Below are 144,179 nucleotides of genomic sequence, written 5' to 3'. Positions count from 1 at the left end.
GATGAAAATATTTAGAACTAGTCAAATACTTAAATATTTATTATTATCCGAATGTGTGTAGACTCTCACCAGCACACACCAAGACACTATTGAAAAGAATCCGTCAAGGCTTCAAACACGAATCAAACGACAAACTGTAATAGCTGGGAGATTCTAGCCTTTTGCCCTTAATTTTTAAAAAATTTAGCAATATGCCCCTATTTCGAAACTATATAGGGATATGCCCCTGTTTCGATACTCGATTACCTTAAAATCGAGTTTCAATGAAATACTCGATTCATAGAAAATCGAGTTATGACCTATAAAACTTAAAAAATTAATAAAAAAAACGCATGGAACTCGATTTTAGGGAAGTCGAGTTCCAAAACGCTGCTATAGGGCTTAAAAACGCCACTATAGTGCTCCCTGAACCTGGTATGGTCACACTTATAAAAAATTTTGCAGAAAAACACCGCTATAGGGCTTAAAAACGTCACTATATGGCTTAAAAACGCCACTATAGGGCTCCCTCAATATGGGAGCAATCACATAAAAATTTGCATGAAAACGCCGCTATAGGGCTTTGAAACGTCACTATAGGGCTTAAAAACGCTACTATAGGGCTCCCTGAATATAGGACGATCACACTTATAAAATAATTTTTCGCATGGAACTCGATTTCCTGAAAGTCGAATTCCATGCAATTATTTTTTATTTTATTTATTTATTTATTTTTTTAAGTTTGATCGGGCATAACTCGATTTTCTATGAATCGAGTATTTTATTGAACTCGATTTTAAGATAATCGAGTATCGAAATAACGGCACGCTCCTATATAGTTTATAAACAGAGACATATTGTCAATTTTTAAAAAAAATTAAGAGTAAAGTGTCAGAATCTCCGTAATAGCTGTACATAAGGTCCTTGCTACGTCGGCCATTGACTCAAAAAGTAGTGTCTGGTTTATCTCGTATCCTTCCTCACGTGGGCCTAGAATGCTCTTTGTCGTTTTGAGGTAATGTCCATCACGTGCATTTTGTATGGGAAAATTTTTAATTGGGCCTACCGCACTGTGTATTGGACCAATAATGTTGAACGCATACTGTATATAGTAATAAAGTTCCATGTTCCAGAGCCCCTAGTCCGAAACCATCTATATATACGTGTGTGTGTCACTCAAACTCCAACTCCACTGCAATCAGTCTGCTTCCACTTTCATTCAGTATAAGAAAAATCCTCACCGGAAGTCTCCTTGGCGATGACGAGGTATTTTCTATACGAGAATTCGACTTTGCCACAGCCGCCTCCGACACCATGCTCAGATGGGAATTATGCGACACAGCAATCGACTCTGCCACCGCCACCTCCACCTCCAACACCACCGTCAAAAGGGGGTTTGTCGACGGAAGCGACGACGGGGATCTCGGTGGGGACAGTGATAGCATTCTTAAGTCTGCTGCTTGGTGTAGTCAAATTGGTCATGCGGTGCAGAGAGAAAAAGAAAAATAACCAAAAGCTTAATGGGTTAGTTAGCTTATTTTACTTTTGACGATTAGTTTATATTATATAATATAAATAAAATAAGATAAAATTATATTTTAATATTATTTTAATCCCTAAATTTGATTAAGAGTTTATTTTCATCTTTAAATTCAAAAAAAAACTTTTTCTTCCTTAAATTTGGAATGAAAAATGAATTTTTTAAAATAATTTATGAACGAAAAATAAATTTTTTATAAAGTTCAAGATCAAAAAATAAAATAAGTTCAACAGTTTAGAGATAAAATTAAAAATAAAAAAAAGAATTTTTCAATAGTATAAAAATGAAAAAAATGAACTTTTTAAAGTTTAGGAATGAAAAAAAAAAATATATATATATGTATATATATGTATATATATATATTGATAAAGTTTAGAAACCAAAATAGTATTTTACCCTTTTAACTTTGAATATAATTCTTATCTTAGTCTCCTGAAGCAAGCCTTCCACACTAATTGGTACAAGCTCAATATAGATGATTCATCCTTTTGCAATCCAAGCCTATATGGACAGGGAGGCATTATCCAAAATGGTGATTGAGCTTGGGTCAAAGGCTTTGCTAGAAACTTTGGTCTTTTGACTAATGTTAATGGTGGAACTATGAGCACTTAGAGATGGACTATTATTAGCTAAAACATTTACTATCGCCAATCTTATTGAGGAAACTTGATGTCTTATATATATGGTGCTCCTCCTAAACAATGCAAATTAATAACTCCTTTGAATCTCTCCTCTCTAATTGCAGGACCCTTTCAATAACTTCCCTATCAGGAGAGTTTGAGAACAAGATTCAGGAAGTTAATTGATGTATTATTTCATAATCCACCGTCTGTGGTGGGGAAAGTTTTAGCTATACATGGAGGACTATTCCTGTAATAAACTTCTTATCTTTTTGTTAGGGCATGCTTGATACATTCTTATAGTGGTGAGTATATTGTACTATGAACAACAGAACAAGTATTACAAGGAATAAAAAGTTGATGTTGTAATGGAATATTCATTATTATATCTTTTCTTTTCTTTTTTTTCTTTTTTTGTTACAACACAAAAATATCTATTTTTTGTTTGGTTACAACACAAGAATAGAAAACCATCAATTTGTAGTCTACAGATGCAACATGAGAAGATGGTGGAATGAAAACATATTTAAATCAAGTTTCCTAAGATAGCTATATTTATAAAATTATATTTATACTTTTTTGTAAGTCTAACTTAACATAGTGAACAATTTTATAATTGGATAAATATTGTTACACGCACCTAAGATGCACACATTTTTACACAACTAAAAAAGCAATTGAAATCATGATCTAAAGTCACAATTTTCAACTTTGAAATCACTGTTACTTTTTCAACTGTGTGTGTTAATGTATGTTAATAAACAATACTACTCTTTATAATTAACATAAATGTGTTTTGTTCAAATTTAATAACTCCATAAACTACTAATTCATAAAAGAGTAAAACCTAAAGCATTTCTTGCAATAATATACCATCAAAACCACTATAATTAATGACTAAAAAAAAAAACAAGCATGATTTGATTAGAACTTATTTGCTTAGTGTTAGTTTGTTTAATTCTAATAAAACAACAAGTTCTAATTATTTTTGGAGTACATTTAAGAAAAACCAAATTAGAAAAAATAATGTTATAATGGTGATATGAAACAAAAAAAGTTTCATTAAAAAAAAAAAAAACTAAAATCTCTGATTTTATTTATATGTTATATAGATTAGATTTTCAAATTAATAATAATAATAATAATATAAAATAAATAAATAAATAAATAAATAAAAGTGTTTCGATAAAAATGGTAAGTTTCCAAACTATCTCTACTCCAAGACTCGAAGTCGTATATATGTAGACTTGTGTGACTCTTCAATTGTGATCATATTTTGTTATGATCCAGAAAATTTTGGATGATTGCTTGAAACAAGGAGAGTCTCAGGCTTGCAGTTGGAGAACAGAAGCAAGTCTTCACAATTTGTTAGAGTCATTGTCTTCAAGGAGATAGGGTTGTGAAAGCTTAGATTTGTGTTAAAACACAAGAGCTTATTCAGACTCCCAATAAAAAAATTATGGCTAGATTGCTTTTACTCTCTAACTCAAACAAAGTGTGGAACAAGAGTAAATATGCGCAATGAACTGATAACACTACTCTAAGCCATGGTCATCCACAATCAACAATAAAATGAAAGCTTAAAGAGTAGGGAAGAGATATGCAAATACAAGATAACATCAAGACATGTTATTAAAGAGAAAACCGAAAAACTCGGCGAAAAACCTCTCCACAACCCTCCAAATCGAAATCGATCCACTAGAGAATAAAGTTGGAGTACACGAATAACAAAAGATCCTTCAAGCCTAGTCTACCCCATTTACTTGAGCCCTCCAAGCTCGTGCTACCAACGGATTTCTTGGAGTCTTGTCTTCTCTAAATTTCTAGATCCCACAATTCAACCCAATTGCATCTGCTACTAAATGGCTCCTTCCAATACTTCCCAACAACACCAAAATCTCACTTAACACTTAGAATGGGTGTGATAAGTGCTTGGACTAATAACCTCTCAAGGATCTAGAGATGGAGAAATAGGAGTTGAGGAAAACTACAAGAAAATGTGTAGATGATTGTAGGTATGACAATCTCTAAATCTCAAGTGTATTTGATAGGGTTTTCTCTCTAAAAAAAATTCCTTACAATTTGTGGGTAATGAGGGTATTTATAGTGTGGGTAAAGTATTTGAGACTTAACTTTTTTCCAAAAAAAATGTTTTACGAGTACTTCGCGGGATGACCCTTCTCACGAAACACTCGCAAACTTGATAACCTAGCATGATTCTTCAACTCCCAATCATGTGCTTCACACGTGACCTTTTCGCGAGCTAATCAAGTATTGCACTGATTCATCTTTTGAAGCTTGATTCTTCACCGATCTCTCACACTCATCCCTTACAAATAAATCCACATACATACAGGGAAAATAATTAAAGAAAATACAATCAAATTTAGCACAGAATTAGAGCCAACACAAACTAGTTGGAAATCACAACTTTATAGGTTGTGTATAGGATGGTTAATTGATATGGAGATTTGGTTGAACCCCTTAGTCAGCTAAAGAGTTTGTCAAAAAAAAAAAGACTTCCCAGCCTTTAGGAAGAGTTTGCTTGATTATAACCCAATTTCACTCTCTTTCTCATGTATTAAGGAGGTTAGTCTCCTCAAATCCAACTAAATTTCCATTAAACAAATTGCTCTAGCTAGGACCCTGTTCAATCATATCAGAAATTCATAATATATGCCATCTTATATTCTTACCAAGTGCAGCTGTTGAATTAAGAAACGTGAAGAAGTTATAAGGAAAATGAGTCCAACAGCGGTCACCGAAAGCTTAATTAAGTGGGCTGGTTGGAAACTTGGAATTCCAGAGAGAGATGTGTATAAGGCAACCAGTGAATGTGAGAATTCCGAGTCTACAAAATTAGGAGATTTTAGCCTTTTGCCCTTAATTTTTAAAAAATTTAGCAATATGCCCTTATTTCGAAACTATATAGGGATATGCCCCTGTTTCGATACTCGATTACCTTAAAATCGAGTTTCAATGAAATACTCGATTCATAGAAAATTGAGTTATGACCAATAAAACTTAAAAAAAAATTAAAAAAACGCATGGAACTCGATTTTAGGGAAGTCGAGTTCCAAAACGCTGCTATAAGGCTTAAAAACGCCACTATAGTGCTCTCTGAACCTGGTATGGTCACACTTATAAAAAAATTTTGCAGAAAAACGCCGCTATAGGGCTTAAAAACGTCACTATATGGCTTAAAATGCCACTATAGGGATCCCTCAATATGGGAGCAATCGCACTGATAAAAAATTTGCATGAAAACGCCGCTATAGGGTTTTGAAACGTCACTATAGGGCTTAAAAACGCTACTATAGGGCTCCCTGAATATGGGGCGATCACACTTATAAAATTTTTTTTTGCATGGAACTCGATTTCCTAAAAGTCGAGTTCCATGCATTTTTTTTTTTTTTTTTTTTTTTAAGTTTGATCGGGTATAACTCGATTTTCTATGAATCGAGTATTTAATTGAACTCGATTTTAGGGTAATCGAGTATCGAAACAGGGGCACGCTCCTATATAGTTCGTAAACAGGGGCATATTGCCAATTTTTTTAAAAAATTAAGGGTAAAGTGCCAGAATCTCCTACAAAATTATGCTTTAGCGTGTTATGCCTAGTGATCATGTAGCTCAAAAACTTAAAGCGGAGATGGGGATCATGGAAGAGAAACATTTTCGGCCTAAAACATGACAACTCTTACACGTTGACAAAAACTGTATACTGTGAAGTGATTGCCACAATTTTGTTTTGAACGCAGTTGAAGTTGGTATTATGAGTCAACACTTCATGCATGAATGACAAACCATTGTAAAGGAGGTTTAGTGAAGTTGTAGGAGTGTAATTTCTATGTTAAAGTGTCAATGGCGCTTGTGTCCAATGGCCAGTTTCACTGGACACGTTGCGATATAGACACATGTCCAATCTTGAACACTTGTTTATATCCCAATGTGTCTAGTGGAATTGGCGGCCACTGGACACAAGCCGTTCCCAAATTAGGACGCATATAAATTTGTTAGCTTGATCTAAGAATAATTTTTGGGAATCCAACAAAATTAATTGCATTTATTGGCTTGGCCTACAGGTCATAAATAAATAAAGGATTTTTGTTTTTGTTTTTTAAGTAAGAAGTACAAGATTTACAATGATGGAAGGATTAATTATATTCAAATATTGCTTCTATATATATGTGTCTTTACCACTAAGGAATTTTTGAAAGGCATTACATAATTAGTATTGGCAATCAATCATTCATCTTCTTTTACCTTCTTCGAGTTTCATTATTTCATTTAATACTTAGTTCTTAACTCACCTATGCCGCCTTCTTTTTTAATCATGGTTTCTCCAGATTATCCTCTTTCATGGCTCAAATGATCAGCGGCAACATATTGCTCTAAAACCGAAAGATCATAAAGTAATCCTTGAGTTTCCTAAGCCAACTCTTCAATTCAACCAGAAGTATTAAATTCCCAAGGACCCTAACTGTTACAAGTCCTCACTGCCCGTGCACTTTCTAATGGTTTTGGTCTCAGTCCCTCTAACTGCATTTTCATACGAATAGTTAGCCATTGCAACAAAAGGTTTTTACAAAACTAACTTCCTTGGTCAAGGTTGTTATGGCTTCGTCCATAAAGGGGTCCTTCCTGAAGGGGAAGTGATTGCAATATACTTAGGGTAGAGTTTCGGGTCTCCTTAGCCGTGTCCATGACCATCACACACACCTTGTTTCACTGGTTGGATACTTCATTTTTGGGAAAGATATCAGAATGCTTGTTTATATATGAATTTGTCCCAAATGGTACCTTGGATTTTCATCTACATGGTAAGTTCTTCAGTGATTATAACTTGGAATTTTGTTTTGGCAGTTTCCTTTTCTTGAGATAGGTTATAATACTCATGCCCTTTTAACAGCAAGAACAATTATGTAAGCAAGGTAAAAGGGGAGGGAGAAAATGGGCAAATGCCTTTTTCTCCCAAACTAAGTAGCGTTTTGCCCCATTTTCCAAACTAATTAGGGAAATGCCCTTCTTTTGTAACTTGATTTGAGATAAATCGAATTTTAAAAAAAAAAAAAAAAATCTGGAGCCCTATAGCAGCGTTTTTAAGAACCTATAGTGACATTTTAAGAACCTATAGTAGCGTTTTGTAACTCGACCTCCATGAAATCGAGTTATAGGCAATTTTTTTTTTTTTTTTTTATTTACCTATAACTCGAGTTCATAGAGGTAGAGTTACAAAACACCACTATAGGTCCAGAAAACGTCATTATAGGCTCTTTAAAAACGTCGTTATAGGGCCTAACTCATTTTATCACAAATCGAGTTTCAAAAGAGAGGCATTTCCCTAATTAGTTTAGAAAATGGGGTAAAGAGCTGCTATTTTTTTCCCAAAAAGGGCATTTGGCGATTTTTTTCCAAAAGGGGAGGTTCCATATGCATCATCATGGTTCAATGGTTTAGGTTCACCAATTTTTTCCTTTGTTGGTTCTAGCATTATAATGGTTTTGATTGGAATAATTTAAATGAATAAGATTTGTCGAATCAAATAGACAACTTTTTGTTCTTTATGACAAAGAACATTTTTCCAAAAAAAAAAAAAAAGCTCTAAACTTAGTGTGTGTTTGGCATTGGCTTAAAAAGTCATCTTTTTTACTATTTAGTTTATTGTTGCTATTATTCATGGACCCTATTGCACTTTTGGTACTATTCATATGTTTCACTGTACTATTTTAGCTACTTTTTTGCTTTATCTACAATACTTTCATCAAAAAAATTTCAGTTTCAGTTAAATAAACTATTCCCAAACAGAAATATCTAGTGAAATTAAAGTTAAACTATTCCTTTAGAAATAAAATTAAATAAATAACGAAAATCTCTTTGATTTAATCTACAATTCAATATAATATGAACTCAAAAAGTTGTTTTCAAATATAGTAAAACATAACATATTTGATGTAGAAAAAGTTTGAGTTGTCAAATTATCAAGAAAAATTATACATTGTCAAATGACTCAAATGTCACTTTTTTATTTGCTTTTTGAAGACTTCTCTAGTTAGTGATACAGGATTACAAGCCTCAAGCTAAAAGAATAATGGCGTATACGTGAATTGGCTTAAACTGAAAGTATTGGAAGAGAGGCATAAATCCATTATTAATTATCCTATGTGAAAAAGAAAGAGCAAAATCCCAAAACTGGAGATTCACCTTTACGTTATATAACAATATTTCAAGTAGCATTTTTTGCTTGTTTTGAGAATCATATATACCAGTAGTGTTTTACTTGAAACCAAATACATTTAAGTAGATTTTTGGCTGAAATAGAATTCTACAGATACGTGTTTCAATCGGTCGAGCCTGCTTCTTGATTGGTCAAACCAGGCAATTTTTGAACTCTTCTTTTTGCAGCTTGTATATTCTTGAATCTTGACTTGTATCACCTTGAGCATTGTCTAATAATACCTGTAGACTCTAGGATTTACATCTAGACAAGTTTGTGTTCACGATTTGCCGATTGTTCTAAACTTTTAGAACCTAACAATCTCCCCCTTTGGCAATTCATGACAAAACTTACATACAAAATGAAATGCTCAAATACAAAAACAACCCAATACAATAAAATGTCCATATACAACACAAATCTCAATCTAAGACTCTTAACCTAGAAGTTGCAAGATGAGGTAGAAGGTCTTGATCAGAATGTACCTGTCTTTCCTGAAATACTCAAAAAAACACATCACCGCATATGTGGAAAGAAAGATATATAAATAATAATATGAAACACAATATAAAAACAAAAGTAAATTCTAACTCTCCCCTTAAGTCAGATACATCAAAAAGTTTTTATATTCCCCCCTTTCAAAAACAATTTTATCTCCCCCTAAACAAAATATTTTAAAAATCTTTTTAAACAGGATTCCTATATTTCATCTATTTCTCCCCCTCATTTATTGACAAAGATAACTCAAACAAAGAGTAAACAGAAAACATATATGTAAAGTTGTGATTTACAAATATGTGTTTTTTTGGCTTTTATTCCATGCCAAATTTTATTGTAATTTTATTCAATCTTTTGTACCTTGTATCTATTGTGGGAATTTACTGTAAGGGTTGTGTGATAGTGAGAGAGAGTGTGAAGACTCAAGCTATTGAAGCAAGGAAGGTTTTCGTAGGTATCTCGCGACTAAGCATCCCGCAAAAAGATACATGTGCCCTGCACATGACTGGAATGCAAAGAGTCTGTACAGATGGAGACAGTTGTGTCTCGCGAGTATCTCGCGGGTAAGGCCTTCCCACGAGACACCCGCAAGACATTCTGTTCTGCCAGTCTGTACTGTCTGATACACACTTTCTATACCCTCATTATATATACCCATATTGCCCACAAATGTGAAGGAGAGCTTCTGAGAGAAAACCCTAGCTAAAACGCTTGAGAATTAGAAATTGTTATACCAACAATTCTCTACACCTTTGTTTGTGGAATTTCCTCATCTCCTATCTCTCCATTTCCATACCATTGAGAGGTCAATAGCTCAAACACTTACCACACCTTTTGAGAGTGTCTAGTGAGGTTTTTGTACTGCTGGGAAACATTGGAGGAAGCCAAGGATGGCAGATGCAACATGAAGCTTGTTGCGGGATCCGGAGAGTTAGACAAGACACGGTTCCGAGAAGCCTTGTTGGAGTAGGAGCTTGGAGGGCTTAGGTACAGAGGGTAAATTAGGCTTGGAGGGTCTCTTGCTTACCCATGTATCTCAACTGATTGTCTAGTAAATCGATTACCACTTGGAGGGCGGCAAAGAGATTTTTCGCCAAGTTCTTCGGTTTCCTCTTCGATAACACGTCTTGGTGTTATCTGTGTTTGCATCTCTCTTCCCTACTCTTGTTCATTTCATTTTACTGTTGTGCTACTTTAAATATGGATTAGAGTAGCTCTCTTGCATGTTTGCTTGTGTTTACACTATTTCGCACTTAGTATTAAGTTTGTGTAAAAACAACTAAGCCATAATTTAAATTAAGAGTCTAAACGAGCTCTTGTGTTTTTACACATTTCTAGCTTTCAATACACAACAAAAGTCAAGAGAAAATAGAGAATCAAGAAAAAAAATTAATCCAACTCTATAAAGAATAGAGGCAACTCCCCCTATGAAGAGCAACAACTCCCTCTAAGAATAACAAAGGTTAAAAACAAGCTTCTCTCCCTATAAAAATAGGAAAAATAAAGCAAGTTTTGCGAAAACAATTTTAGGAAAAATTTAAGAAGTGAGGAAAATAAAGACACACAAACCAAACTTAAAAACTAAGTTGAGGATACACATGAAGAAAAATATTCTCTCTTTCAATATATGCAAGCTTAACATTATGTGACCCATAAACAGATGGTCTTTTGAACTCAAATTAAGTAGAGAAAATATTTGAACAATTATTATCCATCATATCTCAAAAAAAATATCTTCCTCAGTTCACACATAAAAAATAGCATATACTAAAATGTACAAAACTCAAAAATTAATCAATCAATTTTTAAATCAAGTTGAGTACCCAACTTAGCAAAGTGTATGCATGTTATGTGTGAAAACACTGAAAGATATGACTGCAAAACTACAAGATGGATATAGAAAAATAATCCAATACATGTGAATCCTAAACACAAATGATGCATGAAAAAAAATTTGGCCATAAACTTAGAAACTAAAAATTTTTCAGTTTCGATCGGTCAAGCATTGATCGAGTACCAATCGAGTCAAGTAGAGAGCAGTGATTAAAAATCAAGGGATTTTCGATCGGTCGAAAAACACATTAGAAAAATCAAAATTCTGGAAATTTGAATTTTTGAAAAATTGCAAAAGATTATGCAGAAAACAACTTAACCCAAGTAATTTCATGAATGAAATGCATGAGAATGAGTTTAAATGTTTTTCAAAAACATGAGTTTTCAACCCAAAACTTCAAAACAAGGTTTTTAATCATCAAAAACACAATTTTTGCCAATCCTTAAACATATTTGCATCAAACACCATAGAAAACATAACCTTGGATGGCCAAACTAGATTCACACACAAATCCATGTACAAAGTTTAGTAAAGAATAACTTGTGAAGTGTGTGCAACTAGTAACAACATGAGATACATGTAAGGTAATATGTATATAGTAATCAATCACAATCTCTACATTATTCATCACATAAATTGGAAAGTAACTATTACCTAAAGAGTTACATCATATAACTCTCACATCTCTTAGAAAACAAGCTTGCAATCATGTAATTTTTTTTCTATTTTAGCCTTATAATGTACATGCCATTTTTATTTCAAAATTTTAATTTAGCCTTATAATGTACACACCATTTTTATTTCAATTTTTTTTCTTTAATTCCAAGGCTACACCTTTTTTTTTAGCATGTGCTACACTTTCTCGAGCACAAAATCTTACAATATGCACTAAGGTGTTCATAATTGGCTAGTAAGCAGTGGTGAGATGATTATTTATGTCTTTCTCTTAGGATTTTTTAGTCCTTACAATCAATAGCATGTGACTTCAAAATCAAGAGCATGTGATCAAAAACTATAAACACTCACACAAACATGCATTACATAGCTAAAACTAGCAAAGTGCAAAAAAATAAGCTTATCTAAACAAGTTAGAGAGGCATGTTATGCAAAAATAATAGGCCAACCTCAATTACATATTCATGATGTGTAATACAAAAGAAATAAAAATCTTTTTGGTTTCAAAAAAAAAAAATTATGACCAAAACTAAAAGCACACATTATGCTAAAAGATTTAAAATGCAAATGCAATGCATGACAATGCTTAACTAAGCTATAGAGGGTACACAAACAAGAAATATCAATTTCTTAATTAATCCTTGAGTACATGTATAAACTAGTACATACTCATACAAAATAAAAAATAGCTTAGCGCTTATATAACACATACTATTCAAGTTTCTCCACAATGTCAAGCATGTTCTAAATCAAGAGAGAGATATTATAAATCATGTAATCCTCAAGAAAAATAAAACAAGACTCAAAATAAAATATTCTTGTCTTTTTGAAATTTTTCAATGTTTTAGAATTTTTTTTTAAATAAAAAACAACTTAAAAAAAAAAAAAAAAAAAAAAAACCAAAAACAGAAACAAAACATGTCCACAAACAATTGAAAAAATTAAATCAGGGACAAGTAAACAACACTCACCTTAGCAAGTCTTTTCTCACCTCTATAGCACAACTCTTCGGCTTTGTAGGTGAAAATCCATGAGAAACAAAGTGTATTTGAGGGATTACACCAATCTTCTGAGAAAGACTGAAATCTTGCAAATTCTTTTCACAAGCCAACAAGTTTAAATTTTTCAAAAAAATATGAAACAATTTGTATGGACTTATGACAAGAGAAATATCATCACATATTCTAGATTGAAATACAGGATTTTTAAATTTCAATTTATGACAATTAGGACGAATGTGACCAAAGACACCACAAAAGTGACAAACAGGAACAAATTTAAGAACATCAAAATTCCTAACAGCAAATCTAATATCAGATTTTGGTTTTTACCTAAACAAAGAACAATTTGATCTAATATGACCAACAACACCACAAAGGTGACAAGTAGGCATAAAAACAGATTTATTATGCTCTCTAACAATAGGTTTAGACTTAGATTTAGAAACTTCAACGTCTATATCAGAACTTTTACCTTTGTCTAACCTAGCAAAATAAGCCTTTTCTTTATTACTCATCTTGAAAGGAGGAATATAAACTTTTTCAGTTTTAGGCTTAAGAGAAACATAAACACTTCTATTATCAACAGCAAGCTTGGTACTAGTCAAATTTTCAATTTTAGCTTTAGATTCAACTCACTCTTGTTCCAGGCTTTTCATCTTCTCATCTTGAGAGGAAATTTGATTTCTCAAAAATTTATTCTTTTTATTAGATTCATCTAATCTAACAATCATTTCCTCTTTTTCAAGATTAGCCAATTTTAACTCTTCCTTGAATTTCTTAGCAATTTTCATAGATTTCAATAATTCCTTACGAAGAGTTTCACAAGCATCAATAAGATCAACAAAAACAACAGTGTCCTTTTTATTCAAATCATCACAAACATGAGGAGAAAGACACTTCAAATTATCCATGATAGCAGGGATCAAGGATCAACTCTAGGTATAATAACCTAAATCAAGATCTAACCCACTTTGATACCACTTGTATGTTTTTAGACCCCTTAACATAAGTTGTTTAACATAGTTATTTAACCAAGTGAATAGTTAGGTTTATTATTCAGATCTAGGTTAAAACAATAACAATCATATAATGTAAAGCAGCGGAAAATATAAAGAACACAATGATATGATGACCTAGGAAAACTAAACCGGTAAAAAACCTGGAGAAGATTTAACCTAACTATCCTCAAGGTAAAAAGTAAATCCACTATGAAAGAATTGAAGTTTGTACAATAGAACTTAGACCACTAACATTCTATAGCTACCTCGAGTAAAAACTTACTACCACGACCCCATGATAACTCTAAGTCCATGGACTACTTCTTTCCTTAGCCTTTGCAACACAAGCGCCCACACTTTTGACAAAAAACACAAACTCTCTTGTTTGTGACTCCAAGACCACCATTAAATGTTAAGATCATCAACACCTTTGATGACTAGAGAATGCAGCAACTTCTACAACACCTGATCTTGAGATTTTTTAAGGAATAACACCAATAGAAGACATGAGAGAGCTTTTTGGGTACAAAACCCTAAATACAAAAGAGGCACACTCTTCTCTCTCTAAAAAGCCTTATAAAAACGTATTCAGAGTTTCCTTTATATACTAATAGTGTTTTAGTTGAAACCCAATACGTTTAAGTAGAATTTGAGATGAAATAAAATTCTACAGATGCGTGTCTCAATCGGTCGAACCAAACAGTTTCTAAACTCTTCTTTCTGCAGCTTGTATATTCTTGAATCTTGACTTATATCCCCTTGAGCATTATCTAATAATACCTATAAACTCTAGGATCTACATCTAGACAAGTTTGTATTCACGATTTGCCAATTATTCTTAACTTTTAGAACCTAACATCATTCTTTATAATGTTAGCCACCAACCACTCTTTTTCCTTTTTCTCTTTATCTTATCTTCTTAATATAAAATCATAAGAGTAAATTTATACAAAATATATATTATATCCTCTTATTTCTTTTCTCAACCAAACAAAAGAAATATGCATTAGTTTTCCATCCTTTTACTTTTTCATCTTATTTCTCCAAACTAAATACACAAGATGGAAAACTAAAATATTTTGTATGAGCTCACCTTAATTTCTATCCTCCTAATATTTTCAATCATTTCAACCTCCTAACCAAATTGAGTAAAAGATTTTAAACAAGTGCATAATCCATGTGTAAGAAGCTAGTTAATTGGATTTATTTCAGAACCTAGCCTTTGAATAAGTATGTGTTTCCATTAAAAAGGTTCATAAAGCTTGCAAAAAAAAAAAAAATCATAAAAGCCTAAAATTATGCAGGATGCGAAAGTGACAAGAAAAAAAACATATCTACTTCAAGAAAATAAGAAACCAAACATGTTTGCTTCTATAATATAACCTTGAATCTATAAGAGTTCCTTGAGTCCACAATAAGGAAATTTGTCTAGAATCCACTAGAAAATAGATAGAAAAAGTCTGAATTTTATTGATTGAATAATTCTTTAAAAATATTTACAAACTTGAAGGTCTATTCAAAGGCTTTCTAAAACTTAATAAAAAAGAAAATATATTCTAAAACATATCCTTATTAATACCTATTCATAATAGGAACTAAATTTGACTTAAAAAACATTAAAAGTATTTTTTTTTTTAAGAAGAAATTAAAAGTACCTAAAAATAAGAAAATTAATACACTAAACCTATAATAACAAAAATTACATAAAAATACAAAAATGAAATTGTATAGATTATGTCCTACATCAAAAAAAATTCTCTACGTTTTTCCTCAAGACAACCACCCTAGCTTGTTTTAAGCATTATGAGAGTATTGTAGTAAAAAAGTGGTCAAATTTGTTGTACTATTTTTTATGAAACTACAAGAAAAGAGTCTACTAGTAAGGATAAAATGCCCTCACAAAAATTCAAATATCATCACAAAAGGTTATTAGCGAGAGCATATGACCCTCGAAGGCCGTCGTATTTGCTCTTGTTGTTAAAAGAGATTTTGCGACCATACCTTCGCAAATAGATAATTTACACAAGCAATCCACCATCGTTATTGAACAAATTTGCCCTTACAAATATATTACCAAATGACGAGAAAAGCCAACGACTTATTTTTAGCGAGGGGAAACAATCATCGTTAACAACTATCTGTGAGGACCTTCATACCCTCACAATTAATTATTTGCAAATTCCAAATTGATGACATACTTTTTAGAGACAAATACTGCCGTCACTAAAATTTATTTGTGAGGGCTTTTGACCCCTCACAATTAGTTAGAAATAATAGTAACGGCGTTAAACTGTCACTTAAAACATTTTTGCAAAGGGTTAAGTGATCAATTGATCAATTGAAACACAAAACATTTTAACTATCCTGTTACAATAGTACAATAATTACTAAAAATTGATCAATTGAAACACAAAAATTCTTATAAGTTCAAACTTTAAAATATAGAATATACAAAGAAATCCTGAAATTAAACCATGACATAAAAATATTGTTTTAAACAACTAGAATTATGAAAAGATCTATATTAGTTTTCCTCTAGGTCACCCTCCAAGTTGCTTTTGACCTCTATGTTATTGTTTGAGTTGTGCTCTTCATCTCTACTAGTACCATCCTTTTAAAAATTAAAAAAAAAAAAAAAAAAAGCATTAAACATGAGTTAAAATGAAACAATTAAAGTGAATTTGTATTTGTATCAATGCTGCAATAAATAAGTACACATATTACTATTTCAAATATAATCATATAATATATCATAAACAATAGTAATAACTTCTTCTCTTTTAATTTAACAATAATAATAACTTAATTTGATTACTTAAGCCACTATCAAAATTAAATATAAATTAAAATAATATAACAATTGTGAAAAATGTAAACAACAAATAATGGTTAGAGAGTGTGCAAGAGAGAAAGGGAGAATTTATGACATGTATTTCATTTATACTCACCCCTCATTCTCCATCCGTCAATTTACCCACCATCTTTTTCCAAAAGGGTGTAGGAATGAAGGAAAGACCATTCTTGTAATGATCTTCTTTCTTTGTGTACTTATTAAAAATAGGATTTAAAATTGTCAAGATATAAAATCATTTGTACATGCACAAGTTTTATGAAAATGATAGTACTCTTTAATCTAAGATGCATTGAATCATTTACCTATTAGGTTAGCTGCCTCGCTTGTTTACAATAACTGCTATTTTAACTATGGTTTTTCTTTAATAATTATTCACTAATTATGCAATAACTCCCTCCACCAAAAACTTCTCTTAAGTGCAATTTATCCTAAGAATGGATCATTCAAACTAGTGCTTGTATTGGACAAATGAGCTTCCACTTATTTTTTTAGTTTCTTTTCATCTAATATTCAGAAATTTGAACAAATTCTCACAAAAAGTTCAATCACCGTCACTATACACATCTTTATTAAATTAATATAGACCAACCCAAACCACAATTAGATAAATTTTTTTTTTATTTTTTTGCAAAAATATAGTGTTAAACCCCCCCCCCCCCCCCAATAAAAAAAAGTAAGCATATAGATATAGCTCTATCATATTCATGTTCAGCATCATCCTAAAGCCATTAACTAATTAGCGTCCACAAATCTCTTAAATTTATTTACTTTTTACTCTGGGTAACTTTTACAAGTACTTGGCATGCATACTCTGCCTCTATGGAAACAATTAAAAAAGACATCAGCAAAAGACAAAGACAAGTTCAAGTTGATTATTAAGATGAAATATAGAACCAAATGTAGTATGGTATTATAGTAAAGAGTAACAAACAAAGAGGGGTTGATAAGGTTACCTAGATGAAGAAAGATTATTGAGTTCGGCAATGGCAACCTCGTGGGTTCTTAGTTCTTTGATGAGCCCCACTCCGATGCTATACAAGCCTATTATTATACTAATATATAAAATTAGTAGAACAGTAGAGTGCCGATCAATGGTAACATAGGCTTGTCCATGGGTTTAATAAGAAAAGGAAACTGAGCATAATAAAAAATAACTTACAAAATTCACAACAACGGCATAATTCACACTATGAAAAACAACAAAGTTTTTTTAGAATGATACCATACCCCCTAGCCTTAAGTTTTGTGTTGAGTTTGCGAAAAAGTCTAAAGATGGTTTAATCAAAACATATTTCATTCAACATCATAACCATTAGACCACCCTCGGAGTCACATCTGCTCTTCTCCTGCAATTATTAACTAGTCATTCTGAGTTTCTTTGTTATTATATGAACTTACCTCTAATGTTTTCAACCATGGTACTGAAAATCAAACTTAGAAGGTTGATACAAGGACAAGAGCCAATGAAATTATGACACCACGATAGAGCACTTTTTCCACCTCAAATTAATTGTATAGAACAAAATCAAATAATTCCAAACTCTCCCCTTTTAAAGTTCATCATATTTGTAGTTCATTAGGATTTAGGCTGTGTTTGTTTCATGTAAGTGATTTTTCGGAAAATACTTATTTTCCGGAAATGCTATTTTCTATAAAGGAAAATATTTTTAAGTGTTTGGTTACATTTCAGAAAATATTGTGAAAAATATTTTCTAGTGTTTGATTGTATGGTTGAAAATACTATTTTCCTACAAATTTTTCACACGGTAATTCAACTCCGACAGCAAACTCCGGGAATTAAAAGCCACAACCACCAAAACACCACCACCACACCACCACAACAACACCAAAAATCAAAATCACACAGAACACCAAAACACAAATAAAACCCAGAAAAAAAAAATCATATTCCGGTCAAATTGAGAGAAGAAGGAAGAGAGGGAGGACGATCGGTTTTGGGGTGCGACCATTGCGATCGGGGACGACGAATCGGTGCTGCGACTGCGGCGATCGGGGACGACGAATCTGGGTTCGCGATCGGGGACGACGAAGGGTGCGATTCGAATGGCAATCGGGGACGACGAAGGGTGCGATTCGAACGGCAATCGACGCGAAGGCGAAGTCGAACGGCGATCGACGCGAAGGCGAAGTCGAACGGCGATCGGGCTTTGGGTTCGTTCTCTTTCTGGGTCTGGATCGTTCTCACTCATCTCGCTGCGTTTGTTCGCCTCTTGTGTTTTGTTGCGTTTTGGCTGAGTGTGTTTCTCTCTTTTGCGCGTGCGACGGAAATGGTTTGAAGGTAAAACAAGTATGTAAAATGATTTCCGGGTCAACAAGTGTAAATTTTGGTCAAACGGAAATGATTTTCCGGAAAATCTATTTTCCGTCGTGCCAAACGCGTGAGTTTAAAGGAAAATCATTTCCGGAAATGATTTTCAGTCGATTCAAACACAGCCTTAAGCATCTCAAAAGTTATGGTCTGGAGCCACTGTCAGGTGCTCGCTCATTATGTTTGTAGATGAGTATTTCATTTACGATGCCTTTCAAAGAGTGTAGTAAACTTTCCGCACAATTTCTCCATTTTGAGTATTCTAATGAGCCCTTAGCAAGATAAGAATGAGTTCACTTTTCATCTAGCACGATCAAAGTCAATGCCGAAATCAAATCAAAGATGCTCCACTTTTTCAAATAAGTAAATTTTCCCGTATGAAAACATCAGTGATGGGAAAATTCTAGTTTTCTAGATTCTACTGTAACATTACACGTTGGATGTATTAAAACGAAACTTGATTCAAGTAATAACCACTCAATAAGCTACTACATCAAATTAATAATTGCCCCAAAACACACTGCTAAAATACAGGAATTAGATGCTTAATTACATTCAGTAAATGCCAAACAAACGAAGGGTAAAACAATCAAACACATAATGGGCATTGTTAAGGAAGCATATTGGCGGCTTCTAACAGCAGAACTGAAGCAGGGGGTGTCTTCAAAATGAAAGTAAAGCTTTTATCCTGGAAAAAAAAATGATAAGAAAAATACTAATAACACATACAAATTACAAAAGAAATAGAACCAAGGAATGGAATAAAAAGAACTTACTTCATAGACAGTAATTTCAACAGGAATAACATAACCAGCCTTGTCAGCTGTCCTGGCATTGTAGTCCTTACAGAAAGCCATGATATTCACACCCTTGGAACCCAGTGCCGGCCCCACTGGCGGCGCCGGTGTCGTCTTCCCTGCCTCTAGAGCCAGCTTTATCATTCCCACCACTGCAATTCATCACCACACAAATTAACCAACTTCCTCAAACTCCTACAAATCCTCAATGTTCTATATACTATTTATACAAAAACCACGATACACAATATGTTCGGATATTCCTGTAATAAAAACATATTGAAAAAATTTTACAGTGGATAGTGTGAATTATGGTATCATACTATATCAAACAACAATGGCATTCATTAATTTAAAAAAAAAAAAACCTTTAGAAAGAAAAGAAGAACTTACAGTGAGTGTGGGTTTGAGAGATGATCTAATGAAGAAGATCAGATAGGTGGCAGTGGGTGGTGGCTGAGGTGAGAGAGAGTAGATCTATGGCGGCGGCGGCTACAGCTAGGGCGTTGGCGGTGGCTGTGGCGGCGGCTAGGGCTAGGGAGGTGGCTAGAGGCGGTGGAGATGTGAGAGAGAGAGCTCCGCATGGTGAAAATGAAAATGACTTAGGGAAAAAAAAATGGAGTTGGATGGGAAATGAAAAATGGGTTTTTAACTTTTAAGAGCTTGAGAAGTGGGAGCCGAATGAAAAGTAAGAAAAAAGCTTTGGGGGGAAAAAAAAGGTGGGAAATGAAGAATAGGGGAAAATTTTGTGCGGCAATGAAAAATCTGGGGGAAGCATATAGCGACGTTTTATGGAATATGTCTATGCAACACATAGATTAATTAGTAAAATAAAAATGAAATAAATTAGATACAATTCACATATTTGAATAGTTGGCCAAAAATAGATAATAAAAAATATTAATTGCCATATGTAAAAAAAAAAAAATATGTAATCACCATAGCGAGCTAAGAACAATATGTAATCCCCACAATAAATTAAAAATTTTAAATTTAAGGGCTCTTGGCATTTGATTTAGGGAGAACTCGTTTCATAATAGGTCTACTATCAAATCTCACTGGCTAATGAAATCATGAAGGAGGTCTCTTTTTGTGTAATCGCTTGGTTCAGTCCTCATTAATCGACGAATCACATCATTCACTACAGAATGATGGCATCTTTATAGTGGCTAGGAGTCTCTCCAAAATGTGACTGCAATTTGGGAAATGTTGGGATTTTCATTCCATCTTAACGTCACTCCTGGTTATCACATGTTTTTCAAAACGATTTTCAAACTAAAACCTTTTTTTTCCTTTAAAATCAAAACCATGAATATCTTTACACATGTATCGTTCTTGGTGCAACATGTATCATTATCTGGATGTTCCATGAGTATTTTGCTCATTTTGTAGTTTCGATAGCATTTTGGTCCATTGGAGATTCTGATTTTCAAAATTTTCATTTTAAAGGTAAGTTGAAAGTAGGTATCTATTTGGATCACACATAGGAGTGACAGGGGGTTAGCTTAACGTACTTTCTTTTCAGTTATGTTTTAAACCTTGTTTTTCGCCAAAAGTCTTGATTTTCCAAAATTCTCTTTTAAAGGCAAGATAATAGTAGACATACCCTTTGATCACACATGGGAGTGACATGGAACTTTGGCCCAAAGTACCTCCTTTAAATCATGTATTTAATCCATTCTTTCACCAATCTCTTTTTAAATCCAAGATATGAGTAAGTGTCCCCTTGGATCACCAATGGTTGTGATAGGGACGGCTAACCCAAACTACCTCCTTTAAGAAAAGACATGTCAATTAAGGAAATGACATAGAATATGATTTCAAATACAATATACCCACCTCAAGATGACATTGGTAGGTAGTGCTCTCGGGCCTTAGGCACGTAGCAGCAGTTGGGAGTCCCACAGGTGCTTGTGGGAGTTAAGTGGTCTCCCTCCTTTGGGTGATGGGGTTGCGTAATAATGGCAGAAGAGCTTGAGGCACTATGGCAGAAGTTAAGGGTCATTGAAAAGGAAGAAGAAAGTGTAAATCTTGGAAGGGACTGCACTAAGGCAGCTAAAGAAAGAGGAAAGAATTGCTTAGTGATGAAGGTGCTTTCACGCAGAGGGATTATGCTAAACGCTCTAAGGAAGAATTTTAGGATGTTATGGAAGCCAAATAAAAGCATGAGGATCTCAGTGATTGAGGATGAGTTGTTCTTGGTTGAATTTGACGATGACCGGGACAGGAGGCGGGTACTCAAGATGAGTCCGTGGCATTATGAAAAACAACTAGTGTTACTCCAGGAGTTTGATGGAGAAAGAGACCCAAAGGATATTGTTCTCAAGTGGTCTCCCTTTTGGGTTCAAATATACAATCTACCACTGAAACACAGAACAAAAGAAACAGGGATGGTCATTGGTGCTAGCCTGGGAGAAGTGTTGGAGGTGGACATGGCGGACACCAGGGTACAGTGGGGAAAATGCCTCCAGGTTCACGTTAGTCTAGATGTCTCACGCAAGTTGATAAGGGGAAAAAAGATACACGGTGATGAGGGGGTGGACCGGTGGGTACGCTTCAAATATGAGCGCCTACTAAATTTTTTCTACCGTTGCGGACTTTTGGAGCATGACTTGAAGGACTGCACGCGGAAAGAAGAGACAGATAAAAATGGAGAAATGGGGGAGCTTCAGTACGGTGCATGGATGAGAGGGGAACCGGTGAGGAGTTCTGGATGGGATTCAACGTACTCGAAAAGGAATGGCGGGGTGGGTACGCGTGGGAGTATACCGAACGGCAAAAACCAGATGTTGAAGGCACAGACGTCGAGAAATGAAGAGGTGGAGACTGACAAAGAAGCGCCTGCAGTGCCGTTTCTTGGGGAAAAAGATTTGGGAAGCATGTCATAGACTCCAGGGGACAGAGATAGGTGCAGCGAGGTTTATCATGAAAAGGGGTTGGTCAACTCCATTGATGAGATCCTAAAGGAAAGCCATACTATTATGTTGAAAGAAAGCGTGGCTGAATCGGTTCTTAATACCAAGGCTGATGAACGTGGGCTAGGAGTGATGGAGACTAATTAAGTTGAGATTCCAAAGTTTACTTTTAAGGCCGTGCAGAAAGAAAATGCAGTAGGGAGTCAAATGGGCTTGGATTTAACAAATGAAAGGGAAGGCCCAATAGCTATGACGTATGATATAGAGTTAGGATGGGTTGTTGAGGCTTTGGGCCTAACTAGTGGGCACTGGAAGAGGAAAGCCCGTGAGAGTAAGTCCAAAGGTAAAGAAAGGGAGTTAAGCCCAGTGCAGAAAAAAAGAAATGCTTCAATCTTTTTAATAGAGTCAGACCAAAACAAACTAGAAACGAAGAAAAGAAGAGTGGAGGTGCAGAAAAGAAATGAGAGGGTGGATATGTCTACAACGGATGGCGGTGAGGTGGATGCTGCACGGCAACTCCGTCGAGCCCAATGAGCCTCTTGGCATGGAACTGCCGGGGCTTAGGGTCAGCTCCGGCGGTGCTATCGCTCACCAATGTGGTGAAAGATACCGACCCGGTTTTGGTGTTCTTATTGGAGACCAAGGCAACTCAGAATAGGATGAAAGGGCTTCAAAGGAAGCTTAATCTAACCCAAGGCATTTCAGTGCCAAGCGATGGCCGGAGTGGGGGATTGGCGATGTTGTGGAAGGAAGAGGCGGACGTACACTTCAAAAGTTATTCGAATGGGCACATCGACATGGTGGTCAGTGAGGGAGACGGTGCTTAACCTTGGAGAGCTACGGGGTTTTACGGACACCCCGACACAGGTATGAGATTTTCTTCTTGGAAATTACTTGAATCACTTAAGCGGCAGTGTGATATGCCGTGGGTAGTTTTTGGGGATTTTAACGAAATTATGCAATCTGATGAGAAATTGGGTTGGTTAGAGAGGGATGCAAGACAGATGGAGATGTTTAGAGAATGTTTATCTAGTTGTGGTCTATTTGATTTGGGTTTTGTGGATCAACATTTTACTTGGTGTAATGGTAGGTTGGGAGAGCAGCGTACTTTGGTTAGGTTGGACAGGATAGTGGCAAATGAGAAATGGTTGAATATGTTTCCTGAGGCAAAAGTTTTTCATAACGCTATGGCAGCTTCTGATCATTGTTTGCTTAATCCGCCTTTGAGGAATTAGGTGCAAAGAAGGGGGAGCAGGAAACAGTTCATGTTTGAGGCTATGTGGACTAGGGAGAAGGGTTGTAGGGAGGTAATTGAAACGGCCTGGGATCCTTTGAATGCTAATCCGGATGTTCAGATTAGGGATAGGATTAAAAGTTGTCAAGCTCACTTGCAGAATTGGAATCGAAGGGTGTTTGGCAATGTGAATAAGAATTTGAAGCAGAAGCAAAGTCGTTTACAGCATCTGGAGGCTTTAAACTTACTGCATGAGCCAGCTGAAGAAATTCAAGTCTTAAAAAAGGAGATAAATGAGATAATGATCTAGGAAGAAATGATGTGGAATCAGAGGTCAAGGGCGTCATGGGTTAAGTGTGGGGATCGAAACACAAAATTTTTTCATGCAACGGCTAGTAATAGACGTCGTAAAAATAGAATTGATGGCTTGTATGACCAGGGAGGTAGATGGTGTGAGGATAGCGAAGAGGTGGAAGGTATAATTCTGGATTACTTCAAAGATATATATAGTACAAGCTTCCCAGTTGACTTCAGGGCTAGCCTTGGGGCTGTAGACAGAAAGGTTTCAGATGCAATGAATGAAGATCTGTTATCGGATTTCAGAGTAGAGGAGATTCAGTAGGCTTTAAAGCAGATGCATCCCACCAAGTCTCTTTCAAAAATATTGGGATATTGTTGGTCCTCATGTGGTAGATTATGTCCTCAATATTCTTAGAACAGGTGTTATTCCAAATGATTTAAATGACACTTATATTTACCTAATTCCAAAAATAAACTGCCCCCAAAAGATGACGGAGTTTCGACCTATAAGTCTTTGTAATGTTATATATAAAATTGTGTCAAAAGTTTTGGCTAACAGGTTGAAGAGTGTTCTTCCGGATGTTATTTGTGATGCTCAAAGCGCCTTTGTACCGGGAAGGCAGATCACAGATAACGTTTTGGTGGCTTTCGAAGTCATGCATTGTATAAATCAGAGGAGAAAAGGGAAAAAGGGATTGATGGCAATAAAACTCGACATGAGTAAGGCGTATGACCGAGTAGAATTGGCATATTTGGAGGCAATGATGTGCAAATTGGGTTTCCATTAGAGGTGGATAGACTTGATGATGATGTGTGTGACCACAGTTTCATACTCTGTGCTTTTAAATGGTGAGCCAAAGGGGAGGATTGTTCCAACTCGCGGGCTTAGGCAAGGGGATTCGATTTCTCCGTATCTTTTCCTTTCGTGTGCGGAGGGTCTCTCGGCCATGCTTCGAAAGGTTGAATATGGGAAATTCCTAGGGGTATAGTGGTGTGTAGGCAAGCTCCCTTGGTCTCTCATTTACTTTTTGCTGATGACTGTATTGTGTTTGGCGAAGCCTCAAAGAAGGAAGGGCTTAGACTTTTAAAAATTTTAGAGGTGTATGAAAGGGAGTCGGGGCAAAAGCTAAATAGAGAGAAGACTTCTCTCTTTTTCAGCAAAAACACAAGTGTAGAGGTTAAAGAAGAAGTGAAAGATATGTTTGGGGCACAAATCATCCACCAGCATGAACGTTACTTGGGTTTGCCCACTTTGGTGGGGAGAGGAAAGAAGAAAGCATTTCACCATATCTTAGATCAGGTGGGCCAAAAAATTGCGGGATGGAAGGGAAAGTTGTTGTCACTGACTAGCCGTGAAATCCTTATAAAGGCCGTAGCCCAAGCCACCCCAATGTATACAATGAATTGCTTTAAACTCCCAGACTCCTTGTGCAATGAGTTGAACTCGAAGATGAGAAACTTTTGGTGGGGTCAACGTGATAAGGAAAAGAAGATGGCTTGGTTAGCTTGGGAAAAGATGTGCACACCGAAGTCGGAAGGTGGGATGGGTTTTAAGGACCTTAAAGCATATAATTTAGCTTTGCTTGCAAAACAGGGTTGGAGGATTAATCAAGACTCAGATTCCTTAGCCCATCGAGTACTTAAAGCTGATTCAAACTTTTTGGAGGCTCAATTGGGAAAAAACCCATCTTACACTTGGAGAAGTTTGGTGGCTGCAAGGGGGGTTCTTAACCGTGGACTGAGATGGAATATTGGAAATGGGCGGAAAGCGAAGATATGGATAGATAGATGGATCCCAACTCCTAATTCGTTCATGATTGTTAGCCCTCGTCCACAAAATGAGGAAAATGAGCTTGTAGAGACTCTTCTTGACCATGACTTGGGAAGGTGGAAGACAAGTGTGGTGAAAAACAGCTTCTTACCATATGAAGTAGAGACCATTCTGAGCATCCCAATCAGCCAAAATCTGCCTGAGGATACCTTGGTTTGGGCATGGACCAAAAAAGGTACTTTCACGGTTAAAAGTGCCTACCATGTAGCACATGGGTGGCTAGTGGAAGAAAGGGGTACTGGGGTAGGGGGTGAGGAATCAAATATGAATAGGAAAAAGGAATTTTGGAAGACTATTTGGGGATTAAAGTGTCCAAGTAAAGTCAAACATTTCCTATGGAGGGCTTGTAAGAATATCCTTCCTACCAATTACTGCCTTTGGCTCCAAAAGGTGTCTAAAGAAGATGGGTGTGGGCTGTGTGGATTGGTTGAATCATCGGGTCATGCTTTGTGGGATTGTTGGATGGCAGAAGCAATTTGGAAGGAGGCTAAGATGTCTTTGCAAAGGGGCTGCCTTCCTCACCAGGACTTCATTGATGTGGTTTGGAAGTTTTGGGAAAATCAAAGGGAAGGAGAACTAGAGCGACTGGCGTGTATAGCATGGTGCATATGGAAGAATCGGAATGCAGCAAAATTTGAAGGAAGATGCAAAGAAGCGAGAAGAATTGTGTTTGAAGCCAACGCTCTTGTGGAGGAATTTTGTCAGCTTATGGCCCCAAAACAACCTGCCCAACTAATAATAAGAAGATGGATGCCACCGCAGGAAGAATGGTATAAGGTAAATGTTGATGGGGCGGTCTTTAAAGAGTTAGGCTATTGTGGAATTGGGATGGTAATTAGAAATGAAAGGGGCGAGTTAATGGGTGCGATGAGTAAGAACTTGGACATACTGCTAGGAGCTTTGGAGGTGGAAGCAAAGGCTTTTGAAGAAGGATTGCAATTCGCTGAGGACCTTGGGCTGAAGCAAGTTGTGCTGGAAGGAGATGCGCAAGGTGTGACAAATACGCTAATGGGTTGTAGCTCCCCTCCTATCTCTATTCAGATGATCATTGAAGGTATTAAGAAGCAGAAGTATAATGCCCTGGTTTGGAAAGTAAACTATGTGCGCAAAACATACAACATGGCAGCCCATTTATTAGCTAGAAATGCTCAGTTTGTATCTGATAGTGTTGTCTGGGTTGAGAAAATCCCACCCTTTATTGAACTTCAAGTTTCAAAAGATGTATCTGGTTTGGACTTTCATCCAGTTTAATGAAAGTTTGTTGAAGTTTGAACATTAAAAATATATATATATATATATATATATAATTGAGGGAAAAAAATACATATGGTCAACTTTGATTTAGTTGTTTTAAAAAAAGAAACAAAACAAAACAAAACAAAAACACACACACAAAAGGGAGATGGAAAGAGGTTCTAACACAAAAGTGTTGAGAATCCATAGTTGGCTTAAAATCCATGTTACACCACTCAATAACTTATTATTGAATTCATATTTTGAAAATCCAACCATTGGATTACATGTTTTCTATGGTCTTAACATGCATGCCAATTTTTGTTCTAATCGGATATAATTTACCATTTGATCTATAAAGTCATCTTTTATGCATTATTTTAAACTACAAAACTTAAATTTAAACAATTGATTGATGACATGGCTATTAATCTTTGATCACCTTAAAATTTTGTAATCATGAAAAATATACGAAAATAATGTAATCTAATGGTAGATTTATCAAAATTCACATCGAATTAAGAAATATAGGTTTGGGTTCAAGTTACACTTTATGTAATTTTAAAAAGTGTTACACTACCTAATAACTTATTATTAAATTCATATTTTGAAAATCCAACCATTGGATTACATGCTCTATATGTTCTTAACATGTATGGCAATTTTCATGTCAATCGGATATAATTTACCATTTGATCTATAAACTTATCTTTTATACATTATTTTAAACTACAAAAACTTGAATTTAAATAATTGATTAATGACATGAAAATTAATATTTGATCACCTTGAAATTTTATAAGCATGAAAAATATATGAAGATAATGTAATCTAATGGTAAATTTGTCAAAATTCACATCGATTTAAGAAATACAGAGTTGGGTTCAAGTTATACGTGTTGTAACTCTAAAAAATGTTACATCACCCAATAACTTATTATTGAATTCATATTTTGAAAATCCAACCATAGGAATACATTTTCTATATGTTCTTAACATGCATGCCAATTTTCATGCCAATCGAATGTAATTTACCATTTGATCTATGAACTCATCTTTTATGCATTATTTTAAACTACTAAAACTTGAATCTAGACAATTGATTGATGACATGGCTACCCTATTTTGCAACCCGTATTTAACCTCACATGAAGGGTAAAAGGGTAATTTCACATTAGAAATATGCATCTTGATTCTGATCATTAGATCCTTAATCTCATTTCACCAAAGTGATCTTGATGTTATAACGATTAAATCGACTGGTCATGAGCCATAATCGGATCATTAGATTGAAAGTTATCATCAAATCAAGTTTTAATGGCTGAGATGCACTGTCACAAATTGAGTCCGACTATACGTGATTATGAAAAATTGATTTCAATTGGTTATAAGTATAATCAATTTGAGATCGATGATGTGTCATAATTTGGTTGGTTAGGACTGCATTTTATGGTAAGGTTGCACACACCTAATTAACTAGATAGTTAAACATTAATTATTCAATGAGTAATTTGTTCAATTATCTTTTAATTAGAGTAAATTTGGAACCAATTAAGTCTGAAATGGGAGTGATTGGAGCCATTTAATGTTAATTGGGAGCTAATTTGGGGACCTATTGGTGTTAATTGTGCTGAAACTATTTTCTGACAAATGACCTATGCTCACCATTTCATCGATATCTCTCAGAATATTTTGAATCTGTGAATGAGATTATTTTTCCCAGAAACTAGACATCCAGGGCTTCAATTTGAGTATAAGAATGAGACAATTCCTATCAGAATTGAGGCAGATATGATTTTTCAAAATTGGCTCTATAGGCTGTTACAGCAGCTACGGGAAAACCGAATTTTGGCTTGCTCCTCACTCCCACAAATCTTTCCATTTAATGCACCAGATTTCCTCTAAGGCTAAAATGAGGTCTAGGTTCATGATTCTTTGTCAACCCTCATTAAATGGCATTCCATTCATATTTCCTCCACCACTACTATATAAACCCCCCATCTCCTTCATTCCAGGACACAAAAAATCCCCCTATCTTCTCTTCTCTTGAGTTCTAGTGAAGTTGAGTAGTCTTGTCATATCTTGGTCTTCCTAAGACTCAAGGTATTAAGTGAGACTCACTCTCCCTCTCCTAACTCTTCTTTTCCTCCATCCTTAGGACCTCCATCAAGAATCCCTTCCTTCATTATATGGATCATGCATGAAGGTATAATCTCCTTCCCTAACTGTTTGCTTATATTGTCATGATAAGAATTTAAGATTAAAGCATGATAATTCTCTTGAATATGTTTGAATGTTCTTAATTGTTCTTATGTGTTCTTTACATGTTCTTAGTTATTCATCACATGTTCATGCATATTACTAGATTTAATCTTAAATCCACATCAAAAATATGAAAAACATGTTTGTTTAGTAATTCTTTCAAATCCTTAAATCTAGGTTATCACTATCCACACACATTCACTAGAGTTCATTTTTTAATCCAAACGTCATGCTTAATAAATTGAATTAGGGTTTATCACATGCACATACATTAAATTCAACATACAAATTGATTGACAAATTGGATGATGTGATATGAATGTTGGCCACCATAGTCTAGAAGACCGGTTTTACCGGGCAAGGTGGGTGCCTAACACCTTCCCATTTTGTAATATAGCCTCCGAGCTTAGATCAAGGGTTAGTATCAAATACTTATCCATGTAATTTTTTATTTTTAGATTGTAACTAAGAAATAAAGTCATGTACTTTATCTTAGATTGTATCTAGGACCAAAGCCATGTAATTTTCCTATGATCAATGTAAATTCAATTTCAAATTAATAAAATGAGGAATTTTTCATTCATGGTTTTCTTATTTTTCCAATAATTAAATAAGTGGCGACTCCATTGTAAAACCCTTAATCTAAAGGGAAAAATATAACTAGTTGAATCTCCATTTTGAGAGACAATAACATGACTCCACCCATTCACGTGGGTTTGGCCCAACATCCTATAAAAACAGGCCGGAGACTCGGTCTCTCACAGTGGCGACTCCACTGGGGATATTGAGGGCTAAGTTTCAATTAGGTTATGGTGGTCAACCATGTCATTGTTTGTTTATTGCTTTTTGTATTTCATACATCATTTGCTTGAATGAAATTTATTTTATTTGTGTGCTAGCCCGGAAGCCCGGTAGTATTAACCGTGGATTGTGGTCTTCCTGAGACTCACATACCCAGCGGTGAACCTACCACCCTCCGCGACAAGGATCATCATGGTTATGCCATGGTGGTTCATAGGGACAAACTGTACCGTTCGGACCAACGCGGCGCTCCTGGCGTGACAAGTTGGGAGGTACGACGTCCTAGCTTGTGGAGACCTTTAACCTACCTTCTACCCATGTTGCAATGAACCATAGAACCTACCTTTAGGTTGGTCCATGTTAATTACATTGCATTATGCATGTGTTTGGCCGTTGTTTGAACCATGATGTGCCCAAGTCCAACGCTTGAGCCCATCATAATTGTTTGAACCTTGTATGCTATGAATGAACTCAAGCTCAAAAGCCTAAGATTGAACACTACTTGAAATGGAAGCCCAATTTGTTTCTTGAATGAGTCTAAGCCCAACACTTGAGCCCATCAAAGGTGTATACGCATGATCAACATCAAAGGCCAAAAACTCACAAGATGCATGCCTTCCAAGTGTAAACCCAAGCTGTTTCAAGCAGATACCAAGAGATCATAATCAAGGTTCAAGCCTTCCAAGTGCAAGCCCAAGTCATTTCATCATAATCAAGGTTCAAGCACACCAAGCCTCAAGCATCCTAAATGGTCCAAGAGGAAGCAAGTGGCCCAACTTTGCCTCACTCCACATTTGGTTTGCAACATCATGGTTAAACTTAAAGTTTGTTTGTTTATTCCATGTTTCTATGTTTTTTTTTTGAATTCAAATTTTTCATGTAGCATTTAATGAGCTTTGTTTGTGTATATATATATAATAAAAAAAAAAAAATTCAAGATTTCCAAATTTCCCAAAAAAAGAGAAAAATTTTCAAATGAAAAAAGCCTTTAGACAAGGGGCATTGAGCCCTTAAGTCATTTAAAAAAAATTCCTTGAACTAGGGGCATTGAACTTCCTAGTAACTTTTTAAAAAAAGACCCAATTTGTTTCTTTCTTTCAAGATTAAAAAAAAAAAAAAAAAAGTCTCCTTTTCAAAATGGTACATGAGGATCCCTTGGACAAAACATTTTTAGAATCTTGATGTTTAAAGGCTTGAGCAATCAACTTGTACCAAGGAATGATTAATTTCATTTGATCCATGTAAAGACTTTTGCTACTTGACTTTGAATAAAAGAAGAAATGGTCTTACAAGGCAATCAAAGAAAATCTATCCATCAGAAAATTCAAAAAGCTCATGCATTCATTCCAAATTTCTGAAAACTTTTGTGTCTCCAATAGAGCATTCATACCTTTTCTTTTAAGAGGAATTTATTAAAAGAGCTCAAGTCACTGTGCCTGCAAGCAAGCATTACCAGGGATAGGAGGCCGTCTTTAGTAAAACAAGATTATACCTTAATACCTAGAATGATCATTATCCATTGCTAGCCCATCTAAGCCTTTAAACACTTAGCCTCTTTTTTGCATGAACCCATTAAAATCTAAACCTAGGGTGGGAAAATTCAAAGTATGCATGCTTAAATCTCATGTTGAGGAGGAGTCGACCTTGTATCTTTGAAGTTAATTGATAAAGCTCTCCTAGAAGACATGAAAGACAAGTGGAGAATTCATTAAGCTAAAGATAAGAGATCATCAAAGTAAAAGGAGTTTTCACTCAATCAAGAAAAGAGAAATGAAATTCCATCAATGTGAGAGAAAACAAAATGTGCATCAGGTTTGAAGAACCTAAAATTCATCATGCCAAGAAGAGTAGAAAGTTCATCCAAAAGAAAGTTCATCAAAAAAGGAAAAGATTCATCAACCACAAAAAGGTGCAAGTGCATTGAGGCAAGAAAGAAGTTTAGAGAGTGCATCAAAATGATCGAAAATATTTAAGCTGAGAAATACAAGGAGGGCAAAAGATCCCCAAAAGTTCGTTCAATCAAGAGATTAAAAACCCAAAAAAAAAAAGAAGAGAAAAGAAGCCTGCTAGGCTGAAACCCAAAAGGGTGGTCTAGGCAAAAACCAGAGCCAAAAAAAAAAAGAAAAGAAAAGAAAAAAAGCAAAGCCCGCTAGGCTGAAAACCCAAAAGGGCGATCTAGGCAAAAGTTAGGGCCAAAGAAGAAAAAAAAATTGGAAGATCCTACCAAGTTGGAAACTTGAAGATGCAACCTTAAAAGAGAATAATTTTACAAGATGAAAGTCGAAAGGTATGATTCAAGAGGAATGAGCATAAAAACGATTGTTGATACAAGTGACCAATGAAGACTAGTGAGAAGATAACAAAGAAGAAATGGGAAAACTCCTCCGATACTTGATTTTTGAGTAATGCATACTTGGGGGGAAACATCATAAGGAATTTTGAGCCTTTATATCTTTTATTTCATAACCCCAACCCGGCCTACATTACAACCCATGAGTAAAGACCTCCTTGAAGTCTTGCTAATTGTAGGCGCATCTTAAACTCTAATAATATTTTCTCTTGAATTAAAAAGGAAAAATGCTTAAAATTGTCAAACCCCACAAGATGATATGTCCGAGTACAAAATTTCTCAAATTCTCAAAATGACTCAAAAGAACTTCCAAACCTGGAGCACTCTCCTTGTTTGCACCCAACAATGTGATTCATAAATATTATCACATTTCATTTCTTGATTGCCTTTGGAGACTTAATCTGACAATGTTCAAAAGGAAGAAGCAAATTTGATTACATGAGTTTAATGATCTTGATCCTTCCTAATCAAAGAAATTTGTTTGACTCTTAAACACTTTGATTTGCCAAAATGGTTGTTCAAAGGATCACCTCGTGTTCTCAAAAAAAAAAAAAAAAAAAAAAGGAAATTTGTTACCAAAAAAAAAAAAAATCATTCTTTTTCAAAATCTAGTTCTCTTGAACTACGTCTTGACCTGATCCTCTGTGACAGAGGTACGTAGGCAGCCTTGCAGAGGCCCGGTCCCATTCACCCAAACAAACTTGGAGAACAAAGTCAAAATAATGTGAAAAAAATTTTGGGTGCATATTAGGTTAAGCCCATTTGTTTGCATTAAGCATGTTTAAACTTGGAGTATTGGCCTATTTATATTGTGTGCAAGTTTTCACAATAATTGGTTTCTAACAAGCTAGAGAAAGAAAGTCTTTTTATAGGAACCAAGGATGGCGGACCGTGATCTTCTTTCATGTTCCCCAATTGTCGCAACATCAAATGAGCTCAACTTCAATTTAAGCATGGAATATGCCTCAAACTAGGGGCATTGGGCAAATACTTCCAACTCATTTCAATGAATAAATCCATTGCTAATTGAAATTATCTTTTTGCAGGAATTAAGTAAGGACTTATCCAGCAACCTGCATCAACTCCCAACCAAAGTTGTTCTCATTCAAAGGATAGGTTTTCCAAAAAACATCATCATGAATAAATCTTCATCACTTTTACTCCATCTTCATCTTCTTCACTTTTTGATAATGAACAATTCTTCATATTTCAAAAAAAAAAAAAAAAAAAAAATCATCAATCAAAATTTTCAATTCCTTCAAAAAATTCAAGTTTTCCAAATTCATTTTAAAAAAAAAATCTTCATTAAATTCTTCTTCAAGAACAGAAAGCTATCATCCTCTTCCATATTCTCTAGTGGTGCAACATCAAGTCAATTGTCCACCTTTAGCATTCATCGAAGCATGGAATATGTCCTAAACTAGGGGCATTCGCCAGGTATGCCAAAGTCTTTTCAATGAATAACTCCGTTACTAATTTAAAACGTTTATTTTGCAGGTACTAGTATAAAAGGCCACACACATCGGCATGAGCCAAGATCCAAAAATCCTAGGTCTCTGAAAACATGAGCCAGGATCTAGAACCTTTGGTCCTCTGAAAACATGAGCCAAAGCCCAAAAAACCCTTGGTCCTCTGAAAACATGAGCCAAGATCCAAAAATACTAGGCCTCTGAAAACATGAGCCAGGATCCGGAACCTTTGGTCCTCTGAAAACATGAGCCAAAGCCCAAAAAAAAAAAAAAAAAAAAAAAAAACCTTGGTCCTCTGAAAAACATGAGCCAAGATCCAAAAATCCTAGGCCTCTGAAAACATGACCAGGATCCAGAGGTCCTCTGAAAATGAGCCAAGCCCAAAAAAAAAAACCCTTTGGTCCTCTGAAAACATGAGCCAAGATCCAAAAATCCTAGGTCTCTGAAACATGAGCCAGGATCCAGAACCTTTGGTCCTCTGAAAACATGAGCCAGCCCAAAAAACCCTTGGTCCTCTGAAAACAAAAGCCAAAACATGATCCAAAACATGAGCCTAGGCCTCTCCTGAAAACATGAGCCAGGATCCAGAACCTTTGGTCCTCTGAAAACATGAGCCAAAACCCAAAAAACCCTTGGTCCTCTGAAAACATGAGCCAAGATCCAAAAATCCTAGGTCTCTGAAAACATGAGCCAGGATCCAGAACCTTTGGTCCTCTGAAAACATGAGCCAAAGCCCAAAAAACCCTTGGTCCTCTGAAAACATGAGCCAAGATCCATTGGTCCTCTGAAAACATGAGCCAAGATCCAAAAATCCTAGGCCTCTGAAAACATGAGCCAGGATCCAGAACCTTTGGTCCTCTGAAAACATGAGCCAAAGCCCAAAAAACCCTTGGTCCTCTGAAAACATGAGCCAAGATCCAAAAATCCTAGGTCTCTGAAAACATGAACCAGGATCTAGAACCTTTGGTCCTCTGAAAGCACGAGTCAAAGCCCAAAAACCCTTGGTCCTCTGAAAACATGAGCCAAGATCCAAAAATCCTAGGCCTCTGAAAACATGAGCCAGGATCCAGAACCTTTGGTCCTCTGAAAGCATGAGCCAAAGCCCAAATCCGTCGTCCTCCAGGTAAGCATATCTTGTACTCATACCAAAAAAAAAAAATCTTTATGCATGAACTACGTTTAGACCTGATCCTCCCACTAAGAGGTACGTAGGAAATCTCCCTCGAGATTCGGTCCACATTTTGATCCAGAATATGACCGTCTACATTTTTATTTACATGCATCATACATTCACCATGGTTAAATACTGATTGCAAAGTTAGGTGTCTCTTTCATACATTGGCATTCACTTTTCAAGCTCTTCCAATGAGAGGCATTCTGTTGACACCCTATTTTGCAACCCGTATTTAACCTCACATGAAGGGTAGAAGGGTAATTTCACATTAAAAATATGTATCTTGATTCTGGTCATTAGATCCTTAATCTCATTTCACCAAAGTGATCTTGATGTTGTAACAATTAAATCAACTGGTCATGAGCCCTAATCGGATCATTAGATTGAAAGTTATCATCAAATCAAGTTTTAATGGCTGAGATGCACTATCACAAATTGAGTCCGACTATATGTGATTATGAAAAATTTATTTCAATTGGTTATAAGTATGATCAATTTGAGATTGATGATGTGTCATAATTTGGTTGGTTAGGACTACATTTTATGGTAAGGTTGCACACACCTAATTAACTAAATAGTTAAACATTAATTATTCAATGAGTAATTTTTTCAATTATCTTTTAATTAGAGTAAATTTGGAACCAATTAAGTCTGAAATGGGAGTGATTGGAGCCATTTAATGTTAATTGGGAGCTAATTTGGGGACCTATTGGTGTTAATTGTGCTGAAACTATTTTCTAACAAATGACCTCTGCTCACCATTTCATCGTTATCTCTCAGAATATTTTGAATCTGTGAATGAGGTTATTTTTCCCAGAAACTAGACATCCAGGGCTTCAATTTGAGCACAAGAATGAGACAATTCCGACAGAATTGGGGTAGATATGATTTTTCAAAGTTGGCTCTATAGGCTGTTACAGCAGCTACGGAAAAACCGAATTTTGGCTTTCTCCTCACTCCCACAAATCTTTCCATTTAATGCACCAGATTTCTCCCAAGGCTAAAATGAGGTCTAGGTTCATGATTCTTTGTCAACCCTCATTAAATGGCCTTCCATTCATATTTCCTCCACCACTATTATATAAACCTCCCATCTCCTTCATTCTAGGACACAAAAAATCCCTCTCTCTTCTCTTCTCTTGAGTTCTAGTGAAGTTGAGTAGTCTTGTCATATCTTGGTCTTCCTGAGACTCAAGGTATTGAGTGAGACTCACTCTCCCTCTCCTAGCTCTTCTTTTCCTCCATCCTTAGGACCTCCATCAAGAATCCCCTCCTTCATTATATGGATCTTGCATAAAGGTATAATCTCCTTCCCTAACTGTTTGCTTATATTGTCATGATGAGAATTTAAAATTAAAGCATGATAATTCTCTTGAATATGTTTGAATGTTCTTAATTGTTCTTATGTGTTTTTCATATGTTCTTAGTTGTTCATCACATGTTCATGCATATCACTAGATTTAATCTTAAATCTACATCAAAAATATGAAAAATATGTTTGTTTAGTAATTCTTTCAAATCCTTGAATCTAGGTTATCACTATCCACACACATTCACTAGAGTTCATTTTTTAATCCAAACGTTATGCTTAATAAATTGAATTAGGGTTTATCACATGCACACACATTAAATTCAACATACAAATTGAATGACATATTGGATGATGTAATATGAATGTTGGCCACCATAATCTAGAAGACCGGTTTCACCGGGCAAGGTGGATGCCTAACACCTTCCCATCTTGTAACATAGTCTCCGAGCTTAGATCAAGGGTTAGTAGATCAAATACTTATCCATGTAATTTTTGATTTTTAGATTGTAACTAGAAAATAAAGCCATGTACTTTATCTTAGATTGTATCTAGAACCAAAGCCATGTAATTTTCCTATGATCAATGTAAATTCAAATTCAAATTAATAAAATGAGGAATTTTTTTCAATTATGGTTTTCTTATGTTTCCAATAATTAAATAAGTGACGACTCCATTGTAAAATCCTTAATCTAAAGAGGAAAATATAATCAATCGAACCTCCATTTTGAGAGGCAATAATACGACTCCACCCATTCACGTGGGTTTGGCCCAACATTCCAAATGAAAACGGGCTGGGGGCGCGGTCTCTCACAGCTATTAATATTTTATGACCTTGAAATTTTGTAAGTATGAAAAATATACGAAGATAATGTAATCTAATGGTAGATTTCTCAAAATTCACATCGAATTAAGAAATATAAGTTTGGGTTCACGTTACGCCTGATGTAATTCTAAAAAATGTTACACCATCCAATAACTTATTATAAAATTCATATTTTGAAAATCCAACCATTGGATTACATGCTATATATGTTCTTAACATGCATGCCAATTTTCATGCCAATTGGATGTAATTTACCATTTGATCTATAAACTTATCTTTTATGCATTATTTTAAATTACAAAAACTTGAATTTAAACAATTAATTGATGACATGACAATCAATATTTGATCACCTTGAAATTTTATAAGCATGAAAAATATATAAAGATAATGTAATCTAACGGTAGATTTGTCAAAATTCACATCAAATTTAAGAAATATAGAGTTAGGTTCTACTTACACATGTTGTAACTTTAAAAAATGTTACATCACCCAATAACTTACTATTGAATTCATATTTTGAAAATCTAACCATTGGATTACATATTCTATATGTTCTTAACATGCATGCCAATTTTCATGCCAATCGAATGTAATTTGCCATTTGATCTATGAACTAATCTTTTATGCATTATTTTAATGGGAATAAATTTTTATTCACTTTTGAGAGAGAAAGAGAGAGGGAGAGTACAAAAAGTTGAAATTCTTGAATTTTAGGCTACCATTTTGAAGTTGAAAGTGATATCATTTTTTTTTTATGGGTACAATTGTTTAGAAAATAAGGACAAACCTTTTTTATATAAGATGTGTATAATTTTTTTTTTTTAGACTGTAAACAAAAGGTTCATCTAAAGAATACAAAGTGTTATATGTTTATGCGTTTTTTTTTTATTTTTCTTTGAATTTTAGAATAACTTTTATCTCCAAAAAAAAGTTAATATTTTAAGAATTTTTGTGAAGGTCAATCGTGGCCCTTGCAAATAATTTAGTATTAGGAAGGGTATATTTTTAACCCACACAAAAAATAAACTTTTTGCAAGGGGTTTTTATTGTCCCTCGGAAATAATTTGGTGGGAACATTTCCCTCCAAAAATTTTGACATTTTAATGATTATTTATAAAGGTCGATCCTAGCCCTTGCAAATAATTTAGTATTAGTGACGGTTTTTTTTAGCCGTCACAAAAAATATACTTTTTGTGAGAGATTTTTAATTGTCTGTCGCTAATAATATGGAGGGAAAATTTCACTCTAAATTATTAGTATTTGTGATGGCTATAACACATAATTGTGACAACTTTTTTTGTTGGTCACAAATATTTCACATTTTACTAAGTATTTGTGAGGGTTTTATTTTGTCATCACAAATAAGATTTTTTGAGAGGGCTTTTTGGGTCCGTCAAAAATTCTTGGTCACTAATAGGCATTTTTTTTGTTGTTAACTCAAGTTCCATAAAAAAATTTCGAAATTTTTCCATGAAACTTGAGTACCATGGAAAACTCGAGTTCCCCAAACTCGAGTTCCCAATTAGTGGTTAATCTCTACATATTTCAAAAATAGTAATAGATATTGTAAAATTTTTTCAAAAACAGTGGTATTTTGTCATTTTAGCCAAAAAAAAAAAAAAAGACAAAATTTTGGCCATAAAAAAATTAGACAAAATAACGCCCCACGGTTCCCCAAAGGCCTTGTGTTCGGCCTGTATCTGAACTAATATAGCTCCCCTTTTTTTTTTTTGAGAACAATCTAGCTCCCCTTGTTTCGTCCCAACACCTTAATAATATTAATTTCCTTCTGCATAAATTATGCACTTCGCACAGTACTGAAGACTCCATTACTATAGCCAACCTAGATATGTTTCTCACCTATTCTTCATCTTAGGCAAAGTGGGAGACATTTGATAATCTGGGCTTCTTGTTGCTGAAAAATGGCCTCTATTGAAGGTACGTACGTATATTCTACTTGACAATAATAACTCCAAGTTTTATTTTTTTTTTTTTTATATTTAAATTAACATATAAAAAAAGAAATTGTAAACCGATCGTGCATGGAATTTAGATGGGAAAATGTGGCAATTTCATCGCACCACAACTTGTAGCCTATATAATAACAGGGCTAAATTCCAAATTACAACCCTAAAGTTTAGGGTACTTGGATTTTACACCCTGAAATTTTAAAATTTAGATTATATCCCCCTCGAGTTTAGAGTGTTTAGATTTTTTACTTTGACATTTCAGAATTTGGATTTTACCTTTTAAAGTTTGGAAGTGTTTAGACTTTACACTCCCAAATTTTGAAATTTTAAGGTGTAAAATCCAAATACTCTAAAATTTTAGAGAGTAAAATCTAAACATCCCTAAAATTTAGAGGGTAAAATTTAAATTCTGAAACATCAGGGTGTAAAATTCAAACACCCTCAAACATCAAGAGATAAAATCTAAATTTTGAAAATTTTAAAAATATAATTTGCAATTTACCTTAATAACAATTACCTCTTATTTTGGGGAAATAAACTATCTGTTAAATCGCTTTTCCTTCTTCCATTTTGTGTATTTATGTCCCAGAAAGTGACCCGGCCTCTGGGCGTACCATATCCATAAGGCCCACAACTTTCTAACATAACGGTAAGTAATCAAAGAATAAAATGCCAAAACATATTAATTAATTAAAACCTTTGGGAATGTTGAGTAGGCAAATTGATGGCCCAGCTCAAACATTTGGTGCATGATTTCAACACTTTGTTTGATTATTGTTTTGTTCTTACAACATTGACACCAAGGTTATCAATTCCGTACCGTACCGGCCGTACCGGCTGGAATATACCGTACCGGCCAGCAATCCGGTACACTTGACCCTCCTGTTTCGTACCGGAAAAAATACCGGCCGTACCGGCCTCGTACCGGCCAATTTCGGGCAATACCGGCCGGTACCGGGTGTACCGGCCGGTACAGAAAAAAGTTTTTTTTTTTTTTTTTTTTTTTTTTTTTTTAAGTTTTGTAATTTTTGAATTTTTGTTAAGACAGAATGGTAACTTATTTGTATTAACTTATTAGTATTATTTTTTTTCTTAGTATGCAATGGTAACTTTTAAACTTTCTATTTTATTTTTTTTCCCTTTTAATTGATACTAAAGTCTAAAACCTTGAATAATTAGTTCTGAATTGAGGAAATGTTTTATGGTAAACTTTTATATTTATTATAATATATATATACACAGACACATACATACATATATATATATATATATTTATATTTATAAATATAAAAAATAGCGGTAAACCCGAAACGGTACATCGGTATTGATTGGTATCCGAAATATATCATATCGGTGGCCAAACCGGTATGGCCTCCGGTACGGTATTCGGTATGGCCTCCGGTACGGTATTGACATCCTTGATTGACACTACTGTTAGGAAGCAAAATATCCCAAGAAACAACCAAACGTGGAGATCATGACTATTAATTAGTATTACTGTCCCAATGGACCCAATTATGTCTAAAATAATATGATGAGTTCTGGCTCATCAATTCTAAATATATATGAAGGTTGAATTTGTTGTAGTTCAAAGACAGGTGAGCTGTGATGGTCTATCTCACTAGTACCACCTACTAAAAAATAAAAACAAAAAATTTCTAGAAAGTCAAATTCCTCTTCTATTAAAGTTTGTTTTTTATTGGAAAGTCTAAGTTCATTTCTTGTATGAAAATAAAAGCAAAAAATAATAATAAAAAAAATTGTGAAGTTGGTTTTCTTTCAAATTTTTAATGCAACCATGATGCAAACGCTAACAAATTTCACAAATTCTTTTATAATTTTTTGAGGTGATAAATTAGGTAATATTGAGATATCACTTTTTTTCTTTTTTTTTTTTTTGGAAAGAACATTGTAATTTTATTTGAGAGATAGTCGAAACGGCTTGAATTACAGTTAAAAGGTGTGAAGAAACATACTTCATCCACACCGTTAACTCGCTAACACATCTTGCATGTCTAGCATTATTGTGGATTGCACTATTACTCTGTCTCATTACATGACTAAAGTCGATCTCCAGAAACTCCTTGGCTAGCACCTTTGTCTCGTCCACCAAGTGGTCCTAGTCTGCCAAAGATGGGTCCTCATTCAACAGGGCAACTATAGTAATCTTGGAATCTCCTTCAAGCATGATGGATGATATACCAAGATTAAGTGCAAATCTAAGAGCTTTAATGACTAATATGACCTCCATTTTTTTTAGCCTTGCTTCATCTATCCATGTCTCGCCAATGAACACAACAGAGGAATCTTTTGCTCGAATTAAATTACCAAGCTCTTCTTCTGTCATTAGTTTCTCAAGCTCACGACAGTTCCATACTAAGAGACTCATGACTCTTGGCGGGGTTGCTCAGCAGGCTCCTCCATTAACTTAGATGAGTATTGAGTACCCTTCACCTGCATCCGTTTACATGAAAAGTCTGGGAGAGATGCCATGCAAGTACTCTGCTTCCTCTTTTTTCCTGATTCAACAATGCTTACGGCCACACTCGGGTTGACTTGGCGCATGATTCTTTTCCACGACCTAATGTTTGTTGGTTGCTCGCTGATCTCAGCCATTGAGTCACTTAGCAGAGCATCACTTGAAGTGTTTGGCACATGCATATCCTTTTGAGTGGCGGTTAAGGTTGTTCCCAAAGAAGTTGGGTCACATTCAAAGACTATAGGTTCAACGGAAATAGCATTTAAGTTGGAGACTTCAATGTTTTTCCCCACATTTATTGCGATATCACTTTTATTATACCTTCAATCATAATTTGTCACTCCAATAGTTAATTATGAAAAGTGTTGTAAAATTTCAATATCATAAAATTTATTGTTGTACTAAAAATAAAGATTATAATTATTACAAAAAAAAAAAAAAAAAAAAAAAAAACCATCACACACCCTTGACAAGATAGTTATTAATTTATGAATACAAGTTCTTATAGAGTTGGAGGCAAGAGTTTTTTTTTTTTTTTTGGTTATTTTTGTTTTAAGAATCCTAGTTTTTATTAAATAGGAAAAATCAGAACGTTATACATGACCCATGCCTGTTGGTAAATCTAGAAATGACACAGGCTCACAGCAATGTCCCTAATTAAGGGTCCTGGGCCTCCTGGTTTTTTTTTTTTTTTGCTAAATTATAAGTTGCTTGTTTTGCGAGTGTGGATAAGGGCATATTTGATAAATTGAATGGAAATTGCAATAGGAATAGTAATAGAATAATAAAAAACTATTCATAAATTTGGTTATAACATTAGAATAAACTCAAGGTATGTATTTATTATATATCTTATTTACACGATTATATATATTTATTAAAAATAATATTATTTTTGAAAATAAAATTTGATAAAGAGATTTATTTATAATTTTTTATTTTCATAATTGTAACGTGCATATAGAAATTTTAGATTTTTGAAAATATATTGTTTTAGAAGTTGTGGGATGGGGGGATAAGATTTGGGGTTAAAGTCTCTAGGAATGAGCTTCACACACATGTACATTTAGATATGGTATAATAGAATTTCTATCTTGTATAAAAAATAAAAATAAAAACTATTTCAACCCATTCAAAGGAGAATTAATAGATATCCCTAAGAAATAATTATTACTTGTAATAAATATGTAACCAAATAATTGAACAATTTTTACACATGAATAGACATTACATAATCTTTCTCAAAAAAAGAACCGCTATTATATATAATACAAGACCGATTACAATATACCAAACATGCCCTAAAAATTATTATGTAAGGTTCATAGCAAATGACTTTGCATCTTCACAAAAGTGTCCAAGAGTTGTCATTATTGCCTCCTTAGGATTGTGGGTGGGTTGTTGAGGTGGGTTTGTGGTGGTGGTTATTTTTTTATTTTTTATTTAATTAAATCAGAGTTGTGGTGGGCTAGTTGTGGTTGTGGACTTGTGGCAGTAGATAGTGGTTGGTTGAGATGGTGGGTGGCTATAACTGGGTTGGTTTTACTGGTGGAGGTGGCTATGAGTCTTGCTTCATACGAGAGAGACAGAGAGAAAGAAGCATTGAAAAAGAAGAAAGAAATAATATTTAAATGAAGAGGTAAAAATAATAGAATTATTGATGTTGGGCGTATTATAAAGTGAAGTGTTAAAATAGATAAAGTAGGTTTTTGGATTGTTAAAAGCTAAAAATTTTAGCTCCACCAATACTGATGCTCTTGTTAGGGTTGCTCATAGCTATATATAAGGAGGATGTATGTGAAAAGTGCAATGCACACAAACGGGAGAGAGAGAGAGAGAGAGAGAGAGAGAGTTTTAACTTATAGCATCTGCTGCTGATGATAGTTCTTCCAACAGACCAAGACACCAATCGATTTTTGGTGTAGGCGAGGATTGAACTCTAAGTCTCTTAGTCAATCATCAGAGACTTTACTAGTCAACACAGCTCGAATATCTCTAAGCTAAACCGACCACTATTCACCCCTACTTATTATTTGGCTTCATTCACTCCTAGTTCTAATTAGAATTGCACTATTCTTCTCAACTCCCACACTTTCAAGTTCATAAATTGACACAACACCTCAAGTAGATAGTACCAATACACACACACACACACACACACACATATATATATATATTGACGAAAATACACTTTTGGTTCCTACATTTTGGATCTAATCTCATTTTGGTCCTTAAATTGACTTTGTGCATACTTCAGACTCTGAAAGTAGAAAATCATTTTCATTTTAGTCCCTGCTGTTAACCCACTAACTGAAAATGCATACATGGCAAATGGAGTGCTCTGTTGGCAGGCTTTGCAATTAAAAAATAATTAATTGATCCTACGTGTCATTAGCCACACATCCATGCCATATCCACATCAGCAAAAAAATTTCATTTGGCATTTAAACAATGCCATGTCAACATTTAAATTTTTTTATTTAAAAATTCCATAAAACAATATTAGTTTTAAAAAAACTAAAATTAGTTTAAATTCCTTTTTATTTAAACTCATCAGATAAAAAAAATTAAAAAAAAAAAAAACACTATCTCTAATCTCAATTTCTTTAAAATGTTTTGATTGTGTTACTTAGTTCATCAGATGGCAAAGCTTGAAGTCTCGTAGACCAATCATGACACAAAAAAATACAAGAGGAGCCAGAACTCAACGAGGGGAGAAAACAAAATTTCTCTATTTCTCTCTCTATCTCTCTCTCTTCACCCTCAATGGACTGAAGCTTCTTCCTCCACCATTTCTCTCACCAGCTCACAAGCTCAACCTCTTCCATTTCTAACCCTAACTCTCTAATCTAAAAATCTCATCTCCTCTCAAAACCCTAAACCCAATTTGACCAACATAGCCACCACCAAACACCACTGATGATCTCATTTTATTTTCTAAAGCTGAATTTGTGGGTTTTTGTGGGTTTGGTCTCCTTCTCTTGATCTTCAATCTGGATTTTCATGGGTGTTCTATGTTGGTGGGTGTGTTGTGTTGGTGTGGCCCAGTCGATGGTCGTGTTGTGTTATGAAGCCTATATCAATGGTGGTGCTAGGTTTTTATTCTTTTGCTTGGGTCAGATGTTCATGTTCTTTGATTCAGTGGTGATGATTTGGGTGGTTTTTTTTTTTTTTTTTTCTGTGGTATTTTTTTTTATCTTCATCAACAATTCAACCAATCTGGGTTTTTTGTGTGTTTGCTTGCCAAGAAAATTTATGGGTTTGAAGGCTAAGGTTTGCTTTGCTGGAGATTTGTTTGGTTGTTCGGTCTATGAGTTTGGTTGCTTTGTTGGAGATCTAGGTTTGGGTTTGGTTCTTTGCTAGAGATTTGGGTTTGGGGTTTGGTTCTTTGCTGGAGATTGATTATGGGGAAGAAAAGACAAGAAAGATATTTAATTAATTTATTTTGTTTTGATGTGTTTGGTTATAAAGAAAGTAGAAGAAAGACAAAGAAACTAATAAGAAAATAAGGATTAGTTTGCTAAGAATATGAATCATGTTCTAGGGAAGAACACAAAGAATATGAATATCTACCAAGCACTTTGTTAACGATCATAAACCATACATATAAAAGAAAGTGTTCAATTCTCATACACTCATTGGCACTGTTTCTTTCTTTTTTGTTTTATATTTTTATTTTTTAATTGGCATGTTAAGTCCTAACCTCTTATCAAAAACCCAAAAAAAAAAAAGGTCCTATCGAATAGGGTTATGGTAGGATTACAAACCCAATAATAGGGTTATACTAATTTAAGATTAGAATTTATACAAAATTTTGAAAAAAGTAATGCTATAGACACAAGCTATTTTACAATATTTTTACAAACTATTGATGTAGAAAATTCTTATTAGTTCTAAAATGGGTCCACCACTAACATCACATTTATGTTTACCAATAGTTATTTGAAAATTACTAAAACCATATCAGCAGTTTGTAAAAATATTGTAAATTAGTTTGTATCTGTAGCATTATTCATTTTGAAAACACCTTGATCCCATATATGGCTCTATAAGCTCTTGCTTTTTTTATTCTAAAAAAAAAAAAGCTCTAGCTTTTCTCTCTCTCTACTATGCTCATTTTCTTTCTTTCATTTATTTTCATGGCCCGTTGTAGAAGTCCCCCTATTTAAGGTCCATTTCATTAGTCATTTCGGAAGCCAAAGCTTGACTTTTAAAATAATACTCGCTTAGGGTCGCTTACGTTTTTTCTGTTAAGCTGTGAGAGAAAGAAAAAGGGGAAACCATGCTCTTTTTTTTTTCTTTTTTTTTAAAGGAGGGATTAGGGTATGTTTGATATGGTTGAATAGCTCTTGTAAATGAATAAATATTCATACGTTAATAGTAATTCGATCATTAGGTTGCATCTTTATAACATAGATTAGTTATTACAAAGGAATAAATATTTTTTAAATTGAAAAATAGTAATTCCTCTTTAAAATTAATGTAACAGTTATTCCTTAGATTTTAAAATTAATATATTTCTAGAAATATAAATTTTCATTATACACCATTTTTTACAAGCTTTTCATACGTAACAACCAAACTTATAAATAATAATAATTATTCCCTTATAATATCTTCTATTTCCAGTAATAAAATCATTATTTCTAATGTAATCTTCATTTAGTGTACCAAACATGCCCTTATATTCTTTATTCAATGGAGTTGGACGTTTAATATTTTGATTTTTTTTTTAATAGAGTTTCAATCTATTTCATCTGCTTCTAATGATTATATTATTTATCATCAAACCAAGATACCAATCGGTTTTTAGTGTAGGCTAAGATTGATTTTTTTTTTTTTTTTAACGAAAGGGATTGAATGTTAACAATACGTGATAGTCTAATTATTAAGTAATTGATGCAATATAATTCATGTAAAGTCTATATTTTATATTGGGATAATTTAAATTTATTGACTTATTTGATTAAAAAAACAAGCTGAACATATCCAAAATTCCAAATAATTCTTATACACAGAAAAAAGATACTCCAAAACATAGTTTATAAGTATCTCAATAATTTTTTTTTTCTCAATATCCCAAATTCCAAATAATTCTTATACACAGAAAAATAAGATATTCGAAAGCATAGTTTATAAGTACCTCTATAATTTATTCTTTTTTTTTTTTTCATGTAAAAAAAATTAAAACAAAACAAATCCCAAAAAATTTTCTTCCGCTAACGTCTACACTCTCTAGGGTAGCTGTAACACCCCGATCAAATTTTATAGTTAACCTATGTGTTCAAGTGATTAATTATTATCTTGAGTCACTTATTTTCTAAAATTAATGTAAGAGTATTTAATAAGCCTATTATTTTATAATGTCATTGAATAAGAATTGTAAAGATTATAAATAATTGAATGGCTATTTGTATTTTAAATATATATTAAGTATGTACAAAACTATATTAAGTGGGTAAGTTATTAAGTATATACACTACAAGAAAACTGGGCTATTGCGGCGGGCTAGAAGCGCCGCTAAAGCCCAAAAAAGCGCCGCTAAAGGTACATTTGACCTATAGCGGCGGGTGCTATTGCGGCGGGCCATCCCGCCAGTGCTGCAGTGCCGCTATAGGTCAATTGTGGCGGTCGCAAAAAGCGCCGCAATACATCTGCCATTTAGCGGCGCTTTTGGTCTATTGCGGCGGGCTAAAAACCGCCGCCATATAGGTGGCCATTTGGGTCAAGTTGCCTTTTAGCGGCGGTCAATAAGCGCCGCTATAAGGCTTCATGCACAACATACACTATGCACCTTTTAGCGGCGGTTTTTGCCCGCCGCTATAGGTGCTTTTTTTTTTTTCCCTCTTGGGTCCTAAAACCACATTTCTTTTACCTGTAATAATTTCATTTTAGCTCCACTAAAACATTACCACAAATGTCTCCACACTAACATTATATTAACATAGAAATATTTTATGATACGTGCTACCCTAGGCGAACCAAATACTAAAACTAATAACTTGGAAACTCAAGGTGTTAAAACACCTCCTAACCCAGAAAAATCTAATCCAATCACTGCTCCTAGAAGCTGCAAGCTCTCTAGAGTCTTGGCTTATTTGCATGATATCCCAAGTGGGAATGGTAGAAAGATTTTAAAAGACAGGTAAATATCCCAAACTTTTTCCAAGTTACAAGTTCCTAAAACTTATTCCTAAATAAAATTTCCAAATTTTTTTTCCTAACTAAGCTCAGCTCCAAGCAAAAATTAAGTTGTGAACAACTCAGGTTAGGTGATGAAATGAAGCTAGGAGCACAATAATGAACAAAATGCAACATAATACAGCAAAAAATAAATAAAGAAATTGGATACATATGGTCCTACATGTATGGTTAATTGGTTATCTATAATAATTTGTTTGCAATAATATGTAAATTGCATTTCACATTATCTATTCAAAATGTTTTTATTTCTTATTTTAATAAGTGGAACTCACAAAACCCTTGAGAGTTTTGCACATTATTTCTAAGTTATTATATGATCATAACTTTTATCTTATTCTTTCTGGCAATTATATACAGATTGTTGTAACCTCCAAATTTCTACTTTTTTTTTTTCCACTACTCACAAACCAATGAGATTCAAACACACGAAAAAAAAAGTGCATGCAATCATTCTTATCACTTTTTCTCACTATAAAACCAGTATAGTTTTTTTTTACACAATTTTTTGAGTCGTGAAAGTGTATGCCAATAAAGTGGTTAATAAAATTTTTATATAAAAAAAAAAAAAAAAAAATCAAGCATTCTTGTAAAAAGAAGATAAAGATTGGGTTTTGTGTCAATACCTTTGGGATTTCCGACTCTAGAACGAACTATGGCATTTGGCTGATCCAAGTTACAAAAGAAACAAGTAGACCTATAGATTCATCATTTAAAAACCATCAGAAAAGTTAAGATAGAGTGGCCAATAGCAAAGATTTTAACTTTAGAGGACTTTGACTTTTCCTTGAGACCCATTAATTACAGATGGTGAAGGAAATTTAAGAAAGGATAGAAATATCAACATAATGCTTTTCATTAACTTCAATTAATACTTATAAAAAAAAAATTAACTTCAATTAATAACTAATTTTTAAAAAATAAATAAATAAAGGGCACTACTGAAAGGTCAAAATGAGAAGGAAATCTCCTTCAAAATTAAGTTGACCATATAACCACAACTAATATTACAGCTATAAGGCATATCATAGGGTCCAGAACAAGCACAACAGCTTAAGTTATTCTAGAAACGTAATCATAGCCTACCAAATCAACTTTATGCCCAGTCATGGAGACAAATCAAAGTTACAGAGTGGTTCTTTTTTTAGAGAAGATTTACTGTTTTCTATTTTCAATTTAAGAAAAATAAAACATTGAATAAAAGTTTGTTTGTAACATTCTATTGTGTTTAACTCGCTGATGAAGCTAATAAAGTAATTTACAAATTGCTGCATAATGAATGTTTGTGAGTGCAAGCTTTCTGCCTGTAGCACCTACTGCTAAGAGAATATGGTATTGTTCCTCTCCCTAAGACTATGAGCCAATAATTCAAACTAACCCCATATAGAAATTTCATAAATTGTAAGACACAACGGCAACTTACAAGCAATACAAACATGGTATATATTTAATTCAACATTGGGTCCATTCAAATTGCCAAAGAAAACACTTTACTTTAGTAGTTATAGCTCAAACCAATTATAGTTTCTGATTGCAATTCAATTCCAACACCTAGTTCAATTCAATAGCAAAGTACTATTAGTGAAATCAAGTTCACTCACTACAAATAATCTTCCTATCACAAATAAGCAGCTATAAATAATATTACAAATAAATAAAAACTTTCCAGGGACAATTGCAAAAGCATACCTGTTAGGAGCAACAAAGGCAATACAAACCCACCAAGAAAGCTCTCCATGAGAACAACTTTCTACCAATACAAATCACTGCAATTCCATCACCTTCTCATCAAATTTCACAAATCTGTTTTATTATTGTTTTACTATTTTACTATCATTCTTTTTTTTTAGAATAATTTTAATATCGAAAATTGATCTAAATAAACAAACCATCAACAACGAGTTCAGATTCTCAGAATAATTTGAAACCCCAATAACAAAATTAAACTAATAGTTTATCTCAACCTGCTAAACTTTACTATTTTTGAGCCAGAATAGTTTACAATGATTACATCCCCAGTTAAGTACCAACTAAGTAACTATTAAATTCTCCAACAATTCATAAAATAATTAAAAATTAAAATAAAAAAAAAAAAGGCAATTAATTAATTCAATGTCAAAGTTATCCATAAACGCAATTGAACTAGATAAAGCCTCGCTTTCGGTAAAAGCTAAAAAAGGAAATTAGCATATAAATAATCATATAAATTAAATTGAGTTACAAAATTTAAAATCTCATCCACATTTTGGAACAAGAACATCTTACCAAATCCAATGCCCAGGATCATAACTCGCAACAAATGAGACCCGAGGGCTTATTTTTGGTGGAGCTGCACCAAACAAAAAAAACAAAGCAAACCTCGTCTTCAAGCACCGAAGTCGGTGACTCTGTAGAGCTGTCGTCCTTCGTTTTGTTGTTCGCCTCCATTTCAAACCCTAACATTAAGTCAAACAATAAATAAATCAGAACAAAGCAGACCAAAAAAGAACCAAAAGTAAAAAAATTACAAGAACCAAAAAAAAAATAAAAGGCATTTTCATAACCAAAAAACAATATCTTCCAAGAACACCAGAGCCTCCCCCGGTTCACGAAGTTAAAATTGCACCAAATGATTGATGCATGCTTGTTCTTTAGATAAACTAAAGGCATTTGGTGCAGAATATAAACCTGAAATTTAGCCACACAATGTTAATAAACAGCACCATAAATTTAAAACAAAAATAAAAACCCAAAACAGAAAATGATAAGGGGAAAAAAAAAATCAACAATCATCAACTGATCATATCTTAGTAAAGAAACCCCCCTGAATAATCTATTTACATTAAAAGGATATAATATTAAACAAAACCCAAAACCCAGGTAAAGTGAAAATTGAAACAACTAATAGATGTTTGACTAAATCAAAACGGACCCAGATAATTTTTTGATAAATAAAACAGACCCAGATAGTTTCTTGATAAATAAAAGAGAATAGCAATCCAAGGGTATAGAGAAATCATACTCTTTTGTCGCCAAACAACCAGGAAGCTGGTCGGCCAACTAATTCATGGAATAGAATATATAAGTATGATCGCAGTGCAAACTGGGAACTGCAGGAAGTGTATATGTTATAACAATACTCAATGTCTTAAATGAAAGTCATGTTAAACCAAGAAATATTTCAAAATAATTCAAGAAAGCTGGAGAGAAACAATAGTCTAACTATTCATCTTTTGATATGTAGGATTTGAAACTAAGATCGATGCCAATCCACCGCACCTTTGCAACTACTTTTTTTTTTTTTTCAAAGATATATTTTATTGCAAAGAGACTAGTGGTTGAAAAGAATTATAAAAGAACAAAATTATATATGGAGATAAGAGGGACTCTATGAATTCCATAATGGAGATGCTATTAGTGAAGCCCTATGCACGAGACCAATCAAACAAAGAACCAATAAACATAGGCAACAATTGAGTCCCTGTACTTTCCACATCCTCAAACCAAAGACAGTTTTGTTCCAGTTAAATTGTCCACATCAAACATAACGGAACTAAATTCCAAATGTCCAACGAATTAACTGTGGTGGATCATAAAACAGGCAACTACCTTACTCCTGATAACCCAATTTCTAAACAACGAATTAACAGGACTAAGTTCCATGTTGATTTAGTTCTCAAGAAGTGTATTTAGAGCGGACATGAAATATTTAAGGGGAGCAAAGTCAATGGAGTAGAGAGGAATAATTAAATAGATAATATAGTAAAATTTGGCTACTTCTTGGTGATATATTATAGACATGGTATAAAATGGCCGGTTTCGTGGTGCTATGAATGTTTGAACTTGTCTAAACTTTTGTGGGGGTGTGGAAGGGGTCATGTACCACATAAGAGAGGGAAATCATGACGTAGCATGTCCATGTAAGCTTGTATATGAATTCAAGCACTGGATAAAGTGAATTGCTATCTTGACCCTAGTTGTATGGATTACTTGACTGAATGATATACATGGGTAGGTAGCACAATTTTGGACTAGTACTGTTCTGTGGGCTTCACAGCATAGATTTACAAAGACTTCTTGAGTACATGTGAGCCCAAATGTGTACTTGTCGTATGTTTGTAATTCACGTAATCATATAATATTCTAGTAAAAAATCAAGAAGAGTGAGTGAGTTAGTGGTATATATATATGTAGGATTGCAAAAAGTGGAGTCAGGTCTGTTTAGATTAATAGCAAGAAAGGCCAAGAGGTGGAGCTAAGTTAAACAAGTTGTTCGTTGGTTATTTTGCATAAACCTTGCAAGTAATTTGTAAAAGTAATTCCTATAAAAAAATATTGTATAAGTAGTCGTAATCTATGACGTTTCATCGATAAAAAATCAGACGTAACTTTATCACAATGCTTGTCGGTGCGCAAATTATTCAGAATTAGATGGTGTGCTATAGCTTCAAATTGACCTTTTAATTAGGCAGACCTGATAAATTAAATTGGATATGACTCAATAATCCTTCCAAACATGAATGATAAAAAAAAGGGTATGGGCCATAGAAATAACTAGGGGTGTGCATAAACTGATTGCACCACTCAACGTACCAGCCGATAGAATTGAAATCGGAGATTAAAGGCTAAAGTCCATTTTGATGCTGGTTAGATGAAGCCGTTAGAGCTGGAAGGGTAAAACGATGTATAAATCTTCACAAACAACTCAAACCCTTTGATCGTAAAAACCCTAAATTTGAAACTCAGATGATATCATCAAGCAAAAAAAAAAAAGAGTGAAAGAAACGTACCTGAACAGAACTGAAGTGAGCCAGAGCCAATCCGACTCGTCCTCCTCCTCCACTACCACCGCCACCACCACCGCCTCTTTCCTCTCCCGCTTCTCCGACTCCAAGCGCTCCATCGACTCCCAACTCGCCCAGTCCCGACTCACCGATCCCGCTTAACTCAGATCTCACCTCGACAGTATCTCCGCCTCCATTTCCGACCTCGAAAAGCTCGTCGCCGAGTCCTCCTACTTCTTGCCCTCCTACGAAGTCCGCTCCTCTCTCAAAACCATCTCCGATCTCAAACAAACCCTTGAGAATCTCAACTCCGAGCTCATTCCGAAGAAGAAATTCTCTTTCAAGAACAAAGCCTCCAGGCAAGACCGAGACCGATCAGTCTCCGATTCAAAACAAACCGCGCCGGAAAATGCCAATTTGTTTTCAGTTTCCCTCGAGAAATTGAGTTTCCAGGTGAGAGATTCGCCCGGTTTGAGAAACAAAAACGGCAAGACTTCAGTGAAGAATTTCAAAGGCTCAGAGGTTGGAGAATTCACGGTTTCGGGTCTCGATTCTTGCGAAGTGAGACTGATTGGTTCAATTCGATTTGAAAGAGATGAGTGAAGAGCGAGAGAGGGGATGGGAATGAGGAGGGCGGCTGAATGAGACAGAGATGAGTAGGGTTTTTTTTATGTTTAGTTTTAAATAAAGCCAAAACGACGTAGTTTTGATAATAGTAACTTTAGAAATGGGAAAAAAAAAAAAAGGCTGTCATGGAGGTTAGAACCATGGATGGGACCATGGAAAATTTGCATGGCATGAGTGTTAACCACTAAGGCAACTAACGTTTTAGTTGTTCATTATTAGTATCTCCTTTTTATATACAATTATTATTATCTATATATGATATAAAACTGAAATTTTTGACCTACTTTAGAATTAGGACTAAAAAAAGAATTATAAATTTTTTTTTGAAGAGATAATTATAATTTTTTTTAATTAGACCTCACATTAGATTTTATATATATATATATATAAAAAAAAAAAAGGACTCACTTTAGGTTTCAATACAAAGAAAAAGAAAAAAGAAAGACTCACATAAAAAATTTAAAAAAAAAAAAAAAAAAAAAAAAAAAAACACTTTAGGATGAAGGAAAAAAGAGAGAGACTCTTGTTATGACTCTATCACTACTTACTTTTAAAAAAACCACACGTTAGAATTTTTTTTTTTTTTTTTTTAAGGACTCACTTTAGGTTATTAAAAAGAAAAAGAAAAAGAAGAAAGACTCCCGTAAAAAAAATTTAAAAAAAAAAAAAAAACTTTATGATTAAGGAAAAAAGATAGAGAAATTCTTATTAAAACTCTCACACTATTTAGTTTAAAAAATTAAAATGATAGTGTGGAAAATGTGGGAGTTTCAAAGATTTCGGTTTTAATATTAAAATAAAATATTAATTTTATTTAAATATTAATGATAATGATGAATTTGAGTTTAAGTTTAAGTTGAACTTGTTAGAAAGATAGAAAATATTAATGTTACGACATATAATTACACGTAATAATATAATTTAAATAAAACAATGATTAGATGAAGAGTTTGGATTGTTGTTAAATTAATATTTTTATCAAATTAGAATTATAGGAGAAGAAGATACAAACAAAAAATTCACATTGAAGATAAAAGAAATCTTTGATCACCTTGAAATTTTTAAAGCATTAAAAATATATGAAGATAATGTAATCTAACGGTAGATTTTTCAAAATTAACATTAAATTAAGAAATATAGAATTGGGTTCAAGTTACACTTAATGTAACTCTAAAAAATGTCACACCAACCAATAACTTATTGTTCATATTTTGAAAATCCAACCGTTGGATCACATTTTCTATATGTTTTTAACATGCATGTCAATTTTCTTGCCAATCGGATGTAATTTACCCTTCGATCTTTAAACTCATCTTTTATGCGTTATTTTAAACTACGAAAACTTGAATTTAAACAATTGATTGATGATATGGCTATTAATTTTTGATCACCTTGAAATTTTTTAAGCGTGAAAAATATATGAAGATAATGTAATCTAACGGTAGATTTGTCAAAATTCACATCAAATTAAGAAATATAAGGTTGGGTTCAAGTTACACTTAATGTAACTCTAAAAAATGTCACACGAATCAATAACTTATTGTTGAATTCATATTTTGAAAATTCAACCGTTGGATCACATTTTCTATTTTCTCTTAACATGCATGTCAATTTTCATGTCAATCGGGTGCAATTTACCATTTGATCTTTAAACTCATCTTTTATGCGTTATTTAAAATTACAAAAACTTGAATTTAAACAATTGATTGATGACATGACTATTAATCTTTGATCACTTTGAAATTTTTTATGCTTGAAAAATATATGAAGATAATGTACTCTAACGGTAGATTTGTCAAAATTCACATCGAATTAAGAAATATAGGATTGGGTTCAAGTTACCCTTGATGTAACTCTAAAAAATGTCACATCAATCAATAACTTATTGTTGAATTCATAATTTGAAAATCCAACCGTTGGATCATATTTTCTATATGTTTTTAACATGCATGTCAATTTTCTTGCCAATCGGATGTAATTTACCCTTTGAACTTTAAACTCATCTTTTATGCGTTATTTTAAATTACGAAAACTTGAATTTAAACAATTGATTGATGACATGGCTATCAATCTTTGATCACCTTGAGATCACCTTGAAATTTTTTAAGCGTGAAAAATATATGAAGATAATGTAATCTAATGGTAGATTTGTCAAAATTCACATCAAATTAAGAAATATAAGGTTGGATTCAAGTTACACTTGATGTAATTCTAAAAAATGTCACACGAACCAATAACTTATTGTTGAATTCATATTTTGAAAATTCAACCGTTGGATCATATTTTCTATTTGCTCTTAACATGCATGCCAATTTTCATATCAATCGGGTGTAATTTACCATTTGATCTTTAAACTCATCTTTTATGCGTTATTTTAAATTACAAAAACTTGAATTTAAACAATTGATTGATAATATGACTATTAATCTTTGATCACCTTGAAATTTTTTATGCATGAAAAATATATGAAGATAATGTAATCTAACGGTAGATTTGTCAAAATTCATATCGGATTAAGAAATATAGCATTAGGTTCAAGTTACACTTGATGTAACTCTAAAAAATGTTATACCAACCAATAATTTATTGTTTAATTCATATTTTGAAAATCCAACCGTCGGATCACATTTTCAATTTTTTCTTAACATGCATGCCAATTTTCATGTCAATCAGGTGTAATTTACCATTTGATCTTTGAACTCATTTTTTATGTGTTATTTTAAATTACAAAAACTTGAATTTAAACAATTGATCGATGATATGACTATTAATCTTCGATCACCTTGAAATTTTGTATGCATGAAAAATATATAAAGATAATGTAATCTAACGGTAGATTTGTCAAAATTCACCTTGAATTAAGAAATATAGTGTTGAGTTCAAGTTACACTTGATGTAACTCTAAAAAATGTTATAACAACCAATAACTTATTGTTGAATTTATATTTTGAAAATCCAACCGTTTGATCACATTTTCTATATGTTCTTAACATTCATGCCAATCGGGTGTAATTTACCATTTGATATTTAAACTCATCTTTTATGTGTTATTTTAAATTACAAAAACTTGAATTTAAACAATTGATTGATAACAATGACTATTAATTTTTGATCACCTTGAAATTTTGTATGCTTGAAAAATATATGAAGATAAAGTAATCTAACGATAAATTTGTCAAAATTCACATCGAATTAAGAAATATAGCGTTAGGTTCAAGTTACACTTGATATAACTCTAAAAAATATTACACCAACCAATAACTTATTGTTGAATTCATATTTTGAAAATTCAACCGTTGGATCACATTTTTTATTTGTTCTTAACATTCACGCTGATTTTCATGCCAATCGGGTGTAATTTACCATTTGATCTTTAAACTCATCTTTTATGCGTTATTTTAAATTACAAAAACTTGAATTTAAATAATTGATTGATGACATGACTATTAATCTTTGATCACCTTGAAATTTTGTATACATGAAAAATATATAAAGATAATGTAATCTAACGGTAGATTTATCAAAATTCACATTGCATTAAGAAATATAGGGTTGGGTTCAAGTTACACTTGATGTAACTCTAAAAAATATTACACCAACCAATAACTTATTATTGAATTCATATTTTAAAAATCCAACCGTTAGATCACATTTTATATTTGTTCTTAACATGCATGCCAATTTTTATGCCAATCGGGTGTAATTTACCATTTGATCTTAAAACTCATATATTTATGCGTTATTTTAAATTACAAAAACTTGAATTTAAACAATTAATTGATGACATGACTATTAATCTTTGATCACCTTGAAATTTTTTATGCATAAAAAATATATGAAGATAATGTAATCTAATGGTAAATTTGTCAAAATTCACATCGAATTAAGAAATATAGCATTGGGTTCAAGTTACACTTAATGTAACTCTAAAAAATGTTACACCAACTAATAACTTATTGTTGGATTCAAATTTTGAAAATCCAACCGTTGGATCACATTTTCTATATGTTTTTAACATGGTTGCCAATTTTCATGCCAATCGGGTGTAATTTACCATTTGATCTTTAAACTCATCTTTTATGTGTTATTTTAAATTACAAAACTTGAATTTAAACAATTGATTGATGACATGACTATTAATTTTTTATCACCTTGAAATTTTGTATGCATGAAAAATATATGAAGATAATGTAATCTAACGGTAGATTTGTCAAAATTCACATCGAATTAAGAAATATAGCGTTGGATTCAAGTTACACTTGATGTAACTCTAAAAAATGTTACACTAACCAATAACTTATTGTTGAATTCAAATTTTGAAAATCCAACCGTTGGATCACATTTTCTATATGTTCTTAACATGCATGTCAATTTTCATGCCAATCGGGTGTAATTTACTATTTGATCTTTAAGTGGAAAGGCGAAAAAAATAGATGAAAATTTAAAGGTCTATTGTGGCGGTCCAACCCGCCGCAAAAAGGAGTACATATTGCGGCGGGTCAATGACCCGCCGCTATATGTAAGCTTAGTGCCGCTAAAACAGGTCTATTGCGGCGGGTCATTGGCCCGCCGCTATAGTGCGCCGCAAAATACTAGAGCTATTGCGGCGGGCATAGAAAACGCCGCAATAGATCTCATGTATAGCGGCGGGCCAAAAAAGCGCCGCAATAGGCGACGTATAGCGGCGGTTTTCGCACCCGCCGCAGTAGGCCCGCCGCAATAGTTCAGTTTTCTTGTAGTGATAGTTGTTGGTGTTTAATTAAGTATTTAAGGTAAGGGTTTATATGTTTCTCCCAAAAAAAAAAAAAAAAAGGTAAGGGTTTATATGTAAAGTTATTTTATTATTTGAGCTTATCTAGAATATAAAACTATGGGAGGGTGAAAAGTATAAATGCTAAAAGTTGTAAAGGTGAGTCATAACCTTTTCCTTCCTTAGAAAGACACGTGTCCCACAAAACTTTCTCCCTTGTCTTTTCTTAACTACACCAGAAGGTTCAACTCTAAGGCTGCGTTTGTTTAAGTGTAAATTATTTTCAGGTGAAAATATTTTATGGAAAAGAAAATATTTTCAAGTGTTTGACTGTATTATGAAAATTATTTTAGAAAATACTTTCAAGTGTTTGGTTGCATTTTGAAAATGCTATTTTTCTACTAGTTTCTCACATTTTCTCAGCTTCCAAACAAATTTCATAATAAAAAATTTCAATATATAAACTTAAAATAAATAAAAATCAAAACAAAACATTCATGATAACTCAAAAATTCAGTCAAACGGAGAGAGGGAGGAAGAGAAAGTGATTGACAATTGAGGGAAAGGGAGAGGTAGATTGAGAAAAAGAGAGATTGGGCATGGGTTGGTCATGGGTGCGATCTCGCCGGTGCTAGGGTGCTATCTCGCTGGTGCTGGGGTGCAATCTTGGTGGTGCTTCAGGCGGCGCGATCTCGAAGGTGCTTCAGGTGGCGCGATCTTGCCGGTGTTGGGGTGCGATTTGGGGTTGGGGACGATGGTGCGATCTGGGGTTGCTTATAATGCGATCTCTTCTTGCTGTTTCTTTCTCTCTTCTATTTTCCTGGGGTGGAAATCATTTAAAGGTAAAATAAAACCTAAAATGGTTTTACAGGTGACAGCGCATATTTTACGATCAACGGAAATGATTTTCCGTTTGACCTAATTTTCCATGTGCAACTAAACACGTGGCAGAGTATAAATTGTTTTCCTGAATCCATTTTTAGCTAAAACAAACACAACCTAATTCTCCTTTCCCATTCCTTTTTCTTTGTCCTTATTTCCTTCTTCTTCCATTGTTCCCACTCAGCAACACCTTACCTCTCACCAACAGCCCTCCCTCTATCACTGAAACCATATATCTTTCTCTAAGAAGAAATCAAACTCTTACTAAGTTTTCAGCTTCAAAGTTCATGGGCAAATAAATAAAAACCTCATCTTATTATGGGCATTTTAAATGATGGAATGGTTTGCTTTAGTTTCACTTACATGTTCTCTAATATGATTGTTGAAGCTGAAATTTGTGGTTTGTGAAATTAGGAAATTATGAACTTGTAAGTTTATATATATATATATATATATATATATATATATATATATGTGCTATTTTAAGAAGCTTTGAAACCGTGTTAGTAATTTTTTGAAGGTAGATTAGGGTTTTTATTAACTAATGATTGTATATGATTAAGGAAGTAAGATAAAGTTAGGGTGAGTACTTTTCATGTTACTGCTGGGATTTTTGTTGTATTTAATTTTGCCATAAATGGTTAAATGATTATATATAAGTTTTTTCTAACATGTCTAAGGAGGATCTAAATATCCTCACATGAAAATACCATCATTTGATAATTGTTTGTGAATTTACAAGAAAATGTTGCAAAACTGTCATTGTGACAGATTATGTGTTTATGCATGATAAATTATGTATTAAATATTATACAGTGAATTAGAATGCTAGGAATAGTTCTTATGAATTCTAAGACACATATGGTTGTATTGGAAATAGTCTCACAGCATTTGGATCCATATAAAAATAATGGTTTAATTTCTAAGTTGCATGAAATTCTGTCAGGATAGATTTGAGCATGTTATCTTATATGATTTTTAGTAAATCATGATTTCATGATTTGACTCCGAAATTGATATGTTTTTACTAGACATCCAGAGGAGTTTCTCTATAAAATTTCATGAAGATTGGACATGCTTAGATAGCCTATTTGTATTTTACAAATGAGGCATGTGTTGCTGAAATGAGCAGTAAACAGTAAATGATAACTCTGAATTTGATGATTTAATTCTAAAATTAGGGTGAATGTTTTGAGTTATAATTTAATATGCTTATCTTTTGATAACTTATAAATAAATTTTGTATAACTTGGCTTAAGGTTTAGTACTCAAAGGAGAGGTTCTAAACCATTTTACTGTTTTTTCATGTTGCTATCTTGTTCAACATGTTGATGTTGTCATGTGAGTATATACAGTTACATGACCATGCTTAAAAGATTTTATGTTTATGCATGTATTATTGTCCTAATCTCAAAGCACCTTTTGAAATGAAGTTGGCTCTTCTAGAGATATGATATGAATATGAGAATGTGGGTTTCTCTTTAGTTTGGTACATTATGGTGTTGATGAATGTATCTTGTGTTTGGGGAACCTCTTTGAGGTGAAATTAGGATTTCCTTGATTATAAGAGATAAGCCTTAAGATAAATGTGTAAGTTTATTCTAAGGTATAATTGATAGTAATAAGTTTTGATATTTGGTTTAGGTGTTATCAGTACCCAAGTTTAAGCTCTTTCGATTGTAAGCTCTCGGTTCCTCTGTTTTCAAGTAAGGGATAAGTTATATGAGCATTTAGTAAGTCATGAAGTTATTTTAAAGTATATTATGCATTAAAAGGTTTTTGATTAGAGATATGATATATAATCATGTTTCAGACAAAGATATGTTCACAAGTTCTTGAAACCTTATGTATATGATTTAAGCATATTAATGCTATTACTAATTCCACGAACATGATATTTAAAGAAAACAATGGAAATGCTTTTATTGTGAAATTTTATGCAAACTATGAATTTCAGTATGACGTATAAGTATGAAATGTTTTCGGGTTATGTTCTCTGATGATCTGAACTCCGCCAATAAGGGTTTAATTAATGGCTTTCCATGGAAAATATTATCTGATTGGCCATTAAAAGTGGGATTGGCTCTACTGTATCCGCCCTTATTAGTTACGGCCAACTTGTGTGGAGGATGCCAACCTACCCCCATGATTGAAGACATGTATTATGATGTGATCCCATGAATACCTAGCATTGTGGGGAATGATGGATGCCTTGCACAGTGGTGCTAGAAGCCTTCCAAATAAGTACAGACTTATCAGATATGGACTAAGTAATATATTATGAACAACTACATTATGCTATTGATCATAAGAGAATGATTTTGTTTAAATGTATTATGAAAAGTTGAAAGCTCTCATGAAAAGAAGAAGTTTTTGATGAAAAGAAAAGTTGTTCCTTAAATATAAAAGTTTCCGAAGTTTTAGTGTTCTAGAAAGATAAAGTTTCTGATGAAAGTACAAGTTCATGTTAAAAAGTTATCAGACATCTATTTTTTAGGAAACGTTAAGTTTTATGACTATAAAAGTTATAATATTTTATGAGAAGAAGTTTATGAAGAAAAATTTTGTTATTCTTTAAGATGTTTCTAGTTTAAAACAAAGTTAACAATTATCTGATTTAAGTCAAAATGATTATTTTGTAATGAGAATATATGTGTATGTGCGTGTGTGTGTGTGTGTGTGTGTGTATTATTTTAAATAATCAATATTATATTTGGTGATTTTGTAAGAAATGAAAGAAGTTCAATTCGAAAGGTTTTGGTAATATTATTCTGATAAGAAAAAGGAGAATAATTATTTACCAATGAAAAGCATATAAGTTATTATTATTGATAGTTTTTAGACCCCTTAAAACCACAATCAGATTAACCTAGGTAATTAGCCAAGTGATTACTTAGTTACATTAACAAATCTAAGTTAACACAAATATATCATATCAATGTATAACCACGGAAAATTAAAAACACAATAATATGATAACCCAAAAAAACCAAACCGGTAAAAAACTTGGGGAGGATTTAACTTAACTATCCTCAACGAAAAAGCAAATCCACTAGAAAGAATCGAAATTTAACAATAGCAACTTAGACCACTAAAATCCTATTGCTACCCACCAATAGAAACTTACTGACATGACCACGTGAAAACTTCGAGACCACGGACTCCTTTTTTCTTTGGCTTTTGCAAAACACAAACACCCATGTTTGTGACTTTGAGATCCCACTCAAAGGTTTAGCAACACAAAATCTCCTGTTTGTAACTCCAAGACCACCCTTGAAGGTTTAGATCATCAGCACTTTTGATGACTAAAGAAGGCAACAACTTCTACAATATCGGATTTTGAGATTTTTCAAGTAATAACACCGGTAGAAGATATGAGAGAGCTTTTTAGGAACAAAACCTTAAATACAAAAGAAGCTCTCTTCTCTCTCTAAAAAGTCTTCTAAATACATACTTAGGGTTTCCTTTATATACTGGGAGAAGTAAATCTGAAATCCTAATCCTTAATGGGCTTGAACTGCTGTTTGGGCTTAATTAAAATTCTACAGACTCTAAAATTCTTGAATCTTGACTTGAATCACTTTGAGCATTGTTTAATATTACCTATAGACTCTAAGATCTATATCTAGACAAGCTTGTGTTTATAATTTGCCAATTGTTCTAAACTTTTAGAACCTAACAATCTCCCCATTTGACAATTCATGACAAAACTTTCATACAAAATGAAATGTTCAAATACAAGAACAACCCAATACAATAAAATGTCCAATCACATCACAAATCCCAATCTAAAACTCCTAACCAAGAAGTTGCCAATAAGAGGTAAAAGGTTTTGATCAAAATGTACATGTTTTTCCTGAAACACTCAACAAACACATCACCGCATGTGTGGAAAGAAAAACATATAAACAATAATATGAAACAGAATATAAAAACAAAAGTAAACTAACTCTCCCCCTAAGTTAGATACATCAAAAAGTTTTTATATTCTCCCCCTTTCAAAAACAATTTTATCTCCCCCTAAACAAAAAAAAAATAGGATTCCCACATTTCAACTATTTCTCCCCCATTTTGTCACGTATTGACAAAGACAACCTAAGCAGAAGGTCAACAGAAAACATACGCAATAGAGAATAAGAGAAAATAGAGAATTAAGGGAATACAAAACAATTCAACTCTATAGAAAATAGAGAGAACTCCCCCTACAAAGAGCAACAACTCCCCCTATGAACAACAAGGGTTAAAAAATTGGGGAAAATTTAGGAGGTGGGGAAAAGAAAAACACACAAACCTAACTTTAAAAAAATTAAGTTGAGGATACACATGAAGAAAAATATTCTCTCTTTCAATAAATGCAAACATGATACTATGTGACCCATAAACAGTTGCATGAGTAGAGAAAATATTTGCTCATTGATTATCCATCATATCTCTTAAGAAAAAAAATTCTACAATTCATAAATAAAAATAGCATATTCTAAAATGTACATAACTCAAAAATTAATCAATTAATTTTTAAATCAAGTTGAGTACCTAATTTAGCAAAATGTATACATGTTATGTGTGAAACAATGAGAGATATGACTGCAAGATGAATATAGAAAACAATGCAATGCATGTGAATCCTAAATATAAATGATGCATAAAAAAAATTGGTCAAATACTTAAAAACTAAATTTTTTTCGGTTTCAATCGATCGAGCATCGATCAAATGCCAATTGAGTCAGGCAGATTCAAACCAAAAATTTTTATCGCAATTTCAATCAGTCGAGAGACAGATTTGATTGATCGAAATTATAGAAAAATCAAATTTTTGAAAAAACAGAGCAATTTAATGCAGAAACTCCTTAAAGAACAATATTTCATGAATGAAATGCATGAGTATAAGATTAAAAGTTTTTCAAAAACACTTGAATTCAACCCAGATCTTCCAAAAACAAGTTTTTCAAGCAATTTGTCTCCAAAACTCAAACATTAAAGACATTTTGCATCAAAATCTAGGAACATGTAATCTTGAATGGCCACAAGATCACATACAATATAATGTACCAAGTTTAGCAAAGAGTAACTTGTATAGTGTATGCAACTAGCAAAAACTTGAAAAACATGTGAGGTGATACATAAATAGAAGTCAATCACAATTTCTACAAAATTCATCACATAGAATTTGAAAGAGATTATCACCAAAAGAGTTACATCATATAACTCTCACATCTCCTAAAAAACAAGTTTGCAATCATATAATTTTCTTGATTTACCTCATATTGTACACACCAATTTTTATTTGATCAGAAACTTATTAAAATAGCCGGGATAATGTACACACCAATTTTATTTGTTTGATTTAACATTAAGACCAATAATCTACACACCAATTTTAACATTTAAACCGAGGCTACATCTTACGTTCTTTTTGTGCATGTGCTACACTTTTTCGAGCACAAAATTTTACGATATGCACTAAGGTGTTTATGATTAGCTTGTAAACAATGGTGAGATGGTTATTTATGCCTTTCTCAAAACGTTCAAGTTCGACAGTGAAAGACATGTGACTTAAAGATCAAGACAAAGTGATCAAAAACTATAAACATCTCCCACAAAACATGCACTACAAAGTTTCAACTAGTAAAGTGCAATAACTAAGTTTATCCAAGCTAAACAAGGTACATAAACTTGTTATGTAAAAATAAAATGGTCAATCCTTGATTATAAATCCAAGATGTAAAATACAAAACACAAAAATCTTTTTGGTTTAAAAAAAAATTTATGACCAAAAACAAAAAGCACATATTATGCTAAATGAACAATGCAAATGCAATACATATCAGTGCTTAACTAAGCTATAGAGGGTACTCAGACAAGAAATATCACTTTTTTAATTAACCCTTGAGTACATGTACAAACTAGTACACACTCACACAAAATCAGAGAAAACTTTGCATTTATATAACACATATTATTCAAGTTTCTCCACAATATCAAGTATGTTCTAAGTCAAGAGAGAGATTTTATAACTCATGTAATCCTCAAAAACAAATAAAACAAGGCTCAAAATAAAATATTTTTGTCTTTTTGAAAATTTTTCAATGTTTTTAGATTTTTTTTTATTAAATAAAAAAATTCTAAAAAAAAAAAAACAACCAAAAATAGAAACAAAATATGTCCACAAACAATTGAAAGAATTAAATCTAGGACAAGTCAACAACACTCACCTTAAAGAATTTTTTCTCACCCAATAGCACGAGTCTTCGGCTTTGTAGGTGAAAATTCATGAGAAGTAGAGTGTATTTGAGGAATTACACCAATCTTTTAAGAGAGACTGAAATCCTGTAAATTCCTTTCACAAGCCAACAAGCTCAAATTTTTCAAAAGAATATGAAACAATTTATATGGACTTATGGCAGGAGAAATATCATCACAAATCTTAGATTGAAATACAGAATGTTTATATTTCAATTTATGACAATTAGGACGAATGTGACCGGAGACACCACAAAAGTGACAAACAGGAACAAATTTAGGAACATCAGTATTCCTAACAGCAAATCTAGTCTCAGATTTTGATTTTTGCCTCAACAAAGAACAATTTGGTCCACTATGACTAACAACACCACAAAGGTGACAATTAGGCACAAAAACAGATTTATTATGCTCTCTAACAGTAGGTTTAGACTTAGATTTAGAAACTTCAGCGTCTACATTAGAACTTTTACCTTTGTCTAACCTAGCAAAATAAGCTTTTTCTTTATTATTCCTCTTGAAACGAGGGACATAAACTTTCTCAGTTTTAGGCTTAAGAGAAACATAAACACTTTTGTTAATAACAGCAGGGTTGGTACTAGTCAAATTTTTAATTTTAGCTTTAGATTCAACTAACTAACTCTTATTCCAAGCTTTTCATCTTCTCATCTTGAGAGAAAATTTGATTTCTCAAAAATTCATTCTTTTTATTAGATTCATCTAATCTAACAACCAATTCCTCTTTTTCAAGATTAGTCAATTTTAACTCTTCCTTGAATCTCTTAACAATTTTCATAGATTTCAATAATTCCTTACAAAGAGTTTCACAGACATCAATATAATCAACAGAAGCATGAGCAGAAACATGATCAGAAAGACACTTCAAATTATCCATGACAATAAGGGTTAAGGATCAGCTCTTAGATCAAAAGATCTAAAACAAAAGAGCAACTCGCTCTAATACCAGTTGATAGTTTTTAGACCCCTTAAAAACATAATCAGATTAACTTAGGTAATTAGACAAGAGATTACTTAGTCAAATTAACAAATCTAGGTTAACATAAATATATCATATCAATGTATAGCAGCGGAAAATAAAAAATACAATGATATGATAACCCAGGAAAACCAAACGGGTAAAAAACCTGGGAAGGATTTAACCTAACTATCCTCAAAATAAAAAGCAAATCCACTAGAAAGAATCGAAGTTTTACAATATTTACTTAGACTACTAACATCCTATTACTACCCACTAATAGAAACTTACTGACACGACCATGTACAAGCTCCGAGATCACAGACTCCTTTCTTTGGCCTTTGCAAAACACAAACACCCATGTTTGTGATTTTGAGATCCCACTCAAAGGTTTAGCAACACAAACTCTCCTGTTTGTAACTCCAAGACCACCCTTGAAAGTTTAGATCATCAGCATTTTTGATGACTAGAGAAGGCAGCAACTTCTACAATATCGGATCCTAAGATTTTTCAAGTAATAACACCGGTAGAAGATATGAGAGAGCTTTTTAGGAACAAAACCTTAAATACAAAAGAGACAATCTCTTCTCTCTCTAAAAAGCCTTCTAAAAACATGCTTAGAGTTTCTTTTATATACTGAGAGAAGTAGATCTGAAACCCTAATCCTTATTGGGCTTGGACTGCTGTTCGGGCTTAATTAAAATTCTGCAGATGCGACTTTTGATCGATCGAGCTTGTCTTTCGATCGATCAAACCAGACAAATTATGAAATCTTCTTCCTGCAACTTGTATGTTCTTGAATCTTGACTTGAATCACCTTAAGTATTGTCTAATAATACCGATAGATCTAAGATCTATATCTAGACAAGTTTGTGTTCACAATTTGCCAATAGTTCTAAATTTTTAGAACTTAACAATTATGAATAGTATAAAATACTATGCACGAAAAGATGTTCTCCTATCTGAATAGTCATAGAATGAAATGATTTGATTTACATGCATCCTTATTAAATTCTCATGTATCTTACTTTTGCTAAGCTGTGTAGTTCACCCTTTCCACTCTTTCAGTTAATAGGTTTTAGTTTGGAGTAGAAGGAGCCTTAGTTGAGTTTTCGAAGGAGCTGGTTTTAATTTTAAAGTATAGATCCCAAATTAGCATTCTGATGTTTAGCTTTATAGTTATTATGTATTTTAGGATCTAATGAAAGTTGTGTATCTTAAAGTGTTAAGAAATGTATTATGTGATATTGAGAATTTGAGTAACCAGTGGATTATGTTATTCTTTGAGTACAGTGTAGATACTCTGAATGTCAAGTGAAAAGTTATATCATTTAAGTAAAGAAACAAAGATGAAAAGAAAGAGGGAAGCTTTTGTAATTGTTTTGTAATAGTTTAGTTGGTTCTTGTTAATACCAGGTTTAGGCTTGATATTAACATGCCGGTCATGATCACAAATTCAAGTATCGGGTTGGGATGTGATAATAGACCCACGTGCAAAGTTTTCATTCTTGGTGATTCGGACATGGCAACGTTAGTATCATCAAGAAAAAATGCAAAAGATACCGACAAAAATATATATTTGAAATTATAAACATATATGAGAAGTATGAGTGAATTTGAAATATATTAATGAAATTGGTATAAATTATGGATGTGTAGGCCTATTTTTTTCACGACACAATAAATGGCTTTTCAACATAAAAGATGATACTTTTTAGAATGTGTATTTTTTAACAATGACATAATATTCATAAAAGATATCATCACCACACATTCTTAGTGCAATGGTCACTCCACAAGTATAAATGTTTGTGGAGTGTGGGGGTAAGGGTCGGGGTTCAAATCTCCAAGAGGAAACTTCACACACATATACACTTAGATTAGATTAGCGTAGAATTTCTACCTTGTAACAAAATTTTAAAAAAATAAAAGATATCATGTATAAATAAATAAACAATTAAATTTTGATGTATATTCTTAAACTAAACAAAGTATCAACCACAATTGATATTTTATTATGAAAAATATGTTCTTATTTTTTTGTCAAATTTGTTACCCAATAGGGCATTTGTAATTTCATTTTATGGTAAATTTATGAAATCCTAATTAAAATCAATTATATAAGAAGAAGATTAAATGGATTATTCATACTGTCACTGGAAAATAAATTTTACGAAATCTAAATACAAAAACAATAAATAATTTTATATTTCAAAAGCAAGAACAACATGCAACTTTTAAATATAAAAAATAAATGATAATATAAAAAAAAATTATCCAAATAAAAAAAAAAAATGCTCCACTCAAAATTTGCCTTAGTTGTCAAATTGTATTGATTTGTTCCGGCGCAGCCAATTACTAGTCCAGCCATATACCGTGAAGAATACAATAAATTCATCATTCATCCAATTGAAATGACAGTGTACACCTTGATAGATCTACTAAGTTCTAAAGAGAGATTGTTTATAACCCAATGGAGGATCACATTTCTTGAAGTTGACAATTCTTTCTTTATTTATCAGTCTCGTTGCTGGAAAGAAAAGCACAAGCTGTTTATTTCTTTTTTCTTCCATTAAGGCTTGAAAAAGAAATTGTAGTCGACTCTTTCCCACCATTTGAACAAGTCGCATTTGAAGAATCTCCAAACTTGACCAAAACAAAGTCTGATGCACATGGTTTGATCTCAATAACTATTTGGAAAAAGCGGAGAAATTCTTGTCTTGCAACCACCCAGCGGTCACTATAAGAATTAATTTCCCTCAGCTCATCACGTCGTCCTCATTTCTAGCAACCACCCAGCGGTCACTGTAAGAATTAATTTCCTTCAGCTCATCAGAGAAGTTCTTGTCTGAACTGAGTCCATAAGAATACTTTTCCGAACAAGTGAAAGTCTGAGTTGGTCCCGGTTTATGTGGAAATCGTGCTTTGCCCTGCGTATTCACGGGGCCAAGTTTTTTTTATTGTAGTAATAAATGTCATGACTGCCGGTCTGCTACTGCTACACAATTTTTCTTCACCAACTTAACCATATAATCATATATTAATTATAGATATGTCATTCTTACCTCCAACTCTCAAATTCTACTCATTTCTTTCCTTCATAGAAAGAGTAGGTCAGGTCAGCTCTCACTCCTAGACAGACTCGGTATCAGAACGTACAGTATAGAAAAAACCATCACCGGAAAATCACTCTGGATATGTCGTTTCTGAGCCCCTTTTCGCCTCCACCGTTGTCGCCGGAACATCCTCCGGAAGATGATTTGCAACTGGATCCTCCGGCGGATGAATTGCTACCAGATATGACACCGCCGCCGCAGTCGCAGTCACAGTCGTCATCGCCGCCACCGATAGGGCTGATAGGGGGGGCAGTGGTAGGAGGGTTAGTTCTGCTTCTTGTTTTGGGCTACTGCATCATTCGGTATAGAAGGAGGAAGGTAGACAATCAAATTCCGTCTAAATCTGAGGATGGTATTTCACGACCAAAACCACAACCAGGTGAACCTAAAAGTTAGGGTCTTATTTTATTTATTCTTTACTTTAACGAGTTATTTAATTAGTTTTGTACTTTCTTATATTTTTTGACATATAATTTTACTTTTAGTCATTAGTTTATTAGTTAATTAAATTTAACTGCTTGTAGTCTAGATAAATTTTAAGTTCTTTATCTATGATTTGAAATTTGACACTTTACTCACTTAAGGTTAGTTGAGTTAGGATTCTATAACCTACTTCTATTAAAAATTGGTTAAATATGTAATTTTGCTCCCATTGTACCAACCAAAATTGATATTTTATTATAAAAAAGATTTCAAGATTGTAAATTTTTTATATGTTTTTATCTTTTTTGTCAAATTTGTTATCCAATAGGCCATTTGTAATTTCATTTTATGTTTGGAATTATGGTTTTGAAACCCAGAATGTTCAAAGAACCGGAAAAGAGAAAGGTTCAAGGGTTTTAAGATTTGACCGAGATCAAACCGAGACCAAACCATGAGGTCATAATTAAATTAATAATATTTAATACAAAACAATTAAAATAAATGCTTAAAATTATGTAATATTGACTAAATTAGTACTAATAGAGATTCGAATATATCTTAATTTACGATAAATATGGTATTTGTTAGATTTTCTCTTGTTATTTAAAAGATTTCAAAATATTATATCTAAAAAATAACTAGTTGCGATACATGGGAAAGTTGCTAAAAATGAGTTCAACTCAATATATATATATATATATATATATTGGATCCAAAGCAAGTTACAAATTGTCAAGCTTTACAATTAGAATCATTTGCAAATTAGACTACAAAATTGGGTAAAAGAATCAATTTCATGTTAAGAATTTTCTAGCTTTTTATTGGTAGCAAAATCACTTGCATGTTCGAATTTGGTCTTAATGGATCAAGTGCAAATCCTTCATCTTGATATTCCATTATCAGGATAGATGATATGTTTTTGATAGGTAAGAATTAAGATAAATAACAATTACACATATCCACATAACTCCACAAAAAAAAAAAAAAAAAAATTCATTTATTGAAGAAACTCAAAAATGTAAATTTTGCCAAACAAAGCATCACATATAATGCATAAGCACATGTCTACATAGCTTTTGAATCATCCAAGTGTAGCAACATTAGAAGCAACCTTTAGGCTTCTGCCCTATTTCAAGTGGATCCTAAACAAAGTCCTTTTTCCCTTCTCAGTTCTTTTCATCATTCTATAGCATAAAAATCACAATCAACACGTATACATCTCATAAAATCCATAAGCCTTTTTCCTTTTTTTTTTTAGAAAAATTTTCCTTCACCCTTCTTAGTTTGACTACAAAAGTTAAAAATTATAATTTAAAACTAAAAAGTCAAAGTTTACTTCTTTACAATGTTTCACATAGAGTAGACACAAAACCAAGCTTTTAATAAGAGTTCAAGTTAATTTCAAAACACAAACAGGTCGAGTTCAATATGATGAAGAAAGAACCTTTGAGAATGAAACTATACATACTTCAAATAATTGGAAACTTGCCGAAGCATAATCTTAGTCATAATTAGAAATACTTTTATCATGAATGAGCTCTAAAGTCTAAACTACCAAATAAATGATATAAGAAATGCTAAGCACACTACCAAAGTAATAAAATATAAAGGTAATAGTAATACCTTGCAAATAATTTGTTTGTTTCTTTAAATATCTTATTCTGATGTCATATCTGTAAGCTCAATAAAATTTAGTAACGTATGATCTAAATCAAAAACCAAATATAGCTTCTTATGAATTAATAAATTCTTCTTGTCTACTTCTTTCAAATTGACAATTTCAACATTGTGAAGCCTTAGTCCCTTTAAAAAAATGTTCAAGCTTAAATGAATTACCATTTGAAACAAAAATAAGATCATCACTATACTTATGCTCCTATAATTCTTGAATAGGAATGGATTTATAAAAAAATATTATATTACTCATTGAAATTTCTTAAAAAGACACAAACGGATTATCCGCTATATAAAAAACTTATTAATGTGAGCATATATCGTATACATTAAAAAAAAAAAAAAAAAAAAAAAAAAACTGAAAATCTTCAAGACAAAGTAAGCCTAGAGTCATATTTATTTCAATTTTTTTTGGGTCAATGTCAGATTGCTAACCTTGCTATAAAAGATAGATGAATTTTTTTTTTTTTTGAAGTAATATGAACTTACCCCTCCATGTGCAAGAGCAATGGCTGTGATAGTTGCAGTTGACCACATATATGAGACAAATAACTTTTTATTAAGCAATACCCATCAAGGTTTGCAGCAAATTCAAGAAATTTCATTCAACATGAAGCAAGAACCATCCAAAATTACAATGAAAGAAGTCCTCAACTCAGAGATAAATAGCAGTACAGAAACCCCACCTACTTTGCCTTGAAATAATCTTTCATTAAGACCAAGCCATATGTAATTGATAGAAATACCAAAGGCCAGCTAAATATAAAATATACCAAACAAATGAGGGTTCCTTGTTCATGAAAATTGTTCCTTAGGGCTTCCAATTCAAACAAACATTTGGCACTAAAGAACAATACTTTTTACCAGCCAAATTACTTTTGACTACCAAATTGAAATATGTGAATAAAATACACAAAAGAGAAAATAAATGAAACACATTTATTTTGCTTTCTAATGATTTACAATCAGAAAATAAAATTGTTAGAAGCAAACCACAATACATGTAAATAGGGAAAATATAAAGAACATAAGAAAAACTATACTTAACATAGAATTGCGCATTTCCATCATAATGCAAATCACCTTATTGAATTGTTTATCAAATCCATTATTTCATATGTTCGAAGTAAAGACATAAATAGCTCAAATTGCAACAAATCCATTATTTTTTCGCTGTTTTTCTTTTTCTTTTTCTTTTTTGGTTCTAAATTGATGAATTAGAGAGAATATGGTATTATTTGAGTTCAATAGGTTCAATTATAGGCTTCTAAATATTTTCAAGTTATTTTGGATTAAAATTGTAACATGAACTAATAAAGTAGGGAGAATTGGATTATGTAGTAGACTCTAACTTCATTATTTTCCTCCAATTTTCATGATATTATGCAAGTTCTAAAGTAATTTTAAGGTACAAGATTCAGAGAACTTTGCTTCATTTTACATGAATGATATTATAGGTAGGTTATACGGCAATTTCAAAGTAAATTTAGCATTTGATGAATTAAACCTTCATTGTAACAAATCTGCTTGTAGTTAGTTTTAAATGAGTAATTTCAAGATGATATTTTTCTTCCTTATTTTTGGATTTTGGTAGCAAAATTTGACCCTATCTGGATTTTGTTGGTTAATAAACATTCTTTCATCTAAAGAAGAGATTTAATATCAATTCATGTGTGTATGCATGTATTTTTCACAGTACTATTCTATATACCCATAAAAATTTGATAAAGAAGTAATAAAAACAATGGTAAACTTGAGATGAAATAATAATTTGACCATAACCCAGAAACTTAAATTAAATCCAAACACAAACAAATGACTCACAAAAACATCAAGGGCATGCCAAGGATGCTTGTTTAATAAAAGGATAGGAAATATTATTACTGTCCCAAAAGATGAGCATCAAGTATAGTATAAACCTTAACTTGTATTATTCATTCAAGCCATCACCTTTTTTTTGGGTGCAAAACTCCTTACACAAAACACAACAAAGGGGGAAATAAAGAATTGCTAACCCTAACTTACTGCATCTTGCTCACTCAATTTAGCAACAGATTCTAGCTTCATTCCTGTAGCCAAAAGCTCAACTGGAATTCATGATTAAGTAAAACATCCAGTAACAGCCCAAATAAATCTTATCTATAAAACATAAAACTAAAATTGACCTTAGTATCTTATCAATCCAAAGAATCAAACCCATACAAGTCATTCAGAAAATCAAAACCAACACAGTGGTTACTTTCATACTTTAAAAATAATCACTTTTCCACTAAGTAACCCCTGAACTCATAAACTTGATGCAATTTTCAATCTACACATATAAAAATTCAATCTAAAATCCCAGATGGATTTTCTCACAGCCAATAATTGAAATTGATAAAACCCACTACGAGCTCCAAACCCATCAACCTAAGCTAATCATTCAAAAGAAACACTCCCAAATGAAACCCTAAATCATATTTAACAACAAAAAATGAAACCCTAAATGAAACACTAAATCATATTTAACAACCAAAAATGAAACCCTAAATCATATTTAACAACCAAAAACGAAACCCTAAATCATATTTAACAACCTAAATTATAGAACAAAATAAAAAACTTATAGGTAATGTTTGCGAAGAGAATCTGGTCTAATGGTAAAGTCTTAAAATCAAAAACTTTCTGCCACTAAAGGAATGGGAGGCTAGCGCCCATGGACTATAGCTTAGGGGTTTGAGAATTGAGAGAGGCAGAAAGAACAGAAGAGGCAAAGAACCAAAAATGAAACCTTAAATCATATTTAACAGCCAAAATTATAGAACAAAATAAAAAACTTACCAGTAATGTTTGCAGAGAGAATCTGGTTTGATGGTAAAGTCTTAAGATCAAAAACTTTCAACCACTAAAGGAGTGGGAGGCTAGTGCTCGTGGACTATAGTTTAGGGGTTTGAGAACTGAGAGAGGGAAAGAGAATGGAAGAGGCAAAGAAGGATAAGGAGTTTATCGGGTGAGGGTAGTCTATTGGGTTAGCAAGTAAAAAACTTAATAAAATAATTTATTTTTAAAATATAAAAAAATTAATTAATTGCTGATGTGAAAAATTGTGAGAGTTTCAAAAGTTTCGGTTATATATATATATATATATATATAACAAAAAAAGTTTTAAAAAATATAACTAAAAAATAATAAAATTAAACTTTAATAAGTTGGTTATGCTGGATAAAAAGAGAAGAAGAAAAACTTATGACTCATGAGATTTCATGAGAAACCCAAACCCTCTCACACATTTCCCCAAGCATCATGATTAAAGTTCACACATTTACTTAAGTCACATGGGTTTTTTTTTTCTTCAAAATAACACTGATTTACAAACAATTTGTTAGTTAGCAAGTTTTCAAAACTATTTAGGAAACTAATATCTCGAGTGCAATAAATTCGATTTTGGAACGCTAAATTGAGTCTGTGAGACTCATTTTCTGTCATTGAAATCGAGTCCGTAGAGATCGATTTCGTTTCAGTACTTCTTCTTCGACAATCAAACAACTTCTTCTCCAACAATACATAACAACCAAAGAGATAAACAAACCCAAGCAAACCCATCTTCTCGAACAATCAAACACAACAACCAGAGAGATCAACAAACCTAGAGACCCACAACAAAATCAACAAACCCAAGCACTTGATCAATGCCGAACGGCAAGGTGGTTCAGCTACGCCGTGCGTGGTGCTTCCTTGTCCTCTTCTCTAGAGCTCGCAATGTGGGTTTGGATGGGTCAGTGACAAAGAAGAAGCTCGAACCTCGTAGTGGTATCGTGTTTGGAACGGCGTGGGGGTCCATCTACGCCGGCGTGGTGCTCCATCTACGCCAGCGTGGTGCTTCCTTGTCCTCTTCGCCAACTCGCAGTGTGGGTTTGGGTGGGTTGAGGTTTCAGTGACGATTTGGGTTGAGGTTTGTTGAGGAAGTGTTAGTTTCTAAATATCGAACCTGTAAGGCTCAATTTCACTTTAAGAAACTTGAGCTTTACAGGCTCGAGTTCTAGGCTTCGTACAGTACAGAAAATGAGTCTCTAATACTCGATTTCGATTTGCTACAATAAAATCGAGTATGACGTACTCGAGATGTTAGTTTCCTAAATAGTTTGGAAAAGATGTTAACTAACAAATATGTTTGAAAAATGGTGTTATAGGGCAATTTTGGCCAGCCACATGATCAAACTTCAAACCCTATGGACTTTTGTCTTCTATTCTTTTAGCTTTTCCCTACAGCCTCCGCCTCTCTCTCCTTCTGTTATTTCTTCCACAATTTTCAAACAAACAGCAGTCTCCTTCCACAATTTTTCAACAAATAAAAGAAGAAGCAGAAGTAGATGCAAATGCATATGTAGAAGCCAGAAGCAGATTTGCAGACTTTCTTCCATAGTCTTCTAATCTTTTTTTACTTTTTTTTTTTGGGGAAGATCTAATGTTGGAGATTATTTTGAGCAATGTTTTGTGATTTTTTAGGAACCGTTAGACTCATGTTCGATTTTGAAAACTGGGCCGTTTGACCGCAATTCGAAAGGTTCATTGAAAAATTAAAATTTCTAGTTTTGGTAGTTTAAAAAACTGGAATGATAGACCTAGTTACTGCGGTTCGACCGGCCGGTCCTGTTCGGGTTTCAAAGCCATGTTTGGAATGTTGATAGTGTGTAGAAATGAAATATGTGAATTTGTTTAAATTAGATTTTCAAATGATAGACTAGACTCCTTTTTGTGTTTGTACTATTTGTTTTTGTTAACAATGTTAGAATTTGTATAATTTTATAATTATTTGAACAAGTATTAATTGATTTGTTGAGTTGAACTCATTATTGAACAAGCATTCTACACAAAGTAATTTGTTGCTTAGCTTACTAAATCCAAATAACAAATATAATTTTTTTGAAAAATTCATGTGAAAAGTACAAGTCAACCCAACTTGAAACCCAATTGATTCGACCCATTTTATAACCAACTTAAAATGACTTGTTTTTGCCCTTAACTTGTTCTTGACTCAAACCTGATTAACCCGACCCAAAAACATAGCTATGTATTATCCTATTTACTAATTAACTTTATTAAGATATTAACCGGAAAGTCTACCACCTCTTCTTGAAGTAGTTCCTTCAATTTGGATTGAGGGAGAGAGAGATGGAGTAGAGTATAGTAAAGTAGATTTAGTCCAAAATTAGTCTATTTTCAGCCAACTCTACTTTACTCATCTCCACTCTCCCTCCATCCAAACAGGCTAAATTTAGTAAGAAAATATTTGCTAATTCCCCTTTTTCCGTGATCCGTTTCCCATTCTATTTTTACGGCATCAACACAATTTTTCCTTTAGAACTAATATCACCTGCCTCTAACCACAATCAACTCTGTAAACTTCTCTTCTTCTTCTTCTTCTTGTAAAAAACACAAAACAAAACAAATCCCAAAAAATTTTCTTCCCACTTTAATAGTCTACCAAAAATCTCTCTCTCTCTCTCTCTCTCCAATAAAAGAAAAAAAAATCTCTCTCTCTCTCTAGGGTTTACGATTGTAAAACCACGTGCAAAATTACTATTGTGCGGTGATTCGGACATGCACATGGTAGCGTTAACCTCTTCAAGACAATACGCCAAAGATACCGACAAAAACTCCAGAATCCTTTTCAGTTGGGACCACCACCACCACACACACACGTACACATACGCAACAAAACACTTCTTCTTCTTCAAGCTTCATTCGCCACCCAACCACATGTTGTGACCCCACTCATCTCCTTTTCTCCTTTTTTTTCTCTTTCAAACCTCATCAGCTTCACACACTTTCACACTGCACTGCATTTTCAAAAAGACAGACAGAGACCTCGGTGAAATCGAACAGCCCTAGCCTTTGCAGCCGGTGGTGATGTCGGCTCCACCTCCGGTATCCAACTCCACCTCTCCGCCATCTCCTCCTCCTCCTCTGGCCACCAACGCCACCTCTCCTCCGCCGTCTACCACCAATGCTACAACTCCTCCGCCGTCTACCACCAATGCTACAACTCCTCTGCCGCCGCTTCCGTCGACCACCATCAACACAACTTTAAGCCCTCCGCTCCCTGGGCCGCCGGAGCCGCCGAAAGGTGGATTGCAGACGGGGGCGCTGGTGGGGCTGATAGTTGGAATAGGGATCGGAGGGTTAATTGTGCTGATTGGCGTGGGTATTTTCGTAATTTGCTATAGAGCAAAGAATCGGAGGAGACAGGACGGTGATGGTGGTCCTTCACCACCACAACCACAAGTACCTAAAACTAAAAGTATGGTTCTTCTTTTTATTTTATTTTTAATTATTGCTTAATTCAGTAATTTAGTTATTTAATTGCTTTTTTTTTTTAATGATTAGTTTATGTTCTATTGTTGCCTTTGAGTTACATTGTTTTTTTGTTGTTGTTGTTGTTTTTTTTTTTTTTGGTAATTGTGTTCTCTTGTCTTCTTTTATTTATTGTTTAATTAAATCAATTAATTATTTAATTTAGTTGTTTAATTGCTTTTTTTAATGTTTAGTTTTTGTTCTATTGTTGCTTTTGAATTACATTGTTTTGTTGTTATTTTTTTGTTTGTAATTGAGTTCTGTAGATCAGCTTTGCGGAGTTCTTTGAGAGATTTCATGCTAGACAACTTAGATTACTACAAATTTTACTACATAATTGTTACAAACACAGAACAAAAATGTAATTCAAGACTTTTTTAATTTTTGTTATATTGTTGATTTCCGCCACTCACATTCATTGTCTGTCTGTTGGACTTTTGTAGTAAAATCGGTAGTAACTTTAGTAATTGAGTGATGCTTCATGTTAGTGAAACTGCAAATTTCACTACAACAAGCCTTAAAGCATTATAAAAAACTTTATAAACTGACTGTTAATTATTAAACATGAAAAAAAAGGTAATTATGAAATTTATTTACAATGTTGTGAATATGACATCAATCACATTCATCGCTACACCAATTTGTAACATATTTTTTTGGGGATAATTCAATAGTTGGGGGAGGTGGGATTTGAAATTTTAAATCTTGGATGTCTCCATTGGAAACATCAAGAGGTGCCAATAAGTTGAGATACAAGGCTCTTAGCCAATTTGTAAACATTTTATAGTAAGTTTGATAGTAGTTTTAACATTTTAATTTCTGTAATGGTATGAAATAGTAGAAAAATGCCATATAAGAGGAACAATAAGATAGGGGTTGAGTTGTAGCTTGTAGGGTAGTGACCAGACTCCTTTCTAATTGGCAAGTCCCAAGGGCTTGCTAATTGAATATTTATGAAAGTTTACTACTTTTAAGAGTTCCTTTATAGTATGCCTTGAAATGGAAGATTATGTAGGAATGAATATCGTATTGGGCTTGTCGGGTTGAGTGTCAAATTATGATGCATGGTAAATTTGCTAGGTTAATCTAAGAATAGGTTTTTGGAGTCCAACAAAACAAGGTTGGTAACTCCTTTGTGGGTTTACAAATTGAAGGCAAGATTAGGAGGGACTGTACATATGGGTTTTCTTTGCAGTGCAAGAATTGTTTTTGGCAAGTAAGCATTACAATATTGATTTTGATGGAAGATTTGATGTTAAAATGAACACATCTCTATGTGTCTATACCACAAAGAAATTGTTGAAGGTGCTACTTAATGAGTATTTGCAATCAATTTTTCATTTTTATGTTAAGGACCAGCTTGCTATCTATGTTTTGGTTATTATCAGATTAGTTATTTCTTTTCAAAATAATGGGACTCTGCTTGAGTTTTTCAAACAGAGCAGTAGGATAGGTTGTTTTATCTTGTCATTTAGCAGTTGCCGTAAGTATGTTTCAGTTTTTCAGATTGTAAGGCTATTATATAGCTCACTTTGAATGATAATAAACCATCAAAAAATTTAACCCAAACATCAAGCTTTTGCTTGTTAAGAAGGTCCTGGTTATCTAATGATAAATAAATAAAAGAATGTCCCAGTTATCCCTTGAAGTATAACCAGAAATTTCTTTCTTTTTCTCTACTGCTTTTCTGTAATTCCTTAATCCAATCATAGCCCCTCGTGGAAGAAGAGGTGCAGAACATGGCCGTGGGGTTGCATCAGTTCATTTTAACCTTTTCATCAAATGGATCTCATTTAACTCAGTATATTAGTATTTCATTTTTCTTGATGATGAAAATCTTTCATGTAATTTATGATCTAGTTTTTATGTATTTTCAGAAACATCTACTTTTTAAGATATTGACTCATACTCGCTGATTTTTTTTTTTTTTTGGGTGCTGATCTTCGATCTCCAGATGAGCATTGGCAACAAAATTCCCTGCCACCAAAAGATGATAAAGTAACATTGTTTCCCAAGCCAACTCCTCCCCCGGGAGCTGTCCATAGCCCCGAAATGGTGCAAGTCACCACTCCCCCTGCATCTTCTTTTACGACTAGTAGTATGGACTCTGATAAACCATTGCCACCACGATCCCCTGGCTACACCGCAGGTCTTTCACAGGGTACATTTTCATCTGAAGAATTAGCCATGGCAACTAATGGTTTCTCCAATAACAACCTCCTTGGTCAGGGTGGTTTTGGTTACGTGCATAAAGGAGTCCTTCCAAATGGGAAAGTGGTTGCAGTGAAGCAGTTGAAAGCTGGCAGTGGACAGGGGGAGCGTGAATTTAGGGCAGAGGTTGAGGTCATTGGCCGTGTCCATCACAAACACCTTGTTTCACTGGTTGGATTCTGCATTTCTGGGGCACAGAGAATGCTTGTTTATGAGTTTGTCTCAAACTACACGTTGGATTTTCATCTACATGGTAAGTCCTTTGGGTGATTATATTATTTTGTTTCATCTGTAACTTTGTTTTTTTTCTTTTTTCCCTTTCTTTTATTTTTTGTTGGGGGGATGATAGTTCATGTTGGTGTTCTTGGATATAAAATAGGTTTTCCTCTTTTGTCCTTACAAAAAGATTTCTTCCGTTATTAATGAAAGAATAGAGCAACAATTTTATCCTTTCCCCAAGATAATCCATTAAAGAAGGGGATATCCATAAGCATAGTCATTAGTCAATAGGTTAGCTCCACTTAATTTTTCCTATGTTGGTTCTAAGCCTATCAAGAATTTGCATCACTAGTTCCCACAGTGCAGGACTACTTGAATGGTGATCTCAAGTATTATAAAGTTTTATGAGATAGAAAAAATGACAAAGGGATATAATTTTCAGTAAAACTGCATAACATGTGAAAAAGCTATAAACTGAAAGTATCTAGAGAGATAAGATACATAAAAGATTTTAGTAGTATTAGTAGATAAAATTGAAAAAATAATTGAATGGGGCATACTTTATGAAATCGATATATATCTATATATTAGTTAATACATAAATCACTATGAATACAAAAGTTGCTTGCAAATATGGTAAAATATAAGCAAAATCAGAAGATGACGTATCTGATATAGAAAAGTTAAGCCGTTGAAGAAATAAAGAGGATGAAGAAGAAGAAAAGATATTTTGCAGTGTTAAATATCATTTGTTCATTTATTTCTCAAGAGTCCTATATTGATACAGGCCTCTTAAATGAATATTTCCTTAGATGTGGGTTGGCTGAAAGTATTAGTAGAGAGGTATAAACCTCTTTAGTAACCCTATGTGAAAAAGTGAGAGTAAAAATAGTCAAATTGGCAATTAAACTTAACCAAGTAGCATTCATATAGGGTTTTATTATCATGAGAGTTTTGATGTTAAGTTAGATCACAATGTGTTGTTCGGATTGAGATTATGGTTTCTTCAATTTGATTTGGGAGTCTTATAACTGTATTTGTACTTCAAAATTACTATACAATGTTTTATTGGAGAAAAATGACATTGCAGGAAAAGGGAGACCAACTATGAACTGGCCAACCAGAATGAAAATAGCTCTAGGCTCTGCCAGAGGATTGGCATATCTGCATGAGGACTGTGAGTCTCCTTTTTGTTCCATCTTTACATTGCAAACATTACAAATATTTCCTAGTTATAGTTTCACTCTCCTTTTGAGCTAAATCTTCAGGCCAGCCTAAGATCATACACCGTGACATCAAGGCAGCTAATATTCTCATTGACGATAATTTTGATGCAAAGGTAGGGTTTATTAATGGTTTCAAAGGATTATTTGTTAAGTTTCATATATGATATATCTATAATCGTGTGTCTGCATATTTATTTTTTATTTGCTGCTTCATTTATATCTGTCATTGAGTTGCAAAAGCTCTAGATTTAGATCCGGTGGGATTATCCTTGGCTCAAAATGGATCAGGAACATGCAGCCATGATGGGGAAATTTTTGATTCCTTTTTCTTTCTTCCTCTGCCCACAACAAACAAAAGGTTTTGTGTGTCATTTAATTGCATAATGCTGTTTGCATGACATAAGTTATGTGGAAAAACTTCGTTTTCATTTCGTACCTAAATACTTTTTAAATACTAACTTTTATGATACAATAATGCACCTGGATCTTTTGTTCAGGTTGCAGATTTTGGGCTTGCTAAGATTTCATTAGAGACTGATACTCATGTCTCCACCCGAGTAATGGGAACTTTTGGGTAAGATCCATTTCTCTGTGTTCTTTCCGCAAAGCTGTGGTGCTGCCATGAAGCCTAGTTTTGGTGCAGTCTAAAAAAGCAATGATGGCTTGGATACTTCATTTTCTTTCAAACTTTTGAATTAATTGTTTCTCAATATCTTGAAATAATCCTGTATTCACCAAATGCAGTTACTTGGCTCCAGAATATGCTGCTAGTGGAAAGCTCACTGATAAGTCAGATGTTTACTCCTTCGGGGTTGTGCTTTTAGAGTTGATTACTGGACGCCATCCTATCGATAAAACTAATTCCTTCACCGAAGATAGCATGGTTGAGTGGGTGTGTATACCATTTCATGATCACCAGTCCTTAATTGTTTACTATACTTTGTCGATGTAATCAGGTTTCGTGGGATATAGCTTTTTTTTGTTGATGAAATATTAAAAACTTTGTTTAAGACAAAGAAATCTTCGCAGGTATGTGTGTGCATGGGGGGCAGGGGTTTATTCTTTCATGGTGTTCTATTCTTTGTGTTTGTAGGTATGTGTGCATGTCTACATTTGTTTCAGGTGCTATATTAATTCATTGAGTTGGTTTTATTCTATTTTTTTTATAGGATAGTTGATAACCTTTCACTTATGTGTTTGAGACAGTATTACTCGTCATTTCCTGTTCATTTGAATAAAGTGTGCTAAATTCATAGTCATTAGGCCCTCCCAGCATGCAGATAAAAGGAAATTCTTGGTGTATCTTCATTTAGTTTAGGCTGTTATAACTTTTATAATTTTCTCATCTTAAAAGATGGAGCATTCTTAATTGCAGAGCTTGAGTGACATGAGAAAAATAACATTTACTGTTATGGAATTTTAGGCAAGGCCTTTGCTCTCACAAGCTTTGGAAAGTGGCAACTTTGATGCTGTCGTTGATCAAAGGTTGCAAAATGATTACAACTCTAGTGAAATGGTTCGAATGGTGGCTTGTGCTGCTGCTTGCGTGTGTCATTCATCCCGGCATCGGCCAAGAATGAGCCAGGTAACTCTACCAATTTCTAATATTGAAAATTTGAAATACTTCTCTGTCTAATCATTCAAATCCAAAATTATGAATAAGCCTCCTTGGCCCTTACCGTGTTTGTGAAGTGTATGGAATCTACGTTTGGTTTCAATATATTGCAAAGTTTTGGCAGGTTTTAGTCCTTTTAATGTTCAAAATCACCAGTACGTTTATGGAATTTAGATTTTCCTAGCTTACTATCAAAAGGAGAAATTGTTTTGAAACTGGTACATAGACATTCTTTGCGATTGTGTTCAACCCTTATTCATTTTTCATGATGGAATATAACCCTTTGCTATTCTTGGTAAAAAGCAGATAGTTCGAGCTTTGGAAGGAAATCTTTCTCTAGATGAACTAAATGAGGGAATCAGACCTGGGCACAGCAGAACATTTGATTCCTTTGGGAGTGCAGATTATGATAATGGCCAATATAAGGAGGACTTGAAAAAATTCAGAAAGATGGCACTGGAAACCCAAGGGCTAGCCACTACTGTGGAGTACAGCGTACCTAGCAGCGAGTCTGTGGTGCAGCAATCTGGCTCAAGCAGTGAAGGCCAACAAACTACCCAAGAGGTAGAATTGGGAAAAGTTAAAAATGATGCCCAAGATTTTGATTAAATCTTTTGCTTGGTGATTCCAATTTTCTTGTAAATTCACCTACTTTTCCTGTCCTACCCGTGCGGAAATTTATAAAATTATCATGCCCTGGCCGGGCATGAGAAACAAGCGTAGTACCCAGCCATTTGACAGTATTAGTTGATTTTTTGGTACAGAAAACCTGCTTGAGGCAGAATAGTTGTCCTAGTGGAATATTTATTCATCAAAATCTTCAAGGTTCTGACACCATTTTCTAGTGGCTTGGATGGTTTGAGATCTTGCAATGTAGAGAATTTCTTACTGATACTCAAAAGGGTGCAAACTAATTGTGAGTGGTGTAACTTGGTCAGCATAGCTTATTGGAGTAGTAGGGACCAAGTAGAAATTTGTCCAATTCCTATAGGATCCATGTGCAAGTGGGGATAGGGCTAGGCAGCGTGAAATGCGTTTATTTTTTCATGTGATGGGAAAATGAGAGCTATTAAATCAGCAAGTGGTTTGTAATTATGCGAATTTTTTGATAATGAACAACGAAATTTCATTCAGTTTGGTCAAATTCTTTAGAGTTGCATCATCTGTAAGCCTCTCTTTTTTTGGGTTTTTTTTATTTGGTAATTCCTGTTAGTGGTAGAGGTGGGCAGGTAGCACAAGATTAGACAACCGAGAGTTAGTGCTTTGTTGAGAATCATAGTAGGTTATATATATATATATATATATATATATATATATAAGAATAGAATCTTAGAGCACTCATATTTTTTTCCTAAAAATGACCTACAGTAGTGAGTGTATAATTGTGAAAATTTACAAGTTTGTTAAGGTAACAGTGTAAATTTACACTAAAATTATTTATTTTGTATTTAGTTTTTTAGTCTTCTTGAAGATGAAAGAAGAAAGTGGATGATAGTTATTTTATATGAAGAAATAAAAATAATTTAAAAAATCAAGAAAAATTGAAATTTTAATAAAAATAGTGTAAAATAAACAGTCTTCTGTGATGAGTTGTTTTGAAACGTAAATTGTGTTAAAATAGATATAAATTTTTGAATGTGCAAATGCCGACATGCCGTGACTAGTTTGAATAGATAGATATACATTTTTGTACATGCAAATGCCCGACATGCCGTGACTTGTTTGAATAGATAGATATAAATTTGTGATGTCAAACCAAGGAAGTTAAAATCTATCTAGGGGGATTGGAAAGGTGAGGTTACCAATTAGTCTAACAACATGACTGTCATACATTCCTATCAAAAAAAAAAAAAAAGGAAAAAAGAAAAAAAGACTGTCATACATGACAACCTGGATTATATTACGCATTAGATTTCCACAGCCAGCTTAAGCTTTGCTGTAATTTACTACTTTCGCCTCTCAGTTGATTTAGGTGTGTTAAAATTAAAGTCATAGGTGGGTTCCAGTTAGTTCAACTGGTAAAGTTTCTGATGGTTGAATAAAAGATCTGGGATTCAATATCTACCTACACCAAAAAATAATTTGTGTCTAATAAAGAGTTATCATCAGGAACGGATGCCATAAGTTGAAACTCTATCTCAAAAAAATAAAATAAAGCCATAGATACTAAGAATAACTGAACATGACTCACAATTAGTTGCTGATGTTGTGGTAGACCGGTAGGCATGATGAGCAGTCCACAAATTGCCATTGTTAACATCATGTCACGGATATACCGCAAGCTACGGGTATTTTTAGATTTATAAAAATCTCATATGTTAGGAGAGAAGGTAATCAATCATCACATTTTTTCACATAATTTGTTAAACGAATTGATAATTATGTAACTTGAATTGAGGAAAATCTGGATATTATTAAATCTGATGTAGCTCAAGATATACTGATTTATCTTCTTTATAATAAAGTAATGATCTTTTCATTAAAAAATAAAATAAATAAATGATCCAAAACATCAAAAACTAATAAAGTCCATTGACATCTGGTCAAAAATCCATATATTGTGCACACCCATTTGTTAATATATGGTATATAATCTTGTTAACCCACTACAAAATATGTGAAGGAAAAACAGAAAAAGTAAAAAACAACTTTGTTTTTTAAGTATTTTAAACAAGGATGTCAATACCGTACCGGAGGCCGTACCGGTTTGGCTACCGGTACGATATATTTCGGATACCGGTCAATACCGGTGTACCGTTTCGGGTTTACCGCTATTTTTTATATTTATAAATATATATATGTATGTATGTATGTGTTTGTGTGTGTGTATATATATATATATATATATATATTATAATAAATATAAAAGTTTACCATAAAACATTTCCTCAATTCAAAATTAATTATTTATGGTTTTAAACTTTAGTATCAATTAAAAGGGAAAAAAAATAAAATAGAAAGCTTAAAAGTTACCATTGCATACTAAAAAAATAAATAATACTAATAAGTTAATGCAAATAAGTTACCATTCTTTCCTAACAAAAATTCAAAAATTACAAAACTTAAAAAAAAAAAAAAAAAAAATTTCTGTACCGGTCGGTACGCCTGGTACCGGCTGGTATTGCCCGGTATTGGCCGGTACGGCCGGTATTTTTACCGATACAAAACGTAGGGGTTAACCGTACCGGATCACCGGCCGGTACGGTATATTCCGGCCGTACCGGTCGGTACGGTACGGTATCAACAACATTGATTTTAAAGCGAATTTAACTGCGAAAATGTAAATCAAAATGAAAAAGACATGTTAATATCATCAATTATTCAATTGATGATATGTGTTATAATTTTTGAAAATCAATAAACCAATTTTAAAAAACGAGCCTAAATTTAAAAAAGTGTAAAGTAACATTTAACAATGTCCAAATGATTTTCACATCGTTTATAGGAACAAAGTTTATAGGAACAAATTACTCGAAAAAAGTCTATAGGAACAAAGTTTTTTTTAGCTGTGGTTCAACTGTAAAACCGATCCAAAACCGAGGGCATAAACGGGATTTCAGAATTACCGGCACCGAAAGTTCCGAAACGGAAACCTCGCTGGCGCTCCATGATTGGCTGGTCCCCTCAAAAACAAACAAACAAAAGTTACACAAAACTATCAAATTTCAATTCAAAATTCACAAACCCATAAATTTCCAAAATTTATTTCTTCGTTTCGTTTGTGAAAACCCTAAATTTGAAAAATTCTTAGCATTAAATCTCTGATCCATGGCTTCTCGTAGGCGCATGCTTTTAAAGGTCATTATCCTCGGTGACAGCGGGTAAATTTAAATAAATAAATAAAAAAAGGTTTCCCATTTTAAAATTAATTTCCGTTTGGTTACTGAGAAAATGAAGGAAATTTTTTAAATAACTGATGAGTAAAGCGAAAAACCCAGCTCAATCGGGTTAATAGTGTTGGTTTGGTTGAGTTGTTGATTTTGATAATGCAGAAACAATAAATGCTATGATTTTTGGAAAATGAAATTGGTTCAATTTTATTTGTAATATATTTTTTTGTGTTTTAATGTAGAATTTTGGGTTAATGTTGCAATGTGGGATATAATATTCAATTTGCTTGATTTTGTTTTTGGCAGGGTTGGCAAAACTTCTCTGATGAATCAGTACCTTCTAAAACCCAGATCTTGGATTTATGTTTCCTGAGTTTTTTGATAATTTTTTTCTTTGTTGGGTTTGTTTTGATATTTGAATGTTGTGTGTTGTTGTGGTGATTAGGTATGTGAATCGTAAGTTTAGTAATCAGTACAAGGCTACGATTGGGGCGGATTTTCTGACTAAGGAAGTTCAGTTTGAAGATAGGTTGTTCACATTGCAGGTTAGAGCAATATGCATAGCTTTTCTCATATTGATAACTTGTCATTTTTATTTATTTATGAATATGTATGAACAAGGTCTGAATAATGGGGTATCTATTTATTAACATTTCATTATCGTCTTGAATTGCATGTCAATGAATGCGAACTGGTCCCCTGTGAGGTCCATTTGTTTTTATTGTATTTTTCATATAAAGTTTCTGAGGTCTTGGGCCATTGAAATGAAGGTGGTTAAGATTCCCTTTTGATGTCATAAGGAATCAGTATTCCTTTTGGGAGATTCTAGATTCTTTTGGGTTCCAAGATTGTGATGTGTGAAAGTGGTAACACTGAAATAGTGATTGTCTTTTAGTGTCAAGGCTTCAGGAAAGCTCTAGTTAAATTTCTTGGCTTCATTGATGGCTAATAAATACATACATATATATATATATATATATATTTTTTTTTTTTGGGGTGGGGGGCCGGGGTGTTGGAGAGTTGCTTTAGTTGGTTTGATCATGTTTAGAGGAGAGTGAGTAATGAACCAGTAAAAAAGAGGGATTTGATTTAAGATGAGGGAACGAAAAAAGGTAGAGGAAGGCCAAAAATAACATTAATAGAAATAATAAAAAAGAACATGTCAATTAGGGAAGTAATGGAGAGCATGATTTTAGATAGAATAGAATGGAGAAAAAGATTTCATGTGGCACACAATCTAATCTGTTGAGGATTCATAGCCGACCCCAAATTATGGGACTAACGCTTTGTTGTTGTTGGGGGAGGGGAGGTTCTGGGTATACAGCGAAAGTTTTTGCCTGTATCCCTATTTTGTTGCTTTTGCTAACCATTTTTTCCTTTGATTATCATAACATTTATAATATATGCCAATACTATAGAAATTTTCCTATCTAATGTTTAATGCCATATTACCAATGAAAAAGAAAAGTAATGTTTAATGCCATATTGTTTACATAGCTTATACCATTGTTGGAGAAAATAAAATTGCTGATTAGAACTAAAGACCTTGAAGATGCTGGAATAGTTTCACCTACAATCTTTTAAGGGTAGCACTTCATGTTCCCATATACAGATTTGGGATACTGCTGGGCAAGAAAGGTTTCAGAGTCTTGGTGTGGCTTTCTACCGTGGTGCAGACTGCTGTGTTCTTGTGTATGATGTGAATGTCATGAAGTCATTTGACAATCTTAATAACTGGCGGGAAGAGTTTCTGATTCAGGTACTTATCCATCTTTTAGTTGCCCAGACAACCTTAATTTATTAATAAACGATCACTGAAAGTTATTCTTTGTTGTTGATGTTCAGGCCAGCCCTTCTGACCCTGAAAACTTTCCGTTTGTTGTGTTGGGGAACAAGATAGATGTTGATGGTGGGAATAGCCGAGTGGTGAGTTCTTTGGCTCTACCTGTCATACTTCAGTTCTTGTCATTGGCAAATCTAGTGGTCTCAGAATTTAGCCAACTGGATTTGGGAATAATAGGTGATGTTATGGAGATGCCTATGCAGCTGCTGTTGCTAACATGGTTCTTTGTCTTTTGGTTGCAGGTTTCTGAGAAGAAAGCCAAAGCATGGTGTGCTTCTAAGGGAAATATACCATACTTTGAGACCTCTGCAAAAGAAGGATTCAATGTTGATGATGCTTTCCAGTGTATAGCCAAAAATGCACTCAAGAATGAACCTGAAGAAGAAATGTGAGTATTTTATTTCATCTAAATTTCACCTCAAGGGTTAGTATTGTCTGTGGACCACATCTCATGAAGTTGAGGTCACTAGTTCAAATCTTCCTTTCTTCCTCTCTTTGGGGCCAAAACAAACTTATCTCATCTGACTGAGTTCTATTATTTTTATTGCATACTTGCAAAACTCTAATTGCTGAAGCTAAGTTTTATCAACCTACATCCCCTGTTAATTATGAGGTACTGGGAAGCTAAGTTTTCCCTCAACCATTTAGTTTTGGAAGTCAGAATGATGTATGATGGGGCCAGAACTGTCTATGCAAGATTAATAGGAACAAAGGAAGAAATAGGAAAAAAAAACTATTTCTAAAAGCCTTGTATTTCTTTTGCTGCCATGGTGGCAGCATCTGCATGATTGCTGTTGGAAATGAGGTTAACCCATGCTTGTCAGTTTGTTGTAATTGGATTCAGACAGAGATTCTGTACAGCTGAGTAAATTGAAGCAGTTATCAAATTCATGCTTTCATTTCTTCTTTCTGAAACTGTGGTAGTTACACTTTCATGTCTTCATTTTAAATTTCTGTGAATCTATCGAGCAATTACACTCTAGAGCACACTGCATACTAATGGGCAATTTGAAATTGCCATCCAAACCAATTGAGCCCATTCCACTTCTTCTTAATAAAACAATAGGTGGATCATGGGGCATGTTTGACCTCAAAGAATGGGGTTTGATCTTGATACATGTAGAGCTCAACACCCAGTAGGTCTTTGATAGAAATAGTAAAAATTTTATGGCCAGCATCAGTGCCACAAGAGGATTGCATTGCATTTGATCACAGCTGTTTTGTAAAACTCCTATCTCTTTAGTAAATGTCAAATGAATTATAATGATCACTGATTTGATATTCAATCTAGATCTGTCTTCTTGTATTTTAGCTTTTTAAACTCTGGATATATCTTCTTAGATACCAATTATCTTAACATTATACTAATTGATTGCACATTGTTTTTTTCTTTTTCTTTTTTTTATTGTTTTTGATAATGGAAGATACCTGCCTGAAACCATTGATGTTGCGGGTGGTGGACAGCAGCAAAGATCTACGGGTTGTGAATGTTAGAAGCATTCTTGGATCGGTGCTTTTTGATCCTCAGATTACCAGATACAGCTATCACTAATATTTGGTGATTTATAAGTCAGTCATTTTAATAATCAATAATATAGGAAAGAAGGTTATAAAATTTTATTTTGTATCATAACTTGGTCAGAAAAGATATCTTGATTGTCTTTGTATTGGTTTCTGTTTATATTTTATCTGTATTCCATATTTCATTTCTGTTCTTCTGGAAATGTAATTTTTACCTGGTTGCTAAGTTGTGAATCTTGTATTGTGAATCTTGTATCACTTATGATAGATGATAATTTTCATATTTAAGTTGTAATGGTTGTATGTTGCATCTTGGATAAATCATTTCTTATTTAGTATTGTGCTCACGATATAAGTTTTGAAGAATTTTCAGAATGCAATATACTAACTCAATTTATTGGAATTCTGTGAACCTGAAATAAATAACCAAAATCCTGATAAATGTTGCACAAGGAGAGGAAACTGTAAGCAAACAAGAGGATGTGACTTTCAGTTTGAGGTGGTACTATTTTGGCCCTGTTATTGATTCCTTCTCTTGGAGATTGAGGGCTTGGATGGCTTTAGATATGCGTAGATTTTTTGGTGATAAACTGATAATTGATATTTTCTTTCAGTTTGTAAACATTTTGAATCGTCTAAATATAAAGCGTTGGATTGAGTTGTTGAACGGTAATTTTTTCTAGCATGTGACTTCAAACTTCAAAGTGGGGTTTAGCTTAAGCACCATGTTTTCCATCCACTGACCTATAGGCGCATTGGGTGGAACGGAGATTATGTTATACCTCAACTCACCTTCCTATCTAGACCCTTATAGGTGCTCTTCAAGGAGTACTATAGTCATGCTTAGGTAGAGTCACTATTTGACATTTTTCTCATTCTTTATTCTAAACAAAACCATCCCTCGGAGAACTCTCGTCTCACTTTTCTCAACAAAGATCCTATTGAATTCAAGTTTAATATGGAATAGAATCTTTTCCACTTCTACTTGAAATGTGAGTCTTTTTCCCGATTAATACTTAATTTGAACCATGAAATTGATCAATTTTAAATGGAGAGAATTGTAATATGAAGTAAACTTGCATGTGCCTTAGAATGAGATATCAAAAATTCCAACAGAGGCTATCTAGCTTGCTGCTTTTTTCCAAAATAATGGGTGGTCTAGATTCCATTAACATTTGAAATTATTTGAAACAACATAAAAAATTTGATTCAAGACCCTAAACCGTTATACCAATCTAGCTTTTTCGAGTGTGTAGTTTATATATTATTTTATTAGATTGTATATAAAAACAAGAAATTAGATATTTAGTGTATTGTAAAATGAGTTGTTAAAATGGATAAATTAACTTTTAGAGTATAAAATAAGTATTTTTTTTAAAACTCCAAATGCTAATGCTCTATTATCTGTTTAGGGGCTGTATTGTAAAAAAAAATATCAATGGATTCTATTATTTGTTTTATTCCAAACTCTTCTTAGTTTCTTAATGCATTTGCATTTATCAAATAAATAAATAAAGAAACTCTTATGATCAAGTCAAATGGAAGAATCACAAGTTAAAATATTTCAAAACTGTTTTAAATTTTTATTAATGTGGGGACACGATTTTGTAATGAACCGTAACAGTATTGGGTTCGCACATAAAAAGGCCCAGACAATATCATTTGTAGAGCGTGGGTTTGAAAGGCTAGACCTTGGTCACCAGGCGGTGGGTTTTTCGTGGTGTTCGTACATGGTTAAGTTGTCTTCACCCCTGGAGTCTTTCTCCTGGAGGTGGGCTGGGAGGCTATGGTTTTTTGGCCATTTTTCCCAGCCCCTTCTCTAGATTACTTACTTTTTCTTTTATACTAGCCTGCGTTCACTGTCCTTCATCTACGTGTAGGGTCAACTTTTCCAAGACTGATACTTGTTCCATCAGTCTATACCCAAAGTCGTTGGGGGTGGTTGTAAAAGCCGAAGAATACGGCTTTGTCAGGTACAGAGTATTGAATGGCAATAAGAGCAGCTTTCCCTGGATATTTTAGATTTTCTTTCAAGTTTAGTCTTATACCGTTTTTGCCCCTCTTTCAGGTGGGACTTTGGGTCTGCCGAGGACTGAACTGTCCTCGGCTGTATCCCAAGGCTGTGCTTTATATTATTGAGCTTGGGTCATAGCCCTCCTCGGCTTGGGCCTTTGGACTCCCCACTGGTAAATGGACCTGGCCCATAAATTATTGGGCCCCACAATAGCCCCTCAAAACCCTACTGTCCTACCTCTTGGTTGGAAAGGGGGGTTTTGGTAATACAGAGCCTTCATTATGGCTCATTTAATTCAGCCTTTCACTGATGTTGGCAGTTCTCCACCTACCCAGGAAATGTACCGGTCTACGAGATGTTCCTCTTAATTTATTCATGACGCGCTCATGCCGTTTGGCTGTCCAAAGCGTGTCTTTAATAGTTTCCTTTTACGAGACCCTTCAGATTTAATGGTTTTCGATGGTGTGGGGAAGCGGAACGGGCATATTCTTGTTTGCAGATTTCCTTGGAGATCTGAACATATTAAGTACCTTCCGTTTCGCCCCTTATATAAAAAGGAAAGGCGAGAGTTGTTTCTCCCATACATGAACCCCTTTAATCCTCCCAAAATCTGAAACCCTTAGACTCCTCTCAGAGTTTACTTTTACCCTCTGGTTATACCTTAAATTGTGATACGTTCACCATAGTAATAAGCAATGAAGGAACCATACCCCTCCCAAAAACACCATGTTCTAATAAAACTCGTAATGGCTCGGTCAGGGCAAGGATGGCGGAGACTCAAGATTTGTCTCCCTTTTCTTTCAGCCAAAATCCGAAGCAGGGACTCGTCACGTCAAACTTTCGGTGTGACTGAGCCGAGGACACCCATTATCAGTACCAACCGCTCTCTCATGAGCATATCTAACATGGCACCAGTGTGTTAGGAGTCAGGACTGAGGCAGGGACTAAGTGCCCCTGCTTCTTCCTCTCTTCGTTCACTGGTGCCTCCTTTTGCCTCTCTTTCTTCTTCTTTCCACCACCAGATCCATCCTGGTGTTTTTCCTTCTCCCTCTTTTGCTCTTTTTCTTTCTTTTCATCTCTTCCCTCTTCTTCTCCTCCTTCTTTTCATTCATCTCCTCCATCTTCTTCTGAATAAGGTCCTTCTCTCAATATGGGCGCTACTGAGGCAGAGTTTGGAAGGACTTCGGAGATGAGTTTAAAAAGATATCTGACTATTTATTTATCTGTATTGCTGTTTTTTTTTTTTTTTTTTTTTTTTTTTTTTGTTTTGGCAATCCACCTTCTGTATAGGCTTGTTTAAGCCCCTCTTTGTACGTTGTAATACATCTTTATATTAATAAAAATTGTTATCATTTTACATCACATGTTCTATCTCTATATTTCCGAAATGATAACGCAATGAATAGGCATATAATCTTGTGAATTCCTTTTATTTTTAAACCGTGACCGACGTCTAGGACCAAAGTCCCAGTCAATAAAAAGATCTTGCTCTATATTTATAAAAACAGTCCGGCTTAATAATATTGAATCGAACAAGTGATACTTAGGGCTGAAACTCCCATTAGGCAGGAAAAGAAAAGACATTATGATGAGCTTACTGAGTCGGCCTGAAACAATACTGCCGACTTTAGAGTACAATACTTGGGGCCATAATCCCTTATCAAAGAGAAAGGCACTATTATAAATTTGCGAGTGCTGTTCGGCACAATAATATAGCATTTGAATCAATGACACCTAGGGCCAAAATACTTGCTAAGAAAAAGATATCACCATAATTTTAATAGAGTTGTTTGGCACTACAATGCCGACCTGTGAAAAACGATACTTACCCCAAAACTAGCTGAGATGATAACTGAATGCTCAATGCGGTGTAGGAAGTAACCATCCGAAGACATATCACCCGCAAAATGAACAGCCCCCCCCAGGCTACTGAATAGTGGGGCGTTTCACCATCTTCTTAACACTCTTATTGGCATTAACCTTTTACAGTATTTGAGTCGAGGATTGAGTAACTTAGAATTTTTATTAAGTAGCCAACCTTACGAAACTCAATCTTTTTCTCATCCAAGTAGTTGGTTTCCCCATAGGCTTGAGTCCGAGGACCATGCAATGCCTTGGTTTTGTCCAAAACCCAGTTTTCTCATCCAAGCAGTTGGTTTCCCTATAGGCTTGAGTTCGAGGACCATGCAATGCCTTGGTTCTGTCCAAAACCCAGTTTTCTCATCCAAGTAGTTGGTTTCCCCATAGGCTTGAGTCCGAGGACCATGCAATGCCTTGGTTCTGTCCAAAACCCATTTTTCTCATCCAAGCCCCATAGGCTTGAGTCTTGCAATGCCTTGGTTCTGTCCAAAACCCAGTTTTCTCAGTTGGTTTCCCCATAGGCTTGAGTCCGAAGACCATGCAATGCCTTGGTTCTGTCCAAAACCCAGTTTTCTCATCCAAGTAGTTGGTTTCCCCATAGGCTTGAGTCCGAAGACCATGCAATGCCTTGATTCTGTCCAAAACCCAGTTTTCTCATCCAAGTAGTTGGTTTCCCCATAGGCTTGAGTCCGAGGACCATGCAATGCCTTGGTTGTGTCCAAAACCCAGTTTTCTCATCCAAGTAGTTGGTTTCCCTATAGGCTTGAGTTCGAAGACCATGCAATGCCTTGGTTGTGTCAAAAACCCAGTTTTCTCATCCAAGTAGTTGGTTTCCCCATAGGCTTGAGTCCGAGGACCATGCAATGCCTTGGTTCTGTCCAAAACTCAGTTTTCTCATCCAAGTAGTTGGTTTCCCCATAGGTTTGAGTCCGAGGACCATGCAATGCCTTGGTTCTGTCCAAAACTCAGTTTTCTCATCCAAGTAGTTGGTTTCCCCATAGGCTTGAGTCCGAGGACCATGCAATGCCTTGGTTCTGTCCAAAACCCAGTTTTCTTTTTGCGTGGGACCTTGGCTTTAGGGGAGTCAACTCCTCGGTCAAGCCCCTAGAATTATCCGTGCGATCAACGCTACCAAGCGTAGCCCTTAGTCAAGAAGCATAGCTCCTAACGGAACTTTACACTAAAATTCTATAACCAGTTGTTAGAAATGACAAAGGAACTCTCTCGACCTACCGCCTATGCCAACACACAAGCCTTTCCCACAGACGGCGCCAATTGTGGGGACACGATTTTGTGACAAACCGTAACAGTATTGGGTTCGCACGTAAAAAGGCCCAGACAATATCATTTGTAGAGCGTGGGTTTGAAAGGCTAGGCCTTGGTCACCAGGCGGTGGGTTTTTCGTGGTGTTCGTACATGGTTAAGTTGTCTTCACCCCTGAAGTCTTTCTTCTGGAGGTGGGCTGGGAGGCTCTGGTTTTTTGGCCATTTTTCCCAGCCCCTTCTCTAGATTACTTACTTTTTCTTTTATACTAGCCTGCGTTCACTGTCCTTCGTCCACGTGTAGGGTCAATTTTTCCAAGACTGATACTTGTCCCATCAGTCCATACCCAAAGTCGTTGGGGGTGGTTGTAAAAGCCGAAGAATACAGCTCTGTCAGGTACAGAGTATTGAATGGCAGTAAGGGCAGCTTTCCCTGGATATTTTAGATTTTCTTTCAAATTTAGTCCTATACCGTTTTTGCCCCTCTTTCCGGTGGGACTTTGGGTCTGCCGAGGACTGAACTGTCCTCGGCTGTATCCCAAGGCTATCTTGTACTTTATATTATTGAGTTTGGGCCATAGCTCTCCTCGGCTTGGGCCTTTGGACTCCCCACTGGTAAATGGGCCTGGCCCATAAATTATTGGGCTCCACAATTAATATACACAATAAATATAATTATTTGGACAATTATATGTTGGATAAAGTTTAATTATAAAATTGATTACAACCTAATACTATAACTTTACTCAATAAAATAAACATTTCTACATATTTTGAAAATTTAATCGCTGAATTGTATGCTATTTTTTTATCTTAATACACATGTAAAATTTTGTGATAATCAGATATTATTTACTATATGATATATAAGTTTATATTTTATGTATAATTGTAAATTACAAAAATTTGTAGTTTAAACAATTTATTAATGACGTAGGTATTAATCTTTAATTTTATAAAAATTTTGCAAGTATTAAAAAAAAAAAATATATAATTCAATAGTAGATTTATAAAATTATCTATGATAAAAAGATATTAAAGCTACAAGCTAAACTTTCCCCAATACTAAACTTTGTCATGTACACATCTCTTTAAAAACGCTGTATATCTTCCCAACGTTAACTAAGAATTTCTTATAATTAACTATTCGGTTGAGCACTTTTAAACTGAAATAACTGTCCTGCTTTGACACCTGGCCCACGACACCCACGTGTCACCCTTGTTGAGAAGTACTGACACGTTGCCATGACCCATTTGACAGTCCTGTCCCTAAATGGAGTAGCTCAACTTAGCTTTATTACCTACATGAATTCATGGCTAAAATGGGAAATAAAAAACCATTCAACAAAACCCCACCGATCCGAGATCTCCTCTCTATTCCCTCCAAATCCAATATATAATGCAAAATCCATAGCTCAAGCTCTACAATCACAAACGGTGTCGTTTTAACTGTCCAAGAATTAGGGTTAGGGTTTTCAAAATTTCAATCATGGAAACAACAAAGGATCAAGAAGGTGGACTACTGAACCAGATCGTCCCTCCGCGACTCGAAGACGCAGGCCTCGAAGACTGTGCGCTCCCACCGGACTCGATTAAAGAAGCATTTCTCAGAGCCGCCACGGCCGTGAAGTCACGCGCCTCCTCAATCTTCGCCACTGATCTCGACGATGACGACGACGAAGGTTACTGCGTCGAGGATCCCCGGACCACCGCCGGCGCCAACGACACGCTGGTCGGACTTTCGCCGGAGCACGAAGATGAAGCGAATTCGGGGCCCTGCGCTAAGGAGAAGGGAAATGGAGTCCCGGAGGTGGGCCCGGACGACGTGGTGGTCGGCGGCGAGGCTGAGGAGAGGGGGAGTGATGTGGTGGTGGTGGGAGGAGGAGTGGGTGTGAGAGATGGAGGTGGTAAAGCTTGTGTGGAAGGGTTGCAGGGTTTGAAGATTGGAGAGAATGTGAAGAATGGTGGTAATGGTGATAAAGAAGGTGAAAAAAAACCAACTTTAACTGAGGGTTTTGTTTGAATATATTTTTTCTTACATTTCTTTCAAAGTGTCTATGTTGTTGTTGTTTCTGTGTATTGTATTCTGTATATGATGAGGTCTTGAAGTTTTGATGTAGCTGGTTATGGAAATAAACTTTGGTATTAGAAATTTGATTGTGATTTATTCGGATTGAATAGTGAATATACATGGGGTAACTTGTGAACTGAATGCTGAAACTTTAGGTACTCTTGGGAAGTAGGAAATGAAATTTTGTGGTTGCTGGAAACTAGCTGTTATTTGAGGTTTGGGTTGGATCAAGGCTGATTTGTTAATTGAGGTTTGAATAGGGTGCATTTTGTTTAACCATCTGGCCTAAGTTAGGATTGAATTTCTATAACAAAGAATGCATTTCTAACCCAAGAGATTGTGGTTTAAAAAGGTTGCATTTCCATTTGGCCTAAGTTGGGATTGAATTTGCACAAGGAAGAATACCTTGCCAACTCAAGAGTCGGGATGGTTCTTTTGCTGAAAAAAGAAATGGAATGCTGCTTGCAATATTTTGCTCCCAAGAATTTTATCATAGAGATTAGTAGTGGTGGAAGGGATGTTTTGGGTTTTTTATTATTTTATTTTAGGTAAATGAAATAAGCAAAAGTATATGATTAAGAATTAATCAAATAGATGGACATATTGCAGATTTTGATTTTTGGAGCAGAGAGTGTGGGGAACAAAAGATTGATAAGTTACTAGCACTTAAGATAGTTGGTGTAGTGCAGTTGGTATGGTGGTCACAGCTTGTAGTGGTAGCAAGTAGCAACTAGCAAGTGCAGTCTGAGCTAAGTGGCATTTCAGTAGCACAGTGGCAGACAAGCTGGATAGTTGGTAATTTGTAGCATATGCTACTTGTAATCTACATGTATTATTAGAATTGAGCATGCTTAAGAATGCAGTTAGAAGTTAATTACACTACCAATCAGCGGCTAGTTAGCAGTTAGTTGGTTTATGTTAGGTTTTAAGAGAACTGTTAAATAGGAGGAGATCTGATTGTATTTGCATTGAAGTAATAAGATTGAAGCTCATTACCTTTCTATACTTTCTGTTCTCTATTCTATATCACAAATTCTCTAGGAGACCTGGCTATCTCGAATCAACCTCCCAAATTCCAATCCTTAACTTGGAATCCTATCAATGATTAATCGAATATTAAATAGATCTAAACTCATACACGTATTTTATTTTTAGGACAAACGATGCCATGTTGTATCAACAAATGATGTAATCCAAGGATCTATCATTGCTTGGAGAACCCAGTCCTTTTTGGCAGAAATAGCTACTGATTCAACCTGCCTACTAGAGCTTCATGGAGACTGGAGATACACTGCAAGTGGCTTTTCCCAGAGTATAGTTCAACAGATGGGTAATTGCCTACTGGGCCTCTGAGATGGCCCATAACGTAGCACTTGGAGATGTGAAAACGAAGAAGTTGATCAATATGAATGGGCTGTCCTTCACCACAAAACTAAACAAAAACATCCTCTCAGTTACAAAAAAGCCTATTGCATGCGGAAAGCTCAATTGGTTAGCACCTCTTGATATTTTCAACTGAGACATTCAAGTTCAAATCTACCCTTCTCTTCCCGTTGTTATCAAGTTCTCCAAAAAAAACAAAAAACATATTACATGATTGGCTGAAATTTCTAGGAGGCAGAGCCAACACAATTCTCTTTTGGAAGTCAATCAAAGTGTGCAAGATTTACTTTTTGGTGTGTTGATCGCTCAATTGATAGCTTAGCTAGGTGGTCCCGTCGTTTTGTTGTTGGAAAGATGCTTGTATGCAGGCCGTCTCTATCACATATTCAATATTTTTGTTAGCCAAGAACCATGACAGAAAAAGAATTTTCACGTCCCCTCTCCTCACATCAATTTTTTTTTTTAAAGTAATTTGAAGGAGAAAAAAAAAAAAGAAAAAAGAAAAAAGATTAAGACCTTATGGCTAGGTTTAAACCCCAAATTCGGCTATAAGATTTATCTAATTAATTTGTAGGGGGAATTACAGATAACCCACTTGTGGTTTAGTTTGAATTTACCTTACCCATCCGTGGTTTTACTTTTAACAGTTTATCCACCTGTGCTTCCCTCCATTACTACTCCATAACCCACCTCTCTTTCAGACGTTACTCTTAACACATTTTTTTTTATCAAAAACAAAACCCAAAACAGATCAAACACTCCTCTTTCTCTCAAAGTTAAATAGTTTCTGGCATATGTGGCTAAAACTAGACATGAGAATTTGGAGTTTGGATGAGTAAAAGCAGTTTAGAGTTTATACGAGGATGTTGTTTGTCTCATTAACTTGGAAAGGCCAATCAAGCTCTCGCTCTCTCACCTCCATTCTATGGCTGCAACAGTTCACTCTTTTTCTCCTTAGATCCACAACCACAACACCACTACTTTTCCCACTTCAAACCCCACCAAACTCTTCCTTTCACTTCCTTACCTCTTTTCCCCAAATACCCACTTCTTACTATTGCTCACAAACACAACTGCTAAGCTTTCAAATCCTCTTCTTCTTCCTCCCACCCCACTCCTTCAACAACAAACAACAACAAGCTCTTCTTTTCTCGAAGACCCATTTCGAACAGGTCGGTTTCTAAGCAATGAAGAGCTTGAAAAGCTCAAACTCCTCAAGGATTTCAGGTATTATCAGGAACTGGAATCTGGGTCATTGTGGATTCGGGTGATGAGGGCAGAGGAGATGGACATCACAATTGCTTTGCTCCATTTACTTGATTTAGGGATTTGGTTTCTTTTGGTTGTTAGGGTTTGAAAAATGGGATTTGAGGCATGGTTACTAATGGATTCATGGGTTTGGATGTGTGTGGGTGTGTTGATGTTTGTATTTTGACTTGGGTTTTGAGGTTGTATTTTGATAGATCTGTGGTTTGTACTTTTGATGGTGTGGGTGTGTTAGTGTTGGTGTCTATGTAAAATCAGGTGGTATGGGGATTGATTGCTAGGTTCTTATGCAGATTCTAGTGATGGGTTTGAAGCTTAAGATGTTTGAATATTGGTTGTTGGTTCGAGGTCGGGTTTATTAATTCTGTTGTTGTTGTTTTGGTTTTTTTTTTTTTTTTTTTTTTTTTTTTAATATTTTTTCTGGGTTTTTGATTGTGTTGTACTCCAAAGCAAGATTGAGTTTTTATTTTTGATACGGCGAGAGAGAGGAGTGTTTGATCTGTTTTGGGTTTTGTTTTTGATAAAAAATGTGTGAGTAATTTCTGAAATGGAGGTGAGTTACGGAGTAGTAACGGAGTGAAGCACTGGTGGGTAAACTGTTAAAAATGAAACCACGGGTGGGTAAGTTAAATTTGAGGCAAACCACAGGTGGGTAATCTGTAATTCTCCCTAATTGGTAAGAAGAAATTATATACTCCATTAGTTTAGGTTTTTTGGTTGAACATTAATTTAGACATATTTGGCACTGACTATTTAATACTACAAATTCAAAAATTTTAATGTGCATTTGGTTTAGCATTTTTTTTTTATTTTTTTATTTTATATATCTTCTTATGTTCAACTTCTTAAAGCTTCACTTGTTTTTCCATGTATAAGTGTATTTTTTTTTTTTCTACTTTCAACAAATTTGCAAAGCACTGATCTAAACGTACTATAAAAAGTCTATGAATTACCCCCCCTCCCACCCAAAAAAAAATCTAAATTCAGTCGTCCTTTACCTTTACTTTTATTTAAGCAAAAATAAATTACTAATTCATATGGCTCTCTCTCTTTCTCTCTCTCTATGGGGTTTCAAATGAAACATTTAACACGTTGTCTATGAACATACATTTGTTGTATAGGACGTTTAATTGTAGTTGCTGGGTAAAGAATCTCGGTTGAGTGAGATGGACATGTTAGGCGAGTTTCATAGTTTGAAAATCAATTAACTTGCAACATTGCTAGACACTTGCCCGATACTCGGTTGAGCGAGATTGCGAATTTGGGAGAAATTTGTTACACTCATTTTTTGTTGTACCCATCCAATTACCCTCTCATATAGCCATCTAATCTTAAGAAATTTCACACTCAATTCTCATATTAAAGAGCTAGACAGCTACCCACTTTATTTAGGATAAAAATCCATTGTAGTCTCTACCTTCACCCGCTCAAATGGCCAAATCCTTAGGGAGTAGACCGAAGCCTTAAACACTTTATACTTTTGAGTGTTATTAGTTGATGCTTGGTGCTAGAAATTATTGCAGCAATCCCTAAGTCTTCAAGAGACCTTAGAGTGGACAAGGAGATTTGGTCTTGCAGTTGGTGGCTCAACTCGCGAAACCAATGGCTAGCAAGGATACAAGATTGGTGCAATCAGTTGCAAGCATGAGTGAAAAGCTCAAATACGTTGTCATTTATATAGCTTGGAGTGTTTGTGAGTGAGATGTATTGCAACTATTCTTGTTAGTGATGTTAGTTGGTGTCATAGGTCCTAGAGAGGTTTTTTTCTTTTTTGGCCTGGTCTTGGGTTCTTTTTTATTTGTATGCACTTCACGATGTTTGGGTGTGATTGTTATAGTATTTGCTATTGTGTTTGTGTATACATGCATATATCAATTGATCACTAATCAAATTAACAATTGGGCTTAATTTAGTAATTAAGCCCCATTGCCCCATATTACTTCCGAAGTATATAATAAATATTTCATTTGGCATATATGGATGGTTTAGTTTAGCTTGATGGTTTGCCGACATTTTGGCGTTGGAATCTGGAATAATCTGAACATAATTCGGTCTCTGTACTAACCCAAAACCGCTGGGGCCTATTGTAACTTTTTCCTTTAACTTTAACAGATCTTGGTGTCAAGTTTATGTGATCCAAATTGCATGAAGCCTGATTTTGATGAATCCCTCCTTTCGGCCTCTGGTTTAGATGAACGTTTGATGTGCTATGAATGGAGCCCAAAGCTTGAACCTCAATCATTTTCCGTCGCTGTCAATCAACATAATGGTATGGCCATATCCTAAAAACAGTGTAAATGGGACAAACCACTCAGTGGTCCTTTAGGACCTTAACTCCATACGAATGGTGTGGTTCATGTGTGGACTGATGAATACGTGTTGGTGTTGGATTATATGGTTCCAATGAAATAGACAGGTTGCAATTTGTTTGTTTTTCAAAAGTTTGTTCACATTGGGTGGGATCATGTCATTACTAATGCATAAACAATCAATTAAATATATTATTGACTTGTGGTTTTCTTTATAGTACTGCAATGTTTTATTTTATTTTTTTGGGTAGAATATAGTACTACAATGTGAACAAATGGGATCATGCCGTTACTATATATATATGTATATTATTGACATGTTTTATAGTACTTGCTTGTGGAACCATTAAATCATGAACTGTCATCCAATTAAATAGTAGATGATAGGCTATGAATAAGGCTTAGCTCCAACGTACTTGAACCGACACAACTCAAATATGTTGTAAAAATCAGACATATGTTTGTATTGTGTCAATTTCAGTATATTGGAACATTGGAGCTAAGCCGTGTTTGTTGCCTAAATATTTAAGAGCTCAATTTACTTATCCTTCTATAGGTACAATAAAATAGAAAATGAAGCAATCTTTTGGCTCCAGGGTTGTGGAGCAGAGCAAAGGGAGTTCTATTACTAGTTACTGTATTTCTTGGTATTTCTCTAATTGAATTCCTTTGTACCAAACTAAAAGAAAAAGAATATTCTAATTTGGCTCATGTCTTCCAATTAGTCATGACCACCGTATTTAAGTGTGATCCTAATGGCTTCTTCAACAATTGATGAATCAATAACACCAAGAACACCAGTGGACACTAGAAGATAATACGAATTAAGCATCATAGTACCACCACTCTTGGGGTACAACATAATATTAGATTGGTTACTTGTGATAAGCTCTCTCAGCAATTAGTATCCATTGAAGTTAACTCCACTTTGTAGTGAAGAGTGTTGAGTCCATTTTGAATTATATAAAAATGTGCATGTTTACATTAGTGGAAGGTCTATCGCAATTCACAATTGCAAACCTCCATCGTGGGAAGTGGGTCCAAAACTGATTTCTTATGAACAAGTCTTTAATGGTATGTCCTAGGTCAACTGTCATTATAAAATTGAGGTTACTAATATTAGAAACTTTAGTTTTCAACTAGATACTTCTACACATGACCATTTTAAAGTTGGAAATATGTGTTTCAATCCATTATTTTTTTGAAATTTATTAGTTTAGATTGTTTGATTGGACAAAAAGACAGACATAGGCTTCTTGATTTGAAAAGATTGGGAAGGAATTGGAAATCCATTTCTCATTTACTGGAAAGTTTGGTCTCCCGACAACCTCCAAACATTATACAGGCACCACAAGCGTCATGAGTCATGACTTATAATCTTGTCTTTTATAAAATAAAAAAAATTAAAAGATATAATCTTGTCTTTACTGTGTCTGAAATTTGAGTGGCTATGTTTATTTATTTTTCCTTTTCGATGCTAACTTGAAAGTGAAAGGATAGTTTGATCATAGTCATACACGTGAGGTAGCCATTGTTTATTCTTTTATAGCTTTTGTTTCTCTCTTTTTAAAGCTGGTACACCTAAGGATACATTCCTTTTCATGCTCAAATTCACCCCTTATTTATGCGTCAACTCATAATTGGATTTTAACACTTTTATGCCGGTTTATCAATACCTGAGCATGTTGTGCCACCTTATCTACCAATCACAAGTTGACACTTAAGCAAGGTATTGATTTAGGAGTAAGAAGGGGTGTGTTCCTAATATTATTCTTTTAACGCATCTCTAGAACCCCCTTGCTCTTTCTTGCAGTGGCAAATAATCATATTTTCATATATATAAAAGTAGAAGCTCCATCAAAAATCCAAATGAGATTCTAATTTTGTGCCAAGTCTTCCAATTATACTTTAATTTTGTGTTAGTTATATTTACATACAAATCCATATATCTAAATGTAGAAAATATAAAAAATATTAAATTCAAATTTATTATACTTTGTTTATGTAATATTGTGAATGTGTACATTCTATTACTTATAAAGTAAAAATGTTCCATATATGTGTGTGTCTAATTATAGCTATTTTTACCTGCACCTCTCCATATGCAAGGGTTATAACCTAGTTATATATAAGATTAAGATGACTATGCATATTTCACTTATTTTGATTCTATCAATTATTATATTCATTTGCAACCAAGAGACTTCTTGGATGATTTTCAAAATTTAAAGTTTTAACAATTCAAACTAGAGCATCAGTATCAGTGGTGCCAAAAATTTAGCAATTTGGCACCACAAAAGCTACTTTATCACTTCATTTTTCAAAACACCCAATATCAGTAATTTTATTTTAGCATTCAACACAATAAAATAATATATCTACTACAATAAATAACAACAACAACAACCACCACCACCACCACATTAAAATGATATATCTTTTAATAAAATATTGTTTTTTTTTACTATCTTAGTTACAATGCACAACCATCTTTAGTTGTGCACTATAGCTCAACAGCAAAAAAATATGGCTTTTACTCCACTAGTGCAGCACACTTTTAATTCCACTTTTGTTATATTTAATTGCTTAATTTAGCATTTTACCTATTTGCCTCCACCAATACTATTGCTCCAACATAATTACTACAATGTTTGAGAGTTTGTAAAGAAATAGTGTGGATAAATTATAAAAATTGAAACAAAATGGATATGAATAGCGTATCTCATTTTTGTATGCGGTTTGAACTTTTCCTCTCTCACTATCTATCCAGAATTTATTATTATTATAATTATTATAAATTCAATAATTATAATGGGAGATGGGAAATTTGATTCGTAGATGTTTTTGTTGGAAATCTCAAGAGGTACTGGTTAAGCTACAAAAGGCCAATAACAGATAACAACATTTGTAATTAAAATCTAATAGAGGTCACTCTAGCAACATGAAGTAAAAGTTTCCTCTTAATTAATACCATATTCTTGGGTGAAACCCTTAGCAACCAGGCGAATTTTGTAGTACTCCACTAATCCATTTGCCTGTGTCTTGTTCCTGTGGACCTACTTACACCCTTTCACTTTTCTAAACGAAGATTCCATTGAATAAAAGTTTGATATAATTGTAAACTTACATATCTTAGAATGAGAGGTAAAAAAAATTGCATCAGCAGCTGAGAGAGGTGCTAGCAGAGTTGGACGAGGGAGAGTTTCCCCTTGAACCCTGAGCTTTCACTTATTTATTTTTTATTTTCATTTTTGTTTACCCCTCCTACCTAAAAAATGATATAATTTTCCTTTTGAATGAAAATCTTCTCTCTCACTATGAGTATTCAACTTAATTATGCTCTATTAATTATAGTTTGCCACATGTTTTTTCCCCCTTATAAAATAACTAAAATTTAAAATAAAAAAAATTAGACACATGACATATTACACTTAGTAGAGCATAAAATAGAACATTAAGAGTCTGTTTGAATACCGTTTATTTTACTGAAAATACTATAGCAAAATAATTTTTAAATGTATGAATAGTGAAGTGGGGCCCATTTTTAATATTTTTTTTTCTAAATAAAGTGGTTGTGGGTTTCGTGAACATTACATGAACAGTGCGTGAATAGTACGTGAACAGTGCATAATGTCTGCTGAATAGTGAATCTAAAAAAAAAGAAAAAGAAAAAAAGGAAACGCTAGACGCAGACGCTGGCTTTTCATCTGTATCCAAACACCACCTAAGAATGGGATTGAGGATTTTTATTCAAACCCCACCATTTTTATTAAAAATTTGTTAATAAAAATCTTTGTGGTGCTGTATATGGTTTTTTTTTTTAATTTTTTTTATGGCTACATTTTTAAGTTAGGGAGGGAGGATTTGAATTCTAAGGGTATGTTTGGTAATTGTTTTTTCCACTTATTTTATATTTTCAAAAATAGTTTTCTATTTTTGAAACTAAAAAACTTGTTTGGTAACTCAAAATGGACAGAAAACAAAAAATGTTCTTAAAACTGAATTTGTGAAAGAAACTGAAAACATGCAAAATGTTGTTTTCAGTTTATAATTTTTAAAAGTCAATGAAAATATGCATTTAATTTAATAAATCTATCTCATTTAAAGTCAATGAAAATATGCATTTAATTTAATAAATCTATCTCATTTAATGAGTTAACATTAAAGTTCAAATCCTAATAACAACATATTTTAGTATTTTCTATTATTTTTCTTTAAAAAACTATATATATATATATATATATATATATATTTTTTTTTTAATTTCAACTAACCAAACATGTTTTTGATTTCAAAAATACAAGAAAATTGTTTTTTCTTTATATTTCTAAAAACAAGTTTTTGAAAATAGAAAACAAAAATTGTTACCAAATATAACTTAAATATCTCTATTAGAAACACCATATTATACCATTGAGTTTTTATTTATTTTATTATTTAAGAATCTTTTTTTATTTAAGAATCGGAACCAATTTAATATGGAAGAAAAGAACAAATTAGTAATGTTTGAATTGTGGCAAACACTAGCTAGTGCATAATCTTCATAATGCGCATTAGCTAATTTTGGGCTACAAGTTCACTTTCCACCAAACCACCAAAAAAATGATAACCATTCAGCAAATATGAAAGTTAAGGGGTTGTTTGGATTTGCTGTTTCCATAACTCATAACTCAAAAATGGTGGGAACCATGACTGAGAAGTCCGTTTGGATTTTCATAAGTTTGTTTCCAGTTTTTATTTCCATCACTCAATTCCCTGATTTTTGAGTGATAAGTTATGGAAACTGAAAACACATTTTAGGTGTTTTCATTTTCCATAACTCTATTTTCAAAGACATTTCCGTAATTAAAACAACATACTGATCCCAGTTAGAGGTTAGCCACAAACTTTTTTTTTTTTTTTTTCTCTCTGGGTTCGGTGATCTTCTTCTTCTTCTTCTTCTTCTTCTTTTTCTTTTTCCTTTCACACTAGTGGGTTTCGGAGTTTAAGATCATAACCTTTATAAAAAAAAAAATGACTTTTTTTGCAAACATAGATTTGAATCAAAGACCCAGAAGGCTTCCAGATCTTAGAAAGTCAAGAAATTCGCAATCTTTGTGTACCAAGTCAAATCAGATTCACATTCTCATCTCTCACAATCCATAACCCAAGCAAGAAAAACAAAGAGAGAGAAGAGGCAGAGAAAAATATATAAAAATTTTCTTAGTGTGAAAATGTGTATAGAATAGTGGGTAAGTATTGAAATTTTGCAAAGGAGATGAGATTGTAGAGGCGGGTCTCATTGATTTTTTTTTTTTTTTTTCCATTGGGTTCGAGCTCCTTCCGCACCTCTGCCTCCATCGCCCTCTTCTTCTTTCATTGGGTTTTGGCCTTGGTTTGAGATTTGAGAATGGTCTGCGGTGGAGTGAAGATCGAAGAGGACTTGCGGAGAGTTGGCAGAGCCATCCTGGCGCTGCTGGACTAGACGATGGTGTTGCTGGGCTTGTCTTCGTTGGCTGAAGAGGGTGGAGTGACGTCTCCATACAACCTAATGCAGAAAAGACGAGAGAGAGAGAGAGAGAGAGAGAGAGAGAGAGAGAGAGAGAGAGAGAGTTATTAGGGGCTGTGAGTGTGTCAGGCATGGGTCCCCTAAACAATGAAAAAATATTGAGCGATGATAAGTTGAGTGATGGTGCCAAACAAAGTTCGTGTAGAGTGATGGGGTATTTTAAGTGATGAGTGATGGGTAACGAAAATTGAGTAAGGAGTGATGAGTGATGAAAAATAAAAATCCAAACATGGCCTAAACATTTAGCAAATAGGACCCTCCCCCCCCCCCCCCCCCCCAAAAAAAAAAAAGAAAGAAGAAAGAAAAAAAGATTTCACATTGTATTTTAGTTTAGGGGAGAGGAGGGGTAGATGGGTAATTTCCATCCAAATCACTTCTTCTCCCCATTTTCTCTCCCTTTTTTTTGGGGGAAGGGGGGGGGGGGGTGTTTAAAAAGTGGTGAGCCCAGGGAGAAAACAGCCAACCCCATCATTTTCTCTTCCTAAAAATCAACCCAATTATCAAACACCATTCTTACCCAAAATCTCTTCTATTTTTTCCCCCATTTCTCGTTTTCTCTATTTTCACTCTAACCAAATACACTTTAAAGTGAGGAAAAATTGGGGGGGGGGGGGGAATAACAGATTAACAAAACTACAAGTTTACAAGAAGAATGAAGACCAAATAAATAAATAAAAAAAATTGTGTAATACTAAAAACTCCACTATAGGCCCATTTGGACTATAGCAATGTTTTCTATAGTGGCGGTTACAAACGCCACTATTGTACCGTGACTATAGACCTATAGTGGTGTTTTACAAAAATGTCATTATAGATCCATACCCTATAGTGGCGTTTGTAAAATGCTGCTATAGACTGATTTTTTTTTAATTAAGCTATAACAGTGTTTCAAAACGCTGTTATAGACACTTATATTTAAAAAAAAAAAAAAATGGCTACAGCAGTGTTTCAAAACGCCACTATAGCCAAAAACCACCAACCAAAAAAAAAAAAAAAATTGATTACCAAAAATTAATTTTTGGTAATCAAAAGTTTTTTTTTTAATTGAAATTTTAATCTTTCAAAATTTTAAAATTAAAATTAAAATTTTAATTAAATTAAGAAATTCAAAAAAAAAAAAAAAAAATACAAAACCCAGCAAATTCAAAATCAAACACGTGTAACTAGGGCTGTCCAGGCAAACCAAAGATCCGCTAGAACTGACCAACCCGACTTGTCATTGCCAGATTGACACCTCCGACGGGTCGGTGATGGGTCCTAACCTTCAGAACCTGACTCCAGCAGGTCGAGTGGCGGATTTCGTCCTCAAAAATCCAAGCTACCCAACCCACTCGACAAAACCTCAAAGAAGACCGAAATCCGGCGACAATCTGGCGCTTCTCAACTCTGATTTGGCCATGTTTGGCCTTCCTTTACTCAGTTCCGCTCAAATCCTCACTCAAATATGTTTAAATCCGGCTAATCTAGCCCATATCTACTCAAACTTGGCCAAACTTTGGTAAGCCCGACTCTAACTCGGCCAAATCTCATTAGATCTCGGCCAAATCTTTGCTAGATTTCCATAGACCCGAAGGAATATCAACTAAATCTCATTAGATCTGGCCAGATTTGACGAGATCCAGCCAAATTTCAGCCAAAATCCGACAATATAGAAATACCCGAAACTGATCGATTCACACTCGAAAACCAATACGACCCATCCCGGTTGATCTAAAACTTCATTCAGGTCGATTGCGGGTTGAAATCTTCCCCACTCGATAAGGTCGGGTCGAGTCTAGGTTGGGCACAAACCCGACCCGACTCGACTTGTGGAGAGCCCTATGTGTAACTATGCGAGGGTGAATTATATTAAACTAAATAAATTAACAAATCAACCTTTTATTATTAGCATTCGTTAGACTCATATATAGCATAAATTACATAAGGTTGATAACAAATACGGTAAATAAATAAAGATTAACCAATTACTGACACTGTAATAAAAAAATTAACTTCATATAAAAGCATTAGTGTATCTATTAACAAGCTTCAAACGCTCTTTCAACATTAGATTGTGTATGTTTTTAGATCCCTTAAAAACAAACAGATTAACCTAATTATTTAGCCAAGTGATTAACTTAGGTAAAATTTTCAAATCTAGGTTAACACAAGTAAATCATATCATTGAAACAGTACGGAAAATAAAGAACACAATGATATGATAACCCAGGAAAACCAAACCGGTAAAAAATATGGAGATGATTTAACCTAGCTATCATCAAGGTAAAACAGATCTACTATGAAAGAATTGAAGTTTTACAATAGCGACTTAGACCACTAACATCCTATTGTTATCTCGAGTAGAAAACTTACTACCACAATCACGTGATAGCTCCGAGTCCACAGACTACTTCTTTCTTGGATTCACAGCAACCACAAGTACTCCCACTTGTGTTTTCTTTAAGCTCTTTATGCAGCAACTGAAGCGATCACCAAGCTCTCGACATCAATCTTGATCTTGATAACCCTAAGTATGTATGAAGGTAAATACCTCTAGATCTCACAAGAGATTCACACATACAACATAAACAACAACAGTAAAATGTGGCTAGAGTTTTTCCTTTTATACTTAAGACAAAACATAAAACCCTACATGTCATATGGGCTCGGGCTTGGGCTTGAGTTGGAAAATTCTGCAGAAAAACAATCTGCACGAGCTTCAATTGATCGAGTCTAATTTTCGATCAATTGAGCTTTGCAGATTTACACAATAAATCATGCAGAACACTCGATTCTAACTTTACACAAAAACACACTTTGAGCAGCCTAAATCTAGACTAAATGTTTTGATCATGGTTTGCCAACAATACACATTAAAGTTCTAATACATTATTTCCTAATTCCTTAGAATCTAACAGATTGAGATAATTATAATTAATATGATGTGATACATATAATAGTGGCATGCCATATATAGAGAAGATTTATAGATGCAATGCAGCATCACCAACAAAGATATGTCAACCAAGAAATGTATGAGAGTTCCATAAAAAATTTAAAAAAGAAATGCGTGAGAAAAATCCATAGTTATCCCGCTAACTTAAGCCTTAAAGTTACAAGATTGATTCCACATATATACTCCTCCAAGTTCTCTTCTATGTTGGTATAGGTATTTGATTGATCAGCCTACCATTTATCAACGGCTTTATCATTATGCTACAAGTTCCCTATCAGAGCTTGAAGTGTTACTAAAGTAAGGCTACAGTTTGTTTTGACGTAAAATTAATGAAAAAATTTGCATTAAACGACATTTTAAAGCTAGTATAGTAGTATTTCATAAAATTGTTAAATATTAAGACATTTAATCTTCAAACTACAAACAAAACTACAGGACCAATATGAAAAGAAAATCAAACATAAAAGGGTTAAAATGAAAATATAACTAAACTTTAAGGTCCAAAGATGTGCAATTAGTTTCAATAATTTGAGTAAGATACACACTCTTGTTACACAAAAGTGTGTATATATAACATGGTGTGTGAAAACAAACACAACCCATGGGCTTAGTTATATTTGAGTAAGAGTTTAAAAAGTATCTTTTATTAATGAGTAAGAGATCGGCTTATTGCACACACTTTAGTGTACACATAGTACATACAAGTCACAATTTATTGTAAATTGTGACTTCAAGTCATGATTTCAAGTTAGGTACACTTCCAAAGTAAGGTGTTTCCTCCTATTACATTCTTGGCGAATCTCATTAATTAATTAAATTTATGGTGAGGTCCACCATGAATGTGAGGAGTGAATACCAAATCGCCGTATTTCGTAAGTAACCATTAATTTCCTTATGCTAACAATGATTAATGCACATGCATGATTAAAACACATCCAAAAGCTTAGACTACAAAAGTTTTGGGATCCATCATGTTCATGTGCATAATTCATTCACCTTTTTATTAACAGTTCGTTGATACAAGACTTTAGTGGTCACAAGTCTACTTCAAGGTTCTCCCAAATCAGAATTACAGTGTCTTAGTTGGACTACGCTTAAACAAGTCGAATCAATTCTCTATCACCTCCAAAAGCAAATTCAATAATGTCTTATCTTCATGAAGAAGATTGAGACTGTTCCCTCTCAGCCAAGGAACTTAAATTTTCTACAAGGGGTAGCGTGTATTCTCCGGAATTTCATATAAACACAAAGCACCTTCACATGCGCAAAGCCAAGTTCTATTATTAATAACGGTAAAAACAGTAGCTCTTTTTTGTTTTAATCTTGAAGAATTTATTCCCTAAACACTAACTTTTACCCTTTGAAAAAACTTCATGAAAGTATTGGAGAGAGAGAAGTGAGTGAAAGAGAGAGTTCACATCTACGGTTTCAAGCTCCTTTCTAGGTCATGCAATTATGTTACATGCATAGCGGTGCCTCACCAATACTTCTTTGGTGTGCTTTCCATTTAAGGTAACACACGCTAGCTCTTTCGAAATTCAGTTCAGTTTGGTGACTCTTTTTCAACTCAAAAGAGCCACACACGTTAGCTCCTTGGTGTGCTTTCCATTTTTTGGTCTACACCTTTTTAGTGTGCTGTAAGTGCAGAAGAGCTGTGTATAAGAAGTAGAGTTTGTTCAAATTTGAGTTTGTTGTTAACTTTTTATGCTCCATTTGAGTTCTGGGTTTGAGGTAAATTCTATAAGAGTTTGATGTTTTGAGGGAAAGGGAGGTGAGAATTGAAATATATAATGGCTGGGAATGGATCAGAATGGTGGAGATCAAGATTGATTGGAATGGTTGCTTTACTTGTTATGGCTTCTATGTATGTTGTCACAAAAGAAAGTTCGGAACACAAAGTTTCAAGTTACAAAGTGACTGAAGAGGTTGAAACTCATTTTGTAATGAAAGTATCAGACTCCCCAGGCCACCATAATAGATCAAGTCATCCATATGTACATGTTTGGCCAGTAAGTCCATCTTTCATAACTTAGGATCGATATATTGGTTCATAGGATTTTTCATGTAATTCTTAGTTCATTCTTTATTCTTACTCTCGTTGCAAAAGAAATGTTGGAAAATTTGACTTTCTATGTTTCTGGTCTAGCAAATTCAACTAATTTGTGAAGTTGACAAAATTATTAAAAGGATTAAAGAATTATATGTGCTAATATTTTCTCATATTTTTGCTTCAAACAAATGAATTTTTTTTTACTCTAGATTCTTACTAAAGCAACCTTTTGCATTGATTCTAAGTATATAAATTGTTTTCTGAAAATGTTGGAATATCGTTCTTATAGCTTGAGATATATGGACAGAAAATGAAATTTGGCTGGAAGATAGTGGTGGGAGCAATAATTGGATTCTTTGGGGCAGCGTTTGGGAGTGTGGGAGGAGTTGGTGGGGGTGGAATTTTTGTTCCAATGCTAACCTTGATTATTGGGTTTGATCAGAAATCATCAACTGCTCTATCAAAATGTAAGTACCCTCATCACTGGTTTTTCATGCCTTAAGCAGTTATTCGGGTCACTGAAAAGTTATTTAGAATTAAAAAAGCCTAACATCTCTGCTCAGTTCTAACTTGTCATATGTAATTAGTTATTGGAAAGTGGGAGGATTAGATCTAAGAAATAAACCTTAATTAGTTACCCTCAAAGCCACCCGAGTTCATTCAAAGGTTTGCTAGGACTCAGAGTGGCAAGTGCCATTACCCAGATAAAGATCTCTACTTCTTTGATACCATGGAAATCCAATAGGCACTCTATCAGTCATTCCATAAGCTTTCTGATATAATGCAGCAGTTTATACTTGGTTTTGCTTATCCGAGCATCATTTTCATATTACTATCTGTTTGATTCCTGAAATGGAAGTGTGGTAGCTTGGAGCCTGAGAGCAGCTAGCATTTGGTTTATACAGTTTTCATACTTAATCGCCAAGATTATATTGTATAAAAGGCTGTTTTGCTGAATTACATCGCACTATTCTATTGAAGAACCTGTCAGCGATCGTCTTTGTTCTGGTTTGTTTTGGTCAGGTATGATCATGGGGGGAGCAGCTGCAACAGTTTTCTACAATTTAAGGCAAAGGCATCCCACCCTTGACCTGCCCATCATTGACTATAACTTGGCTCTTCTATTTCAACCAATGTTGGTGCTGGGAATTAGTATTGGAGTTTCTTTCAATGTGATTTTTGCTGAGTGGATGATCACAGTATTGTTAATTATCATCTTCATAGGTATATATTGTTTAAATTGTAGTCTTTTCTCCACTTCTTCTTCGATGACTTCCCTTGATTTGGTCATCCTGACATGCAGTTATGTCAACTAAGGCTTTCCTCAAGGGTGTTGAGACATGGAAAAAGGAAACCATAACTAAAAAGGTGGTCTGAAATTTTGCTCTCACTCAATGTTGACATTGATGTGTTTTTCTATGTTAATTTAGCCCACCCACTATTCCATTTCTTACCCTTTTTTTGGGGGGTTTTCAGGAGGCTGCTCAACGCTTGCAATCAAGTGGTGAGTTGGTCATGAAACTTTTTTGGTTTGGTGCTCCAAGTCTATCTTGGGTATCTTAGAGAATCATTTTGCCAGGCTAACTTCCCGTTTAATCAGGTATTGGTAGTGCAGATGTTGAACTCAGACCTCTACCTGAAGGCCAAAGCAATGATGCTCATACAGAAACCAAGGACTCAAAAAAATCAGAGGTTAGAATATATAGGCAGTAATTACACCCATGATTTATGATTTCCAGGACTCATTTCTGTAGCAGGTCCAGGTTTCTATTCTTGAGAACATTTACTGGAAGGAACTTGGAATTATTGTTGCTGTCTGGGTCATAGTCCTTGCATTGCAGATTGCCAAGGTTTACTTTTCAATTTTCATCATAAAAGTGTAAATTTTGGAGTTCTCTGATTTTGTCATCTACTAGTGAACTGATGGGATGCTAATGTGTTGGACACAGAATTACACAACAACTTGTTCAGTGCCATATTGGATTTTAAACCTCTTGCAGGTACCTTCTATGACATCGATAAAGGAACAGATTAATTTCTTCATTTCATTATTCTTTAGGTGGCTATTTTGGGTATGAAATCACAACCTCATTGTTAAGAACTGGGGCAAAGCATGACAGATAAGATGTGGACTTGATCCTAAAATTATAGAAATCCACTTCTAATGCATCATTACTGATTGTTCTCCTTTCTTGTTGTTTTTAGATCCCCGTGACAGTTGGAGCGACATCATATGAGGCTGTTGGCCTGTACAAAGGGGGGAGAGTGATTGCATCAAGGGGAGAAGCAGGCATAAATTTACGAGTACACCAGCTGGTTCTTTATTGTGTCTGTGGCATTGTAGCTGGAATTATTGGTGGGTTGCTTGGTCTTGGTGGAGGGTTCATTTTGGGTCCACTGTTTCTGGAGCTGGGAATCCCTCCTCAGGTATATTTTATGTTTTTTGTAAAACTATAACATATTGCTGCTGTAAGTTTGTGTTTACTTATCCAGTAAGCTGTTGATAGTTCAAACCATCTTCTTTTTTAAGGGACTCTTATCTAAAATAGTTCACTTGGTGGTTAAATTATAGGTATTTGAACTAAGCAAGCATAATCTTATTGTACAAACTCTAAAAACATTTCTTAATGGTTAAGTTATACATATTTGAAGTAAGCCATCTTTGGAAGAAACTCTAAAAGAGTTGATTTGGTGGTTAAGCTAGTGTAATACATACATGGTTACAGTATCATTTGGCACTCACTTTCACTTGAACATTTAGAATAAAAACAAAAAACTTCGATGTACCTTTCAAAAAGTAATCTTGCCTTATTATAATTATAAAACATCCCTATACTATTTTACAACTTAAAGTCAACTTTTTCTTTCATGGACTGAATAATTTAGAATCTTCATGTAGGTGTCAAGTGCCACAGCCACATTTGTCATGGCATTTTCCTCATCCATGTCTGTGGTGGAATACTATCTTCTAAAACGCTTCCCTCATCCTTATGGTAAGCAATTTGAGCACCACCATACAGATCTTACCTTAAACAAGTATTAGAGACATGAATTGCTTTCAAAGTTCAGCATAAATAATTGTCATTTTCTATTTACACCCTGCAGCTCTCTACTTTTTTGCTGTGGCGATCATTGCTGCTCTCGTTGGACAATATGTGGTAACAAAAGTGATTGCAATGATAGGGAGAGCATCTTTGATTATCTTCATTTTGGCTGCGACAATTTTTATAAGCGCAATATTACTAGGTATGTGTCACTTGGGGCAAACATGCATATATTCCTTGGTGTTCTGTTCATTGATTTTAGTCAGATTGGATTAATTTCAAAAGTGCTAACGACTTCTCTTCCTTGTTAAACAGGTGGGGTTGGCATAGATCGCATGATCAAAAAGATTCAGCACAGGGACCACTTGGGATTTTATAGCCTCTGCAAATAGACTTAAAACCTGTGACTTTTTAGCCTAACTCAAACTTTTTCTCATACCAGGCAACCAGATTCTTTGAAACCTGCAAAGAGCAATATATCAGGCTTGTTACAGTATATATATCAAATAAAAGCTCCACTCTTAGGCTTTGTATTTTGTAGTTTATAACTTTTAATGACAGTTGGTTTGTGGTACTGCTCTTTGCACCAATTGATCTGTACCTAATTCAAGTATGAAGGCGGGCACTGCTTCAACCTACACGCTCTCTAGATTTTACCTTTTTTTTTGCATGAAGTTATATGTTGGCAACCTTGAAAAGCAATGATTGGATGCTGGAAAGTTCCATAATCATCTAAGGGTAGTTCTCAAAGATACTAGGGATGAGTTGTGTGGTGTCTATATTAGGGACATGATGCTGGAGTATTAGATAAAAAAAGATGTGCTGCATTTGGCTATGTTTGTTACTTTCTTAAAAGAAGACGATGCAGTATATGTCAAATGATTGAAACAACGCACTGTGTCTCATTCTTCTTATTGTGGGGGGTTTTGGATTCTTCAAATTAGAATAACAAATATGAACAACCTTGACATTGGTTCATTTAGCAGATAAAGAACTGCAAGATCTGACTAGTTTGCACTTGCCAACCGGAAAATTCATGAATCCGAACTAAAAAAATAGGGTATGGGATCTATGGTTCATAAGAATAACAACTTGTTTTAATCTAATAAATTTCAAACCTGAACCCAATCTGGTTTGAATTGGCCAGTTGAGTCTACTTGTACCCACCCTAACCTGCTCATCAAGCCTTTATTATATAAATTTAAGCTTTTTTTAATTTACTCATTTCCAATTTATGTTTGTATAATAAAGTTTTATTAAATTGTAATATTTTAGATGAAAATAATAATAACATAACTCATCAACTTGACAAGAAATTCTCATATATGAATCATTTCAATATCAAATCTGCTATTAACATTGGGTATTTTTTTCACAAGTTCATTATAGATTTTCTTCCTGATTCTTCTTTTTTTTTTTTTATTTACCTAGTTTGTTATATTTTATTCTTATTTCTTAAAGCGATATATATTATAAGATAAGAGTTTGGATTAGTTTTTTCCTTTTAACTTTTTAGCTTATTATTTATGTACAATTTTTTAAAAGCCTTAACATTTTTAAAGTACAATTATAATTTTGCCAACTTTTAGCAAATAAACAATAGGCTTTCAAAAAATAAAAATAAACTAATCCAAAATCACACTTAGTTTATGGGTGATTTGAACCTTATTTCATGTGTCGTGTATAATATGTATATGCATTTTCTTTTCTTATTTGGTATAAATAGTTATTAGACTAGTAAACTATTAGAATTAATTATCGAATTATAAACTTAAGGATTTATGTGCATTCAATTTTTTTTCTTTTCTTTTATTTGTATTAAAAGAAATATGGAAAAGGAGATAATTTTTTTAAGTGAAAGAAATATGGGACATTTTGAGCTAATTCAATCCATTAGAATCCGAGTAAGGGTCATAGGAACTATAATCCATTTTAGTCCAACAAATTCTGATTCAAATTTTGTTTGATCGAACTTGAACCAATGACTTAAACCATTTGTCATGTTTATGTTTTATCTTGCCCTATTTCTTATTGTTGATGGGTATCCACTTCGAAAGCTTATAATTTCCATCTTTTTTGCTTTTTGTCTCACTTTTTATTAAATGAACAACAAAATTAACATTTTTAAAAATTAAGATAACTTTTAGTAGCTTTTTTTCCCACCTTTATATTTGTAAAGGGGGTGGGCTGTGCTAGTGGTGTTGGGCTGCCTCCCGCTGCACTAAGCCCAAGTTTTCTAGATAAGAGAGTCAGGACCGGCCCAACTTTAGCTTAAGTTGGTTCGGCTTTTGCGCAAACTAGGCCAAATCTGCTAAGGACGTGTTCACGGCAGGTGAAATTGTTTCAGACAAATCGTGGCAGGCAAACATAATAATAATAAAATAAAAAGAAAATATCTAGCCACTTTAATGGGGAATTGACCAAATAGCCCTTAACTTCAATCACAATAAAAATACTATTTGTTTTCCTTCTTTTTTTATTTTTTGATTTTGATTTTTATTTATTTTTTTTTACGGAAGAGAAAGAAAAAAGAATAACAGAGAACATCAAATGCTTATAATCATGGGTTAATCGGAATACTTGAGAAAATCGGCCGGAAATTCAATCCGCGGGAGCATAACCACAAAGGGAAGAACGTCCCTCCTCAAAGCAATCAATCTCTCAGGAAAGAGTCATGTCGTAGAGGTTAACAACTCTGAGGGAAACGGGCCTAAGTGGTTTTCTGCGTAGGTGTTTTCGAGTTTTTTTCTTACAGAGGGCCAGATTTCATGAGGGAGAGAAGGGATTAATCTACCGGTGCATGCCCATCTTTTTAATTCTCACTATTTCTTTCTTTCTTCTCACTTTGTTTTCTTTGTTATTTCTTTTAAGTTTTCTATTTCCTTCTCCGAGTTCTGTTGTCCCCCTTCTGTTCACAATAAGACCTTTCTTTTATAGTGCCTGTCGTGACCTAATTTTACTATTTTAACCCTTAACTCCCTTTATCTGGTCTGGGTGTACTGGCCGACTATCACTGTTTCGTTTGTGTGTCGTCCTCCCATCGCCAGACAAGGAAGTGTATTTTGTTTGCTGGTCTGTTGTGGCACCCTTTCTTGCCACGGTCTAGGTTATTTCTCTCTCCCTATCCCTCATGGCATGCACATAATGGTTCCAACTCAGCTTGCCTCTTTTAGGTAGTAAGCCATCCCAGCAGGACACCTCTCCGAAAAAGCCTGAGCCAGAACCATAAAAATAGATTTTCCCCTCTCCCCACCACCAAACCATGCCCTCTGATCCTCTAACCCCCCGACCTCACCATGCTCTATATTGGCTGGGTACAGGTTGGTGCTGCCTAGGCCTTGCGCGTGCCTTCATTCTATATGTGTCCAAAACTTGCTTGCTTCCCATTCGTCTGCCGTGATTTAGAGGCTCGCCGTCCGTGTTTTTTGACCTCTTATGTGGACTGCTCTTTGTTTTCCCGCTCCACTCAGGAACTGGGTTTTATTTGATGACGAGTCTTACATTTCCTTGGCCCACTCCTTGGTTGCCTTTATCTCTTGCAATGTTATACTGTTATTCCTACCGTAATAACTTAATCCTGCTGGGCCTCTCTTAGGCCAGCCGTTTGTTCTTTCTCTCAGTGGCTTGGCATGGCCACTGGTTTGCTTTTATTTATGGGCTCCTATGTCCCTTTTGACTTTCCTTTGGGCATCCTCGACTCGTTTTCTTTCTTTGGGCTTCTTCGGCCCTTTTGCTAATTTCACACTCCCATGGGCTTTTTACTAATTTCATTGGGCTTCCTTGGCCCAATAACCTTATTCTCATCCTTAGGGTTTATGGGCCTGCCATAAACCCCTTACTTTCTTAGTTTGTATTAATTTGGGCCTGTGGCAGCCCTTTCTCGCTTTTCTACCTCATACACTGCTCATGGGATGCTATTTCTTTCTTTCCAGGCTTCTTTAAGCCCACTTGCCTCTTGAAGACCCATTTTTTTTATTTTTTGGGCCTGTGATCCATTATTCCTGCCGCTTGGGCCTAATGGTTTTGCTGTCTGCTTTGTCAATTCTTTGTTGCCCTTGTTATTGGGTTTTCTTTCTTTCTACCTGGATTCTCACTAATGGCCCTCAACATTTGGCCCCCTGAACATATGAAACGTTTTTGCGGTTCATATGTGAACGAAAAGACGTTTCTGCCCTTCTCTCTTCTCATCTTTTTCTTCTTCTTTTTTTTGCTGGTCTTTTTTAAGTTGTGGACCCCTTCTTTTATATATATATATATATATATATATATATATATTTTCCCCTTCCTGCTGCAAACAGGGTTTTCTCTTCGAATTTCCCAGTTTGGTAGTTATTCTCTAAGCATAGCCGCCGCTTCATTAATTTCATCCCATTCTGATGGCTGACCCGTCACCTTCCTTCGTGCCGTTATTAATGACCTAGGTATTTAAGGAAGAATCCTTCTGCACTTTAAACACAAACTCCTTCTTTTCCAAGAACACATATTCCCCGTCTCTTACTCTTCACTATCTTTTTCTTTTCAAACACCCATACTCATCTTCTCCGACTAAGTCATCTTACCATGTCGTCGGTGAAAAGTCAAGGTTCTTCCCGTCGTAAAGGGAAGGCAATCGATTCCGACTCTCCCGCCGTTCCTGATGTAGGTGAGGAGACGGAACACTCCGATTCGGAACAGTCCACTAGGGAAGAGACATGGTGCGACCCCAACAGTGAATGCACCCCTTTGATCGATCCGTGCTATGAAGTCCACCCTCACTTTTCAAAAGTTCCTGGTGACTATGCGTCACCGCCGCCGGGTCGTGTATGGCTTGCCCTTGGCCGGCGAAACCTCGATGTCTCTTCAACTCCGTTAGCATCTTCAATCCCCGATCTAGCCATTCGCCAAGGCGTCTCACTTCCCGTACTCATTCATTTTGAATTTGGGTCTGGCATTGCCTTGGGTTGGAGAGAATGGGTTGACGGTGAGTTATCCGATACGGGCTTTATGGGGTTGTTGCAACGGGCCGGCGTCTTGAAAGCTATTGTCTCATCTCGCTGCCTGTCGAACTTCCGGGATCTCTACAACCTCTGACATTTGGTCCGACGATGGTGTACCACCACCCACACCTTCTTTTTCTCATGCGGCGAACTCACCGTTACCCTTGAAGATGTGGCTAATTAGTTACTCCTACCTATTCTTGGTGATGCTGATCCTGCCACTCTAGAGTTTTCTCTAGAGGAAGAGGCCATTAAGGCTGAATTGAGGAAAAGGATGGCCGGAAACGCCAAGCTGTCATACTGGGTTAGTTCTTCTTCTAAATTTTCTGTAGCTGCTCGTCGTGCGACTTTTATTGCGTTTTGGCTTTGTAAATTTGTTTTTAGGTCCCAGCTCCACTATGCCATAAAGCCTTTGTACTTTCATTTGGCTATTAAAATATTTGCTGGGGTGAGCTTGTCGCTGGCCCCCATGTTCCTGGGGCATCTGTATGTCCAATTAGACATTATTTGTAGTGATGAGAGTTAGGCTGGGTCCTGCAACATAGTTACCTCTTCCGTTCACTATACCATACTTCAGCAATTGTTATTTGAGCGTTGTGTTCAGTACTTGACAAAGTGTAGATCTGCTTGTTTTGCTAGAGATAAGCACCAGACATGTCCGAGAGTAATTATTGACTTTTGCGGTAGGTTTAAGTCCGATCTTGCGCTTGCTTTTCCCTGGTCTGGCTTGAAACCCATTGGCTATTCTGTGGTTGAATCTTTTGATGAGGGCATTGGTTTTTCTTGGAGGGCCTATAGAAACTTGGGTGCAAATTATACATGTATGGATTCTGTCATGGGTTCATTTGTTGACACCTTTGGAACTACTACCCCCTTGGTTAGTTTTGATGAAACAGGGATTACTTATCTAGCGGCCATTAATGCCGGATGGCTGCCTTACCTAGCCGATGAAGACAATAAGTTTGTTCACTATCTTGCCAACCTAGTGAGAAGGCAGTTTGGGTTGGATCAAGTTATCCCTGATGACATTTCCTTTCTCATGGAATCTCCTACTTCAGTCCGCCCTTTCCTACAGCATACTGCCTTTGAATTTTGGAGGTAGCGCTTCAACACCGTTACAGTTCCCGGTTCACTAAGGGAGGGTCTCTGTACTCCTCCCATGCACGGTTATTGGGACGCGGTGATGACTACATTTGTGGATAAGCTAGTGGGTAGTCGTGGCTTCTTTCTTATTCCCCCTGATGGGCTAGGTATGGTTGTCTCGGTTAACCCCCACTTGCTTCTTCCTTCTAAGTTTGTTTTGGTGTATGCTAGGAAACAAAACCGGTCAGCCATTTTTGAATGGGACGTAGAGAAAAAAGGATGGAACTGGCATGCTGGTGATTACCCTCCTGGTTGGGAGAAAAACGTTAAAGTAATAAACATCTCTGTACCGAGTAAGAAAGTTCCTGCCAAGCTCAAATCTGTCGGCAAAACCAAGCCTGCCACCCCACTACCACCTACAAGTGCCTCTCTGGCTAGCAGAACTCGCGGTTGCAAAAGGAAGACAACCCCTCATCCCATATCTGCTACTGAACGGAGGGTAAGTTATCTCTCCCATTTTTTTGACAAAAAACACCTTTTAACTTTCTTGCGGCTAACCTGGTTAATTTCCTCTTCTCCTTCCTTTTAGTCTAAACATAAGGAAGACTCGTCAGTTACCCGCCCTATTTTGCTTGATGAGCCCGAATTTGAGGTAAGTCTCTTTTCTTCACTTTTTTTTTTTTTTTTCCTTTTTCGCACGTGCTCCTTCTGCCATGTGTCTTTTGTTTTTGCTTAATAATTTCTTTGGTCTTCACGTCGGTATTTGTATTCACTTTCTTCCCCCCCCCTTTTTTTTTTTTTTAGGAGAAGCTCGAACCTCTATCCATATATCGCCCTTCTGCCGAGGAGATTTCCGCCTCCATGGGTATACCCATGGAAGGCTTTTTTGATGGGGCTGATGTAGCATTTGCAACACTCGCTCCCTCTACTGCTACATATAAGGCTCCTACCAAAGCTCCCACCTCTTCTGCCGAGCTGGTACCCAGAGAAGAGGGTACTCATATCGAAGGAGTTAGTGAGACTACACCTTTGTCCGCCGAGATACCCACTCCTCCAGAGAGAGCCATTTCTCCTATCGCCGTTCGAACCAAGACCGCTCCTTCCATTCTGTTGCTTGTTATTTCGACCAGTGACCCTTTTGCAGCTATCTCCCAGGCTGCAAAGGACAGTGCTTCCCTTGTTGTTACCCCTTCCTCCGTTCCTGGTTCCGCTACCCGTGGTCTTGATACGAACTTATCCTCTGAGGTGTCCGATGACATTCTCGAGGATCCCGATGATACGCCCATCCTGAAGAAAAGGATTTCTGATTCCGATGAAGAGGAGAGTGCTTCGCCCGACTCTGATTTCATGGGTATGTATCTTTCCTCCCCTGTTCTTTCCCCTTCTTTTTTGTACTTGCGTTTCATTTGCACGCCTATCTCCTTGCTTTCAGAGACTTTTGAGGGGTCAGGAATTGCAGTAGGCGTGGAAATGACTACTCCTTCCAAACCCGTAGCGCATATTCTTGTCACACCTTCAACACCCTTTTCAGCTATACCTACTGCTCCTGCTTCTACTGTACCTACAGTACTTATTTCTGCTACACCTGCAACTCCCATTCTTGGTAGCTCTAGCAAGTTTCCTCTTTCTTTTATTACATCCTTTTTTTTTTTTTTTTTTTTTTTTTTTTTTTTTTTTTTGTAAATCTTCTCTTCCCAGACCACGGCTTCTTATTTTGCCTTGCATCTTTTTTTTTTTTTTTCTTTTTAGGTCCACTTCCTACTGCCCCTTCTCAGTTTAAGGTGGGTAGCAGTTCCACCGTCATCCCGGATGATGCTGCAACCTTCTTCGCCCACTTTGACTAGCCGGAGGTTAACAACCTTGGCCCGGCAGACTTCTGGGCTTCTGGTCCTCCTTACATGAATTTTTATGGCTTCCAAGTTCATGAGGATTGCGTTTCTTACTTGGTTATGATTTATAGCAGCTGTGGCAACTTTATGCGAGAATTCCGTCTTGGCCATTCTGCTAGGGAGCATTTCTTGAAGATGTTAGGATGCGTGCTGAACGATATTGATCATAACTTCATTGATTCTGTTTCTGCCGAGAGAATCCTACAGTGGAGGGTTGTGATTCAGGAGCTTATTAGCATGGGTTTTGCTATGGAGTTTGTTCTTGATCATCTTCGTGAAGTTGCCCGTGCCCTTTTTATGAGGAGAGTTCATCCAATCGTTGATGCTATAGCTGCCCGTATCGAGTTTTTGAAGAAAGAGGTGGTGGATTTGGAGGGTTGTTGTGAGCGCCTTCTTTCCGACGTTAATGGGCCCAGTCATTTTGGAGGCTAGAGTTCATTTCTGGACTCCAGTGATGATGGCGCGGTTCCCTTCCCTTTTCTTTGCTTTCTTGCTTTTGTTATGTTGCACAGAACACTTATATGTTTCCAACAGTAGTTATTTGATGTGTGTTTGCCACAGTTTGGGTTTGTAATCATGATGCTACACTTTGCTACTTCTTTTACTATTGCTATGACATGGTGCTAATATTTAGTATTTTTCCATTACATGCTCATGAAAGCACGTTACAACTTTTTCTTTTGTGACATAGTCATTTGGAGAAATAAAAAAAAGTAAAGGAAACATAAAAGTTTTTTTTTTTTTTTTTTTTTTAACAAAAAAAAGGGACAACCACATAACTCTTTCCCCTAAGCAAAATAACGTTTCAGCCATTTCCCATTGATGGGATCTATCAAGTCCATGCCATCCATTTGAGTTAGGCGATAATACCCACTTTGATACGCTTCCCTTATTACAAGGGGTCTCTCCCACTTTGGTGCAAACTTAGATGGTCCTGCCAGGCCTCGTCTGACATAGCTTGCCACCTTTAACATTAGTTGTCCTTCTGCAAATGCTCTTTCCTTGGTCATCCTGCCGTAGGCTTCAGTCATCTTTTGCCTGTATCTTCAGCTACATTTCTGGGCTTCTTCTCTCTTTTCATCAAGCCCTTCTAGGTTCTCGATCCTTTCTGTCGCGAAGACTTCTCCCTCTTTTTCTTTTTCTCGTGTCTGCATGACTCTCAGGGACGGTGTCACTATTTCCACTAGACTCACTGCCTCAGTTCCGTAGACTAAGGAAAAGGATGAAAAGCCTGTGGTTGACTTTGGTGATTTTCTGTAAGCCTAGAAAGCATTTGGCAGGTGCATCGCTCATCCTCCCGTATACTCTTGGCTCATTTTGCTAATGATCTTTATGAGAGTTTTGTTTGTTGCCTCTACCTGCCTATTCCTTTGAGGGTAATAAGGTGATGACCTGTGGTGCTTGACTTATTAGAACTCTAGCATCCTCCTTAAATCACCATTGACAAATGGTGTGCTGTTGTCACTAATGATCCTGTGGGGCACCCCAAACCTCACAATTATATTTTCTTTGATGAAGTTTGCCACTGCTCCCCCTGTGGCCTTACGGAGTGGCACTGCTTCTGCCCACTTAGTAAAATACTCTGTAGTCACTAATATCCATATATATCTACGTGATGGTGGGTTGACTGGCCCTACCAAATCTAGCCCCCAAGTGTGGAAGGGTCATGGGGTGACCATGCTGTACAAGCCCTGTGGATAGGTATAAATCAAGTTGGCTTGTACTTGACAACTATAACACCTTTTTACAAATTATGCCGCATCTCTCTTCATGGTTGGCCAGTAGTAGCCCATCTGCAGTAGGCATCTGTAAAGTTTTTTCTTCCCCTAGTGTTCACCACATTCCCCTAAATGTACTTCTTTTATCATTTCTTTTGCTTCCTCAGGGCCCAAACACCTCAAAGGGTCCCCATCATATCCCTTTTTGAAAAGGACCATGTTATGCAAGAAGTAACGTGTTGCCAACTTTTTAAGTTTGTATCTTTCATTGTGCTTTTGTGGCAAAATGCCCTCTATTAGGTACTACGTGACAAGGCTTCTCCAATCCTCGCTGACGAATACAGCATAACTTTCCTCCCTGTCTGCTATAAGCTGGCAGGTCCCACACTGGGTTTGGACTTGATTTGCATCTTTGCCCATACTTGGCCAATAGAAGCCTACCCCTGAAGTCTGCGGTAAAGGCTAACTTCTCCGCAGGACCCGCAAGTCTTGTCATGTATTTCTTTTAATTTTCTCTGGGCTTCTTCTTGCCCCATGCATCTGGATAAAACCCCACTTGGCATCCTGCGGTATAACTCTTCTTTTACCAAGACGTAGTCTTTTAGTGTCTTAAATTCTACTATATCGTCTCCCTTTGTTAAGATTTCCTTTATGGAGATCCGCCAATCCCCTTCGCCCTGTTCCTCCCGGAAATTTTCCTTCAACGCCTCAATGATGGATTCTTCTCTCTTGTTGACTTCTATCTTGGTGCTACTCCCTTTGAAGATTATTTGCGAACCCAGTGCGGTTAATGCGTCTGCAAACCGGTTTTCGCTCCTCGGAGCATGCTCTCTTTCGAAGGTTGAAAATTTTTCTTCCATTCTTTAGGCCATAGCTTTGTATAAGGCTAGGCTAGGCTAGGTTTGGCTCCTTTAAGGAAAAGCTTCCCTTGGCCTGGCAAACAACCAAGTTCGAATCTCCCAGTACCCTCAAATGTTTGACTCCCATTTCGAGAGCCATGGCAAGCCCGGTTAGGTAGGCTTTGTACTCGGCCGTGTTGTTTGAACAGGGGAATTCTAGCTTTAATGACAGCGCCACTGCCTTGTTTTCTTCATGATACAAAACTACTCCCACCCCTTCAGAATGGGTGGTGGAAGACAATCTTGTCTTGTCTTCTTGCATCTCATTTGTGGGCCCCACGCATCTTCATAACTTATACACAATCCTGCCGTCAAGGCCTCGGACCCTGATGCACTGAGGTGTTTCATTTGGCTCTGCGGCAGACGCTTCTTTTCTTTTCTTCTTTCGTGCTAATAGCTCTTTGAGATCGGGTTCTAGGTCTCCTTGGACATCTTCCCACCTAGGCACGAAGGTTCCTTGCGACTTTGAAACCGAGTTTTCCCCAAACGGAGCCCATTGGTCATAAAACATGGTTTCCACCAAGTGGGCCTTTGCCTGCTCGAATGGCGAGGGGTTTGCAGCTATGCGTATCATCCTGCCATTCAATCTTCCTTTCACACATTGATGGTAAGTGGATGGGACCAGTCGGTGTTTATGCAACTAAGGCCTTCCCAAAAGCACATGATAGGATACTTCCATTCTAGTCACGTGGAAACGAGCTAAAGAAGCTATAAGGCCTACTTTCAACCACAACTGAATGTGGCTTGTGGTGTACTAACCTCTTCCGCCGAACCCAGTTACTTCCATCGGGCATCCTTGGATCTTTTTTTTTTAAATTCCTGCTGCTTGCAAGGTGCTCAACGGAATGAGGTTTACAAGCACCTGTATCCACCAGGGCCCTTTTGATGGAGATTTAATTTATAGTTGCTGCTAAATAAAGAGGCCTCCTGTGATCTGGGTATCCTACCTCCATATCCTTACTACTAAACGTGATTTATGTTGATTCCTGTAGGAGGGCTTTGTCATCTGGCATTTCTGCTGGCAGGCACTCCACCCCTGCCCTAAAGGCGATACTTACCAAAACCTCCGTGGCTATTTTCCTTTCTTTTGCTGTAAATCCCAACAAGTCAAATAGATTTTTGAACTTGGCACTCTGCTGCAGAGTGGTAATCGTCGCGGCAGGTAGGGCCAAGTTTTCTTCCTCGTCTTCTCCTAGGTCTGTGCATATACTACTGCTACTACACCCTTTTCCTTGTGGTTTGGGAGTGGGTTTCTTTGAACTTCCTGCTGGGTTAGCTCCAATGTGCCTTCTTTAATCCTGCAGTGCACCAATCTACGAAGCGCCCATCATTCTGTGGTGGGATGTTGTACATGGTTGTGCAGGCGGTAGAAGCGAGGATCTCTCATTTCTTCCTCCGTGGGCTCTTTGAAAACCTGGTTAAGTTTAAAGATCCCGTTTGCTATCTACTTGTCAAGCAACACATCCAGCTTCTTAGGAGTACATGGTAAGGGTGGGGGCGTATCATACTCCCTTCCCTCTGTTTTCCTTCTCTGCTCTCCAGTGGACACTATTATAGCTTGCGGGGCGTTTCTTTTACTTGAATTGGGTTTTAAAGACTGAGTTGTCTTTCTAGCTTTCTGCAATAGCTGTGCGAACTGGGAAATTTCTAGATTTTCCAAGACAGCTCTGAATTCCCGAATCATGTTGGTCATGCACATTTCCACTAAGGTCCTTTCTTTACAGTGGTTGTAGCAGTCAAGTGCTATGTTCTTGAACCGCTTGATGTATTCCATTAAATCCTCACCATTCCTTAACTTGGTCGCTTGCAGGGTTGCGAGTGTTACTATTTCCTCTCTATGAAAATACTTAGTGCAAAATACATCTACTATGTCATCCCAAGTTGGGATCGATCCTGGTTTTAAGCCAATGTACCAGGTGTATGCCCGGTCACACAGTGACTTTGAAAACTCCCGTAGACATAAGTCTTCGTCTACTGTGTAAGGGCCAAGGGTATCAATAAATTTGCTCACGTGCTCAACTGCACTTCCTTTCCTGCCATTGTATTGTGCAAAGGCCCTTGGCTCATACCTCTCGGGGTATGGTTTGCTAAGTACTTTCAGAGGGTAAGGACGTTTTCGTGCATAAAATCTCTCCTTTGGTATTCTGGCTCTCTTTTGCTCCAAGAGAGCCGCCACTTCAGCCATAGTAATGAAGCGCTATTCTGCATTCTGTGGGACACCTCCTGCCAGTGTCTCCTTTCTATCTGCCACATGTTCTGGGTCATGCTGGTTGTTTTTCTCCTTTGTTTTGTCTGCATTCAGTTGACTAATCTCTTCCATAATTTGTTGCTGCGAGTGCTGCAATGATTGCAATTCTTCAATAAAGGTGTTGACATTGTCCGCTGGGACTCTTGTTTGAGGCTAAGGATCAGCCCCCGTTCTGTTGGCACCTTCCGTTTGGTGAAGTTGTTATTAGTGAGGCGTTGTTGGCCTGGATTTTGCTTGTGAGGGTACGGCACTCATATTCCATGTCGTCTTGAACTTTGGTGGCATTGTTTGTGAGGGGCTCTGTTTTTTTTTTTTTTTTTTTTTTTTTTTTTTTTTTTATATATCCTTTTTGCCCCTATCTGCTTCCCAACTCCATAGTGGAGTCGCCAATTGTAAAGGGGGTGGGCTGTGCTAGTGGTGTTGGGCTGCCTCCCGCTGCACTAAGCTCAAGTTTTCTGGATAAGAGAGTCGGGACCGGCCCAACTTCAGCTTAAGTTGGTCCGGCTTTTGCGCAAACAAGGCCAAATTTGCTAGGGAAGTGTTCACGGCAAGCGAAACTGTTTCAGACAAATCATGGTAGGAAGACATAATAATAATAAAATAAACAGAAAATATCTAGCCATTTTAATGGGGAATTGACCAAATAGCCCCTAACTTCAATTACAATAACAATACTATTTGTTTTCCCTTTTTTTTTTTTTAATTTTTTACCGAAGAGAAAGAAAAAAGAATAACAGAGAACATCAAATATTTATAATCATGGGTTAATCGAAATACTAGAGGAAATCAACCGGAAATTCAATCCGCAGGAGCAGAACCACAAAGGGGAGAACGTCCCTCCTCAAAGCAGTCAATCTCTCAAGAAAGAGTCCTGTTGTAGAGGTTAACAGTTCTGAGGGAAACGGGCCTGAATGGTTTTTTGCGTAGGTGTTTTCGAGTTTTTTTTCTTACAGAGGGCCGGATTTCATGAGGGAGAGAAGGGATTAATCTACCAGCGCATGCCCATCTTTCTAATTCTCACTATTTCTTTCTTTCTTCTCACTTTGTTTTCTTTGCTATTTCTTTTAAGTTTTCTATTTCCTTCTTCGAGTTCCGTTGTCCCCCTTCTGTTCATGGCAAGACCCTCCTTTTATAGTGCCTGCTGTGACTTGATTTTACTGTTTTAACCCTTAACTCCCTTTGTCTGGTTTGAGTGTACTGGCTGACCATCATTGTTCTGTCTGTGTGTCGTCCTCCCATTGCCAGACAAGGAAGTGTATTTTGTTTGTTAGCCATAGCACCATTTCCTGCCATGGTCTGGGTTATTTCTCTCTCCCTATCCCTTATGGCATGCACCTAATTATTCTAACTCAACTTGTCTCTTTTTGATAGTAAGCCATCCCAGCAGGACACCTCTCCGAAAGAGCTTGAGCCAGAACCATAAAAGTAGATTTTCCCCTCTCCCCACCACCAAACCATGCCTTCTGATCCTCTGACCCCCCGACCTCATTATGCTCTGTATTGGCTGGGTATAGGCTGGTAGTGCCTGGGCCTTGCGCGTGCCTTCATTCCATATGTGTCCAAAACTTGCCTACTACCCATTCATCTGTCCTGATCTGGAGGCTCGCTGTCCGTATTTTTTGACCTCTTATATGGGCTGCTCTTTGTTTTCCCGCTCCACTCAGGAATTGGGCTTTATTTGATGATGGGTCTTACATTTCCTTGGCTCACTCCTTGGTTTCCTTTATCTCTTGCAATGTCGTATTGTTATTCCTGCCGTAATAACTTAATCCTATTGGGCCTCTCTTAGGCCAGCCGTTTGTTCCTTCTCTCAGTGGCTTGGCGTGACCACTGGTTTGCTTTTATTTATGGGCTCCTATGTCCCTTTTGGCTTTCCTATAGGCATCCTCGGCCCGTTTGCTTTCTTTAGGTTTCTTCGGCCCTTTTGCTAATTCCACACTCTCATGGGCTTTTTACTAACTTCATTGGGCTTTCCTGATCCAATAACCTTATTCTCACCCTTAGGGTTTATGGGCCTGCCATAAACCCCTTACTTTCTTAGTTTGCATTACCTTGGGCCTGCGGCAGCCCTTTCTCACTTTTCTACCTCATACACTGCCCATGGGATGCTATTTCTTTTTTTCCGGACTTCTTTGAGCCCACTTGCCTTTTCAAGACCTATTTGTTTATTTCCTGGGCCTGTGATCCATTATTCCTACCGCTTGGGCCTAATGGTTTTGCTATCTGCTTTGTCAATTCTTTGTTGCTCTTGTTATTGGGCTTTCTTTCTTTCTACCTGGATTCTCACAAATGGCCCTTAACAATATTTTATCAAATGAAGAGCCATATACACACACACACACGCACATATGCTAACATGTGCCTTTAACATGTGATAGATTACGTCATGGTCTATCTTTAGAATTATTGAGACATTTCAACCTAATGCGATATATGGATATGGTTGTGGAATAACTAAGTTATTTATGAATAGATTGAGCTCGACTCTGAAAAATACTTGTTTATATTCGTTTGTTTAACAAGCATGCGAAGCTTAAGCTCAAAGTTTAAGCTTAACTATTAAATGCGCCAAGTTCAAATATAATGACGTGTTTGTGAACATAAGGTTCGATTTAACTATAAATAATATTATATTTTTACAAGTATAATTGTGTAAATATATATATATATATATATATATTGACTTGAGATTGAATTGTAAATAGGTCCATATGATGTAAATATTAATATAGTTTAATATAATATGAACTGTCCATTTGTAATTAAAATTTATAGATTTGTAAATGGGTGATCTAGTCATAGTTTTACTATATATGGGACAAAAATAAATTAATCAAGTAGTTTTTAAACAACTCGAGCATGTTCGACAAGAAAATGAACCAAATTTGATCATGATCATGTAATCTTATTTTGGATCAAGTTCAACTTCTGTTTGAAATGGAATTAAGCGAATAAGCATGAATATTTAATACTAGGTTCAGGTCAACTTATCTACAACCTCATTTATATGAATAAGAATTTGATAGCCATTCATTTGTATATTTCTTTTTCAATATTGGATGGTAAAGTAAATTTGAATCTTGATTTAGTGAGTGTTGACATTGTTCATGAATAATAAAACCTCTTACTTTCACATCTACTTTATTCTAGAAAAGCATCAAAAGGTCACACAGTTCGCCACGGAGAAACTTGACAAAGATGGTAGCATCAATTCTTCCAAATTCCCAGTATATATATGTTTTACTTTTCATCTATAAAGTGCTAAAATATCTTCCCATATCCTAGTGGTGAGACTGATGGTATTGGGGTTTTCTTTCTGTGGATTGCTATGTATCTTGGTAAGACCCAATATTTTGGGGAATCCAAGACCATAAGTCACACTGGCTAGTGGGTTGCTAATTGCAACCATAACAGTTCAAGCCTGAAATAACAAAGCCCAAAAGAAAGCCCACTACTTAGCCTGTCATAAGAAAGCCCAAAAACCGGAAAAGTAAGGACTAAATAAATCCACTGTTAAGCGAGCTGTGACCAAAGTTTTGTAATTTGTCATTTTGTTTTAGTACCGGCATTGCTAGTGGGTTTTACTACTCCTATTGTTAACCCATTAACTTATTTGGGCTTTTGAGTGTCATGGCTTGCCTCTTCTCTTGCTAGCAGATTTAGTGCAAATAGGAGCCCCAATCTGTATGGGTTAAGTTTTATTGGTTATAGAGCCCAAATTATTATGGGTCCTTTAGCCCGATCCAGTGTAGGTCATTTTGTCCAAATAATTTATGCATTCGTAATGTTCTAGATACCTAGGGATTGTTTGATACATCATTTTAAACATATATTTTTAGTTTTTAAATAACATTACACGTATTTTTACACATTTTTTTACCCATACGTATTTTTTTAAAAATTGAAAACTATTGTTTAAACACACGTACCAAACATGCTGTATCATAAAGCCCAATTTTGGTTTTTACGTACCATAAGCTCTGGCTTAATTGTGGATCATTTAAAAAGTCTACTTTTGCGTGAGTGTGGGCCATCTAGCCCAATTAGGTTGCTACTCATTTAGCCTAGCTTAGGGTTGCTAATCATAAATTCCAGCTTACTAGACTCTTATTTAGGCTTAGACTTGCAGAATTGCAAGCCATTTAATCTAGTTTGTGTTTTATTGACTTATTATTGGGTTTAAAAGTACGGTGTGCAGTCAACCCATCAAAATCAATCTGATCCAATCCAATCCATCGGGTTGGGTCAGTTTTTAGGCTTTGGTGGGTTGGGTTGGGTTACAAAATTTTTTTGATAGCGGGTCAGGTGGGTTTGGGTCATAAAATTTCAAACCCGCCAATCCCAACCTGACCCACCCATATATTTAATATATATATATATATATATATAAAATATATTATATAATTAATAAATTTTTTACAATAACTAGCTCTTCTTATCTTATATAAAAACCAATTAATTCACATAGAACCTAGTAAATTACTATTGTTGTTTAGTCATTAGTGTTGTTTGCTTTTAATAAGTTACATTAATACTAATCTTTGGATTTTTTTAATAGATTAATATTTATATTTTTTTCTACTCAATTAATAATAATAATAATAATAATAATAAATATTTGTCAAATCTATGGATTCAACCCGACTCATGTGGGTTGGGTTAAATTTTTTTGACCCACTATGATGAGTTTAGTCAAAAAATCTCCTCAATCCGACTCAACCCGACCCATACATACCCCTATTTAAAAGTCCAAAAAGTTTGGTACTCGGACCTTTGGGCTTTGCATATATTCATTTCAGCCCGCCTATTTTTAATTGAGTTGGCATTGGGTGCCTAGGGGTTGGTAGGAACATTGAATGATCATCAAATGACTGTGATGTGATGCTTTCAACAAAGATGGAGGCAATAGCAATTTGCAACATAAATTAGAGAAATTTTAGTATGTTAATGTATCTTAACGACCATGTCTAATTAATTGAGATTATTCCCATTTGAATTTGAATTATCAAAATTAGGATTTTAGATAAATTGTGTTAGTAGGAGTCTTAGTTTTACTATAACTCAATGACAAATGAGTCCTTTTGTTCTTTTTTCTTTTTAATCCAAATCATTGCCCATGTATTGGTCCTATAGGCATGAGCATGTGTCACTAAAATAATTCATGTAGGATTAAATATACTCAAAAAGGACCACAACATGTTTACAATTATTATGCAAGATCTAAGAATATTTCAAATGCCAACAATGTATCAAATATACAATTATTATGCAAGATCTAAGAATATTTCAAATGCAAACAATGTATCAAATATACAATTATTAAGGCCAAGAAGTGATATTAAGGACAAGAAGTGATATGTTACAAGTTTCAATTGAGTGAAATACAAGGAATATCTCAAGATATATAAATATTGGGAAACCAAATAAGTCAAAAATAACAGGTATAAAGAATTGGTGCAAATGGCTAGGATATTTCAAAGTTGCATTATAAAAAAGGAAAAGAGGTCAGTATTACGTGTAAGACCCTGGTGCACACAATAACTAATTAACCAAAATCACACATCACAAGATTTGTCACCAAGATCATCATAGCCAATGCCAAAGAAGTATACTACCATCAAATTAAGTAAGAATATGTTAAATCTCAAACTTACAGTATCACTTCAAGTGAAAGTATCTCTAATTCCAAGATCCTCAATTTATTATTTTATCTATTAGTAATTGCTTAGTTCTTAAGATAAAACTATCATAAATTAAACTAGCCATAATTGAACATACCTCAATTCAATCAATTCCATATAAATCCTTCTCATTTTAAAAACCAAGCTTAGATAAATAAAAACCCTAATTTCCGAGAACCCCCCCCCCCCCCTCCTTTTAACTTACCAAAAATTTAATTAATCGTAATGCTTAAATCACCTCACCAAATTAACATTAATCAAATCTACAATTTTGCACCTTAATTTCACGCAGGACCCTTCCATTGAGATCAAAGCACTTATATCATTAAAATTCCTAAATCTGACCTAGCTAGGTCAAAACTTTAAGGATTTAAATTTTTTGGATTAAAGCTAAACAACTAATAGATTAAAAGCCCTAATCTAATGTAACAAATTTTATTTGTAAATACCCAAATTTGATAATTCATCTTCACATGACCATAGTTTGAGCTATTAAGAGTCGTAAATTTTCATTTAGAATCCTCAATTTGACTCTTAGACATTCACTATTACGAGTTATGGTATGTTTGGTACATTAAATGAAAATGGTGATGGGAATAGTAATCTTTATTTTTGAGAATAAATAATATTGTAATAGAATAACTAATCCTATTAATATATATTTTATTTAAAATTAGTTATTATCTAGAAATTGTAGTTATGTCATGTGGCTATCTTTAGACAAATTTCTACACTCATTAATTATTAAAATAGTTTATCGTAGATTAAACTTTAATTATTACCAATATTTTAGTCAACATAAAATCCAATTACCTAAATTCTAAGAAACTTTAAAATTCTCCTTCAACTAAAATTATATTACAAAGTTTTAATTTAATTCTACATTCTCATTAATTATCAAAAGTTTTGTTTGATGAATTTATAGAATTCAAAACCAGAATATATAAACCCTAGATCAAATTATTCCCCTAAACTTAAAGTTGAAATCTCTCAAATTCGTACAAAATTTCTTAGAATTAAGTAAAACTGACATCAATTATTGAAAGAATAGGGCTGGGTTACGTACTAGGAAGGGTCCAATAAAAAAAAGAGTCAATAAAACTCGGATTTGGTCATGAACAAACAAAAATCTCAATCCTTTTCAGTGAGATTTGGCTAGAATCCAATGAAGACACCTTATATTACAAGGTTGGGCAGCAATAATTTGTGATAGAGGAGGGTTTAAAAACCCTTATTTGCCTAAAAAAAAAAAAAAAAAAAAATTATATATATATATATATATAGAGGTTTGAGAATAGTATAGATCAGGGTATTAATATTATCAGGAATACCATGACCAATACTTTCATAAAAAATAGGCAAACTTTCATTATCCTTTTTAACAGCATGTTTAATAGACTCTCTGGATTCTTCAGTGATATATGAATCCCACCATCCATAGACATATGACATATTTTTTAGAAACATTTTTCTTCTTAGCATAGAAATCATTAGGTTTAACAAATTTATTTCTGTATTTTTTATATTTCTTATGGCTTTTATCATGTTTTTTACTTTTTTTGCCTGGAAGGAGCAATAGGAGGCAAACCATATTGTTCACAAAAATTACCCATTTTATATTTAACTTTTCTTTTATTCTTTAATTGATGTTTTAACAATTTTTCATCATTATACATATCGATACCAAGTTTTTTAATAGTACTGAAAATATTATATATATAAATTTTTATTGGGCGCCACACAATTATAATCTTGAAGTATTGGCCCATGGTGATCTATGCACTATGCTGATGGTGATGGTGATCTTAAAATTATGTTACGCAGGGTATATCAGCCTAATACCGTAATACCTGATGTCTGATGATGGGGAAGTGACTAATTAATATTGCAAGCTCCACCAACTGATTTTTGTGCATGAAGATATTGTTTATTTGGCTCTCTCTGTCTCTCTCTCTAAGACAGTAAAACAGGAAAAGTACTCTTGTTTTTTTATCCATAAAGAAAGAAAGAAAGAAAGGGAAAGTACTCTTGTTAATTACTTCAGCTGAAATGAAATGTGAATGAAACAGCTTGCCTACAGCACGTAGTAAAATGTTCATTCCTTTTCTCTGTGAAATAATTTTTAGAAGATTGGATTTTAGAGTCCACTGCAGGTTTATATGAATGTTCTTTAGACAAAAGAATATGGATAAAAATCATGAAGGTTTTTTTTTTTTTATATGATGTGAAAATCATGGGTGGGATGATCGGATGGGAAAACTCATGAATGTAAATTTGCATCGACTGCTACAGTGGAAAACTCAAATATGAAGAAAGTCTCATTTTAGGCTATTATATATATGACGTGAAGACTGAACTTACAAATTGTAGGATCATGGGGGCTGCACGTTTATTGTCTGCACCAAATGTCTATTGTACGTGTACTAACTTCTAAGCATTATTAGTTGAATAACCAGTAATTTGAGCCGTGCTTAAAGGACCTAAACAATTACATGCAGTTCAATCATTGGCCTAACAAATTCAAAAAGTAACAACTAACAATACTCTTTTTCTGTTCAATGCAGCAAAGTCGTAAGAAGCAGATAGCTAGAGAGCACTTTCTTGATCAAATAAGGATTCGATAGAGCATTTGACAGAGTATAGGTTTGGTAGTTAAGCAACCATTATTATTAGAGCAATGCTATATACATAGACAACATTTTTTTACAATTGTTGAGTTGATAAATTTTTACTGATTTTTATTTGAACTCATTATTAAAATTACTTTTTAATCTATTACTAATAATTTGTCACATCAGTAGGTGTCAAATTTTTTGTGTCTATAGACTTTCTCTTTTTAATATTATTATTATTATTTTCTAAACCAACACCAACTACAAATAATAGAGAAACCAATGTTTTAAAATTGGCTTTGATGACCATTTTTTAGTTTAACTATTGGAACCAATATTTTTTACATTGTTCTATTTTGACATATCATTAGAGAATCTGGACATCAACATTAATGAAAAAGCCAATAATCTTAAAGGTTGTGGTGCAGTCATGATTTTAATTCAGGAAAAAAAATAATTAAAAGACAATATGGGTTCAAATCTTATCAATATTAAAAATCAATTGATGTATACCTGTTATAGAAAAATGGATAAGATTGAAAGTAAAATTAATCTAAATAATATTAATCAATATTAATAAATAAATAAAAAGATAAACATATATATACTAATGTGATTGTCAAACACAATATCATATAGACATAAATTTTAATTTACTTCTCATACTTAGTTTAGTTTTTTCAATTGGAAGGTTTGTAATATTTCAATACGAGTTGGTTTAGAATTTGAATTTGAATCATTACTATAAATAGGTTTCTCCATAATTCCTATTGACTACAAATATATGTTTCATATCATTAAAATAAAGAAAACAAAAATAATCAATTCGTAGTTAATAGCAATCAAATTAAAATATTAATCAACCTAAAATTTAAACATGTAATTTGATCTCCTAAAATAAATTATTATAAAAGTGCTAGGAATATAGCAATGTTCATGTACAATTTTATCCCACTGCCTTGAATTAATGCTCTTAAAAAAATTATGTATAATTCAGCATTTCTTTCCTTATTATTTTAAGTAGTTAAAATTTGGGTCTATAGAAAAATACAGAGTTTGAAATTGTAAAAAACTTAAGAGATAGAAGAGAAAAAGATTAGTGGAGGCTAGAGTTTTAGCGTGGTATAGAAGGACATAAATAGTTTTATTATTATTATTATTATTATTATGTGAGATCCTTTGATTCAAAGATTAAATTGCCGTGTGGGTTTCAGTTAGTTCAACTAGTAAAGTCTTTGATAGTTGAATAAGAGATCTAGGGGTTTAATCTCTATCTACACCAAAAATTGATTGATGTCTTGGTCTGATGATAAAAAATTATCATTAGGAATAGACGCCATAAATTAAAATCTATTTATATCGAATTACCATGACAAAGACACTCAAAAAAAATATATAAATAAATTTTCCCTGAGATAGGCTTTGGCTTGAGAACATGTGGCAAGCAAAAAAAAGTTGGGTTTGGGGATCCACTACCCTGTTTTGTTTTTTTTTAAATAAAAAGAACAAAATAGTTTTATGAAGCTGGGGTAGCATGGATCCGAGATTGCTTTATTTCAGTATGGGACGTTATATATATGTCACAATCAAAATGTTTTGTATTGTAATGAAGGGTTGCTATTTAGGTCAAAAAGCCCACTCTTCTTATCCCCATGTCTCCGTCATTGCTTAAAGAACCTTCATTTCTACACCTACTGAGACCTAACTCATCAAGCACAAAAAACCTCCCCTGCCACAACAAAACCATATAAAACCTTTTTACATAATCAAACACCAACATAAAAGGTTTACTAAGTTTCCAGTCAAACAGATTCTACTTACTATTTGATTAAAATATCCATTTTTAATACACATTTTTAAATAAAAAACTTAAAATTTAAAAATTTGATTGATAACATAGTTATTGATCTTAAATTATCTTGAAATTTTACAAGCAAATAAATTATAAGATTAAACTCTAATCCAACAATAGATCTTTTAAATTCTCACACACACACGTGTGTGTGTTTTGTCCCAATATTACATATTGGCCGCTAACTCTAAATTTGCCCATCCATTGTCGATGGACCACACAACATTCACTTATTGTAGCTAATATGGTAATTAATTTTGGTTTCATTTATTTCCAATCGAAGAATATTTTTGTTCTTTTAGAAGGTAATTCTGAGGTGGTCATGAAAGCTCTTGCAAATGAGGCACAATCTTTGGGTTTCTTTGGTACTTTTACTTAGGATGTTAAAACTACCTTAGATTCTTTTAGGCAGTCTTACTAAACATGAGGTGAACAAATTAGTTCATAATCTAGTCAAACATACAATAAATATTTCAAACTTTTCAGTGTAAATGGAGGATATTCCACAACAACTTAAACATGTATTTTAGACTAATATTATAGCTGCTTTATGTTAATAAAAATTTCAAAGTCTTTCTTCTATTTTTTTTTTTTTTAAAGAGTAAATTTTTGCTTTTGTGGCTTAGATAGAGAAAAAATTATTAGTTATAGGCAAGACTTAGGTAGAGTATTTAGGTGTTGTTTCTTAGATTTTGCTTTTAAGATTTTACCATGTGGATTTTCTCTTATAAGATAAAAGTGTATTTTTTAATTAAATAAACACATGATTGAATCTTAAAGGGGAACTAATTAAAGAAACACCTAAAATGTTGTACTTCAATTTTATCCTTTTGTTATATTTTATTTGCTCCTTTAATCAGGTCAAATAGCTCGGAATGGCCCATGCACGTGTCACGTGTTTGTTATGATCAAGAGCATGCAATTCTTAAAACAAATTGTCAATAAAAGAAGTATACATATCCATGCATTAATTAACAGATGCATGTAAAGTCAAAGTTTAATGTGTATGTGATGATCATAAAACTATAGAAGACAATGGTCCATGCTATCACGTTTCATTTTACATTACCGACCATATTAATGTGCATCTAACGTGGCCCATGTGGGAGTGGATGGGTAGTAAATGTGATATTAATTATGAGTAGAAGACAAGGTACCAGTACGTACCAATTGCAATTTTTGTGGGACAACCCTAGGCTAGCTTATACCAACCCTTTACGATTATCAAAAAATTATACCAACCCTTTACCACCGTGGTATACAAGTATGGAAACCGTGGGATCCCCTTCAAGTCTCTGTCAAATCCAACTTGAAATGTGATGGAAACCACTCCAAATATATGGTTTTTTCCTCACATGTGAGGGTAATATTTACCTAGTCTTCGAGCAGTGGTCCCGGCTCTCATGTAAGAGTGGACCTCGTGGGGCGACTCATATGTAGAGCTCATCTCAATGATCTCATATGTGAGAGCCTGAAACATTGCTCTAGAATTATATAAGTATTTTCCACATATGAAACAAAATATATGAATTTTTTTATGTCCTCATGACCCACGCTTGGCTCCTTAATTCCTAAGTGGAAAGCCACAAAATAATTTGAGTGTCTTCCTGATAAGTACTAATTGGTTTCGTGGTAAAATGACGTAATTTACGGTCCAATAAATAGAATTAAGGTCATGAGTTCGAGTTATAAGATCATTTTTGTAAAAAAATTTATATTAAAAAAATTATGCTAGAGTTTTCTAATTTTTAAAGTAATCCATTATCTTAACTTGAGGATCAGGATTTAGGAACCTAGATGATAAGTAGAACTTTTAGCTCTGGAGCAAGTTGATTTTTTTTTTTTTTAATTGCCAGAGGCGGGCCATATGGCCTAACCACATTTATTTGTTGTTTAGCTGCTTAGTTCTGCCTTTCTGAGATCGAATCCACTCATTTATATTTATAAAAATAGAAAGTAGACTTTTTGTTTAATTTAATTAGATCTTGTAGGATATGTACCTCCCATTAAGCTTTATAATATACTTTTAATAATTTTGGGGTTTAAACTTTAAACTACCTCTCTACCCTTAGTCATATGATATAGTTCATTTGCACTAAACAACACACTTCTGATTAGAACTTGTCTTGCTAGCAATTGCAAACACTGATTTGTGCCTATGAAGCAATTAGTAGACTAGTTTACTTAATTTACCTAATTTCTTGCTCAGATGTATCTCCCTTGAAATTTTACATTATGCTTTCAATAATTCTGTAGTTGAACTTTCGTTATTGCCTAATTTAATAGGTCTGATATAATTCAATATTGCACCAACAGACATGCATGCTTTTTATAAGAAGTTAGGTTTAAGGTCCCAACTAGAAATATATTAGAAACTGATGATGCCAAAATCATCAGTTGGACCACTCATCCAATCCAGAGCTTTAGACGATCTTGTGGGACTTGCAAGATAAAGAGAATTGATCGAAGAGACCACCGGATTGTGCCCGATGGGGAAGCCTCCGATGCTTAAGTAAGTATCAGCCCATATCTTTTCTACTATAAATAGCATTTTGTAGTGGTTTCTTGACATCCCTTGCTAGTGAGACCGATTGTCCCTTTTATAGGTGACTTAGGTAGTTGTTATACATAAATTAGGGTAATTATTACCTTGATTGTAACGTTTTTTGTCTTGATGAGAGTTTAAGACCTTTGATGGTCGTTGTTGAATGTGTTGAGCAATTATCTTTGATGGTCTACTAATGATGCAAGGTTGTCCATATTAATGGACTACCTTAATGATTTTTTTGGACTCATCAGTTGCCCCCCATTCCCAAGTCTGATTTTGCTTTATGCTGGTCAGGCTTAGGGAATATTCTTGACTTGTTTAGATTCAGGCTTCTTTATCTTCAACTACTTTCTTCTTCAAGAATGGTGATATTTTTGCGATGACTTCTTAGTATATGCCTTTTGAAGGTCTTTTTGGACGTTCGAGGGATCATAGCTTGATCTTGAAAGTGAGCTAATTTCTTCAGACGATCATTTTTTATTACTACTGAAGAGCAAGCTAATTTCTTTGGACGACCATTTTTTATCACTTCGATGCTTCTTCTTTTACTCATTTTCTAGTTGTCACGTTTGTGTGAGAATCCTTGTCTGCTTACACTCATCTAAGGGAATTTTAGTCACTTAGCCACTTTTAGGTGACTTACATCCAGTTACGAAGCTTCGCCATTTAGACTTCGTTAGTGATTTGCATCGGTCTAGCGGAATCTTGTCCATTTTTTTTTTTTTTTGGGTGACTTACATCTATTTAAGGAATCTTGTCACTTAGGCTTTGTTAGTGATTTACATCCGTCTTGGCAAAATCTTATCACTTAACCATTTTTTGGTGACTTATATCCATTTAAGGCTTCGTCGGTGATTTACATCCGTCTTGGCGGAATCTTATTATTTAGCCATTTTTTGGTGACTTACATCCATTTAAGGAATCTTGTCACTTAGGCTTCGTCAGTGATTTACATCCGTCTTGGCAGAATCTTATCACTTAGCCATTTTTTGGTGACTTACATCCATTTAAGGAATCTTGTCACTTAGGTTTCGTCAGTGATTTACATCTGTCTTGGCGGAATCTTATCACTTAGCCATTTTTTGGTGACTTACATCCATTTAAGGAATCTTGTCACTTAGGCTTCGTCAGTGATTTACATCTGTCTTGGCGGAATCTTACCACTTAGCCATTTTTTGGTGACTTACATTCATTTAAGGAATCTTGTCACTTAGGCTTCGTCAGTGATTTACATCTGTCTTGGCGGAATCTTATCACTTAGCCATTTTTTGATAACTTACATCCATTTAAGGAATCTTGTCACTTATTGCTGGAAAGATTCCTTGACGGTATGTCGTTTTGGACCTTCTTGAGGCCATGTTGATATCTGCATTAAGTAGCACATGCACTTGCCAAGACTTGGTTATACAAGAATTTTAGAACAATTCATATATAAATAATAAGTTACCAATAGCCTAGGTGGACCTTTTTCTTATTTCCTTGTCATCCTAGAGTTTTACCTCTTTTGTGATCTATCTAGTAATGCATATATTTTTGCATGGAACCTTACTAGGTGTAAATTTTTATAGACGAATATAAAAGATACAGAGATAAATGTGTTACTTTAAATGACGATATTATTTTGTCACATACCCCGATCTTTTTATTGCTGGGATCTTCCTGACTAGCTCTTCTCTTTTCAAGGTTTTTTAAGCTCAACATGGTACTTCATGTCTAAGGCCTAGATCTCTTTTGCTTCAATTTTTTTTTTTTTTTTTTGGGTGCTTTGACGACTATGGCCATTGCTATTTGTAATAGCAATTTCCTCTTCCTTTTTCTTTAATTGTACGGTTAAGTCACTTCAAAAGTGCTAACTACATTTTGTTAGGAATGACGATGTACGAATATGCAATTGCATGCTATACAATTATGGATGTCATTTGACAAAGTGAATTCTATATGAATTATAGAGAAGTATTCTAGGATATAAAAAGGATTGAAGCTATTTGACTACATGCTTCTTTAAGTTGGTCTTTGTTAATTGCTTGCACCATATATAATTTTCAAAGCAATTTAAAAAGATTTTGGTGAGTTGACGAAGATAGAGAAAATTTATCGAGAGTTAAAATCATGACCATATTGTGAACACGATCATCTAGCATTTTAAGTTTAGGAGACCTAATAGAACCTCTCAGACTCATGACGATGAAACATTTGCTACTAAGAATATATATAGCCATATTAATTGTGATATTTGTAATAATTTTGTAGCAATATTTTCAACATGTTCTATATATACATATTTGTAGATAATCATGCAAGTTTGATTTGCACTCAGTTATAATAAGCTAATATATGGCATGGCTAATTAAAAAGAAAGGAATGAATGAGTTACCTCGGCAAGAGACCTTAAATCACGATACTATTGTGTACATATCTCGATATTTTCATTGTTGTAGTCTTCTTGATGAGTTATTTTGACACGTACATCGTTCTTTTTACCATTGGAGTCTCCTTGCCGAGTTCTCCTCCTTTGAGATTTTTTTTTTTTTTGTTAAGCTTAACATGATATTTCATGTTGAGGGCCTAGATCTCTCTTGCTTCATTCATTTGAAGGGATGAGAACTAGGCCACATTGTGGTAATTCGTCGAGGTCATTCCAAGGCTATATTTCATTTATCAAAGGATGAAGGTCATCCTATGTTCTTTTATCGTTGTTGTCCATAGTATCTGAAGACAACCAAAGGGTTTGTCCTCGTTTAACTTAATCTAAGTATATATGTGTGTAAAACTCTCTTCTGGAGACTTGATTTCCGACTCTTGCCTTCCCACACCCCATAAACACTTATACTCAAGGAGTGACCACCGTACCAAAGATGTGTGGTGATGCAAAGTTAAATAAATAACTAAGAAAGCGATTGGTTTTAACAAAAAACTTTATTAAAAAAAAAAAACCCAACAATTAGTATCAAGGGCAATCAATGGTTGTTCTGTTGGTTTCTTAA

General features: G+C 34.6%; 7 protein-coding genes, 1 long non-coding RNA gene and 1 pseudogene across 11 annotated transcripts; 7 read left to right on the top strand and 2 right to left on the bottom strand.

Annotated features, from left to right (window-relative positions):
- Window positions 1-1,181: 1,181 nt before the first annotated feature.
- LOC115989031 lies at window positions 1,182-2,480 on the top strand. Its single transcript, XM_031112678.1, has 2 exons — window positions 1,182-1,503; window positions 2,265-2,480. The coding sequence occupies exons 1-2, from the start codon at window positions 1,238-1,240 to the stop codon at window positions 2,323-2,325; spliced, it is 327 nt and encodes a 108-aa protein (XP_030968538.1). The 5' UTR covers window positions 1,182-1,237; the 3' UTR covers window positions 2,326-2,480.
- A 16,508-nt stretch (window positions 2,481-18,988) lies between these two features.
- On the bottom strand, window positions 18,989-19,981 carry LOC115992471 (50S ribosomal protein L11, chloroplastic-like). The gene is made up of 3 exons (XM_031116677.1): window positions 19,736-19,981; window positions 19,322-19,494; window positions 18,989-19,233 (listed from the first exon to the last, which is right to left on the bottom strand). The coding sequence occupies exons 2-3, from the start codon at window positions 19,484-19,486 to the stop codon at window positions 19,156-19,158; spliced, it is 243 nt and encodes an 80-aa protein (XP_030972537.1). The 5' UTR covers window positions 19,487-19,494; window positions 19,736-19,981; the 3' UTR covers window positions 18,989-19,155.
- A 1,322-nt stretch (window positions 19,982-21,303) lies between these two features.
- Window positions 21,304-22,230, top strand: LOC115990172. Its single transcript, XM_031114025.1, has one exon. It carries the CDS (start codon window positions 21,304-21,306, stop codon window positions 22,228-22,230), a length of 927 nt encoding a protein of 308 aa, XP_030969885.1.
- A 26,028-nt stretch (window positions 22,231-48,258) lies between these two features.
- On the bottom strand, window positions 48,259-49,768 carry LOC115992639. The gene is made up of 2 exons (XR_004092586.1): window positions 49,388-49,768; window positions 48,259-48,395 (listed from the first exon to the last, which is right to left on the bottom strand). It is a non-coding gene; the product is annotated as an uncharacterized LOC115992639 (long non-coding RNA).
- Window positions 49,769-51,241: 1,473 nt separating this feature from the next.
- On the top strand, window positions 51,242-53,121 carry LOC115990170 (annotated as a pseudogene).
- A 23,740-nt stretch (window positions 53,122-76,861) lies between these two features.
- Window positions 76,862-83,897, top strand: LOC115992638 (proline-rich receptor-like protein kinase PERK1). 2 transcript variants are annotated; one of them, XR_004092585.1, is made up of 9 exons: window positions 76,862-77,429; window positions 79,437-79,946; window positions 81,003-81,089; window positions 81,181-81,251; window positions 81,636-81,712; window positions 81,883-82,030; window positions 82,168-82,231; window positions 82,562-82,723; window positions 83,060-83,897. XR_004092585.1 is itself a non-coding variant. In XM_031116860.1 (8 exons), exons 1-8 carry the CDS (start codon window positions 77,039-77,041, stop codon window positions 83,360-83,362), a joined length of 1,749 nt encoding a protein of 582 aa, XP_030972720.1. In that variant the 5' UTR covers window positions 76,865-77,038; the 3' UTR covers window positions 83,363-83,897. The 2 variants fall into 2 exon arrangements, 1 of the variants encoding a protein (XP_030972720.1); XM_031116860.1 differs by lacking the exon at window positions 82,168-82,231 and having other exon boundaries at window positions 76,865-77,429.
- A 2,518-nt stretch (window positions 83,898-86,415) lies between these two features.
- LOC115992637 (ras-related protein Rab7) lies at window positions 86,416-90,268 on the top strand. The gene is made up of 7 exons (XM_031116859.1): window positions 86,416-86,574; window positions 86,890-86,916; window positions 87,029-87,128; window positions 88,196-88,342; window positions 88,429-88,509; window positions 88,669-88,814; window positions 89,851-90,268. Exons 1-7 carry the CDS (start codon window positions 86,522-86,524, stop codon window positions 89,918-89,920), a joined length of 624 nt encoding a protein of 207 aa, XP_030972719.1. The 5' UTR covers window positions 86,416-86,521; the 3' UTR covers window positions 89,921-90,268.
- Window positions 90,269-96,387: 6,119 nt separating this feature from the next.
- LOC115989011 lies at window positions 96,388-98,155 on the top strand. Its single transcript, XM_031112653.1, has one exon. It carries the CDS (start codon window positions 96,573-96,575, stop codon window positions 97,104-97,106), a length of 534 nt encoding a protein of 177 aa, XP_030968513.1. The 5' UTR covers window positions 96,388-96,572; the 3' UTR covers window positions 97,107-98,155.
- A 13,514-nt stretch (window positions 98,156-111,669) lies between these two features.
- LOC115991980 (sulfite exporter TauE/SafE family protein 3-like) lies at window positions 111,670-116,580 on the top strand. Of its 3 annotated transcripts, none has more exons than XM_031115996.1 (12): window positions 111,670-112,604; window positions 112,935-113,112; window positions 113,669-113,869; window positions 113,949-114,013; window positions 114,122-114,149; window positions 114,246-114,337; window positions 114,409-114,495; window positions 114,595-114,645; window positions 114,851-115,072; window positions 115,545-115,638; window positions 115,751-115,891; window positions 116,005-116,580. In XM_031115996.1, the coding sequence occupies exons 1-12, from the start codon at window positions 112,386-112,388 to the stop codon at window positions 116,079-116,081; spliced, it is 1,455 nt and encodes a 484-aa protein (XP_030971856.1). In that variant the 5' UTR covers window positions 111,670-112,385; the 3' UTR covers window positions 116,082-116,580. The 3 variants fall into 3 exon arrangements, with proteins under 3 accessions (XP_030971856.1, XP_030971854.1, XP_030971857.1); XM_031115994.1 differs by having other exon boundaries at window positions 111,673-112,604; window positions 114,403-114,495; window positions 116,005-116,327; XM_031115997.1 differs by having other exon boundaries at window positions 111,678-112,604; window positions 112,953-113,112; window positions 114,403-114,495; window positions 116,005-116,327.
- Window positions 116,581-144,179: the final 27,599 nt, after the last annotated feature.

This window comes from Quercus lobata, chromosome 5 (genome assembly GCF_001633185.2).
Source record: "Quercus lobata isolate SW786 chromosome 5, ValleyOak3.0 Primary Assembly, whole genome shotgun sequence".
Taxonomy (NCBI): domain Eukaryota; kingdom Viridiplantae; phylum Streptophyta; class Magnoliopsida; order Fagales; family Fagaceae; genus Quercus; species Quercus lobata.
This window is presented reverse-complemented; position numbering and strand designations above follow the sequence as displayed.

Excerpts from the sequence above, each read along its gene's own strand:
- LOC115989031 (XM_031112678.1), top strand. The coding sequence starts at position 1,238 with ATGACGAGGTATTTTCTATACGAGAATTCGACTTTGCCACAGCCGCCT. Across the intron at positions 1,504-2,264 it reads AATAACCAAAAGCTTAATGG|GACCCTTTCAATAACTTCCC; the intron begins GTTAGTTAGCTT and ends CTCTAATTGCAG.
- LOC115992471 (XM_031116677.1), bottom strand. The coding sequence starts at position 19,486 with ATGATAAAGCTGGCTCTAGAGGCAGGGAAGACGACACCGGCGCCGCCA. Across the intron at positions 19,234-19,321 it reads TTGAAATTACTGTCTATGAA|GATAAAAGCTTTACTTTCAT; the intron begins GTAAGTTCTTTT and ends TTTTTTTTCCAG.
- LOC115990172 (XM_031114025.1), top strand. The coding sequence starts at position 21,304 with ATGGCAGAAGAGCTTGAGGCACTATGGCAGAAGTTAAGGGTCATTGAA.
- LOC115992638 (XM_031116860.1), top strand. The coding sequence starts at position 77,039 with ATGTCGGCTCCACCTCCGGTATCCAACTCCACCTCTCCGCCATCTCCT. Across the intron at positions 77,430-79,436 it reads ACAAGTACCTAAAACTAAAA|ATGAGCATTGGCAACAAAAT; the intron begins GTATGGTTCTTC and ends TTCGATCTCCAG. Across the intron at positions 79,947-81,002 it reads GTTGGATTTTCATCTACATG|GAAAAGGGAGACCAACTATG; the intron begins GTAAGTCCTTTG and ends ATGACATTGCAG.
- LOC115992637 (XM_031116859.1), top strand. The coding sequence starts at position 86,522 with ATGGCTTCTCGTAGGCGCATGCTTTTAAAGGTCATTATCCTCGGTGAC. Across the intron at positions 86,917-87,028 it reads AAAACTTCTCTGATGAATCA|GTATGTGAATCGTAAGTTTA; the intron begins GTACCTTCTAAA and ends TGTGGTGATTAG. Across the intron at positions 88,343-88,428 it reads GGGAAGAGTTTCTGATTCAG|GCCAGCCCTTCTGACCCTGA; the intron begins GTACTTATCCAT and ends GTTGATGTTCAG.
- LOC115989011 (XM_031112653.1), top strand. The coding sequence starts at position 96,573 with ATGGAAACAACAAAGGATCAAGAAGGTGGACTACTGAACCAGATCGTC.
- LOC115991980 (XM_031115994.1), top strand. The coding sequence starts at position 112,386 with ATGGCTGGGAATGGATCAGAATGGTGGAGATCAAGATTGATTGGAATG. Across the intron at positions 113,870-113,948 it reads GTTAATTATCATCTTCATAG|TTATGTCAACTAAGGCTTTC; the intron begins GTATATATTGTT and ends CCTGACATGCAG. Across the intron at positions 115,892-116,004 it reads TATAAGCGCAATATTACTAG|GTGGGGTTGGCATAGATCGC; the intron begins GTATGTGTCACT and ends CTTGTTAAACAG.